Below are 144,179 nucleotides of genomic sequence, written 5' to 3'. Positions count from 1 at the left end.
TGTATAATTTTTTTTTTCGCAAAGCAAAGCCTTGCTTCATCATACAAGGCCGTTGCACAAAAGTAGTGAAAACAGCAGATCTACAATCCACACAACATCATACAAGGCCGTGGCACAAAGTAGTGAAAACAGCAGATCTACAATCCACACAACGCCTCGCACCGCGAGGCGTTGTGTGCTTGTAGATCGGCTGTTTTCACTAGTTTAAATCATTTTCAAAATGATAAATACAAAACAAACGGTTTTGGACATAGAAGGTTTCCACCTGACAACGACGAAATATAACTCATGTACAGTAATTGGCCCACTGGCTTGTCACTTTGTCATGATCTGAAATGGCAAATCTTTGAGTAGAGAGAGTAAGAGAGACATCTCTCTCTATAGCGCGCAATGAGCGCCTCTCCAACTCTTTTTCCCGGGTTGAATCAGGGGCCCAGCATGTCCCTGAAGTCAACATCTCATATTGTTGCTGTCAGGCAGACATTTTCTATCTGCATATTTCAATATAATTTTATATATTTTTTTCTTTCTGTTTAGGTTAATGCCCTACTTCGTAATACTACAACTAGTCTCACAAAAGTAGCAAAAATAACCGATCTACAAGAATCAGATAATAATATTAATAATAATATTCTTTTGTTTTTGTCGCATTCCTAAGCCAATCATTTCATTATAATACATTTACCACCATTGATTTCGGATGGAGACCCAAATGCATTTGGGTCTCCATCCGGAATCAATGGGCCTACAAAGAGTCTCCTCAAATTATTGGCTTATAGAATGCGATAAAAACTAAAAAATATTATTGAACTCCATGGGGTGTCTCCATAGGGTGAAAAAGTCATTTTGGGGTGAACTACTCCTTCAACTATGTAAGTAATCACTGAGAAATCGAAATAGATTGGATAGAGTGAAAAGCAAATGCTTTTACCCAGCTCTGTGATGGTCTCATGCTATTATTTAGGCATGCAGTAGGCTATTCTCCTGTTTACTTCTCTGAGAGGCTTACAGTAACTTGAACCAGTTCAAATTAAGGGTATAGGCTTGAGGCTGCAGCCTACCACCTGGTGTCTTCAGAATTGCCAGCAGCCTACTGAAAGCCCTGAAGACAGGTAAAGATGCCGTGGGCCCTGATCAATAATCAGTGTAGATTGGCTTCATGAGCTCCAGCAATTAGCAAATTGACGTTTCCCCCAAAGAAATACTGTAGGTATTGATTAATAATAAGATTATTATTATTATGTTTTTGTTTTACGAAATCAAAACATAACCAAATAAGCCCCTTAACAATGAGGCAACCTGGCTTTACACACCATGTGCATGATGCGTTGGTACTGAATGGCTCTCAGATAGCATGCATTAATATAATTAATTGAAACACGCGGTTGTTCTAATCCTTTAAGCAGGCCTACTTAAAGATGACTAGCCTACAATAGAATAGGCTGCTATAGCCTACCTCTTCTCTGGTTTCCTCCTCCAGCACGGCGGCTGTGCTGCTGCTTTCAGTCGCTGTCGCAGCAGCGGATGCTGGTGGAGACATTGTTGTATGGAGTGGACTTGACTTGAAGCCTCTGGATGAGGACAGGGCGGGGATGGAGGATGCTGTCAGTGCTTCTCAGCGCCACCGTACCTCAAGCAAAGAATACAAATCTGTCTGACTAGACTGACTTCCATAATTGGCGAGATTTATTGATAAATTCACGCCGCTGCTGTTAAAATCGCGAGGTTTTCATCTGCAAGGGAGCATGAAACCGAAACGTGATAGGGCTTACAAACCACCAGAGAATCTTATTGATGTGGGAGCCTGTCGTCCTGTTTGTCAACGTCTTTCCGCCACGTTCAGTTGTAACTGCCGCAATAACATGATCGGTCATTGATTATTACTAAATCAGACTAGGGTCGCGGATCTGGGAAATTCATGCCCATCCATCCATGCTGCTGCTGCTGCTGCTGCTGCTGCTGCTCGATGCATGTGTCCTCCTCTCACCACAGGCAAGTGTTGACGTCGTCATACGCAGTGCCTGCCTGGTAGAAATATACAGCAGTGCTTCAAGGAGGACCACCACTAAGTCTTATAGTGCAGTGGTTCTCAAACTTTTTCATGATAAGGATGGCCCAAATTTACACTTATTAGCCCACGGACCCCCATTTGAAAAGACACGCCAGGGACCCCATAAGAGAAGATTTTTACTGCAGTGATTCTCAACATCAAGGACCCCCAGTTTGACACTGGACATACATTAGGCTACGGACCGCCATTTAATGGCATTTCTATCTCTGGGACCCCAAATTATAATCGATGTTGCTATTTGGTCTGGAGAAACTTTCCAGTCCAAATTTGGACCTCCTCAATCAACACCCCACGCTGAGAACCACACACTGATTATAGCCTACAGTGAAAATAACCTTGTGGATCTGTCCATGGTGCTGAACCTTAGCCATTTTGAGATTGCAGTATTATAGACGAAATTGGAAGTAGTCTGTAGTTGTGCACTGTCTACTAGACAGTGCACAACTGATGGTTATCAAACTTTTTGTATGATGTCAACTTCAAGGACACCCAAAATGATGCATTTGGCTGCGGATCTAAACAAATACTTCATTCCAGGGGCCTCCTGGAATCTAAGATTTGAATTAAAAATGTTTTGCATTCATGTTAAATTACAAATCCCACAATCTCTTATATGAATGATGATCCACCTGAGAGACGGTTTATCGATATATAACTTCAACAAGATATCCAAACCACATAAGTTTAGCTTAAAAAGATACATGAGGCAACCTGTGATTTGGCTAGTATTATGGAACTAATGAAGACGGCATCAGAAATAGAAACTCCAGGACTTTAATCATGGCTTAGCATGTTCATGCACCATATAACATGTACTGTATATGAACACAAATGAATACTAACTGAATAGCCTACTCGTATAGGCTACATACAACCACATAAAAAGGGGTAAGATAAAATAGGATATTTCATAACAATTTTTTAAAAACATTGTAAGTATAAGTCACAGACCCCCCAAATGGACACACATTTGGCCAAGGACCCCATCGGATATGATTTTGTCCCAAGAACCATATTTGAATTATTAAGTATTTATTATTATTATTATTAGTATTAGTGTTATCTGGTAATACATATATATATTGTAATATCTATACACGTTGCAGGGTGATAATAGTGGTTAGAGTTAAACGTATACTAATTCATTTTGCTGAAACACACCTCAAACCAGTTCAAGGACCTTTGGGGTTGGGGGTCCTTGAACCCCAGTTTGGATACCACTCCCCTAACATGCTATGGAAAACTATAAGTATATTTGGACCACATTCACACATTTATAGTTGTACAACATATAGTGAACTAAATGTACAAAACCCACAGCTTCAGACTGAAATGTGCCAAGCAAGAGACCTCCCAGAAAGTATCATAATTACAAGATATCAAGTAACAATTGTAGCCTAATCTACTTACAAAATCCTAGAAAACATATTGGTATACAAAACACCAAATCTAACAATTGCCCCACAAGATATAACTCCTACACAGTGGTGTAAGAGGACATGTTTAGGTAATGCTTAAAAAGAAAGTTACAAAGTACATTTTCTTTTTTAATTTCAATGCATTTACTGGATTGAAATTTAAACCCTATATTTGAAATAGGGTGCATTATGTATTTTTCCCCTTCCCAAACTATAATACTGTATTTGTCTTTGAAATGTAGTTCACTGAAAGTCATAGGTAGGCTATAAACAGTACAGATACAAAAAAAGTCTGTCTTATCAGTTTCATAAGGGAAATGTGCATGATGAATTGTCAAAATGGAATACGGACCAATTATGTCTGAGAAGCACATCTGTGACCGAAAAAGGTTCCTGGTTCGATCTCCTGGACCAGCAGGAAAACTCTGAGTGAGGAAGTGAATAACCACAACTTAAAGGACAACTCCTCCCTAAATCACTTCTAGGCTCATTTTCCTACTTATATTGATCCCAAAAGACTGTCCATAGTCTCTCCGAAACCAAACTTTTCTCTAATTCGGTATAATGCTTTTCAAAGTTGCAAGTGACGTCATTTTGTAGTCGAACCAAACCTTTCAGAGAAAAGTTCGGTTTCTGAGAAAATATGGACAGGCCTTTACCCCTCCCCCAACACCGCTGCCATTGAGCAAGTCACTGAACCTCCAACTGCTCCACAGTATGAGGCTGCGGTTGTATTGGGAAGTTCACAGGTTTTAATGTGTGTGCGTGTCTGTGTGAATATGAGGTAGGGCAGGGCGTTGAAAAAGATCATTTGTGCTCAGCCAAACTCCCCAGGGTACAAAACCATAATAATAAGACAGTGAGAGACAGTGGCTGTCGAAATAAACATGCAGGATCCTAGCAGGTGGTACTCCCAACCACATCAGGTGAGCAATTAAAGGTAGTCCAAGACATGTTTTTTGTATATTCTGATTGCTATAGAGTCTATGTTCAGTAACAGGGTTCTCCATGTCTTTCCAGCTGAACAGAAAATATATTTTCAGGTGGGTCACCGATTAAATCCAACCAGGAGAGACTACCCATAATCAGCTTCAAATTTAGTGTCCCAGTTCCAATTTTGTCTTCTCGTTTCTTGTGTCATCACTTCTAGTTTCACAAGAACTCTCCTGATTGGATACAAAGGGTTTCTCGATCTGAAAAATGCATTTTCTGTTTGCTGGAGAGATGGAGAGACAATTATTACTGAATATAGAGCTATATAACACACACATATATATACTGTATATATATAGTTTGTGGTTAAATACGCTATAAGACTTCAAAAGTGTTTTGGATATAAAATAAAAACATCAATATGCACATTTGTAGTCCAAATGCTAGCGCTTCTACACACTGACAAGTCTTAGGAGACACTATTACAAACACTGAACCAGATCCCAGTTGTCTTTTATGTTGACACCACCTTGTGGACACTTCCACCACCAGTCTGTTACTTCAGTCCTTTTCCCAGGGTCTCTTCTTCTGATGATTCTTGTTGCTACGAAGATTAACCTTTCAGAGAGAAGAATAAAAAAGTGTTGACAAGGGAAAAAAACAGATCATCTGCCAGTAGACTTGGGTGAGGTGCTGGAGCTAAAAGGAAACCAAATGAACCTTAAAGGGAGCCTCCGCACACTTGAAACTGTGAAAAATCTGATATTTATGTTTTTCAAATATATACATATTAAGCTTTTTGGTCATATAGACCTTCTTCTAGCATTCAACTTCTAAAAGCCACATGCCTCAGGACTTTGACATGAATTTGTTCATGGTGCAAAGCATAGGCCACAACACCGTATGTATGCATACAATTGACATTGTTTAGAGTGTGGCCAGTGGCCAGTAAGACAGTGTAAGTGGGAATTGAAAAGATAGAAAAATCAACATTGGCAATGCAATGCTAGTTTGCACTGAAGCTTTGTCGTGCCTCCCGGGCCGGGCCTGTGGCTCCCAGAGGTGTTTACATGTTGGGTAGGTAGTAGGTACAGCTCCACAGAGGTACTTACAGTATACATGTTGGGTAGGATCGAGAGGTTGTTGAAAAGCACTTGGCCCGCGCTCACTTTGTTCCTCACGCCCCGTATAGTCCCGTTCTTGCTGCAGATATTGATCCGCTTGTTGCTGAAGCGCTCCCTCTTGACACTGGCGTACAGCAGCAGGTCGTCGGGTTCGCAGCCACTCTCGTCCAGAGTGGCTCCGGCCAGTCCGTGGAGGTGGCTGTTGGTCTCGCTGTCCCGCTCCACCTCCGGGATGCTGCAGCAGTCCGAGTCCACCGAGTCGCACACCGAGGAGCCGCACCACGAGGCCGTTTCATCCTTGAACACCTCCGTCAAAACACGGCCGCTGTTCGCAGACGCCACCCGAAACCTCACGGTTCTGCCGCCGGCCTTAAGCTCTCTCTCCTGTTTCACTTTTGGCTCCTCCATCGAAGCGCAATTAGGAAAACCGCCGTACATGTTTTTGCGTCCCATTCATCGATGCAGTCTTTCAGCCTAAGCAGCCATAGTAGTGTCCCGCAATTATCAGACAATAAAGTCCCCATTGACTTGTGTCAAAATGGAGCGTAACGTGCTCTACCAGGCCGGTACTAAAACCAGACACCAAAACAGTTAATAATAAATGAAGGTTAACCATGGCAACAGCTAAAACAGTCAAACAGTAAATTGATATCAACATGGTCAATAATTGATAAAGGTCACTGTATGGGCAGAAGATGGATAATAGCTTAAATAGCCTCTACACTTTCAACATGGCATCCCTATTTTTAGGCATGTCATTATAGACTTAGACATAACATTTTTTCAAACATTTTCTTGAATGTTCACAATTTTGAACAACATTATTATTATTATTATTAAAAAAAAGGAAAAAATAAGTTTCATCTTGAGTGGTTAAGTAATCAAATGCTTAGCAACCATAGCATCATTGTGGCCCACTGTAATGTTGGAATTGTCTCCACCCTATTTCCACATAAGCTCTTATCCAGAGCGAATATGCAAGGTAATCGCATACATTAAATGCAGAGAGACAGTGTAGGCTAGTGCTGGCATTTGGGGACTGGCACTTCGCTGCCATTTCGGCTGCCATTTCGCCTACCTTGACTCTCATTCCTGCATACGCCACTACATCAGTCTAAAGCAAAAAAATATCAAAATAGCAATCTGTACATTGAAACTGTACGATAACCAGTGAACCAACACTGGTGAAAATAGTATTCACATGTTTTACTTAGGCCTACTGCAATGTAAGATACTCTGTTACAATTTAAAGTCTGCAATTCAAAATTGACTAGAGTAAAACGTACTTAAAGTACTCATTATGTAGAATATCACATATGGCCATGTGCACATTGCAACACCATTGTTGAACTTGTTGTCAAAGCCCACTGGATTTTGGCTGTCAACACAGATTAGCAACTGAAAAAGTCGACCATATAGGCCTAATTAATGTCCCAAACACCACCAAAACACACAGACACAACAAGCACACTGGTCCTCAACGTCCCGGGGTCCCAGGGACCCCCAGGGGTCTGAGTTAAATTAATAACACTGAGGATTTTTACAGTGTAATTTGGGGTGCCAGAGATAAGATTGGCTCTGTGGAATGACACATATCAACATGGGGGGTCCATGAAATAAATAAAAAAGGTTTTTCATTCTCCCCAAGGTTAGCTTACTGATTCTGTTGACTTTGCAGCTGCCAGATTTCCACAGAAGATCTTGATCCTCCAGCTGTGCTCCCATGTAGTCCCATGCAGCCTCTGCAGACTGGTGGCATTTAAATATGGCACAAGAGAGATCTTTTCCTTTAATATATAGCATACATGGGCAACTGGCGGCCCGGGGGCCACATGCGCCCCCCACCTTTGCTTAATGCAGCCCGCAGGTTAATACCGGAATACTGATATTGTTAATTCCAAACATGACTTGCTTTATTTCCATCAGTATTAGAAGCTTAATGACTAGTTTAGTAGTATCAAAATGTATTTTTTTATGTATTTGTATTTAAGTCCATAAATTTAATATGAGTAGCCTATATAACTAAATGCGTTTGAAATTAAATCAAAATTTCAGGATTCCAATAAAAAAATAAAAAAAAATATTTCAGGATTCCAATTCAAAAGAAGCAAAAATAGCCAATCTACTGATGCGTTTTGAGCTTGTAGATCTGCTATTTTTGCTTCTTTTGTATGAGATACTAGATCGGACAAAGTAGGACGTACGTGGCCCTCTGGAGTGAAGGTGGAAATATAGTGGCCCTCGCCATCATCAAAGTTGCCCACCCCTGATATATAGGATAGGTTTATTTAATGTAATTTCACTTACTAACACTGTTGCCACTACACACCCACGTTTGTTCAATTAAGGGCCCTGCAATTACACTCTTTGGGTTTGTCTGTTCTGTGTGCAGTGGTTAGGTCTAAACCCCCTCAGGAGGGCGCCAAAGATCACAGGGGCTAGCCTTGTCTGTTTGGACCAACATTTTAAACATCATACCTAAATCATAACTTGGGACATTATATTGTCAGCCACAAATAGTCTACATTTTTCAAAAAGTAAAATGAAAAAAATAAAAATGAGCAAGCTCACACCATGTCTGTCATATACAAAGTATATGGAACATTTCCTCCAGACACTGGGATTTTTGTTTAATGAATGACATTACAGTATTACATTACAAGCAAGCAACTTATACTCATGATAAATAATACAAGGTATTTTGCCCAGCTCTCCAATGCTGATGCACTTGGAAAGGCAGCCATGTGTCCATGGGCTGCTATCTGCACAGAGTATGCAAGGCCTCAACGACAGCCGCGAGGCAGCCCTACTGAGCTATGAGTTCAATATCTTGATTGGGAATCTGAATTAAGTATTAACCACTTTCAACCTGCGGCATCCCTAGTTTGGGCATGTCATTATAGGCATGCCTGTCACAAGGCTACATGTGAGCTTGTTATATATATATATATATATATATATATATATATATATATATATATATATATATATATATAAAATCACACCCAATGTGAAGTGAGCGGTGGTCATGCTTGCATAACGTCTTCAGACTAGGATTTGAGTCTAGGATGTACAGGCTATGCTACACACACACGTTTTGCTATGGCAAAACGCTGAGGAAAAAGGCTACAGACATACGACATATGACATCACTAGACAAACATGATGCTACGTACACACATTTTGCTATGGCAAAACGCTGAGGAAAAAGGCTACAGACACACGCACAGCCACTCTATGGAGCGGTTTACCACCGCTCAAAAATAGCAGATCTACAAGTAAATCTTGTAGGGCTGAAGTGGTTGCTGTAGGTTTTGTAATAATAATCAAAATGTACAAAGTAGCTAGTAACTAAGTTTTCAAATCGTTGTGGTGGAGTAAAGTACAGTAAAAGTAAAGTACAGAAAATTGGAAAGTAAAAAAACTAAAAACAAAACAAAAAATATATACCTAGGGTGAAATGAGCGGTGCTTTTTTATTAGTTCATTTCATTAAGCGTTCGGCAAAGCTTGGCCAATGTTACCCTGATTGTCCAAAAAACTTTGAGTGCTTTGCTGCCAAGATGCAGGGCCACAGACAACAACCTTTGAGCATTCCAGGAGCAGCGCTCAACAATACCACAAACTTGTAATTAAGTTCAGTACGTAAATGTACTTACCGTATTTTTCGGACTATAAGGCGCACTTAAAAGCCTTTAATTTTCTCAAAAAACTACAGTGCGCCTTATAGTCCAGTGCGCCTTATATATGAAAACAGTTAGAAAATAGACCATTCATTGATAGTGCGCCTTATAGTCCGGTGCGCCTTATAGTCCGGAAAATACTGTAGTTACTTTCCACCACTGTATTTGGGCAACAGTGACGTCATATTGATGACGTCATGATGCCGTTGATAAACTGCACACCTCGTAACTTGCTATCCATTATAGCCACAGATCACATGGAGATGCCAAGCCATTATTAGACCCTGTCTTGCTTGCTAATGTCAGTGTGCACCACACATTTTAACATAAAAAAAATATTATTTATTCCCCAATGGTTTCATCTCCACTCAAGGAAATATTGTTATGGAAATTGAACAGTTTGTGTCCAAGACACTGGAGCTTCTACATGAGGAGAGAGAGGCTGAAATAGAGAAGACCAGGTCATGGCAGGAGAGCACCTCTCTCAAGGATCTTCAGAGAAAAGGTGTGTGCCTTCTCAAACTACAGCCGGCAGGTCAGTACACAGGTCTGTATGGTCGCACGGTTGTCACTCTAGAACCAGGGAAACATGTCGGCCCATCTCTACTTCCAAGTAACACTTTTGGACCCGGGGACATAGTTGGCGTTTATGACACAATCGGTGGATGCAATGCTGGTTCGCAGCTCGGCACAGGCATAGTGACACGGGTCACGCAAGAATCTATAACAGTTGCATTTGAAGACTCTCAGGATGAGCTCATCAGCGTTGAATCAGACTCCCTCTACAACCTCTTGAAATTGGCAAATGATGTCACCTACAAACGAATGAAACAAGCCTTGAATGCTTTGAATGGCTACAACAGTGGGCCAGCCTCGGGCCTTATAAGTGTTCTCTTTGGCTACTCGAAACCTAGCTCTCAGTCACAGTCAAATGTTGTATCCTTTTTTAATTTGGACCTGGATAAGTCCCAGAGGGAAGCTGTGTCCTTTGCCATGTCTCAGAGGGAAGTGGCTGTGATCCATGGCCCGCCTGGCACAGGGAAAACCACCACGACAGTCGAGATCATCCTCCAAGCGATCAAGCAAGGCGAAAAGGTTCTGTGCTGTGCCTCGTCCAATGTGGCTGTGGATAATCTGGTAGAAAGGCTAGCTCTTTGCAAAGCCAAGCTCCTGAGAGTGGGTCATCCCGCCAGACTACTGGCGTCTATTCAGAAACACTCCTTGGACGCCGTCCTCGCCCACAGCGACAGCGCAAACATCATCTCTGACATCCGCAAAGACATCGATACAGCTTTCGTGGGAATGAAGACAGCGTGTGACAGAGGCGAGCGGTCCAGCTTCAAACGGGAGATAGGTAAGCTGCGAAAGGAGCTGAGAAGCAGGGAGGCAAAGGCCATCGGCCAGATCCTGAAAAGTGCAAACGTCGTGTTATGCACCAACGCCAGTGCTTCTGATGACGGCCCTCTGCGGTTCCTGCCGGCTGACCATTTTGATTGGGTGGTGATAGACGAGTGCGCCCAGGCCCTGGAGAGCAGCTGTTGGATCCCTCTGCTTAGAGCACGGAAGTGCGTCCTGGCGGGTGACCACAAGCAACTACCGCCCACAATCGTATCACAAACAGCCGCATCAAGAGGCTTATCTGTCAGCCTAATGGAGAGGCTCGTTCTGAAGTATGGGAACACGGTGGTGCGCATGCTGACGGTACAGTATCGCATGAACTGTGCCATCATGGAGTGGGCCTCCAAACAGATGTACCAGGGAGGACTGACTGCCCACAGCACTGTGGAGCGCCACTTGCTAAAAGATATGCCAGGAATCGCCTGTGTGGAGGAGACCAGTACCCCACTTTTTCTCATCGACACCGCTGGTTGTGGGCTGGGTGAGATGGAGAACGAGGATGGGCAATCTAAAGGCAATCAAGGTGAAGCACAGATTGTCGAGCTTCACATTAAGGCATTGATTGAAGCTGGGCTGAAAGCTAAAGACATAGCCGTTATTGCGCCATACAATTTACAGGTTCATCTTCTGCGTCAGAGGCTTTCTGCGAGACACCCGGAGCTGGAGATCAAGTCCGTGGATGGCTTTCAGGGCAGAGAGAAAGAGGCTGTGATCCTATCATTGGTTCGCTCCAACAGAAAAGGTCGAATTGGTTTTCTTGCTGAGGACCGAAGGATAAACGTGGCCGTTACCCGTGCCAGGCGCCATCTTGCTGTGGTGTGTGACACACAGACCGTTCAAACCCACACCTTCCTGAGGTCTCTGATCAGCCACATGACGGAGTGTGGACAGGTCCGAACCGCCTTTGAGTATCTCCATGACATCGCACCGCAAAACTATACCCGAAAACACCAAGGCACCAAGGCTAACACTGGTGTTAAGAGCTACTCGTCTACAAAACACAAGGTCAAAGAGGAGCCAGGACTGATTAAAACAGCTGGCATCAAGAGTAAGGTCTATAATACAGGCTCCACTAAGCACACAAAGTCCACCAATTTGTCACTCAATGAAGAGCAGAAGAAGATCAAATCCAGAGAGATCAGGGAGAAGCTTGAGGCCTTTCTGAAGGACCGAAACCACACTGAGCTGCAATTCCCACAAAGCCTCAATTCTCACGATCGCCTGCTGGTCCACCAGATCTCAGAAGAGCTGGGACTCGGGCATGAGAGTGTAGGGGAGGGGAAGGACCGATGCGTCACCGTCTCTAGATCAGCGCGGTCTGAACTAACTGAGGACGTTGTCACAGAGGAGCCGACGGGAGTTGTCCAGGAAGAACAAATTGTCATGGAGCCTGAAGGCGAGCCCTCATGTCAATCTTTATGCGAAGACTTGAAAGTCTTACATTTGGAACAAATGAGAAGGGAGCAACAGAAAGAAAATGCCCACCAAAAGAAACAACTGGGTAACATTAGTGTTCACGTGGCCCAATCCTCTAAGAAGACCAAGTCAGCTAAAGAAAAGAAGCACACCAAAGCAGGTCCCTGTGGCATTGCTGCTGCCGCCACTGCAGACTGTGGCTTTGACGCGCTCATAAATGCAGCGGTGAAGGCTAACAGTGTGTGTGGTTTTGCCAAATGCAAAGCTTCTGTGCTAACACTTGGCCATCTTTGCATGTTTTGCAAAAAGCAATATTGCTTAAGTCACGGTCACCACTTACCAGAGGTGCATGGCTGTGGGGACGAAGCCAAGACTCATGCTCGGATGACCATAAGCAAGAAAGGTGTTATTTATGCTGGAAAGAAAGACAACAACAAGGCTTATCTGCAAAGAAAACTCGACTCTAAACTGAAAGATATGGCCTCTCATAGGAAGATCAAAGAACAAGAAACTTAAAGATTATGTTATACTCTGTACAAGGGAATACGAATAACTTGAATTTATAAAACCCAAGGACACTTAATGTATGTTGAATGTTATGTTAATCAGAATTAAAGCTAATTTAATGGTAATAGACTTAGTTGCAACTATCAATTATGTCTTAGTGACTATCAATTGCTGGTTCAATCATTAATTAAATTATCAAGAAGTGCAAGGAATTGAAAGAACATTCAAATATTCTTTTTTTAATAATCGATTAAACAAATTAGTCCATTTAACAGCTGCAGCCATATTGGACTTCATGGTCAATTTGTGTACAAAAAAACAATTGTCTTGTGTATCATGTCTGTATTGTGTGCCTCTGCTACTCCGGACAACCCAGTCTAAGAGCAAGACCCATAACTGCTCTTATGGAAGCCACTGCTTGCTCCTAAAAGTTCAAATGGGTAAATGTGGAAGACAGATTCTACATTAGGTGCAAAGTACAGTACTGGGGAAAATATCCTAACAACAATAAGGTACCCTAGGTATTTATAGTAGGCAATGGTCTTTATCTGTTTGCAAAGTAATGGCTGGGGCTGGGTTTTTGAGCGAATGTCGCACACTTGGCTCATTGGCCAACTTTGCGGGAAAGTTTTAACGAAATGAACCCATAATAAGCACCACTCACTTCACATTGGGTGTGATTTTTTTTATCTCCAAAGTGTTAAACCCCAGGATGATTTTGTAGTTTGTTTTCCACTTCAGGCTGCATAACACTGACCGTATAGTGCACAGTGATGTAAGCAACACATGCAGCTAATCAAATGAATAATGAGCGTGGTAGATTTTAGGTGTGTACACACCTGGCTCTGCATACCTATTAACCATAACTGGAAAACAAACAACACAATCAACCTTGGGGTTCATTCCTCTTTCCTTCAACTGCCTACATTAAGAATTGGTTTTGCTTCACAACGTCACGATACACAAAGTATCATGAAATGGCCTGCTGCTGGCTTCCCACAGGCCAGGAGCGGCATCTGCAAATGCCACTGGCATCATACAGCCAAGTGTCTGCTGAAGCCACTCCTGGCCTGGCATATAATCACCAGTGTCACCTATTTGCAGCTGGCACTTTATCCACTTAAAAAAAAAACATCTTTTGACAGATGTGAGGGGGGGGGGGGGGGGGGGGTTCCTTGATCAGACCACATGATGCCTATTGCCTACCAGAGCTATGCTGTAGCAGTCATGCCAGTCAGGGGAGGCCTGCATTCCCTTGGAGTTTAGTTTTTGACGGTCAGATGCTGAGAGTCTGTAGTTCAGACCTGCAGAACAGAAAGGGCTGACAGTGACACTTTGACAGAGAGAAACGCAGTGAAGAACGTGCAACGTACACAAAGTGAAATATAGAAGCTGTTTGCACCGCTCAAAAAAAGGGACCCCCGTCACCCCCAGTTTGATATCCATTAGGCCACAAATCCCCATTTGATCCTTTTCCCCCCTGGTGGGAATTAGTGTGGTTGCCCCGCAGGACAACCAGACTGTAAGTTCTTGGGGTTTTTTCTCATCACCTGATGCAACCCTTCAGCCAATCAGACATCACGAGACAGCACTCTGTCGAGGTGCCAACTTGCGCCTTGTTATTGATATCAGTTCGCACTTGTTGGTGGTGATGTCACCAAGAGCGCTGCTCCCTCATTGGCTAAAGGCCCTGCCTCCCACCTCCAGCCATTTATATCAGGTTGCAATTGTTGATGGTGATGTCACCAAAAATGCTGGTCCCTCATTGGCTAAAGGCAGCCGAAAACAGATGGCATTGAACACAGTACTTGCGCACTCTGCTGGTGCAAGAAACTCTCAGTTGTTTAGCTGGGGAGGTGGACCCTCTGGAATCCCCAAGGATCCGTTGACCACATAGAGAACCAGTAGGCTAATGTATAGATTTTTCTTTTTGTCGATTTGTTGATACAAGGGGGGAAAAGAACAAACACCTGTTTCAGGATTATCCAATTACATGAGTTAAAGTCTATTCTTGTGGTATTTGCGGTTCATGTCCCAGCAGCATCACTTATCGCAGCTTCCTTGCTTCTCTCTCAGACTCCAGGAGGCTCAGAACATCCCCCTCTCTTACAGGGCCCTTCACGTTCCTGCTGATAGAGCGGCTGCTCTCATCCATGAACTCCACGCGGACCTGTGTACACTGTCCCTGGGAACCAGTTCTTCCTATTATTATGGGGACTCTTGCGAGCTTGATCGGCTGCACGCGGCTGGCGTCCATCTTGTTTTCAGCTTGGACGACGGAGGGCTCATGTCATCATGACGTATCTACAGTATATGTCATTATGACTCCAAATTTGGACACAAGGCTTCTTCTGGCCCTTGTCCAGCCTCTAGCCCTAGAGGTAGCTAGTTCTGACCAGTATTGCCACGTTTGCTTATTATAAGTGACTTTGGGATTGTTTTTCCGCAAGTTGCTTGTAAAGATTGGTAGTTAGTAGGGGGAAAACATTGTTAAAATGTTTCAATAATATTCCACCCATCGCGACATGTTGTGAGCTTATATATATAGATTGTCAATTTTCTAAATATCAAGAATGTATTTTTTTAATTTCAAAATATTATCTGGCGGTCCTTTCAGATGGGGTTCTGCGGCCAAATAAATATCAATTTGGGGTTCATTATGAGAATGTCTGAGAGTAGTCAAATCTGACATTAGCTTGTTGAGGCCTAGTCAGGCAACCTGTTGTATTTAGAAATCTACAGACAAAACAAGCAAACAAACAACATTTAAATGTTAGATGTCGTTTGTGATCACGACCCGATACAGATACATAATCACAAAACAAAATTGCTAATGTAAAAGTGTTTCTGCTGTATGTTGATTTAGGGGAGACTGGGGTAAACTGAGACACTTTTTACATTTGCTCCCCTCTAGCCGAACTATCAGTAAAAATGTACTAATTGTCCAGTAATTTGGGATGTTTCCTAACAATGGAAATTATCAGAAGTTATTCAAGACAAAAGGCAGAGAAAATATGATTGTTTTAAAAAAAAAAGTGGTCTGGTCACTTTACCCCAGCACCGGGGTAAACTGAGAAAGACCAGAGAAATCAAGCTTACCACAGCACCATGAGGTCCTCTTCTTCATGGCAATGAGGAAATGGGAGGGGCTTGAAAATATAATGGTCACATGACCACAAATGTGTTCTGTTGCTTAGATACAGGGGGTGTCTCAGTTTACCTCACTCTCCCCTAATACATTGACATTAGCCTACATGATTTGTCCAGACTAGAACAGTCATTAAAACATCGATCTATCTATGTAATGATTGATTGTAACCTACCTGATACCTGCTTCAACTCGTTGGCAATTATGTACTGTAGGTGGGAGTGTCACAATGACAACATGTCTTTCGTGACGTAACGTAGGTAGGCGGTGACGTTACCATGGTTATTCTGTTGAGAGATTATTTGACAATTTTGGCCGGCTGGCCCCATACAAAAGGCAATGTCACAGTAAACAGAGAACACAACTGAAACAGAGAGAGATACACGCACACACACTGAGGCACAGAGACAACTAATTGATAGACAGGATGGAAAGATTGACTACCTCTCCAACCTTACAAAACAACACACCCACAGCAGCTGTAGGCCACATCCATAATCCACCTCATGTTATGAACAGCAACTTCACTATAATGGAGCCAGCCACCACAGGACACAGTCTGAAGGTGGCCAGCCATTATAACAGTATACAGGAGAATGGACGGGCAGTTCGTAGTACTAGTAGGATCTTTCACATGAGAAACTTCAACAACTGGATCAAGAGCGTCCTAATCAGTGACATACTGGTGGAAGTGAGAAAGGCCACCAGCCCAGACCAGAGCATCTCGGTGTTGGACCTGGGCTGTGGGAAAGGCGGCGATCTGCTCAAATGGCTGAAAGGACACATCGAAGATCTGGTGTGTGCGGACATCGCAGAGGTTTCGGTGCGACACTGTGAGAGTCGTTATGAGGAGATGAAGAGGAGGAACGGCAAGATCTTCGAAGCAGAGTTCATCACTGCCGACTGCACCAAGGACATTTTGTCGAATGACGAAAGGTTGCGTGGCAGGCTGTACGACGTGTGCAGCTGTCAGTTTGCGTACCATTATTCGTTCGAATCGTATCGCCAGGCTGACACGATGCTGCGGAACGCCTGCGAGTCCCTCAAGCCCGGAGGATTCTTCATGGGAACCACTCCGGACGCCTTCGAGCTGGTGAAGCGCCTGGAGTCATCTGAAGGCCTGGAGTTTGGCAACGAGGTGTACAGCGTTCGCTTCGACCGCAAGGGCGTGTATCCCCTGTTTGGGTGTCAGTATCACTTCAAACTGGAGGCTGTGGTCGATGTCCCCGAGTTCCTGGTCTACTTTCCTCAACTGGTGGAGATGGCCAAGAAGTACGGGATGAGTCTGCGCTACAAAAATACCTTCTCCGAGTTCTTCCAGGAGAAGGTGGCGGTGCGACAGCACAGAGACCTGCTGGTGAAGATGATGGGTCTGGAGTCCTTCCCGTGTGAACGGAGCCGCTATCCAGCGACAGATGGACCAGGGGAATACGACCACGCCAAGCAACACTCACACACTGATGGAGTCAGACTGCCTCTGGGAACGCTGAGCAAATCAGAGTGGGAAGCATCAAGTTTGTACCTGGTTTTTGCCTTTCAGAAAGATGTTCAGACTTGACAGAGAGAGAGAGAGAGAGAGAGAGAGAGAGAATAAAATAAAGAGATTGACTGATAGTAGGCTTATTCATACTCTAAGGTGAGGTGAGTAACAATTCACCATGGTGTCGTTTTCGAAGGTCAATAAAACTACAACATTAGGTCACTCACCGGAGTCACCGCGGTGAGTTGCTACTGGCCATATGGGGTGGCAAGCAGCCAAACAGAAGCTTCCGCGGGCGGGTCCTGCCTTACCCAATATGCAGTTTTGAGCTTCTGATTGGCTGCTTGCCACCCTATGTGGTCATGTGATCCAAGATGGCCACACGTGTGAAAATAGTCAATCAAAGCCAATCCAAAGAAGTAGGACAGAGAACTCATTCTGAGCCTTCATCTCAGCCATGAGCAGCATGAAGAAACCTGATGGCGTGCTTGGTTGCCTGTGAAACAGGCGGGACAGTTTTTTTTCCAGGCACATATTCCTGCCAATCCTCAATTTACAATGCATTCAAATGCAACGATACGTAGCTTTGACCACTGAACCACTTAAACCCCAAGCACCGTATCACGGTGAAAGCTTGTCGTTCTATATTCAGCTAAAGCTTTCCCCACAATAACAAAAAATTGAAAAGACACTAGTATAGACCCCGAGGGACTCCTCTCAACCATACGGTGTGCATGCTATGACGCTAGGCGGCGGTGACGCACTATCTGGCAGTGTGTGACATCATGTCTGCTCTCCTTCCTATCACAGCATTTGTTTACATAATCACCATGGCAGTACAATAGGCGGCCCGCGGGGGGCTACTGTCTGGCCCACACTAACCCCAGTAATAATGGTGGTATAAGAGCAGCAACAACACAAGTATATTGTCGTTGTCAGGTGGAAATCTCGTATCTCCAAATTTGTACGTTCTTTCGCAAATCATTCAAGGCCGTCGCACAAAAGTAGTGTGTAGATCGGCTGTTTTCACTAGTTGAAATCGTTTTTAAAATGATAAATTCAAAACGAACGGTTTTGGACATCCAAGATTTTCATCCGACAACGACGAAAACTGTCGCTGGAGTAATGGGGTCGCCCCCTGCAATGTTGTGGCCCTCGGCTTGGTACTGCAGTAGATTAGAGTTTATCATGATTGATTATGTATGACGTTATAGAGTAGATCATGTATTCATTGATTATATTAATATCTAGGTCTGTACAGTATGATGATACTAATACTTGATAGTTAGGAGTCGAGAGGCCTTCAGTAGGCCTCAGTAACTATTGTTTTGCTAAAGCCTATCTTGTTATGGTACAGCCTGTTCCAGAGGCCTTGAAGCCACAGTATAACTCTAGTGTTTGACCATTCTTCTGGGCAGAACTCTTTTACCACTGCCCAGAGTGTTAATTGTACTTCTGTCCATGATATCATGTTATATATAAACTTGACCACACCACCACCTAATATACATTGTCTTGTCTCCTCATTTCTCATGATTATTGATTGATCTGAATTCCACCACAGTTGGCGTCACGAACAGGATTCCAAACCCGTTGACAGATCCATGGACACAGAGAAGGAGTCGCAGCTGCAGTTAAGGTAAGGCATTGGCCTTCCCTCCTGTCTCTGTGTGGTTGGACTCTGTACAACGGTACGGAATATTTATTTAAGTTAGAACTGTCTTGAAAGGGGAATTCTAAACCTTGCCAAATTGTATTGATGAGAGGAGTCAGACAAATAGAAGATTGTTGAAATAATAGTTTGAACAGGTTTTGTTTTATATACGTTGTTTTACAATAGTCCACTATTGTTGGTTTTGAAGAGAGATCTTTTGAAGATCGGTATAGGTTTAGTTGATCGTTGTTGATCGTTGTTGATCGTTGTTGATCTTTGAGATCGTTATAGGGTCTGTGTGATTCCTATATGTTTGTGTTGATCTGTGTAGATCCACATAGGGTCTGTGTGATTCCTATATGTTTGTGTTGATCTGTGTAGATCCACATGGGGTCTGTGTGATTCCTATATGTTTGTGTTGATCTGTGTAGATCCACATGGGGTCTGTGTGATTCCTATATGTTTGTGTTGATCTGTGTAGATCCACATAGGGTCTGTGTGATTCCTATATGTTAAAGTTGATCTGTGTAGATTCTTTTGGAGACCCCTTTAGGGTTGTAGTTTGTACTTTGCTCATGTAACCAAGAACACAATGTTTAAGAGCAAGAGAGGAGTAACTTGCATTTTGTAGTTTGGACTTATTGTAAAACAACGATGTGGTGAAAATGAGTGTGATTGTTGAGATCGTTGTAGTTTCATGCAGGGAAAATGAGTGAGCGTTGAGATCCATACAAGTTTACATTTTTGACAGATACATTTGCGGTGTGGAACATTTTGTAGTTTGGATTTATTGTAAAAACTAAAGAAACATATTGTGATTTGAAGTTACAGCAATTAAGTGTAAGAGGACAGATAATACCATTTTATCATTGTTATTGTTACAGGCATAATAGAGTGTGGATCAGGGATCCTGAGTTAAGGACAGAGTAAAGACTAGATTAAAAAGTACAGTGAAGCTTGTGAGAATAATACAATTAAAGTGTGCAAGGGACAGATCAGAGTCTTTGCATATGTACAAGTGCTAGTTAGAACCCATTTACCTACAATTGAAGTGAGAAATGTGTTTGTTTTACAATAGTCCACTAAATGTTATGATTTCAACTACTTGGAATTGAATAAGAAGTCAGTATGTATGACACAAACTTTATGTAGGTTATGATATGAAGAAGTGAAGTAGAGTTGGACTTTTGTAAAACAAAATAAATAAATAAACGGTTAAATAAATGGTTAAGGGTAAATAGTGATACGATATAGTAAATAGTTATCATTGAATAAGTATTTGAAACGCAGAGACATTAAAGATTAAGGAAGGAGAGTGAGTGACTCACACACATACAGTACTCGCACACTCACTCATCCACACTCAGTGAGTGACACGCACATATACAGTACATGCACGCTCACACACATAGACACACTCAGAGATTGTCTAGAGCAGAGCAAGATAGATTCTCTTGTAGTATACAGTATATTTTCAAAACTTAAGTGATTTTAAATAATAATAATGTTCAGCTCAACGGCCAGTTCAGGGCCTTATGCCCGACAGGGAGAATCCACCCGACCTAGAGGAAGTCATTACGGCAACACGTGTTTTAATTGCGGAGAAATGAATCACATACGCATAAACTGCAAGTTATTGTGGGAAATTGAACGAAGACCCACTAAACCAATTCTGATCATCGGTGACTCTAATTTGAAGAGAATTCCAAAACTGCCTTACACGGCCAATGCTCATATACAATCATTTTCTGGAGCAAGATTTGAACATTTCTCTCGATTGTTAGCAAGGACTGAGAAAGACCCATACACTGAGATAGTAATCTTATCTGTAGGCATCAACAACCGCAACCCAGTAAATTCAAACCCTGAGGTTCCTTTTGCCCACCTCGACGAAATGCATCGCGAAGCCCGCAAGGTTTTCTGCAACGCAATCATTTATGTACCCATTGTAAATTTTTCGCCAGCCCTGCCACTTAGACAAAGGGATATGCTGTCCAGCTTGAACCAATACATTCAGAAGACATATCGCCACTTGACCCCGTTAGCTGAGCAACATTTTAGAACGTTGGGGGATAATATTCATTGGTCACCATGCACTGCAGTGGAAATGCTTAAATGGTGGGAACACCAGATGTACTGTAACCACCACCACTACATCGGACTGGGGACGTGTAACCACGGTCAATATGCCAGTTGTGATGAATGCCCCATTTTGAGAATTAATGGACATATGTAAACCACTTTTGGTTGTAGAAAATTGAAGCAGAAAAGCTTAAACTACTGGAAATGATCCATCCTTCTAAAACTACTGGAAATTATAAATAAACAAAATGAAGTAAAAGAGGATCCCATAAACAAAGTGATGAAAGAAAGTGTCACTGACTCTTCAAATTTAGATGAGCTACTTATATTCTAAATAATTGTATAATGTGACTAATAGTACACCATGATCTGTAACTAACTTGTAGGTTGTTGACTGGCTCATTGAAATGATTATGATTGTCAGAAATTACAAAATGAAAAGTGAAACATAGATTTTTAGCTAAATAGTGCATCCTATAAATTGTTTAACGCCTAACCATGGTCAACATGCCAGTTGTGTGAATGCCTCACCTTAAGAATGAATGGACATACAGTAAGTCAGCCACTGTTTGGTTGTAACAAATTGTAAATCTCTACAGTATTATGTGTGTTTATCCGACCATAATTATAGATAAACTGACATGTTCAGCCATAATAAAGACAATGAAATTGATTCTGATTGTTCCACCGAAGTAACATTTATTACAATAAATATCAAAGGAAACTGTATAATACGAGACATACAGGGTTTCTTTAGGGGACACGGGCCTGCCTGGAGAAGTAAGTGCAGAGAAAATGATAAGAAATAGATTGAGGCTACTCAAGGCCATCTGTTCTGGTGTGAGTTGGATTATTTTGAAAATATGCTCGACAAAGTGGGGAAGTGTTCTTTTAAATTGATGTGCTGTCTTTATTATAGTGAATCAATAATGCATAATAGTATAGTTCACTGGAGAGTAACTGAGTACATTTACTTGGGTTCTGTAATCAAGTATGGTTTTGAGGTATATTCTTTGTTTTTTTGAGTAGTTCCAAGTTTCAGTATTTTATTTCTATTTTACAAGATTTTAAGACAGATATTGGACTGGTATTTCCGCTAGAATCATGGGGAACAGAATGAGACTACATTATTTGAGCTTGTAGATCTGCTATTTTCTTTCACATGTTGAAGAGAGGGAGAAAGAAAAAACAGGACGTTTTAAGCGTCATGACAATATTGATTTATTTTAGGTTAATTAAGAGACAGATGAGAAGAATTCAACAAATACACATCTTGTTGTCTGTAAGTGCCAGTTGTTGTTATGTTAATAATACTAAGTGTATAATCAGTGTTTTTCAGTAAGTGATGGCAAAAGTGATTCTAAGTCAGTAAGGGCCGATTAAGACCATAAAATAGTTCAATGGAGAAGTAACATAGCAGGGAATACTGTAGTGGGAAAATGATTATGATTTTCATTATTGATAAAATTTGTGGGAATACTAAAATACAAGCGAGATGTAGTGACTATGTTGTGTTAAGCAATAACATATGTAGTTTCAACAGTGCCATCCAAGACATTCAAGGTCAACAAATGAGACAGTTTTGTGCAAAAGAAGATAAACTAGAAGCCGAGTGAATTCTGTAGTAGGGAAAAGGTCGAGATAGACTGTCCCGGATACTGTAAACAAAAGTGATTACAATTTTGACATTAGTGAAGAATAGGCAAATAGAAATGGCAATAAACATAGAACATAAAATGTTGTTGAAATATGAAACGTCAATAACAAATAAACGTAAATTCTACTTTAGAAGTGTCAATTATATTGTGATTTCTTTTCCATTGAATAATATGCATTGCATTGAATAATCTTTTAATTGTTAGTATAGGAAACTAACTAAAATGTTTGCGAGGTTATGCTTAACAGGAGTACCAACCGAGGCCGCACAAAACAAAAACAGAACATCACACGGGATCGTAAAAATAAGATAAGTATAATTCTAGTTGTCAACAAATTATGTTTTAGATAAAATGTAGCCCAATGGCTCCAAACGATTAAATCATTTGAATACCAAGGCCGACTCAACGTTTTGGAAGACATATTTTAGAGTGTGTCCTTTAGTTTCAGGAAAACATGGAGCCAATGGCTCAAAACAAACCAAGGCCAGGGAGGGGATTGGGCACCCTGAACCTTGGCCTTAACAGGCGGCGGCGGAATCGCAAGGTTCCGAGGGCACGTTAAAGACGTTGTATAGTGCTGGGGAGTGACTGAAGGCCCCCGTGTCTAATGAAGGGTGAGTTAACATCCTGCCGTGGTACCGTCTAGTCGGCGTGATTGTCGCACATGGTAAGACCTATGTGGCAGTGTGGCAGGCAACACGTGGTACGTGGATGACAGTCCACACCTAGCAGAGGGTGCGGTTTTTGGGACGACCTCTGTGAACAGGCAAGACTGGTGAAAACGGTTAAAGTTCCGATTCCCATAGCCAAGTGGGGTCGGGATCAGACCGTCGGCTTCCTCCCTGGGTGACCAATCATCACTACGGGGTCAGGGGTCGCTAACGACTCGGTCACCGGTCGGTCCCATCACAGATGACAGTAAGACCCTAGCGGCCGTCGTGTGGGGCTTAATGTAGAGTCTAGCCACAGTAAGCCAAAAGCGAATGCGTCAGTAGGCGAGCTGTGTCTCTTGTGATCGGTGGGCTTTGAAAAGAAGACACCGGGAAGCAGGAGAACTTGAACTCTCTGTCCAGGGTTGCCTGGGCGCAGACCTCAGGTGGAAAGGGGTCGGCCCGGGACTGCGCCTTATGGGAGGTCCGAAAGACTCAAGTGAATATTCAATAGTTTGGAGAGACTTATTTCGGTGGGTAATCTTATTGGTAGCAAACCATCAACACAAGTGGATGCACACTATTTAGAATGTGGAGGTATTATGTATAGGGCACAATAATATACATTTTGCATCCAAATTATCACATACACTACAATTGTAAGTCAATTACACAGTCACGCCCAGACTTTAGAGTTGTATCTTTCTTTCACATCTGAAAGATTTATAGATTGTGTGGGTGGAAGTCGATCCTGCAGCAGGAACAGACGCTCATGACAAAGAGTCAATTATACCACTGGAAGTGCTGAAATTTTATGAAATTACGAACTGTGACTATGGAATGGAGCACATTTTGCATTGTTTTGATGGACACTACAGAAGCCACAACATTTCAACACTGTCTGTATGACAGTCAAGGACCTATCAAGTGGTTTTGAGAGACATTTCATTTTCTGAGTGCAAGTTTTTGGGGGAGCTTGTTTTGACAACATTCTAATCTGTTACAGACACACTGGAACTGTTCTTTTCGTGCCACGGTCAAGGACACATGACCACCAGCTCATTGTTCAGCACAGGACTATCAAGATAAGATTGATTTCTTGCCTAATCATTTTGTAGAGTTTTCGCGTGTGAAAACAAAATACATTTTTATCGCGCTGGGCGAACATAACACAATTTTAGACTCACACACATAAAGAGCGAACATATATACAGTATATCATTTTAAACATTTTTTCCTCTCCGTACATTTTAAGTTGTTTGAGAAGTCAGAATATTAGAGTGACATCTCATCATAGCTTAATCAAATAAGACAACCAAATACATGGGAGAAATTGTAATGTGTGGTGTGAAATAGAATGTCATTATCAGAATAATCTATCCGATATAATATATATTTCTTAAAAGAGACAAATTAAAAGGAGCAAAGAAAGTGTTTTCAGAGCACAAATAATTTGAAATTTAGTGGTGTGTGCTGGTGTTGGTACTCAGATAAAAACAGAAATAAAATAAAACTGAATTTACATTTGTGACACAAGTGAAACATAAACTTTAATTGAACTTTAATTTAAGTGTTGACATTATGCCGAAATAGTATTTTTTATAAAATAAGATGTCAGTAGAGAAAAAAAAATTACTTTAGATTTCTACAGGAAATGTTGATATCTATGGAAGTCTGAAATGTGAAGTGACCGGCAAAGGTCATACTACCTATAAAGTTAAATGATTATAAAGTGAATAAGTGAAAACGTAATTTGTAATAAATGAAGGGCAATAATAAACATCGTTCAGGGCATATTTATATAACACCATTTAGCAGCGGTAAAGTTATGTTGTTTAGTTTGAGTTAATCTTTTCATGAAATAGTGCCCATTTCTTTTTCCATTGTTACATAGGGACCAACAGCACAAGTTTATTATTGTTATGTGTTCTTGGAATGGAATTCCAAACAAGATAGAGGCCTGCAGTGGTTGAAATGTAACTGCTGATATTTTTACTCAAATAAGTACATTTGGTGAAGTTTTCTGTCCCACAGCTAATAAGATATGACTTATTATTTTATTTTTATTTGAGAAAGTGGGCATGTTTAATTAAGTTCATAAGTACATACATTTGTACATTTAGATGGGAGCTTTTCAGTGTGCCGAAAAGCGGACATTTTGCGACTTTGAAATAATCTACAGTGAATTATATGCATTTGTTCTTTTTCCAATCAGCCCATTGGTTAGTGACTTTCATTTGACTTTGACTCAGACTAATTTTTACCCTATTCGCTACTCGAACGACTGAGCAGGCAGGTAGGGAAACGGACATATTTAAAGGTTATAATAATATATTTTTTTCTTGTAATAATGCCTTTTCCTGTTTGATATATCATGGATTCAATCATTAACCTGAACTTTACTTTTATTCCCAGTGACCACTACGGGGCAATGATCAAATTAATAACCATATACTGCAAGTTCTTTCGAATTTTGATTTACAGGGGATTTGACAGAGGACGCTGAGCAGTCCAGCATTTTGTATGCCTTTTAACCTCAATTCTTTTACAGAGAAAGCTGAATTAGGTAAATTGTCCTGTGAAAGGCACAGGAAGTTATTTTGTGTTTCCAATTACATCTTGTGTGTGCTAATTGAATAATGCAAATTAATTAACCAGCTTACTAACCTAACTAAACAAACCCAATCATATTAATTCTGAAAAATGATTATATACAGTATGCATGCAAAAGTGGCTTTATGAGCTATGTTCATCAGTTTGTTTGACAGCGAGGGCCCAGCAGAGCAAAACAACACTCTGCATGTTAGTGTGCAGTAAATGGCTGAAAAATAAGGATCAGTCCTGATTAGAGCTTCAAATATGAATGAGGCTGGCATTGTGAATCTTCTACCAATCCAATGGAAATACATGTTTTCCACATGACGTGGGAAGTTTGAAAAGGCACACCAGTCACCAGAGATATGAATCGTCTGGGCTGGATGCAGTTGAATATGCCTTGCAGTTTCGAGCGTTGTTTTCGTGTGGAATATATCGTTGGGTACCTGTTATTCCTCTTGCTGGCTTGTTTGAAGACAAAGGAGAAACAACCGTTGTTTAACCAGTCAGTGAGATTTTGAGGAAAAGGGGGGCTGCAGGTTATTAAACCTCGCCCCGGTTTTCCGGTCTCTTTCCTGAGAAGTGCAAAGAAGGGTGATGTCACCCTTGCCTCTGTTTCCAAACGTGCATGGAGATATCGTTGGAATATATCGGTCAAAATGGAGATACCTTCTTGTTCTTTTCCGTCCGAAACGGAATATGTTGTGACGGACAGTCATAACATGCATGGACTCTGATCTTTTTCAAAAACTCTTCTATACACACACACACACACACACACACACACACACACACACACACACACACACACACATACACACACAAAAAAAACAGAAAGGTGGTGTCCCTTTTCCCCCCCTTCCCTTCCCACTTACACACACACACACACACACACACACACACACACCCCGGCCCCACCCCCTTTCCCAAGTCCCATTATGTTTTTTTATTTTTGAAACATTCACACTACACATACATGTTGTTGTTTGAAGGCTGATGTTTGTCAATTGATAGCGATCAATGATAATAGACACTCTTGTGTACCTGACTAGCAGGTCACGGCTCGATTAAAATGGTGGTATAACGAGGGTGATGGGTGACTTTGCCCTGCAAGATAAAGCAGGTTTAGACCTCATCCACAAATGCGTCGATCATTATTGAACCACGATCAACTGACATTCAGTTTTATTAATTTGTTTTGTTGTGATTAGTGTTTTGTGCTTTGTTTGAATAGTTCATGTACCAATTTTTCCCAATGATGACTTTGATGAGGTATTTTTTTTTCCATTAGATGACATTCATTTATTATTTTTCATTAGATGTTTTAGAAAGATTGTATTTAATTATCAAAAAAAAAAAAAAAAAAAAAAATACAAGTAAAAAAAAGGGAGGAATTGCAGTAGATTAGAGTTTATCATGATTGATTATGTATGACGTTATAGAGTAGATCATGTATTCATTGATTATATTAATATCTAGGTCTGTACAGTATGATGATACTAATACTTGATAGTTAGGAGTCGAGAGGCCTTCAGTAGGCCTCAGTAACTATTGTTTTGCTAAAGCCTATCTTGTTATGGTACAGCCTGTTCCAGAGGCCTTGAAGCCACAGTATAACTCTAGTGTTTGACCATTCTTCTGGGCAGAACTCTTTTACCACTGCCCAGAGTGTTAATTGTACTTCTGTCCATGATATCATGTTATATATAAACTTGACCACACCACCACCTAATATACATTGTCTTGTCTCCTCATTTCTCATGATTATTGATTGATCTGAATTCCACCACAGTACCCTAGACATGATTCGGCCCTTGGGGAAAACTAATTGGGGAACCCTGCAGTACAGGCTCCACTGCTGTCCTTTGCAGCGTCGACAGCCATGACATCACACATTTTGCGGATTCCCTGTAAACTCGCCCCTTTAGATGGAAACGCAAGGAGGACAGTTTCAAGGATTTTCATTCTGAGAGGAGGTTTTTCTTTTTGAAGCGGTGAAAGCCGCTTCCAAGGAGTGGCTTTATGTGTTCATGTCCATATATGGTCATTCCAGTCCAGAATGAACAGGTTTTATCTGTCCTGTACATGTGTGTCCCGTTCATGTCCATATATGGTCATTCCAGTCCAGAATGAACAGGTTTTATCTGTCCTGTACGTCCAGAATATGTGTGTAACGTCCGTCCCGGTCTGATGATTGGATGATTAAAAATGTCCAATGAGACCATACTTTGAGGATTGGTCAAGCTTCACATGACAATTCGGCCCTCCAGATAAAATCATTCATTCATTCAGAATTGGAAGAATGTATAGATCACAGAGTTCATAGCTCTAGAACACATAGAATAAAAGTTCACCGCTTCACTTCGAACCAAGGTTTGATTTTTCAACGCCCGAAAATGCTGTTGTCGTTTGAACGGAAGGCATAACTGACATTTAATTTTGGCGTTTTTTCGTGGAAACAGCGTTTGGCCAGGTTCCACAAATACATATTTGACAATTTGGCCAATCTTTGACCGATTTTTATAGTTTGTTGATTACTTTTGATGCAGTAATGGACTGGTCTTATTTAAACTTTTTAAGCTCATAGATGGTCACTTTACTGTCATCTAGGGACCACCCACCACAAGCTGCTTTATATACCGGTATATACAGTATAAATATATATATAAACCACTCCTCCGGAAATCTACATTCCATTTCAAATGGAAATTGATTTCCGGGAGATGGTTCACAAGGCTTGCCCTCAATCATTACATTAATTATGACATTGCTTTGCGGGGCAACTAATTGTGATCAATGATGTATGGAAACATGAATTAAATCTTACTATAATTATAGTTCTGCAATGTTCAATCAGTTTTGAATATTTTGTCCACATCACAAATGAACGAATCTTTCCAGGTACTTTATTGACAGTGAAATAAATATGCATGGCCGTGAAAGACACAATTGGACGGCAAACCATGCAACAAATAATGCAGCATTAGAAATTTACATTAGTAAAACCTGTCATTAAAAACAGAACCCAAGACGCCACTGACAGAGAGATATAGTCAGTTGGACGATGGAATGAAAAGGGATTTTGTATTAAAATGCCATTTATCCTGTAAAGTTCACTTTGTTAAAACGGTTGGTACTGCAATAACACCTGGAGTGTAGAGTCAAGACATTCATAAATGGTAAAATACTAGTCTACTACCCATTTAAACTGTTAGATGTTCAAAAACACATTCTTAATAAGCAGCATCACAGGGTCTCAATTTCAAGTAGGAAACATAGTGGCGGGAAGTGTGATATGTGTAGTTGTGTACTGTATGTGCAGTGGGGGCCTGTAGAAGTGCATTTAAATCTGATGAGTATCTGTACTTTACTGTACATAATGTGTCAGCGTGTCGTGAGCTTGTAGTCACTAACTTTATGATATATTAATTTGATTTTGAAAAACCTAAATTATTTTGGAAAATGTCTAAATATTAATTCATGGGTTTCATTTGTAGTCCTACAACAGCCATGTTGAGGACCAACACAGGTGTTCTGATTGGCGAAGAACATTAGTTCTATGCCAATCAGACAAATTGAAACGCCTGTGTTGGTCCTCAACATGGCCGTTTAGGACTACAAATAAAACCCATGAATACAGCAAGCAATGCATTGATATAAAAATGAAAAAGTGTACATTTTGTACTTTTGAACACTTTAGCAATTACTCCAGTGCTTTAACTCGAACACCAATTTGACAGAGCAATTTTCATTATGCTTTGAATCAAGTACTGGTCTGGGGCTGAATACTTTGTGATATCAAGATCGTCTGAGAAATAATCACAAGTAGCTTTTAAAGAACCATACCGCTGTCGGGGAAATCACGTTCTTTCGAACGACCATCATTTCGACCGGAGGGTTAGCGACTCGGGTTAGGGTGAGGGTTAGAGTCGGGTGTCGAAAAGATGACATGTAGTAACAGCTCCCACCGCTGTCTATACGTCATTGTCTATTCAGAGCTTTGGCAAAACATTGCACGTTACAGGCTTTATTATCAGAGTTCAGGTTTGTAAACTTATATTTTCCTTTCTCTCTCTCTCACCAAAACAAAATCTCTTTGTTTTTTCAGTAAAAAATGGAACCTTTTGTCCAGGGACTATTTCCAGCGAAAGCTTTGACCACTTAAACCCCCAGCATCGTATCACCGGCTTGTCGATCTATATTCAGCGAAAGCTTTCCCCGAAATAACAGAGAATTTTAAACACACTAGTATAGACCCCTGAGGGACTCCGCTCAACCAGACAGTATATGGGGTTAATATGGACGGTAGGATTCATGTGGTTTAAATGCATTAGATGCAACAAAAACATAAAAGTATTTTCATACCATACAGACATGAATGGAATACAACGGCTTTCCTCGAAAATCTAACAAACTACGGTATGCTTTGTAAAATGGTCGGCAGTAATGTCAAGTATACCGTGAGTCGTATGGCTCTTTTCGACTATGAAGGGTAAAACCCAGAACCTTCCATAACCTGAAACTTTCCAGAACCTGCGTTCTGTGATGTTTTTGTTTTGTTTCCATTATAACCAGTCAACCAGGGTGGAGGTGCGTCATAAAAAATAAAACAACAAACTCAATTAAAAGCGGAAAATAGACAATTTACAAGTTCACAAGCTCTGCAAGTTCTCAGTTCTGGGTTCCCAAAGCTCAACCCATTCAGGCCAGGAACACATTTTAGTGTATTACAGTGTACAGCACATTATGTCAAACTCAATTATCTTCGGCCCGCGGGATGATATTTAATTACTATTAGAACTGGCCCACTGGCCACTGGTATATTGCACATGCAATGCCTGGGACCCACATGAAAGTCCAACATCTTACCCATCAGACCAAAGGGATATCTCTATGGACTGGGGGAGATATTAGACTTTTGATGCCATCAGGCTGATGCATGTGTCACTCTGTTACACATGCACCACCATAATACTACAAGTCCCACAATTCACTGCTAGTGCGTATCGAGGGCCCCACAAGCCCGCGTTTGAATAAACATTGAACCAGTCCGGCCCTCGATTTGTGCCATGTTTTAAATTTTGGCCCCATGTGCATTTGAGTTTGACATCCCTGATGTACAGTATGTAGCAACACATTTGTTTTTGTAGGCAGATTTTTGAATAATATTGTTTTTTCAGAAAACTTCGGTCAGGCCTAAATGGGTTAAAGGAGACATCTACCTGCTTTAGTCGATTTTTTTCATAGCTGCCCCTGTTGCTAGATTTCGGCTGCCCCTGTTGCTAGATTTCACGGGCTCTCTCATAACTAACACAGTGGATTGTCCTTAGGCTAGTGCGGTCATTTCTTGAGCTTCAAAGTTAGTATTTTTTTATTGAATTGTGTTTACACAACGTCCTGAGACGAACCACACCGCTGTTTTGACCTCACAGGCACCCTTACTTGTCAAACAGACCCCTCCCTCCCTCCCTTTCTAGCCTCTCCTCTCCCTGCTCTGGTGCAGAGCAGAAGCCGTTTGACAAGTAAGGGTGCCTGTGAGGTCAAAACAGCGGTTTGGTTGATCTCAGGACATTGTGTAAACACAATCCAATAAAAAAATACTAACTTTGAAGCTAAAGAAATGACCGCACTAGCCTAAGGACAATCCACTGTGTTAGTTATGAGAGAGCCTGCGAAATCTAGCAACAGGGGCAGCCGAAATCTAGCAACAGGGGCAGCTATGAAAAAAATCGACTAAAGCAGGTATGAAGGGGTATGATAAAAGGCAGATTTAACCCTATATGTGTTTTGGTCTGGATGACTCCTTTAAGTGCGTCCTGAGCAGCGCCCCAATTAGGGTCTGAGAACCGTATCTGAAACAGAGAAGGAAATAAATCCAGAACCTGGCATGGCACGGTTCAAAGTTCTTGTAGTCAAAAAGAGCCAATAGTCAAGAGGATAAACATGCCAGATGGTCGTTATGTGGTCCTTTAAACACTTCCTCAGACATTAAATACATGTTCAATAGTAAAAACATTAGTGCATTAAACAAAGACAAAACACTTGTTGTAAATGTACTTTGTCCCTTCTTGTTGCGTAGCAGTGATGGGCAGAAAACACAGTGGCTTTTTTTTTCTTGTTCTTCTTTCCCAGCTCAAAATGAATGCACTTAAACCCATGGGAAGGGGGGGGAGAGCGTACCTATGTTCCCTCAGCCCTGTCTTGCCTCACCCTTAACCCCAACCCAACATAACTCTCCAGTGGTTTTCAATCCTTTCATTTCAAGAACCCTGAAGCCCGTATCAGAGTCTACGGTGGAGACCTATCCACCGTAAATTTGAGGTGGAAAGCTTTCCACCTCAAGTCAGAAAATAAGTGCAGGCCATCATAGTCACTGCCCACGGTGAAGTCCTTTACCCTGTCTAGACCGGTTCAGGTCGACCAATCAGTGAACGGGGTGTAGAGCCTGTCTGTCTGATAGTAAAAACAGAGAGATGTGTTGGGACTCACGGTGGAAAGCAGCTCTCCACCGTGAGGAATGATGTAACGTTGTAGTTTCATGACTCAAAAAGACTCGAAAAGACTACACCACAGTGTAAAGCCTTCCACCGCGGACCCGACTATGATACAGGCTTCAGTGTGATATGCATCGATACCATTTTCAATCTCTGGGTAAGCTATACAATCCTAACTCTGAGAGTGTACAAAATGGACCCAGGGTCCATTTGGTTCACTCCAAGAGTTACATACCCATAACTCCCCACTTTGAGAACCAAAAACCGTGACCACTAAACCTAACCCCAACCCTAAAATGAGGGAACAGGGCTGACCCCCCAGGACAGGAAGGGGTCATCGAACGAGCGAGAGAGAATTAGAACACAGTGCAGGATTTTGTCTCTTATGTAAAACCTTTAGTCAGGCAACTCTGCCATAATCATTCAATAAGAAGAACCACTTAAAGGGGGACATGAAACCTCAGGAACGTGGGTCTTCATGTGGGTTTGGTGGCGTGGCGTGTGGAACCATAACTTCCACTGGGTTTTGGTGAGTCATGGAGCTTCACATAGGTTTGGTCGTGTCGTAGGAGCGGATCACATCCGACTGGGAAACGGCTCCGTTTTCATCCTGAGAGAAGGCGTATCCGTCTGCACGACAAACAAGACTGCGCGTTAAAATTCATTCCACAACCACGCGTAGAGAGGTGACTTCCATTACAATCAAACCTGCCAATGACAACTATCGAAACATACTATGTGACACAACGTAGACACTAGATGGTCTCTGAATTCTCTTTACATTTCCCCCCATTTCATCAAGAAACCTGCATAGATTGACCCAGCCGTAGATTGACCCTACCTTTTTTATTTACATATCTACTGCATAGTACTGTGTTCTATTCGTCTGTCATTCAATGTTATATGAGATACTTTAATGGTTTCCTGTGGAAATAAGTTTAGTCTTTTCATGGATCTCCTTTTAGTAGACCTTGTACCAGTGAACTGTACCGTCATGCAACTGTACCTTTTCCTATGCAAACTTCTAATAAAGTCTTCAATCAATCAATCAAACCTACCAACCAGGAGTTCGAATAAATCTTGTAGACTGGAATCCACACAACCAGAGTTAAGGTCTGGTAAACAAGGTGGGAGGACAGAAAACAAGTGGATCCACACGACCATTATTAAGAACGGATTTGGGACAGAAGACTAGTAGTCTGGATCTATCATCTACCTACTGTAGGTCACAATCTAACTGATCTTTACACACAGGGGTTAAGGCTGCAGCATACCCCAACCGAACAGGAACGTTTTCCGGTTTTGAAAAGGGCTCTCAAAAAACGAAGGTGGTTCGACAAGGACAAAAGTGTTTTATACTGCTTCACGACTCCAGTCATTCTGCCTGGATCTCCGCTCCGCTGTTTATTTTCATCAATCAAACCCATTTAGGAGTTAGGACGGGAACCCCTTTTGGGCTAATGCCATCTATGGTTGTTTGTAGAAACTTTCAGACTGGTGTCCAGTGCAGAAGACATGTACAGGGAGCAATGGTGTACAGGTTGTGATGTTGTAAGGTAAGGAGGCTCAATACAAAAAGCCAAGATATTCATTATTTTTAGTTATGCAAAGAGAGATTATCCACAGCAAAACATATATATAATAATAATCATAACAGTACATGGTACTGTACGTTGCAGGGAAATAAAACAACATAAATCACGAGTGCATCGAGTATTCTGTCATAACTTTGTTACAATATCAACAAAGTCCTGACAGTCACTGCCGGCGTGACATAATTTTGTTCTTGCCGTCTACCCTGTCAGAACCAAAGTTGGGACGTCGGTTGGAGTATGCTGCAGCCTTAAGTCTACCTACGTCACCATCTCCTGTAAAAACTGACCTTCAGACTGGGAATGACAGAGTCATCCCTTGCATGCCTGTCAGCGGACGGGGGAAAGAATGGCATTGTGGGTAAACGCAGTCACACTGTATTCACGTATTGGGCAAAGCAGTGGGAATGTAGTGCATGTGATGGTTTGATGGTTCTGCCCGATGAAAGCACCATGAATGACCATCACAGCTGTGTGTGTGTGTGTGTGTGTGTGTGTGTGTGTGTGTGTGTGTGTGTGTGTGTGTGTGTGTGTGTGTGTGTGTGTGTGTGTGTGTGTGTGTGTGTGTGTGTGTGTGTGTGTGCGTTGCTATACTTTCAGTATGCTCGTAGAATTTGAGAAATAGACATTGTGAGGACAATCAGGAGAAGATTCAGGTTGGATTAGGATGAGTCCTTTAGAGGTTAGGTTTAGGAGTTGGGCCGCCAGGCATCCATGCCTATGTGGCAATGCCTAAGTGGTATGCCCCTGGACCAGTAGGCCAGCGGGCGCCCTTCTTTTCCTTTTTAAAGATATTTGAAAGCCATTATTGATGTATACAGTATATAAACATGAAATGGGGAGAGAGAGACAGGGAGAGACACGCAGCAAAGGTCTTTGGGATCGGGACTCAAACCCACAACATATTGGAGCACAAGTGCCCAGACCAGACTAGGCCAGCGGTCCGGGCCAATTATTTTGCCTAAAATGTTGATGTCCTAATACGTGTGTGTGTGTGTGTGTGTGTGTGTGTGTGTGTGTGTGTGTGTGTGTGTGTGTGTGTGACACTCACGCAGCATGTTTTGTTGGATATTCTCTGTGTGACAGGACGTGTCAGAGGTTCGTCTAAAAGCATTCTTCAGACGCAGTGCTCGTTCCGTCAGGCTGTCAACACGACACAGACAAGACAAGACAAGGCCAGACGGGGTTAGACTGTCCTAAACGTGACGGCACGAGAAATACATCTACTGTACTGGTGGAAAGAGTAACACAAAATCCTGTTACTTGTCTTTAACATTACCAGAGCCTAGAGTTCTAGACCACTGATTATTAGGCTACCCATTGTTTTGACCTGCCGATATTTTGCCCAAACCTTTCTAATCTTCTAATCAATTTGCAAAGCCTAGCAACGATGTAAATTAGTCTCACATAGCCAGACAACTATTCCACAATCTCCGAATGCTATGTAGAGTATGGAACTACAACTCCTGAACGGTGAGTAATGGAAGCAGCAAGAAGAAACAGCAAGCTAAATATGCTTAAACAGCAATCTAAATATGCTTTAAATATTTATATTAGGATAAATGTGCGCGATGTTAAAACGAAACAGAAGTGGGGAGGAGGCTTCACGTCTTCCCAGACTGTATGACGTGAGCATTTCCAAAACGCAGGAGTCAACAGTTTGGCCACGCGAGACTAATGTAAATTAAACCACATAGTCCAAACACGTCGACTTGTATTAAATCCACCCAACACACTGACTTGCATCAATCATGCTGCGTATTATACCGTATGTGCTGGTTTGTGAGGTCTGTCACCTTTTGCTGAGCACCACAGTTCCTGGGTCCTGAGAGCTGGCCTCCAGTTCCTGTACCTCATCTAGTAGGGTCTTCCACACAGCCCTCCTCACCCTGGTAGGAGAGAGAAAAACATTTGTGTGAACATGTGTAGGCTATTTGTGTTTCTTTTTTTTGTGTGAAACATGCATCACTTGCCTTAGTCGTATGTTTTGCATATGTTTCATGGTTTTCAGGGAATATCACTATGCTAAGAATGCTTGACTGGACAATAAAGGAGACGTTACACCCAAAGAGGAAACAGTCCACACACACGCAAACTGCAGAAGACAGCCCTTTACACCTCTACAGAAGGTCTCTGCTCCTTCGAACCGATCCAGATTCAATCAAAGTGAGGGAGTATTTAGACAGTATTACGAGTATTCAGTGAGAGAGTATTTAGAGAGTATTTAGCTCACACAGAGAAGAGCACGTCCAGTAGCAGTGATGTGATGGGGATGAGGATCAGAGTCATCCAGAACACGCCACAGGTGTACATCACCCCTGCCTGGAACACAAAACATAGAATAACCATTACATTTTTTTAGTCATCGAAAAACCGGCAAGTACAAGGAATAGCGTTGTGAACTTGAGAAAGTGAGCAAAGAAAATATGTTCATACGTTGCCACACAGATATTTTACAAAAGGATATTAAAAAGATGCACATAAATGGCAGTGTATGTATTTAGCAGTGTCTCATATGGATGGTTGGTATGGATGTTGTGTATTTCAGTGGTTCTTAAAGTGGGGTCCAGCTAAATGTGTTAATACAGCATCACAACCTTTTTAACCCCTTCATCCATATTTTATATACGTATGTTGGCTATTCAAAAATAGATGTACAAGCTCACATCATGTCACTCACATCATGTAACTTTGTGCCGTGCTGCATTTTGTACATCTGCTATATTTTGGACATTCTTGAAAAAATCTTTAAAGTGTTTCAAAATGTTCAATTTTTTTCTTTTTCTTTTTACATAAATCTTCTCTTCTGGAGGTTCCTGGCACAAAACATTCTCAGATAAGGGGCAGCGCAGCCAAATATATATCCATTTGGCGGTCCTAGGCATGAAAACGTTTGAGAAATACTGGTGCATTTGGTAGTATTTGAAATGGATGGTTGGGATCGGCCCCCCTACCTCTCTGATCTTCTCCAACATTATGTCCCCTCCCGTTCCCTCAGGTCCAGTGAAGCCAACCTCCTCGAGGTCCCCAAGGCTAAGTACTGTACTGTACCTGGGGGGACAGGGCTTTCTCTGTTGCTGCCCTCTCCCTCTGGAATGCACTCTCCAACCACATTAAATACAACCCTTCCCTCGCTTTCTTCAAAACCACACTCAAAACCCACCTCTTTGGGATAGCCTTTCCTGAGTTAAGATGTCCCCTGGCCCCAACCCATGCTTAACCTTTTATCATTTTAATCTACTGTAGTAATTCTTTTTGTTTTTTTTTATGAATAAAATTGTTTCCTTTTCATCTATGTAAAGTGACTTAGAAACATGCTGTGTAAATCTGAGCTATTATTAGTTTGTGTACACAGTGTGTAACCGTGTGTAGTGTACCTCTCCAGGCATGTCGGGTGCGATAGGGACAGTCGGCCACAGGTTGGAGTAGAGCCAGAAGAAGAGCAGCCAGAGGCCCACGCTGCCCCACAGAGAGATGTGGCTGAACTGTGGAGGGACACCCACACCCACACCCACACACACACACACACACACACACACACACACACACACACACACACACACACACTCTTTGAATTTGAGTTTATTTCAATTGTTTGTTTTAACAGCCCACAAATTCTCAGTGTGCTTTTACCCAGGTTAAAAATAAGAAATACACAGTTATTAGCATTTTAAGTAACACAGACAATGACTCCTTGACTAGGTGGTCATCCTAACTCACCACGGTCCATGACGACATCTCCAGGCCAGCTTTCAGACACACAGTGACCACCACACACTGCAGGGAGGCAAAGAGTCACACCACATGAAAACCGGAGCCACCATTTTGGACATGCCATTATACTGTAGGTGGAAATGGTCACATCTAGGTCTACTGTAACTGTGTGCATAATTACGCCTGTGTCATGCAGTGAAAATAGGCTCACTGCAGTAGGCTCACTGCATGACATAGCCCATCTACAAGCTCGACTGTAATCTCTCGAGACAGCCTCAGAGTCGCTAAGAGAGACAGGCCGAGTGGGCGTCGCCCTTGCTTTGATGATGTGGTTCCCAGATTGGCTCGACTGTGACACTTTGTGAGCTTGTAAGTGGGATATCTTCACAGAGCGACACAGCGTTATACAGTATAAATCAGGCGCAAGTGATTAATTACTGAAAAGTCTCTTGTTGACCAAAACGCTGAATGTTTATTAGGCTGAACACGTGCATTTAACTGTACCACAATTCCACCATGCCTGCAACATATTTACCACAAAATGTTTTTTTTTTCTCTCGTATAACAGTGTACTTACTGTATAAACCATGTTCCCTAGCAGGAGGTAACAGTGTACTTACTGTATAAACCATGTTCCCTAGCAGGAGGTAACAGTGTACTTACTGTATAAACCATGTTCCCTAGCAGGAGGTAATCTGACGTCCTTCCATTCCATGACACTGTGTCTGCAAACATAGAAATAATTCTCTCAGTTCAGTTGGAGCCAAACGTGCGTTTGTGGCATTCTGTATCGGGTGCCCTGCTTTTACATTGCAGGCACTATAATTAGGGCTGTCACAATTATGACATTATCGTCCAATCGCAATTATTTGAGGTAATCACAATTATTTTGCATAATCGTCATAATCGTTTCCATGTTGAGAAATGTTAATATACTTTCAAAAAGTAGTGGAAATAGGCTTGTAGATCGGCTATTTCCACTAGCTTGTAGATCAGCTATTTCCACTATCAATGTTCTATTTTAAGTATAAAGTTGTCAAATATGTCGGTAAATTCTTTGTACATTTAAGTTAAGTGTCATAATTTCCAGGTGCAACTTCAAAGCCTAAAAGACAAACAGAAATGTAATTGTCAACGACAAATACACAATTAAATTGTTAATCGCAATTATTTGAGTGACAATTAATCGCCATGTAAAATGTCATAATCGTGACAGCCCTAACTATAATAGACATTTTAGAATGCCCAAATAATTTCTGTTCTATTATTTGTATTTGAACCAAAGCTCCAGTCCACACCAATGAAACTCCTTGCAACTGCCCTTGGGATTAATGGTTGCAAGTAGTTGCATGTTGCAAGAGTTCCATGTTGCAAGGAGTTGCATGTTGCATGTTGCATGTTGCAACTTCACCCTGACTGGATAGTGGAGCCAACCAGTGTCCAGGCACCTACCCGATTGCATTCATAGGAGAAAGTGGCCTTTTTATGCCTAGATATGTTATCTCTTGCCGCCCTGCTCTCATTCAGTAGCTGGCTAATTCTGTTTCCCTCTCCTGGTGAGCCTGGTTCTAGCAACAAACAAGGGAAATTGCATCTTCAATTCCAAAAGTCTTCAGAGTATAATCATGGGTATCGAGTGTCGACCAAAGTAACAACAATACAAAAACTCTTAACAACGCTCAGCAGCTGAAGGAAACGGTCTACTCTAGACCCCTATCAGCATGGTTTCAGAACATGGCTAATATTCTTTCCCTTCATTTCTTTGAGCAGTATATAGCCTTGTCTGTAATCTGTATACATCTATCTCATGCACGTCACACCCAACAATGTTAACATATTTGGTTCTGCTTTTACTGCATTAGTCTTCCTCTTTTGTGACTTCTGTTCTCCAACAATGAATACAACACATGCAGTTTGAAGATTTTGAACAATGAGTGAGGAGGACGTACACGTATACGCCACACCAGACCTGACAAAGGTGAGCTATGGCCGAGGAGAGAGGGAGCGGGACATGGAGGAGGGAGGAGAGAAGGAAGACAGGGGAGAGTGGGAGGAGAGGACAGTAGATATCTATGTCACTGCAGACGACCTTCTCCCTGACCCTGGGACACAGCAGGATGCTGTCCAGAAGGACCCAGCGCGAGAGCAGAGCGGAGGTAAAATAAATGTTACAAATGATTAACTAACACTCATGTCACGTAAGAGCAGTGATGTAGTGATGTGTCAGGAGAAGTGTCTATACTACAATTCTGGAGTTTATTTTACTGAAGGAATGTATCGTTGTAATGTAACACAAAACTCAACATTCAAAACTGAGTGTTTGTTATCTAAAGTCAAGTGTGGAAAACTGAAATTAACACTGTGAGTGAGGCGGGCTGCTATTCTAAATGTGGGTAAACCTGTGTGTGGGTAAATGTGTGTGTGTGTGTGTGTGGGGGGGGGGGGGGGGGGGGGCACATTAAGCAATGTGTGGATGTGTGTCCCCGAGCAAGACTCTTAATCCAATTGTTCCCTGATGGCGCTCACAGCTCCTAGTACGGGTAAATGCAGAGGACAAATGTCACGTATTTGAAAGTATACAGTGGCAAAAAAGACCACCTCAAGGAGTGGGGACTATTCTATTCTATTAATGTTATACTCACTATTAAAATGTTATATCTTCACTCTTCATTCCCCTTCTCATATCTCCATCACAGTTGCCCCTATCCATGCCAAACGTTGCACACACACTCCTTGGCTGCAAAACCACAACCTCCACCCCTCATTTCTCACATGGCCCTCTTCTAGTGCCACCATGAGGCCGATTCTTGCAAAACACATGCTCCTAAAAATGTGGCCCTAAAATCACGCAAATCGGTACACAGTATGTCTAGCTAGACTCATGTCATCAACATGGATCTGTCCCATTCAGCGCCACCATCAGGCCGATTTTTCAAACACATTTTTGGGCACTGCTCCTACAGATTTTGCACTAAAATCACGCAAAGCGCCACACAGTATGTCAACAGTCATGTCATCAACATGGATCTGTCCCATTTAGCGCCACCATCAGGCCGATTTTTACATGCGACCTGACGGTCGCTTATCTCCCGATTAGGGAGTGTTACTGGTAAATAATATTATTACAGACAAAAAGCTTTGTTCCCAGGCTTTTCTCATCTCACGCAGAAAAAGCCTGGTAATGAGCTAGGACAGAACGAGTCTGTCATTTCCATATTTGGCCAAGGTTTTAACCTTTAAGTCAATGGTGCTGAAAAACATACACTATTTGTTATCTGCCAGAAAGCATCATAACTTGTAAAAAGGTGTACTTTAAAAGTAACCTCATAGGTTTGTTGTATATTTTTCAGGCTCTGGTGAGTCAAAGAACAACCTTTACAGAACAGCTGCAGTGTGTCTGGGGCTGCTGTGTGTTCTCCTGTCGGCTGTCATCATTGTCCTCCTGGTCATACACTGTGAGTATTACTCTATAAACAGTATCTTTACATGTTATAGTCCTGTCTCCCCCCAAACAGTAGTCTAATTGTCAAATGAAAATGTACTATCTATCAGAGCAAAGTTGTATGTACTGTGAAGTCAACTTGTCAGTTTGTTGATTCTCCCTTTTGCAGTTACTCCTGAACGGCCTGCCCTTTGTAATACTAAAGTGATTAAAAACAAAACAAAACTTGACAAAGATCCAGATGCGTTGAGGAGGAAACTTTGTGGTCAGTGAGACATCACAGTTTTTCTTCATTGTTAGAATAATAGAATAATGTTCATAATTTATTGTTAATCTGAGCAAATGAAAGAAAAAACAGTTGCTAACTTGTGCTTTTGTTCTTAGCATTATATGGATGGCAGACATTTGGTAGAGTTTGTTATTATATCTCTACTGAACTTGGAGACTGGGCTGCTAGTGATAAATACTGTAGAGGCAATCAAACACTCCTGATGGTCATAAACAGCAAAGAAAAACAGGTATGGTTTGTGTGTGTGTGTGAGTGTGTGTGTGTGTGTGTGTGTGTGTGTGTGTGTGTGTGTGTGTGTGTGTGTGTGTGTGTGTGTGTGTGTGTGTGTGTGTGTGTGTCCTCTTATATGTTTGTGTGGTCACTGGTCAGTGTATGTTTATTTGTTGTAACCTAACTATTGTAGTTTGTAGCTTTGTAACCAGCAGCTTTTATTATGTCCAGGACTTTGTTATGAGTTTTAACAAGACAGTGTGGCTGGGATTGAAGAAGGAAGGAGTAAGAAACTATAAATGGGTAGATGGAACACCACTTCAACAGTAAGTGTGTTTTTCTTCTCCATTTCAACTAACGTTTTAATTCAATTTTACATATTTTTCTTTACTACTTTCTTTCTAAATGGAAATAAATATTACAATGACTGCTCCTACTTCTACAGGTACTGTGACCCAGTCCTTGGTGAGCCTAAAAACGGCAATTGTGTCGCGCTAGTGGCTGATGGTTCTAAAAACAAAACAGGATGTTACAAAAGAAAATGCTCAGACAAGAATCATTGGATCTGTGAAAGAGTTCTGTAGTGAAATCATCATTTTCCGATGTATTTGTACACCTGTTTACACATGATGGATTTGTTTACATGTTTGTGTTTGCTTTGTCTGCATTGTATTTTTCTACAAAGTATGCACTGTAGATGTTGCATTACAGTTGATATTCATGTTTTCATTATTTAGTTTAAGGGGAGCCTATAGTGTGACTCATCCATTTTCAAACCACGTTCATATAGTTCAGGGTGACATATGTAATGATGTCCATAGTGATGTGATGTGATGTGGTTTTGGGTTGCGGGTTGTGGGTAAGATCTCAAAATAAATGTTTTTTTTTACATACTGTATGTCTTCTCAAAGTGGGGTCAGGGGACCCCCCGGGTCCTTGGGAGGGTTCCAGGGGGTCCTCAGCAAAAGTAGTTAAAGTATCATCACAACCATCTTAACCACTTTATCCATCTATATGTTGGCTATTCAAAAATAGCAGATCTGCAAGCTCACAGCGCGATACTTTGTGCCTCGATGCGAGCTTGTACATCTGCTATTCGTTTTTGAAACTTTTGAATAATTTAGATTTTTTTTTTAACACTCATAATCTCTCCTGGGAGTCTCTGGCAAAATCATTTGCAGATGGGGGTCTGTGGCCAAATACAATTTTAATTTAGGGGTCATTGACTTGAAAAGGTTTGAGGACCACTGTTGTAGTGAACTTTCTAACTGAATGGTTAGTGAGCCCGCCTAGGACTTCGGAGGTCCCCGGTACAATTCCAGCACTCAGCAAAGTGTCTAAGTGTCCCTGAGCAAGACACCTAACCCCAAACTAATCCCTTGGTGATGCCTAATGCTTTTATGGCAGAGTTACAATGAAAACCTGGGTGTACCGTGCTTGAAGGCCAGCAGGGGGAGCCAGAAGAGAATGATGGAGTGGAGCAGGCCATTCAGACAGTGAGCTCCAAACACCTGCACAGAAGGAACACAGGCATGGGTGTTAACCACATGAAGCCTTGCTTCCCTAATCTGAGGGTGAACATTCTGTGAAAATAGCAGATTTACAAGATCACAATGCGTCCCAACCAGGGCAGGAATTTCAGGGAGGCCATGAAGGCCATGGCCGCCGTTGCCCCTCAGTTTGGCCTTGTGCCCCTCAAAAAATGGCATGCCCTGAGGCCACAGTGGCCTTAATACTCCAGCTGACTGTACCACTTATCCCTATAAATTTCTTTGCCTTTTTTTAATATTTTGGAAAACATTGTGTTACCTGTTTATTAAGCTACTACTATCTTTCAACCACAACTAATGACACAAGAGAATAGAAAATAGAGTTTGGCAAAAGACAAAAGAATAAAAAAACATTTGTTGATGGGACAATGAATTGCAAAAAACTATGCCGTGATAGTGAAGAAAGGGAACTTGGAAAAGACTCTTTCTGACAAACCACAAATCATTTGACTACTAGACGGAGGTGAAGCATTATGTATTTGTGTACCATGCAAGGAACTGGATGGATCTCTGTCAAGTATTAGCAAGATGGTGAAGAAAGAGAACTTGCGGACAAACCACACATCATTTGACGAGACATTTCCAGCAGACAGAGAACTGAGAAAAAGAAATAAACTAAGGAACTGGAATTTTAGAAATTCATTCTGAAATTTTGCCAAATATGATACAGTATATGTTCTTTTGTAAAATTATTGGACAGTTATTTTGTATGTCCATGACAAACATTATTTATCAAAATGTCCATCACAAGCTGACATGGTGACGACGACCCCTGTACATCGGCATGTTGTGAGATCAGCTATTTGAAATACCGCTATTAAAAAAGTAGTAGTAATAGTAAAAAAAAAAAAAAAGTTTAGTGATGTTGAACTAAACTAAACTGATATATGCATTTTTTAAGACCCCATCTTTAAACCAATGCAGTAAGTTTAACCCTTAAATTTAATTAAATTAAATTCATTATTTCAATTACGACTAAACCTTGTTTTATTTGATGGCCTTCCTGCCCTAGCATTTGGCCTTTGTGCCATCAAAAAAATGGACAAAGCCGAAGGCCAACTGGCCTTGCCCCTAAAAAGACGAAATTCTAGGCCTGGTCCCAACGCTTGTAGATCTGCCATTTTCGGTGAAGAGATCTAGGTATATATTTAGGCTTTAAGTAGTTAATCAAACTAATCGATTTAAAGGTCCAGCTAACTCATACTTTTTGGTTAAAATATAAGAACCTTTGTGTTCTAATGACGGTTTCTCAACCCCTGAGCCACTGCCGCTCTAAAACATTTAAGCAGATAAATGGGTACTCTCTCCTGTTAAGAAAATGTATTTTCAAAGAGCTGGAGAGATGTCTTCAACAGGGGGTCTGTGACCCCATTTAAGTGGTTAAATGTCTAAAAATACACATGAACATGAATCCAACATACACAGAGGATATTAAACATACGGTATTAAACGATATTAAACGATTGTTAAACAAGTCTATGAAAAAGTGTAATCTGCAACACAATTGTATACAACATGTAGTGGGGACTGGGGGTCCCTGCTTGGGGGTCCCTGCTTCATCTCTTTCTCAGCTAAGGGGTGCGTGGCCTGAAAAATGTTGAAGACCCCTGTAGCAATGAAGATTACTATCTGAACTAGAAAAGATGCAATTGGAAATTACAAGTGTGGTTGCTGACGGTTGCTGACGTAACTATATTCTGCAGTAAGCTAACTGTCATGTGAAGCTCGACAAATTGATTCCCTACTGATTCCCACTCCCATTGATTCCCTATTGATTCCCTATCCCGGACAGAAGTCTGTCGGTCAATTTCCAATGGCAGCGGAAAAGTTACCCTAGTAGTAAGGGTGTTGGGCAACCACACTAATAAAGAGCTTTAACTATCAAAAATCCTTTTGTAATATTTATATAGCAAATTTCTAGTCTTTTTGAACATCCAAAGCGCTTTACAATATATTTCACATTCACACTTTCACGCAATGACGGCGGAGGAAACCATGCAAGGCACCATGTGGTGAATTATTGAGATCCAGTATTATTGTTACAGGTAGATGAACATGGAGGTACCTTAGCGTTGAATCCCTGGGCGGTCTGAGAGGTCTTGTAGAGCTCAGGGTACTTCAACATGGTCTCTTTTTTGCAGCAGCGCTCAAATATGCCAAGAGCAAGAGGAGGCATGGCTGTGAAAATCTGTCACACAAAACACACACAATGTACAATGAGTAGAGTCAGTAGGTTAAGCACTAACCGTTAAAGAGTTTAAAAAAAATAATAATAAAAGATGACTTACCACATTGTAGAGTCCGATACACCAGCGTTCAAACAAGATCTGTCCAGAGAAACCGTTTACGATGGCAAACCAGATCTGCAAACAAACCCCCAAAAAGTTACCTTTGTTACTTTAAAACCAGACCCAGAAGGGTCCATTTCTGTGCATGCAGTCTGTGCTGAGAGAGAGCACACACAAACAACTGGCTTCATGTCATAACAGAACTTATATTTTGGTTAACCTCTTGGATATATCACCAAGAATATTAATATTGATGTATTGTGTTCATAATTATATATACAGTATGCCCCAGGCCTGATGTCACGTTGATTTACTTCAATTTACATATGTACTGTATGTACCTTGGCACAATATTAACGGAAAATCTGACGTAAGGCGTAAACTAAGGATCATGTCGTCTCTGTCGGGTGGAAACCTCATATGTAGAAGCAGCACGTTTCCAGCTTGTAGATATTTTACCTTTGATGCTTTTGTGTGACACTGTAGGATGATCAAGTAGGGCTTTAACTTACGAAAAAACACAAAAAGTTAAAATATGGAGATAAAAGGTTTCTGCCTGACAGCAACGATATTAATTAATTTCTCTATATTGTGCTCTGAGCAGCTGTAACGATTTAACAACTTGAGCAGCTCTGATGACCACTGCAGTACTACAGTATGTTCTACTGTATATTGAAGCGGTACCTGTACTACAGTATGTACAGCAGTGGTTCTAAAAAAGTGGATTCCAGGGACTTTGTGGGTTCCTTTATGTATATATATACAGTCAGAGTCAAGGGGAGACCTTGAAATGTGAAAGTTTAAGAAACACTCATGTACAGTACTATGTTCTAATAGTACTGTACCTCTATGATGTAGAGCACTATGTTCTTGTAGAAGCAGTACAGGATGCACTTGGAGACGCGGTTGTAGTTCCATGCTCCGTGCACCAGCAGCAGGTTCCGCAAATACTTGAACTGAAAGATCATATACAGAAGTAGATAAAACAAATTGACCGCAGTAAATGTTTATCAGTAGCACAACAGATGAGTTTGCAGGTTTGGCACAAAGCAGAAGAGCTGGTACTGACTGCACAAACTGCCGTAAATAGACTAGGAAGCTGGCACTAATGAAACACTCCACAAAAAAAAAGATGATCTCAGGCCTTGGCCACAGACAATCTAGTGCAGTGGTTCCCCAAATTTATTTTTGGGGGTCATGATTAGCTTAATGCGTTTTCTGACTCTCAGTGTATTCAGGGTATCATTCTGCACATTTCTAAAGTTACAATGTAATTACTTTTAAGACCTTTTTAATACCAAATTGGTCAAATTGTCAAATATTACGCAAGAAAGAGGAAGATATTGTGAAAATAGCCGATCTGCAAGCACACATCGTCTATTTTCACAATATCTTTTGGAACCGAGTCAAACTAAATGTAATGCCTACAATGCCTTTTAACTGCTTTAGTGCCTATCCCGAACTAGTTCGGGATGATTTGGACTGTCCTGGGTGCCTATCCCGAACTAGTTCGGCTTTAAGAAAAAGATTTTTTTTTTTGTACATTTTTTTTTCCGAGCCGGGCCGCCGGCCGTCATCTGTTTACACGGCCCGCGAGAGCGTCGCGCCGCCGATATTTACCATCCACTCCAATGCAATCCAGGATCTTTAGAGCTCATTTTCTCTGTTCCATGCATATCCATGAGGTGTGCAAGGTTTAATCATGGCTAAATCGCCGAAAATAGGGCTTCTAAAATGCTTGGTAGCCAATTGCTAACTTCAAGCTAACTTCATCCTGTCCCTGTTGATGACACAAAGGAAAGTGTTCAGGCTTGTCATGGCTGCGCACGGCTTGTGCTGTTACAGCGCCTGTGGATGGGTGTTTTCTATGGCCACTGGGCGCCCTCTAGTGGTGAAAAGGTGGCATTGAAAGCGTTAAGTGCTTGTCAGGGTGTGTGGGGGAGTCCCCAGTTCAAATATATGTTCTAGCGCTGTTTACCTGAGCGATAGAGTAGTCTGAGGAGTTGGCGGCCTGCAGGCCCTCCTGGCCGGAGATGCCCACGCCCACGTGAGCCGTCTGGATCATGCTCACGTCGTTGGCGCCGTCGCCGATGGCCAGTGTGATCACCTTCACCTGCTGCTTCACCAGCGCCACCACCTCAGACTTCTGCAGGGGAGACACCCTGCACGGGACGGGAGGAGAATGTCAGAGGAGACACCCTGCACGGGACGGGAGGAGAATGTCAGAGGAGACACCCTGCACGGGACGGGAGGAGAATGTCAGAGGAGACACCCTGCACGGGACGGGAGGAGAATGTCAGGGGAGACACCCTGCACGGGACGGGAGGAGAATGTCAGAGGAGACACCCTGCACGGGACGGGAGGAGAATGTCAGAGGAGACACCCTGCACGGGACGGGAGGAGAATGTCAGGGGAGACACCCTGCACGGGACGGGAGGAGAATGTCAGGGGAGACACCCTGCACGGGACGGGAGGAGAATGTCAGGGGAGACACCCTGCACGGGACGGGAGGAGAATGTCAGGGGAGACACCCTGCACGGGACGGGAGGAGAATGTCAGAGGAGACACCCTGCACGGGACGGGAGGAGAATGTCAGGGGAGACACCCTGCACGGGACGGGAGGAGAATGTCAGGGGAGACACCCTGCACGGGACGGGAGGAGAATGTCAGAGGAGACACCCTGCACGGGACGGGAGGAGAATGTCAGGGGAGACACCCTGCACGGGACGGGAGGAGAATGTCAGGGGAGACACCCTGCACGGGACGGGAGGAGAATGTCAGGGGAGACACCCTGCACGGGACGGGAGGAGAATGTCAGGGGAGACACCCTGCACGGGACGGAGGAGAATGTCACAGGGCCCAGGGGCTAAGGGTTGTGGCCTGAGGTGACACTGGGGATCCCATCCCCCTGGAATCTGACTGACCGCCATCATGATTATTTCAAACCTTTTGAAAGAAAATGAAAGTAGCCGATCTACAAGCTCACAACGTGTCGCGCAATGTGACGTGTTGTGAGTTTGTATGTCGTCTATTTTCAAAATGTTTACATGCCACTGTTTTACAATTAAGTTAAGTGGTTAATCAGATTAATTGATTTAGTCGATTAGAAAACAAAATCTATTGTATTTTTTATGATTTTTTAAGAAAAATAATTATATATAAAAAAAGAAAAAATGCTTCTCAATTATTCAGTTATAAGTCTTCTAAATATTCGATATATTTTCGGTAAATTGCGCAGCACTAGCTCACCCACCCACACTGCCTGACATAACGGGCTATGCATGGACCATGCCATGGTCCCTTGTAGTGTTGTCAAAAATATCGATTTATCGAAAAGTATCGATTTTGAATATAGTATTGATTTTCAATATGACTTTTCCATAGTATCGATACTCAATTTTTACCTCTCTCGTTGGTTTACACAACGTTACTTTTATGTGTATCTTTCCTACTTTGGCTTATTCCTAGATCTTTTAAAGGCCTATTTGTATGTGAAAACATCAAAGGCAGGCCTTTAAAAACATTTTTTTGCACTAAAATCGCAGTGGTGGCGTGGTATGGAAAATGGTATTGAGTATCGACATTTTTCAAAATATCGTATCGAAGTTAGAAATCCAGTATCGTGACAAGCCTAGTCCCTTGCGACCTGTTTGTCCCACGGCGAGGCTTGTGGTGTGTGTGTACCTGCAGCAGATGACAGCCTTGCAGGACAGGGCCAGGTCCACAAAGTGCTGTCTGGCCTCGGGGCTGAGGGCGTACTTCAACGTCTGCCCGTCAATCACCAGGGCCAACTCATTGTCTCTGTGGAGCCCCGCCCCCAGCACGCTGCAGTTATGGGTCAGGGCCTCCCGCGTCGCCTGTGACACACACACAAACACGCACGCACGCACGCACGCACGCACGCACGCACGCACGCACACACACACACACACGATAATTAAATTTAAAAAAATCATCAAAATAACATTTTTTGCATAATCCTTCATAATAATTTCAATCTTATAAATGTTTGTATATTCAAACCTTTTCAAAAATAGCATATCTACAAGCTCAAAGGGAGTCTCATTTTAGCTTGTAGATCAGCCATTTCCACTATTAATATTTTTTAAGGATAAAATAATCAAACATGTATGTTATTTGTCATACAAATGCAACTTTTGTTTACGAAGCCTACATTTTTGTAGTTCTATTTCATAATGTTCCAATGTTTAATGACAGTAACACAATTAAATCGTTAATCATAATCATTAGAGTGACAATTAATTGTCAAGTAAAATGTCATAATGGTGACAGCCCTAGGCCTAATTGCTACGTACATCGACAGTATCTTCATTGATGACCAGCAGTCCCATGCTCTTCTTCAGCAGACTGCAGGAATAACCTGAGAATGAAATCCAGGAACACAGAATAGCATCAGTGGACAGGATATGCACAGGACACTCAAATGGCCTGGAGTAAGGGATACAGTATGTTATTATCTTCTAATCTAAGGCAAACCGTCTTCTGTTAAAACGTTAACGCCGTCCATTTCTGATAGTAATGATTGCGATGAGGGTGTTTGTTCAGTAACAGCAGGGCTCGAAACTGCAACAGTTTTGGTCGCAAATGCAATCCGAAATCTAATTTGTGTAGTGGTACAGTACCACCGGTGCTACCAGGTAAAAAAAATAATTTTGAGCCCTGAACAGGGGTCTTCCTATGTCTACAGCTCTTTAGTAAACATTTTATGTTTGGGATACCAATTTAATTTAATCAGTAGAGTGCGTAAAGTATGTGTGTCCTGACCTATGTTGATGGCAGTCTCCTGCTTGTCCCCAGTGAGGATCCATATCTTGATGTGTGCTTTAAGCAAGGTGTCGATGGTCTCTGGGACCTGGTCCTGAAGTTTGTCCTCGATGGCTGTCGCCCCCAGCAGCTGTAAGTTCTTTATGGGAAAGAAAAACACTGAGCATCACCTAAAGCCTGAGTTATACTAAGCTGCATGCGGACGTCACACATACTGTACATACATATTCATTTGGGAGTCCCTTGACATGAAAATGTTTGAGATACACTGTTTAAAATTACACTGTCGACAAATGAAGACAATTCTTGTGGCTTTTTAGGAATGCAAAAGGGTGTTGTAAACTAAGAACTCTTCATAATGAGTTATTTTACTTTTGTTACTTTAAGTATACTTCTGTCATTTTGAATAAGGGGCTTTTACTTGTAACGCAGTATTTTTACAATGTTGTATTAAAACTTTTACTCACTGTCCAAAGTGTATTTCTTCCATCATGTGGATGGGACTAACAGGAGCATGCTGAACTAACTGACAGTGTTGCCAAATTTAGCTAGAGAAACAAGCGGCCAGGTCTACATAAATCCCAAAAGAAGCAAATAGGCAGCATGATCACACATGTAATATCTTTGAAACATATTAAACAAAAATCTTGGGGTCTCTGAGACAAAATATGTTCAAATGGGTGGTCCCTTGGCAGTATACTTGTTAATTTGGGGCTCCTCAACATGAAAATGTTTCAGAACCACTGGTTTGAACTACATCAGGAAGGAAGCCCATATACAGTACAGTTTCTAAAATAACGACACTTTAGAAACGACACCCAAAAACTAATATTGACAAGCAACTTTACAGAAAAACAAGGCCAAAGCCGGCCTATGATAAGCAAACTTGACTTGGCCACACTGCTGACCAACCTTCTCTATGAGCTCGTAGCTCTCCTCCATCTTCAGGGCTCGGTCACTGAGCGAGGTGGCTGCTTTCTGGTGCTCCTCACACCACTGTGAGTAGCTCTCCTCAGAGACGTCGGCCACAGCGTAGCACAGTGTCCTCAGGCCTGGAAGACAGGGAGGGACACAGAGGAGGACAATGTTAGGACGACAAGTGTAAAATGTTGCTGTCGGGCCGACGTTCATTTGTAATTGAGTGCCCTGCTACTTGATCACACTACAGAGTCACACAAAAGCATCAAAAGTAGCAGATCCACAAGCTCGAAACACGGCGCGCAAAGGGTGCATTTTGAGCTTGTAGATCTGCCACTTTTGCCATTGTTTTAATTTAATTCGCAAAAGTAACATACGTCTTGGACATACTATATGAAGCTTCCATCCTGACAGAGACGGAAATGAACTTCTAGGATTTTTAAGGAACAAGTCCTGATGAGTGCTACTGTATATAAGATCCATTTCAGGACCTCCGAAGTACCTGTAGAAGCTGGCCAGCTGTTAGCATTACTGGATTATTCTAATAATTGAGGAATTTGTGTGGATGGCAGTGTGGTCAACAACACATACAGTACAGTACCTGGGGCGATAGGGCTTTTCTTTCGCTGCTGCTCCATTAGTGGACTGCACTCCCCCATTACTATCAGAGAAGTCCCCCCCACCCTCGTATCACTGATCATAGTTATTATTGATTTTATTCCTTAGTCTTAGTCTTAGTAGATAGCATTTTTAGGTTTTAGAAAAGTATTTTTTACTGCTTAGGTGCGTGGTCTACTTATGTTATTGTTTTTCTAGATGGATATTCCTATGCATTTGTTGTATTGCTGTTGATGTACTGACAAAGACATATTATCTTACTTATTATATTGACGTATTACCTGCTTATTGTAAGTCGCTTTGGATTAAAAGTGTCTGCTAAATGCCTAAATTCTAAATTGAAAATTTAGGTGGAAAGTAAATGTATATATCAATATCACGGTATATGTGTGTGACAGTGTTAAAACCCCAGCATCCTTAATGGAAGAGGGGATGGTTTTGAAACCAAAATGTAAACGGATTTTAGTAAAAATGTCTTTGTTTCCCCCCACCCTTGTATTTTCAGGATGGGACAGTGAGATGTCCTCCATCTTGCCTTATCCACCACATGCCACCCTCACCTCAAGGCCGCAACGAGACCAGGAAAGCTCTCAGCCCGACAAGCCATTGACCACCTTTTGAAGTTTATCTAGGTAAGGTTACAGTTCAATTAAAGTTTTTAAGATGGCTCACTGTACTGTCCCTAATATTCACCCTTAAAACTATACTTTTCTGAAATTATGCGATGACCATGCTCATCTGTAATCAGTGACTGATATGTGTCTGCTTCTAAATCTAAATACTGAATGAAGAAATTCAAAAACTGTCCTGGGTGTTCCCAAAAGCCTGATTAGATGCTAAAATGACAAAGTAATTTTGAAATTGGAATATCTCTTTAACTTACTCTAGACCCCTGGGGTAAGGCTTTTGCAGAAAATAGCGGATCCACAAGCTCACAACAACGGGAAAGCTTTCCCTACAATAACAGAAAACACACTAGCATTGAGCCTTGAGAGACTCTGCCCAACCTTATGGGGTTCAAGTGTTTATACAGGTCACCAACTGAAAGCTGTGTGTGTGAGATGTTTACCTTCCGTAGCAAACTGCTCCAGATGGACAAGAGTCAAGTCACTGTAGTTGGAGCTGGCTGCCAGTCTCTCGTAGATCACAGAGTCCTTACACACACACACACACACACACACACACACACACACACACACACACACACACACACACACACACACACACACACACACACACACACACACACACACACACACACACACACACACACACACACACATTACTGGATGAGTAAGTGATGTATATCGGACCAGTTACCCATATATGGAGACCCCTGGCACCCATATACGGAGATCCATGTATAGCCCAAACATGCTTACTCAGTTATTCGTTATGTGAAAGTCCTATGACGTCTATGACATCTGACATCATACATACAATCCCTTTATGCCCATACATGGAGATCCCAGTCTGTAGAACCAGCCACACAGACATGGGCTGTCTTGACCATAATATGGATTATGGAGTCTTTAAAAGATAGTTCACACAAAAAATGACTTATTTTCTATCCATTACACACCCCATGACGCCTTGAATCCATGGAGCCTTTTTGTTTTTGACGAATTCCTAAGCCAATAATTTGATGAACGGCTGCGTTTCCGGTATGAGACTCAAAAGAGACTCTTTGTGGCTATGTTGCCTTTTTTTTTAAGGTGTTGGGCATTGGGGGTGCATCAGGTAGGTGTGTGATATTAATTCTGCAACAAAAGCCATAGACAGAATGTCCATGTGTGAACAGTATCATTTTTATCCGTTATAAGAATGAAAGGAACCGTTTGCAGTACTTACTGCTCCCTTGCAGTAGAGTCGAATTCTCCCGGATGGAGTTCGCATTATCACTGACATCCTTTTCCTGGCACTATGACAACAGGACAAATTATATTTACAGATATTCATTATACGGTCAAAACAAGTCCAATCTATTATAATTATAATTATTATTAATTTGTTACCTTGTAAACTCAAGAACATTCAGCAACTCAAACCTCTGTTCCACTCCAAACTGTAAAAGAAAAAGGAGATTTCTTTTAATAATAATTAACCATATTTACACAACAATGTCATCACATTGATCCATTTTGAAGCTGTGAAGTTCTGAGAGACAAATAATACTGCAAAATCGTGTTCAGCTGAGTCAATGTAACTCAACCCAACCCGGTAATTTCTGTTTATTTTAGTATTGAAGATCCAGATAGTGAAATCAACATGAAGTTATATAATATTAAATGCTAAAGTTACGTTAGCATATATTATTTGCTTGTAACTACCCAACCCAGACCTCTAGCACAGGGGTCTTCAACGTTTTCAGGCCAAGGACCCCTTTGGTGAGAGAGAGATGAAGCAGGGACCCCCACAACCTCTTCATAGATTCCATATAGTTTCATTGTTTGACAGCACAATCATCAGTGTATTTTGGAATCATGTCAATTTGTGTTTTCAGATATTTAACCACTTGAACCGTCAATACTTTAAAAACGTAACCTTTCACTCTGTACTTAGTCTGCTCTTTTTCCCCTTTACACTAAAGCTCTTTGACGAAAATAGCTGATCTACAAGCTTGTAGATCTGCTATTTTTGTCTAAAGTTCTCAGAATATGGACGCTATAGGGGTTCAAGTGGTTCATATAAAAAAAGTAGAAACCCTGCTCTAGCAAAGTGAGGTCATGAAGGTTTAGTTTGCGTTGCAACTTACAGCCTGGATGAAGACAGAGTCTGGGGTTCGACCAGCGAATACAAAACCCAGGCTGCTCGCAGCTCTCACCAGCGCTCCTTCATCTGGGACAAACACAACACAGTCAGTCTTTTGACAGCAAATGTTGACGCTGCGACAAGTTGTGAGATTGTAGATCGGCCATTTTCAGTATGTGACACCCGCACACACCCATGATGACCTTAGTGATGTCTTAGCTTTAATGGATCTCTTCCCCACAAAAAAGCTAGTCGACAAAATCAACACTGCTCTGTTAAATAACATCACTGTTGGGCAGGAACCTTGCACTGCCGTATTTAATCATTTTTCTTTTCCATAAATGAATCCTATGGAACTTACCGGAAAGTTTTTTCTTTTTTTCAATTTCCTCAAAAGTATCAGTTTCGGACATGCAAGATTCCAATCGACAGAGAGGATAAATGACTCAAAAGCAATGATGAAAACATGAGCATCGCAGAGTTGTGTGAACTGTCAGTAAGCGCCGTCGCGTTAACCTTCAACGCGACGGCCACGCAACGTTCACGCCTTAGTATGGCATTCTTTACCGTGCACACACAATATGAGTGGGATTGTGGGCTGCTGGGGTAAACAAATGCATCGTCGGGGTGAGCAGGAACATTGTTCCTCAAACATTACAGGTCCAATTGGTTCCATTTGTACACTCTCAGAGTTAAGTTAACACTGAGGATTTTACAGCATAGATAGGTTTTCCCAAAACCTTTTCAGCTCGTGACCCAAAATACAAATTTGGTAGGAAATTGTAGGAAATAAAATAAAATAAAATGGATATATACTTGCAAAGTAAACTGGTGTAAATTGGGGTCCCAGAGATAAAAAAATAAAAATAAAAAAAGCTATCAAATGGGGGTCAAAACGTATTTCTTCACACCGCTTTCGAGCTTGCAGATCTGCTACTTTTAAAGATTTGTTTTTTTGGGGGGACTTTTTGCCTTTATTGATAGGGCAGTAGACTGACAGGAAATGGGGGGAGAGATGGGGAGTGACACGCGGCAAAGGTCGTCTGGATCGGGAATCGAACTGGCGACACCGACAGACATCCATGCCTATCAGATCTGCTACTTTTGATGCTTGAGTGACGCTGTAGAATGATCAAGTGGGGTATTCATTTATGAAAAAACACAAAAAGTTTAAATTTGGGGATAAGAGGATTCTGCCTGACAGCGACGATACGAAACTGGGGGTTCTTGAAATGAAAAGGGACGATGGAACTACAGTACCTGGTGAGGAGGCCTGGTAGATGATGGAATCTTCTGTCTTTTCAGGAACGGCAGTGTGACACACTGCCATCATGGTCAAAAACTCCTGGATGACAGGTGCTGTGGCCTGGACAAACACGCACACACATTACTTGTCTGCAGTAGGGGTTAATCACAAATACTGAAACAAAGCAATTTAGCTGCTTTCTTAGCGATTATTCTATGAATTAATTTTTCAATAAATCGAATAATCGAGCACCCTTTATACAATATAATATTATTATTCTGACATGTTTTTAATAGTTTGTGACATGCCCAAAATAGGGATAAATTATTAATCCATTATCTATCTATAAATGCGACAAATCTCTGTGAGTATGTATGTATGTGCCCCGCGTATCTCGAGAACCGTTCGTCCCACCGGCTTCAGATTTGGCACGCGCGCTCCACGCCACGGCGCGGAGTGCAGTGCCGGGCCTCGACCCGATGCGCGGTTTTCCGAAACCGGCGCAAAACGTTCGGAATCTCCTTATGCGGAGCTGATTGTTGACATCAGGCTGTTCCGGAGGAAATCGGCGCAAGCGCTGACTCTTTGTGACATCACTTCATAAAAGGCTCTGACATCACGTACACCACATGACATGAGTCAACAAAAAATCTCTGTGAATGTGTATGTATGTATGTAATCCGCGTATCTCGAAACCGTTCTTCCCACCGTTCTCCATAAATGGGCATAATGAATGCCCGTATGCGGAACTGATGTCTGACATCAGAGTTTTCCGCAACCGGTACTGTGTGTGCAGAGATCTCCATATATGGGCATAAGGGGACAAAGGCAAACAGATGGTCAAAACGGGTCCTATGACAACAGGTATATTGGGGTTTGCATTAAAGGGTGTGGGCATTCATTCCTATTTCAAATTCGGCACGCGCGTTCCCCACCGCAGCAGGTAGTGCAGTGCTCGGCCTCGACCCGACCCGATACACGATTTTCTGGAACCAGCATGAAAGGTTTGGATTCTGATCTGAACTGGCACTGTGTCTGCATAGATCTCCATATATGGGCATAAAATTAATGCAGACAGACAGATACAGATATCTACATATATGGGCATAAATGGACACAGGCAAACGGATGGTCAAAGATCTCCATATATGGGCATAAAGTGGACGCAGACAGACAGATACAGATATCTCCATATATGGGCATAAATGGACACAGGCAAACAGATGGTCAAAACGGGTCCTATCTGAAGGGGCACTATCTGCGGCATAAAATGGACGCAGATAGACAGATATCTCCATATATGGGCATAAAATGGACCCAGAACTATATCTGCAGTGATCTCCATATATGGACATAAAATGGACGCCGACAGACAGACAGCTACAGATATCTCCATATATGGGCATAAATGGACACAGGCAAACAGATGGTCAAAACGGGTCCTATGACAACAGGTATAATGGGGTTTGCATTAAAGGGCGGGGCATTCATTCCCTATTTACATCGTTCCCGAGTTGGCCAGGTCGCCGACTAGACGCTGGGCCGCCCAAAGGGCGGCCCAGCTTCTAGTTTTATTAAATGATCAATTATGGATTTAATAGATTATCTGTTGTATCTATTGACAATGCAAAATTCATTCTAATACAGTATGTTAGTTCAATGAGGAGATTGTGTATCTGTATTTAGGCCAGGAGTTTAAATATTTGCACACTGAGTTAAAGCTCCCAGACAATTTTATGAGTGCATTAAAACTGGGATGGGTAAAAGTACTACTCGAGTACTTTTACTTGAGTAAAGAAAAATACTAGAAAAGAAAATGTCTAAGAAAATGTAAGTGTGCCTGCAGCTCGGTAAGTGTGTGCAACCTTGTGTAGCGGTTGGTGTTAGCATTAGCATTTTTAGCATTTACATTAACATCATCATTTTTTACATTAGCATTTTTATTAGCATTAGCATTGTATTAGCATTAGCATTTTAACATTAGCATTTTTAGCATTAGCATTAGCATTTTTTTAAATTAGCTAGCATTAGCATTTTAGCATTAGCATTTTTAACGTTAGCATTGGCATTTTTTGCATAAGCATTTTAGCTTTTTTTTTACATTAGCATTTTTAGCATTAGCATTAGCGGAAGTAGCGGTCAGTCACCGAGTTTGAGACCAGTAATGTGTTGGAAAGTGGAGTTATAGCTGTTTAAAGCCCAGCCAATAGGAATACAGAGGGGGCGGGGCTTAAGCAATTACAGATCATTCCTATTGGCCGTCTAAGTACACACACCATGTTTCGAGACGGTACCATGCTGCAAACTGGAGTTATAGCTGTTTAAAGCTCAGCCAATAGGAAGACAGGGGGCGGGGCTTAAGCAATTAAAGCTCGTCACTATTGGCCGGAAAAAGTCCAAAGTCTTGTGAGCGTTTTAAAGTTTAAATCACGTTGCTATGCAAAAGAATGGCAGAGTTATGTGGCGCCAAAGTTTCAGTTTGTTTCTGCTTTCCCCCATTCAAAGTCAATAGGGTTTTTGGGCGTCGTTTTTTGCGAATTACATCACCATGGTAACGCGTATCGGAAAGAAAAGTTATAGCACCCCATTCCTGGCCGAGCCGCAGACGGTTGCTAGGGTAAAACAGGTGGTTGCTATGGTCTAGGAGATGGTTGCTATGGTAAAACTGGTGGTTGCTATGGTAAAACGGGTGGTTGCTATGGTAAAACCATGGTTGCTAAGGTCTAAATAACAATTGATATTTCCATGGCATTTTACATGGTAACTCATGTGTGTACTTAGATGGTTGTCATGGTAACTCTTTTGTGTACATAAATGGTTGTCATGGTTACTCATTTGTGTACATACATGTTTGTAATGTCAACAAACAGTACATGGTTATTATGGTTGTCATGGTAACTTGTTTGTGTACAAACCAGGTCAGGCCTTGTGTGACATCACAGCCTCTGTGCCTATATAAGCGGCAGCACATGCAGTAGCACAGCATTCTTACAGAGTGTGTTGAGCTGACAGCATCATCCACTCTGTGAAACATAATCTCTGTTACTGCACAGTGCTAACTTTCTGCTAGGACTCCTAACGTCAGTTATCTGAAGAACACCCAACACAACAAACAATGTCTTCTTGGGCACTGAGAATGGAGGAGGAGGAAGCTGCTGCTGCTGCTCTATTGCTGAGTAGCATGAAGATCAAGGAGGACGCGCCAGGAGTAGAAAAGGTTGTTTCCATGATCAGAGCACCGGCACCGACGGAGGTACGGGAGGTCAGTGCCGTGTCACAAGACAAAGAAGACAAGGCGGCCCAGTCCTATTTGAATAAGATGGTCCGCACTAACCTAGTCAACTGCACCAACCAACTGGAGGTCCTTAAACGTGACCCCACCTCTCCGCTGTACTCGGTCAAGTCTTTTGAGGAGCTCCAGCTCAAACCCCAGCTGCTGCAGGGCGTGTATGCCATGGGCTTTAACCGACCCTCCAAAATCCAGGAGACCGCTCTGCCCATGATGTTGACGGAGCCTCCGCAAAATCTGATTGCCCAGTCACAGTCAGGGACGGGGAAAACAGCCGCCTTTGTCCTGGCGATGCTCAGCCGCGTGGACCCAGACCAGAAATTCCCTCAGTGCTTGTGTGTGTCGCCCACCTACGAGCTGGCGCTTCAGACGGGCAAGGTGATCGAGCAGATGGGCAAACACTACCCAGAGGTGAAGCTGGCCTACGCGGTCAGAGGCAACAGGCTGCCCAGGGGCACTGCGCTGCGGGAGCAGGTGGTCATCGGTACCCCTGGCACCATGCTGGACTGGTGCCACAAGTTGAAGTTCTTCGACCCCAAGAAGATCAGGGTGTTTGTCCTGGACGAGGCCGACGTCATGATCGCCTTGCAGGGCCACCAGGACCAGAGCATCCGCCTCCAGAGGATGCTGACCCGGGGCTGCCAGATGCTGCTGTTCTCCGCCACGTTCGACGAGGGCGTGTTGAACTTCGCCCAGCGCATCGTGCCCGATGCCACCATCATCAAGCTGAAGCGCGAGGAGGAGATGCTGAGCAGCGTCAAGCAGTACTACGTGCTCTGCAACAGCAAGGAGGACAAGCTGGCCTCCATCTGCAACATCTACGGAGCCATCACCATCGCCCAGGCCATGATCTTCTGCAGAACCAAGAAGACGGGATCATGGCTGAAGGAGGCGCTGAAGAAGGAGGGCCACCAGGTGGAGCTGCTCAGTGGAGAGATGGAGATAGCGGAGAGGGCCCGTGTCATCGAGCGCTTCAGGGATGGCAAGGAGAAAGTCCTAGTCACCACCAACGTCCTGGCACGAGGCATCGACGTCGAGCAGGTCTCCGTGGTGATCAACTTTGACCTGCCGGTGGAAATGGACGGCACGCCGGACTACGAGACGTACCTGCACAGGATCGGACGCACGGGCCGATTCGGCAAGCGAGGGCTGGCCATCAACATGGTGGACAGCAAGGACGTGGGTGTTGTGAAGAAGATCCAGGAGCATTTCAATCGTGAAATTGAAAGAATGGGCACAGATGATTTGGATGAAATTGAGAAAATCACCAGCTAAAGAGGGAGGGAACGGAATGGAGTGGTTGTACAATGATTCAAACTCAAACTTCAAACTCAAACCTCTTCTATACTGGCAACCATAACTATCAAACAAGCAACAGGAGAATAAAATACATACAACACCATACAAACAAAAAAGAACAAACAACACACAAGCATTGGCACCCTTTTTGTGTGCTAATGACAGAGAATAAGTTCCAGCAAGGTTGAACAGAAGAAAGGACAAAGAGAGGTTTGCTGTCTTTAAAATGGAAAGAACGCAGAGCGCAGGAGTGTGCTCAGTGATACAAGACAATGCAGAACTCTGCTAATAACTACTGCACCAGGACAAACAAACATGTCTCCAAATGAGATAATCTCTGAGAATATCTTCTCAGCCATACCACCGAGACATTTTAATCCTGTAGCAATTTGATGTGAATGTGATATATGTAAATGCTTTTACAAATAAAATGTATTATATTATTATTATATAAATATGTCTGTCCGCATTTCTTTCTCCACATTCATTTTACATTTTTTCTGAAATATGCTGTAGCGCCACCTAGTAGATTATCTCTAGTTTTGGTATAACGTTCAATTCGGCATTCACAGTTACAACAACTTTCAACGTAGTGTCCCTATTTTAGGCATGTCATAATAGGTGATTTCTAACAATTAAAACTGTAATCCATAACTAATAAAACAGTTATTTTAACCAATGGAGTTCATGGTAGAATACGTTAATACATTATAACCAGTGCTTATGTTATGTAGATAGTTAGCTACGGTATGTTTAAACATGGTTGTATACTTACATGGTTGTCATGGAGATTAGAGAGTAAGGTAGGATCATTGAAATGTCCTTCATCTGCTGACTCCATGTTGTGCCTTCAGAAAACACATGGATATTTATTAATATATATTAGGGTTGCACCGAATGGAAAATGATTTGCCGATTCCGAATACCGAATATAGGAAACACTTGGCCAAATACTGAATGGCCGAATATGATTAGTGTTGATCCGTGCAAACCGTTTCTACATTTAACTTTGTGTGTATGAGCATGGATCTCCTTGTAGGGATAGCCAAAATGTACTAGCCAAAAAAATTTGCACATGTACCCATAAAATGACTGATATTGAATAGCCAAATTCGGTATTCAGTAATATTTATTCAGCAGCCGAAATAGACACATTTTGTGAACCCTAGTCTCCATGTTCTGGGCATGTCATAATAGGTGTACAACATTCGGTAGAGATATCAGATCTACAAGCTCACAGTGATGAGCTTGTAGTGGGGGAAACAGCACAGCTCATCTAATAGTATGGAGCACGTAACATCTTCTTTTTGTATCTTCGAAGCATGTGCTTGTATGACCCAGAGCCTTCTACCTTCGGAGAGTTGCGTCACTCCCGTTCACTTCATGGGGCCAGGTCTTCTACGCACACTATTGGCGTATAGTGACAAACGGCAAACCGGAAGTTTACAAAATGCATTGAAGTCTATGAGGTGTAAAGTGACAATGGACCACGTGACCAGCGCTGTTTCTGACCCCGCAGTGGCAGAACTCTCTGATTAGACGACTCTGGTATGACCATTTCCCATTTCTTTACGCAGACCTTTCCATTATTATTGATGAACTGAAGATGTATGTCTCACCCGTATGTGAGCCCAGCGATGGTGCACTTCTTAAACTGCATCACGTTACACGTCAGGGTCCCTGTCTTGTCAGAGAAGATGTGTTTGACCTGAAAGACGAACAGCAAATGTTTCTGATGGGCTAGATTTAAACAATCAGGTCACTTCAACAGGGGGTCCTGGACTCCTAGGGGAGTTTTTACTACTACTTTGTGTGATGAGGGAAGATCTGCTGAAAATAACAGATCTACAAGCTCACAACACAATGCACCTTTGCTTTCGTCAAAGGTTTGGTGTTGAGGGAAATAAAAACAGACCAAAAGGTCAAGTTTACAAAATATTGTGAGTTTAAAGGGATATTTCACTTTCAAAAAAACTTTTGGTGATTTTAACGTCTAATCAGGCTTTTATGAACACCCTGAACAGTTTTTAATTTGCTTCATTCAATATTTAGATATTTGATGTAAATGTTACCAGGCCCTCCAGGCCCAGTTCCTCTCCACATACACACCCATTGTAAATTCAAACTCCATTTTAACCAAGCTAGATTCATCAAAAACATCCATTATCGATAACTTTTTTTATTTATTTTTAATAATACATTTTTGTATTAAATATTTTTCATTTTCCCAAATAATTATTAAAAATAAAGGAAAAAGGTTATCGAAAAAACACAGCCTGCTCACGTATTAGGAGGGTAATATGAGTCACCAGAAAAAATAATGTGTGTTTTTAATGAATCTATCATGGTTAAAATGGAGTTTGAAGTTACAATGGGTGTGTATGTGGAGAGGCCCTGGATCAAGCCTCCTGATAACATTTGCATCAAAAATCTAAATATTGAATGAAGCAAATTAAAATCTGTTCGGGGTGTTCATAAAAGCCTGATTAGACCATAAAATTACAAAAAGTTTTTTTGAAAGTGAAATATCCCTTTAAGTGGTTAAATGTCTGGAAACATGCGTTAACATGAATCCAACACATTAATAGAAGAGAAGAAAAAAAGCTACTTTAATTCACACAACACTGATGACAGTAATCTGCTGCAGATTCTCAGCAATCTGCAGCATAATTTTATACAACTTTAGTGGGGGTCCCTGCTTCATCTCTCACTCCCTCAGCTAAGGAGTCCTTGGTCTGAAAAATGTTGAAGACTCCTGGTCTGAAAAATGGGCTGGTGGTGTGGTGAGTCGTCATTATGTTTTACGTCGCTTGCGACAAGGCAACGTTTTGTGGTTAAGCCATAATAACCTGTGTCATTTCAGATTTTGAACTACCTGTCCAAGTTCCTCATTGAGGCTGGATGTTCTTGCCACGGCGGACGTGTCCGTGGGCTCATAGTGCATGTCTACATCCTGAAGACACAAAACACACAAACATTCATCACAAATTAACGTCTTGCACTCTGAAATGAGGCTGATTGACAGTTTACTGTCAGAACCTGCACAGCTTGTCTGTATACGGGTAACGCCTGACACTGTGGTTCCCCTGACACATCACTGTGACATCACAGGTGACATCACAGGTGATGTCAGATACTCGAGCAGAGATCTCCATATATGGGCATAAACAGGTGACATCACAGTGTTAAGGATCTCCATATATGGGCATAAAAGGGATTGTATCCCAGATGATGCCCTGTTAGAGAGATCCCTGTGGTCCCTGTGATGCCATATATGGGTATTCCCCAGAATCCCTTTTATGCCCATATATGGAGATCCCTGATGTCATCGATATACATCACTGGCCAGATGGCCAAGGGCGAGGTCGCTTGTCCCCCTGATTCGTCTTACTGGTATAGTTCAAATGAAATAGATATGCAGACTGGTACAAATAATGTGCGAGTGTGAGTGCGAGTGTGCGTGTGTGTACCCAGTTGATGAAGTAGGCCTGGATGAACTTGATGACCTCGAGGGTGACCAGGAGACTGATGGGAATCAGGTTGTTGAACAGAATGATGAAGGTCAGAAAGTTCAGACCAAAGTTGGCGGCACTCCCATCTGTCAGGACAAACACAAAGCAAGCAGTCACAATAACTAGAAACACCCAGTGGCCTCTGAGATGTAGCGGAGCACAAGTATAATGTGAAAAGAAACGGAAACACTCAAGTAGAGTAATAGTACCTTGGAATTGTACTCAAGTACTGTACAGTACTTGAGTAAATGCCCGGGTTCAGAAAAAACTAAACCAATGCATAGGGCTGGGCAATTAACCAACATTTTAGAAACTATAACAGACTTGTAAATGAAAAATCGTTTTTTTATTTTCTCATCAACAAATTGACAAAAACTTTTATAATTGTTTAGTTAATACTTAACCCTTAAGTGGTTGATAGGCTACCAAAAAATGCCTATCTACAAACTCACTGTTCGTGACACGCTGTGAGTGTGTAGATCTGTTATTTTTTATTCATTTGTCGTAATCGAGGACATTTTTTTAAATAACCGTGATAATGATTCGAAGTCATATCCCCCAGCCCTACCAACACAATACAGTAGTAGTTCATAGGTAGCTAAAGTTACAACAATGACGAATAGAAGACTTCCGGAAGAACAAGCCTACCAGTAAGACTCCCTAATCGGGAGATAAGCGACCGTTGGTCGCTTATCTCCACAAATAGGCCAAAAGTTTGTTTTACCAATTATCAAGACATACGGGCAGTTGACAGTTTGCCATGGTTACTCATTGAAGTTGAATCTCCATATATGGAGATAACCTACGCATCACACTAAGTCTGACCTCACCAGCCCATATTTGGGCATGAGCAACTTATGTCTCCATATATGGAGATATGATAATATCTACCCCAGCCAAGGGGGCGATTCCCTCTTAGGCTAGTGTAGTGGTTAAGATGTTTGGCTTTAGAGTCTCTTCCCGCGAGGGAGACAGGGGTTAAAATCCGGGTGTTGTCATTTTTTATTAGATTAATGTCATGGAAAAACTGAAAAACGCAGCAACTTGACAAGCGATTCCCCCAAAATGGATTGGTTAGGACTTGGGAATGTTACTGTGCTACCATTACCAAGAGTAAAGAAAACTCACTGAAATGGACGTGTACCAAGGTATATGACAATTACATGAAATATCTATTAAACGTGTAACTAACACACACGCACACACACAGATTGACTCTGAGCAATAGTTTCTCTATTTGCTAGAAAGGGTTTCACAAACTGGGCTTACGTCTAGTCTTAAGCTAACTCGGGCATAACTTAAATCCAAACTAATAGTTAAACCAGTTGCACCATCTAGGCTTAAAGTCTTCTTCTGACTAAGACCGGGTGTCTGAGTTCTGTCTTCCCCTAACTCAGCATTCAGCAAGGCTCCAACCGAGGATCTGTGAACCTTAACTGAAACCGAGCTGTAGTGTCTATACAGTATAGAAGCAAATCCAGAACCTGTGAAATAACATTGTGCGACACAGCATAGTTTAGTCAGGAAGACTCACGTCATGCATAAATGGAATACAGTTAATCTTGGCGTTAAAGGGCTCCACGTTAGGAGATGTTCCCTGAATTTTATTCGAGCAGCTTGCTAAGCAAAATCAGGGAACGCTAAGCAAAACCCCCATAGGGATACAATAGCAGAACAATTGCAATACATTGACACATAACTTGAATCAACAGACGTAATCACAAGTATTGGAGCTTATGGCAGACTGATCAAGGGGTAGAAGAGGCAGCCAGCAGTGCGTATCCGAGGCTTCGGATAACCAAGCATAGGTAGAGAAAGCGAGCCGTATTTAAAGGAGCCTTCCCTACTGAGCGTGAGCTTTGATTGGAGTATGACGGTGTGACGTAATGAGCAGCAGATCTGTGAATGAGGAATAGGAAAAGAGCTGACTGACAGCTGACGACAGCTGGGCGGGGTTAGACTCTTGTGTCCGGCATAAACCCTGAAGCTTCATTTCTTGTAGTAGAAAAGAGCCATTAGCAGTTAGGGACTTGGTGCAGTAGTAAAGGCTAGTTGGTGCAAACTGGCCCAGAATGTCCAGGGAAGGAAAACAGATCTAAAGCAAGAAGAGACTTTTTTTGTTTCATTTCTTTTTTACCTGGAGCTGGTGACACAGCAATGACAGAGAGAACACAAAAACACACATAACACAGATAAATATAAACATATCCTGTACTTGTAATACTTGTACTGTATTGTGTACCTTATATCTGCATTATATTCATCTTTCACTGATCCTCACTGAAATCATGAATGGCATTTGGTTCTACGAAATGACACAGATCGTGAACTGTACATCGTCTCTGTCGGGCGGAAACCTCATACTGTATGTCCAAAGTCAAACCTGTTACTTTTTAAGGATTCAGGATTTGCATTTTTTTAATTTTTTTATTCAAAAATAGCAGATCTACAAGCTCATCATAGATTGCAGATTTGATATTTTTGAAAAATCATGAAAATGTGTGCAAATCTTTCAATATATATATTTTTTTTTAAAGCGAACATTTGTAACTCAAATCTTTCTTTCTCTGGGTTCCTGGAACAAAATATTTCGAGATGGGGGAGGGGGTCCGCGGTCAAATACACATAATTCTAGGGGTCCTTGACCCCTAGAATTATACCATTAGGATTTAGAAGATATTTTGTATCTTAATGCAGGGTTCCCACACATCTTTACCAATTAATTTCCAAAACTTTTCCAAAATCTTTCCAGAATTTTTAACCCGATTTCCAGGACTATATAACAATAATTCAGCTCAATAACAAGTCGCTTACTCCTATGCGCAATGCCCAAAGACTGCCAGTGGTTCTCAACCTTTTCAGGCCGTGACCCCCGAAATAATCATATTTGAACTGGGGACCCCCCGGCACCATGACGAGCACTAAGAGTTGAGGAATTTTGTATAACACAGTTTTATTGCGAGGCGTTGTGAGCATGTAGATCGGCTATTTTCACAATTTCTGCCTCTAATATTTGACAATTTGGCCAATGTTTAATTCGTCATTTCAGAGGTATTAACAAAATCAATAACCAAAGACAATGCAAAAATATTTTTCTAATTTCAAAATATTTCCAGGAATTTCATGACCGTGGGAACCCTGTTAATGGGTTTTAAAAAAGTGTCTGTGTTTTGCACTCACAGTTGAGGTCCATGTACCAGGCGTAGTCCCCCACGGTCCTCTTCCAGAGGGTCTGCCCGGCGGCGCAGGCCAGCGAGATGGCCAGCAGGCAGCCCACCAGGAACAGGATGAGCCAGTTGGTCAGGCGCTCCACACTGGACAGCTTGAGCGGCGGCCGCCGGGAGTTCTGCATCAGCTTGGTGTCGTGGCCCGTGTACACCACCAGGCCGTGCACCCACTGGGTGTTCCTGAGCTGGGCGCCGCGCAGCAGGATCTGCTCCGAGCCCACTGGCACGGGACTGGCACCCACAGAGAAGCCGCCGTTCATTAGGTTTTTTTAGGTTTTAGTCATACAGGGTTCCCACACATTTTCACCACTTAATTTCCAAAGCTTTTCCAGAATATTTAACCCAAATTCCAGGACTATATAACAGCAATGCCCAAAGACAGGTAGTGTATGCCAGTGGTTCTCAACCTTTTCAGGCTGTGACCCCTGAAATAATCATATTTTAACTGGGGACCCGTCACCCTGACGAGCAATAAGAGTTGAGTTATTTTGTAAAACACATTTCTATTGTGAAAATAGTGAGGCGTTGTGAGCATGTATGTATATCGGCTATTTTCACAATGTCTTCCTCTTTTCCAGTACTGGAAAAATATCTACTACCTGCAGCAGTAGAGCGATAACAAATATGAAGGCTCAGTGAAGAGTCACCTGTGTCCGTCCAGCTGGACGCGTCCCACAAAGTCATAGAGGTGACGGTTGGGGCTCTCACACTCCAGCTGACCACTGAGCTGCATCAGACTGTCAGCGTCCTTCAGCCTGGCGGTCACCTGGAGACCCTGTGGATGGACGTCACTGCTGTTAACACCTGAACTCCTTAGTTTTAGTCATCAATTCCTTAGTTTTTTATTTAGCTTTCATTTAGTTTACATCAGTGAAAAAAGGTAGTCGACGAACAGTTTTAGTCAACAAAATCAACACTGCATCAAAGCTGCCCCCAACCTCTCCATGTTTTAAACCACCCTCAAAAGCAACTTTTTCAGACTCAGGTTCCCTACCTAATCTCCCCTTTTACCTTTATTTCTATAGTTTTTAACGATTTAATGTATTTTTTTTCCAGATAATTTGTTTTCTGTTTTGTAAGACTTTAAGCACTAAGAAAAGTGCAATATAAATTGTATGTATTATTATTGCGACCGTCGGTCGCAGTTTACTATGAAAACTGGCAGATCCTGTCCGCCAGTCAGTGAGTCAGTAACGCTGCAATGTCTTATAGCTGACCTGTTGTAACATCACATTGTTGTAATCATGTAATAAATAAATATATAAAAATAATCAATAAATAAATAAAAACTCAAGTTTGTTGTCAAGTTTGTCTCAAGTTCAAATCCCAAAGGAATAATGTGGAACGCGCGTCTTGCCTGTCGTATCTTCAGGTTGGTCTCTCCATCCAGGTTGGAGGTCTCGATGTAGCACATGGCATGTGGCTCGCTGTGGGTGACAAGAGGACAGCGCTTGTTACTGACCATTATCAACAGGCTCTGTGCGTGCCTGTAGTACCAGGTTCTCAGAGGATGGCTTAACCGTTTCCTGTTCCAGTTAACTTTCCAATGTCAGGCTGAAACCTCGTATGTCCAAAGCTGTTACTTTTCAGGAAATGGAAAAAAGATTACTTTTTTCCAACCTGGGTTCCAATGAAACATGTGTTCCAATGACACACAGCTATATACTTTTCATTGGTTAAATATTCAGGATTCCCACACATCTTTACCAATTAATTTCCAAAACTTTTCCAAAACTTTTCCAGAATATTTAACCCGATTTCCAGGACTATATAACAATAATTCAGCTCAATAACGAGTCGCTTACTCCTATGCGCAATGCCCAAAGACAGGTAGTGTATGCCAGTGGTTCTCAACCTTTTCAGGCCGTGACCCCCGAAATAATATTTGAAGAGAGTTGAGGAATTTTGTATAACACGGTTTTATTGTGAAAATAGCCGATCTACATGCTCACGTTGTGATGTAGATCTGCTATTTTCACAATTTCTGCCTCTAATATTTGACAATTTGGCCAATGTTTAATTTGTCATTTCAGTAACAAAATCAATAACGAAAGACAATGCATAGTTATTTTTTCCAGGACCTTCCAGGACCCTTGATCAATTCCAAAACTTTTCCAGTACTGGAAAAATATTTTTCTAATTTCAAAATATTTCCAGGAATTTCATGACCGTGGGAACCCTGAATATTTATAAAACCTACTTCCATGGGTGTTTCCATCTGCAACTGGGCCAATCCAAACGAAGCAACGGGATAAGCCATCTTCTGAAGTTAAAACCCAGGTCTACAGGTATGCACAGAGCCAACTGTGTCTTTAACAAACTCACAGCAGGGACTCATAAGGACGTGTGTTTGGCTGGGTGGGGGTGGGGTGGGGGGGGGGGGGGGGGGGTCCCTGACCTGGACGACAGCAGGACGAGGTCTGCAGGAAGTGGGTCCCCATCAGCAGCTCTCACTATGTCCCCCACAGTCACCTGCAGAGCACACAGTAAGCCAGGAGGGGGAGACAACACACACACAAAGCTTTTTCATTTCATGGACTCGAATAATTCTGTGGTGTGCAAACAGAACCAAATGGTTTTTGTGTCTGATATTCTTATTTTCTTAAGTCAGATAATGGGCAATGCATCGGCCAAACCAATATGGGTTAGGGCCGCTGCATACTCCACTTTTAGAGCGGCCTTCTTTACCTCTGAATGACGTCATATTGTAGTTTAGACAGAGCCGAACCGAAATAAATTCGGCTATAAAAGTGGAGTATGCATTAGAAAAAAAAAATATATATATATATATATATATATATAATCACCCAATCATACTTCATTTTACAACCGTGTCGCTCAAAAATAGCCTGTCTACAAGCTTCCAATGCATCGTGATGCGACGTGTTATGTTGTAGATTGGCTATTTCTGAGCAACATCATTGTAGAATGAAGTATGATTGGGGCTTGCTGCAACCCAAATATGAACAGTATTAGATTTCCAAGACCTACCTTGGCCCAGTCAACACTCTCCCATGTCCCACTGCGCAGAACTGGAGGAGGGAAGGACATTTGAACATTTAATCATTTTAATATCACTCACGCCGTGTTAACCGGGAAAGCATAATTTTAGCGTAATTTAAAATTGTTTATATATATTTATTTATAGAAACATACATTTTTCATATACCTCTTAGGACAGGGCATTCATTTATGGGGGGGGGGGGGGGGACGACATACAAAGTGAAATGTGGAAACTCTGCCCGACAGCAATGATGTAGACATTGTAGAGCATAGGGTCTTCAAAGTTGTTCAGGCCAAGCACCCCTTAGCACCCACTTAGAAGCAGGGACACTCACTATATATTGTACAAGCAACACTCCCTAAGGTCGAGTACTGTAGACTTGTTTGACAGCACTATTATCAGTGTTGTGTAATGTTCTTTGTTTAAACATGATCTTTTCGTTTGATTCATGTAAAATGTGTTTTCCGACATTTAACCACTTAAAAGCCCTCAAAGCCTAGCAAACTCTGTCATCTCTGTACTTGGTCTGCTCTTTTTTTCCCCTCTGCACCAAATCTTTTTTTTTTTTTGCAGAAATCGAACGCACGCTGTGGGCTTGTAGATCTGCTATTTTCGTCTAATGTTCCCCTCAGAATAGCGACGCTAGGGTTCAAGTGTTTAATGTAAAAGAAAGTTTCTAGCACAAGAAGATTTGGCGGCCGCCCTGCAGTAACTCTGAGGATTCCCTAGGGGTCCCAGACCCCCTGTTGAAAGAGATACCAGGTTCCTTCCCGACAGCAATGATATGGAGATAACAGCTTTTTTCCCCGAGATTATAAATGTAAAATAAAGCGTGTCTGACCTTTGGCTTCCTTCTGGTTCACCACACTGTCAGCTTTGTGCCGCTTCTGTACACAAACAAACACATCCAATTACAGCCGCAACTAGCCATTATAGTACATCCAAAAGTATCAAAAAGTAGCAGATCTACAACAAGCAGTGCGAAGCGACACGCTTTGAGCTCATCGATCTGCTACTTTTGCTTTCTTTATGCTGAAAAGTAAGTTTTATTAACACGCAATCCATCAGAAGAATGTTATCATCTAAACTTTAACAACGTCAACATATTTAATTTATCAATTTAATTATTATTTTGGAATAATGACCATTGAACTCCAGAATACTTCTGAATAACAGACCACTGTCTAATCAAAGACTCAGAGCACTTGGCTCATATCAATCTGCGTTGCTTGATTTTGTGCAGTATCCTACATGGCAAGTAAACAAACACACAATGTCATTTATAGCTAAATATTGCTCTCAAGAATGTTTAAAAAATATAATAATAATAAAAAGGAATAAGTGTGAAATATACACTGCACTAACCAAACGCACCTAGCATAAATTAATGGACTACTTCCATTTGATTGTTACTTTCTTCGCTTTGTAACTTTTGGGTCAATGAATGTATTAATTTCTTCAATAAGTAGCTGTGTAATAAGCGAGATAATCAACGGAGAACAGGTGATTATTGAGAAATAAACCTCTTCAGGTGATTAGACTCCTCCGCTGCCCTGTCTGGGTTTATTTCTCAATAATGACCTGCTCCCCATAGATTATTTGGGCTCACACAATGACGTTAATAATTGTGACACAGTCACTGACCAGGTCTTCAATGATCTCCTTGAGAGCTGCCACCAGGAGGATGAGCACCAGAGGAACCAGGGTGGTCCATCGCCCTGTCGGAGACACGTCTGGGATTTGCTACCGAGCGGGAACCATGAAAACCACAACACACAACATGGGGATATGAAATATGAGTTCCAGGAAGCTGGGGGAGGGCTGGGCCCAAACATGTGAAGGTGGCCAGGCAAGGCACAGCTATTTTATTTGTAAAACGCATTTCAACAACAAGGCAATTCAATGTGCTTTACACAGAATATCAAGAAAAGAAAAACACAATTATATACAATGACACCAGTCAAAAGTCAAAAGAAGATAAAAAAGAAAAGTAACTCAATCAAAGGCAGTGGCAAGGACTTTAGTTGTGTTTTAAAAGATATAAGAGTGGCGGCAGACCAGGAGTTTGTTCCAGATATAATGGTGCATAAAAACTCAAGGAGCAGCTTCCTCATGTTTATTTTAGGTGCCAACATTCATTCCGAATGATCATGAGCATGCCCTCTCCCCAAAGCTAATACATGTTACCGTTATTTGCAGAGAGAGTGCAATGTGAATTGTGTGCTTATATTTGTATTGTTATGTATTGTTATTATACCGCCAGTCCTACGTACCTGCAACAGGGCGATGAACAGGAAGAAGGAGTTGGCGGCTCTCCGGAACTGAGCGAACAGGAATCGAGGCAGGAAGGTGAGGACGTTGTACTTTGCAGTGCTACGTGGGCGTGGAGGAGGACACCACAGAACCGCACACAAATCATGTCACTAGGCGTACAATAGTTCATCAAAGTCATTGATTTGATAAGATTTTTTTCTCCTCTCATTTTAATACAGTAATAAATACAACATAAATGGATGGTGAAGTCCAATAGCTTGCAACAGTTTCCACTTTCAAACTAGAAGTCCCTAATTTAGTAGCCTGGCATTGGCCATCCTGATCATTTGGGTTCACAAATATTCCCCACAGGATCTTTAAATCCGGAAAAGCATCTGTGACATTTTAGATTTGAGCTACTGTATACAGTGTATATTAACATAAGTTCTTAATAAAACTCTTAGGATTTAAAACAGTGGTTATCAAATAGCAGAAATACAAGCTTAAAGCGTGCCACTTTGTGCCGTGCTGCAAGCTTGTAAATGTGCTATTTTTGAACATTTTCAGACGGGGGTCCGCGGCCAAATACATGTACATTTTTGGGGTGGTTTGAGAACTACCGATTCAGAAGGCATTAGTACTGCTGTTCATTACTATACTTACCTAACTTTATTAGTGCAGAACCTGGTGCATTGAGGCTGACTGATGAGGATGAGCCGGACGTCGTCTTCGCTCTGCGACGGCGAGTCGTCCGCCGACGCCGCCACGTCCTGTGTCCTCTCATATCCTACAGACAGGCAGGGGGCGACGAAGCAAGGCTATTAGAGAGTTATTAACTAAAACCATCAAACCAAACTGGAACTCAAACTGGAATTGGAAAGAAAAAGCATGTTTTTTTTCAAAAGAAACAACAAGAAGGGGTCCTTAGTTTTAGTCTTTGTATTCCATACATAAACCTAGAATAGGTTGTATATGAAAACTATATCTAACATTTGTTTAACTGTGAATACATAACATTTTGTGAATCTCACCACTGACAAATATCCCATATTGTGACACAGAATTAAATTAACACTCAAATTTAACATTTTCACAAAATAAAAAAAAACTAAGTGTCAAAGCCGGTTTAAAAACTAATACAAACTATCTAAAGTTGATAAACACAAAAGTAAAAATAAAATAATATCTAAACAGTAACCTTGTGGCGAAGGACTGTCCATTCATACAACATGTGGACACTCTCCTTCAAACATGATTCCCTATGATCCTGATGGCATTTATACTGTACTCTCTGTCTCTATGTCTACCACTCCATTTCTCTCCTCTTCCTTCTGGGCAACAGTCAACACCCTCTTCACTGTCGTCAAAAAACAATACATACATGGATTAATTGAGTAGCCCTGTATAGACAAGGTGGGGTTAACTGAACTAACAGATCAAAAAAAGAAAAAAGATAATTGTAAAATAATAAATAAATTAAAATAGTGGAAATAGCTGTTCTACAAGCTTTACAACGTGGCTCAACGCAGGGGGAAAAGCATGCATATTGGTTAATCGAGTAGTCAAAAAATAAATTAAAAAACAATCGTCGATAGAATATTGGCTAGTTGCCGCCCTAACGCAAGGTGGATCTCAAATGCTCTTCGTGCGTAGATGCTATCAGCCGGTCAAGCTAAGGAATCAGTGTTTGAAAGTGTAACAGCACCGTGGACAGCTCCTAATCCCTTGGCTTGACTGCTTAACTGATTAGCTCAGGGTGTGGTCTGGTGCTCTGGATTATACATGAATGGACGAACGGGACACTTCTATAGTCCAGGGTTTCTCAGATCTAGATTATTTATTAGCACTACATAGTTATAAATCAACTAATGCATTAGGATGTTAGGCTATCGAGCCATATATGAAGTCATCAGACGAGAGAACCCCACAAAGATCATTTATCAGCTTAAACTTTAAGCAGACGAAATTGACACTGCATGGAACATTTGACACTGGAACACTTTAAGCTTTAATGCTACTGAACAGAGACGCTATATAGCAATGATTAACCAGGGGTGTCACAAGGGGGGGGGGGGGGGGGAGTGGGACTGAGTTCCTAGGGCCCAAGGTGGAGGGGCCTTAATTATTTCATACTTTAGCTATTGAAAAATAGCAGATCTACAAGGTCACAGCGTGGCACCAAGTGCCGCGCTGTGAGCTTGTAGATCTGCTATTTTTGAAAAGTTTGAAAATGTGTGCAAATCTTTGAATAATATGTATTCTTTTTAAGCAAACATTTGTAAAATATAAAATTTGTAAATATTTTGAGATGGGGGTCCGTGGCCAAATACATATCATTTTGGGGGTCCTTCACATGAAAAGGTTTGACGTAGAAACATAGGTTTTACAAAAAAACCTTAGAAGGATTTGAAATATTCAAAGACTTGCAAAAATGTTCACGATTTAAAAAAAATAGCAGATCCACAAGCTCACAGTGCGGCACCGAGTGCCACGCTGTGAGCTTGTAGTGCTGCTATTTTTCAATAGTTAAAGCCCAAAATAATGCGTTTCCAGTTTAAATGGCTTAAACCCCCTCCCCCTATGGAGAACATTAATGGGGGGCCCGCAGTGAATCCAAGTTGTACCCAGGGCCCACAATTTGACAGCCCTGATGATTACTATCAGAATATAGAGGTATTAAACACAGATTTTATCAATAAATAAATAATAATCACTTGCATGCAATGAACACTACACAGGCCCTAGAAAGACACACATACAAGGCCTAGTGTTTACCTTTCTGTCTAAAGGCTGCACATTTGGTGTTGAAGCTCATTAGGAAAGGTTACTTTGAATACTTTCACTTTCCGACCACTTGTGTTTGTTTTATTTTCATTCATTATAACATCTGTGTTTCAGACATGGTCAGATTCAGCGGACAGCGGTCCTCTGTAAATATATTTCAGATATCAGATATAGTTTGGAAAGCCCCTTGCATTTTCTGTTCTTAACTTCCTCCTCGTGTCTGGAATGTATCAGTATCATCATATCCATAAATACTTCCCATCAGTGCAGTTTGGTTTTGTTTTGTTTCACTTTCACTCCACTTGAAGCAGGGGCTCAGCTCAGGATGTAATGTTTGTAGCCTATTAATAATGGGGTCCTTAAACTGGGGGTCCCAGCCCAGGGTGTTTGTACCCCCAACTCTATGGTCCATACTCACCAGCAAAATGTGGTAATAGATCAGTGTGAACGTTTAACCTATTTATACTTCAAAACAAAAAAAAAATGAATTCATTGTAAGTGAACTTTTACATTATTAAAAACACAAAATGTACAGTAAGAGTATAAATATAATATTCTATATCAATTTATGGGTCCTTGGAAATGATTGAGAGCTGCTGCTCTAAGTTTTAATAATAATGTAATGTATTATGTAGGCTATTCATTATTGTAATCCAGTGGCAAGTCAGGGGCACTTATTGTAGCCTATATTAATTATTTACCATAGTTAAATTGGTTGCATTATGTTTAACAGGCTCCATACCTTTGAGTCGTGCGCGGAGGTCAGACAGGCTTCTGTCCAGCGGCATCACGGCTCCGTGTAGCCCGGCGGAGGGCTGCTTGTTGCGGGCTTCGCAGCCTCCAGATGCCGCATGTCAGCACGGATCTCCGGGTGAAACGCTCCAGCTGTCTGTCAGTCAGTCAGTCAGTCAGTCAGTCAGTCAGTGTCACCCCTATAACATCACACCAACAGTGTTCTAACAGCGACAGGCCGGGTCGCCTGTCCCGTTATTGAATACCATTTTAAGCGCCAGGAGGAGAAGTGTTTTGTTAAGACACACACTGCAGTTTATTTGTGTATCATTACATTCTCTTCTTCTGCCTCCACGACTGCTTCCGCCTTCCTCTTCTTCTTTGCGTTTAATACTGAGAGCGATTACTCATTAAAAACCCACGACTGCCTCCATCTGACATAGAGCGAACTGAGACAGACAACTACAAGGCAACGACTATCTGTCATTCAATGTTATATTATTGAGTCGTGAGTCGTGCGTGTGTGTGTGTGTGTGTGTGTGTGTGTGTGTGTGTGTGTGTGTGTGTGTGTGTGTGTGTGTGTGTGTGTGTGTGTGTGTGTGCGGCCTACTGAGTGGCAAAATCTCATTGCCTATATCCTATCTGATACCCTCTATACATCTATAGATTAGATGTAGGCCTATAGAACCAACACACAAATTCTCTAGTGACACTTTGACCTGACATATACATTTTCCTTTGTTCAATGACTTGATGAATATGTTTTGTTTCAGATTCTCCAGGCTTTGTAATACAGTATCTGGCTTAAAGTCCTGTTCGCAATTTGGTGTTAGGGGAGTTTCTCACCTGAACTGAGTCAGTGGGTCCCTAGACATTAAAAATCACAGAGGTGCTCGTCCGCCATAGTGCCAGGAATGGCGCAAATGGCCAAATCAAATATGGCTGCCATCGGCTATGATGAAAATCCAACTTTTCTGTTTCTGGGTGTATATGCACATGTAATACCTCTATTTGGACCAATTGTGGTGTGGGGAATTCATTTCTGATATTGTTTTGACCATTTTGGGCGATTTGGACCTCAAAAAGCCATGGTCAAGGTCATTTTGCTATTCCGAAGACCGTGGGCCATAACTTGGCCATTGTTAGGAGTAAAAACAGATGCAGTAGGTCTAAATCAACTAATGCTGACATGTATAATTCATTTCTGACATTGTTTTGACCATTAAGGATCATCTTGTCTTTGAAATATCAATGTCAATGCCATTTTTCAAAAACGATTTTGTTCATTACTTGCACTTTTATAGTATTTTGTGTAAGTTTGTTACTATTTTATAGTAAGTTTGTTTTGTTTATAACAAAAGACATACTAGTGAGAAATACAACAAGTAAGCATCCACATTTAACTTTAAATTGGGGTTTAAAATGGGTGTTTAAATGAGCAAATAAGACTATTTACGAATAAAAGTGACAAATAAAATTACACAACAAAATCACACACAAAATTAAATAACAATTTCCCTCAAAGTGCACCATATTGGGATTGTGTGCATGCAAGTTAGTATGAGGTGTTTTTACAGGATGGATTTGGCATTGTTCCATGGCAAAATATGATGCACAGAACTCCATCAGTGTCAAGTATATTTCCCATTCACTTGTCCGGAGACAAAAGTCACTTGTCCGGATAAAAATGTCATACATTGAAATAATAACAAAAGGACGGCTAATGACCCCCCTTGCTCCCTCCACTCCATAGTATGGGCACTTGTCCCGGACAACAGGACAAGCCTTTATGTCATGCCCTGTTCCATGTTCCATTGGTTCTAGTCTTTCCTCAGGTTCCTTGGCTGTTCAAGCAGGTGGCAAGAAATGCGCTAGAAAGGTGCCTTGTTGGTCTCAGCAGTAGTACTTCTCTGCTACCAATACTGTGTCTTGTTCTGTCAAGGTCTTTGCCTCTCCAAAGTTTGTTAGACATTGTACTCGGTCAGAAGCCATAACTACATGTTTAATCCTCACCTGGCCCATGCAGTCATCTCCTGTCTCCAAGGCATATGTGCCTTGATCACTGTCTTGGCTAGTGGTGCTCCAAGATGAGACTGCTTGATGCAGTGCAAGTGAGTCTCACCAGTGCCATACTGCTGCCAGATCTCCTTCATCCCCAGTGCTTGGAAATATGGGGTGTAGTATAGCAGTAATGTGAAGGAGACAACAACTCTCTGGGGTCCGCTCATAGTTCCGACATCCCATTATTCTGACCATTAGGTTAGTGAAGGTTAGGGATAGGCTTAGTTATAATGGAGGCTGTACATGCACCAGGTGTCAGCCTCCTCAATCCTATTCAAGATGTCTGGGATCTCTTCTCCACTAGCGACATCATCAACAGAGACAACAGAGCTGATAATGGTAAATGGACTGCATTTACAGTATATAGCGCTCTTCTCCAAAGCGCTGTAATGTATTTCACATTCACCCATTAACACACACATTCACACATACATTCACACCAAGAAACCATGCAAGGTGCTCATCGGGAGCAGTTAGGGGTTCAGTGTCTTGCTTAAGGACACTTCGACAAATAAGCAGGAGGAGACATAAATCGACCCTGGAACCTTCAGATTCCAAGGCAGCCGTTCTACATACATCGCCACAAGCTTGAATGGACACCATATTCCGAACACACAGCTGGAGAGCTGTTTGTTCTCCTCAGACACCCAGAATTTGTAAAGTTGATGAGGGATGGGTGCGTCTATCGACTCTGTTATCTCTGATGATGATGAGTGGCTCCCTGCAAAAGGGGCTGGAGGTGAAGAGATCCCAAAGATTGAACTAGATTGAGGAGGCTGTCACCAAGCTGCTGGTACATGTGGAGTCAACTGGCCCTATTATAACTAAACCTACCCATAACCCTAACCTAATGGAGGGAATAATGGGTCGCCAGGATTATGAGTGGACCCCAGAGAGTTGTCGTAGTGATACTTCCAAGCACTGGGGATTAAGTAGATCTGGTAGCAGTATGGCACTAGGTGTGCAGCGGCACATGCTTCTACAGCATCAAGCAGTCTCTCATCTTGGAGCACCACTAGCCAAGACAGTGATCAGGGGACATATGCCTTGGAAACTGGAGATGACTGCATGGGCCAGGTGGGGACTAAGCATGCAGCTATGGCTTCTGACCGAATACAATATCTAACAAACTTTGGAGAGGCAAAGACCTTGACAGAACAAGACAGCATTGGTAGCAGAGAAGTACAACTGCTGCCTGAGACCAACAAGGCACCTTTCTAGTGCATGTCTTGCCACCTGCTTGCAACAGCCAAGGAACCTGAGGAAAGACTAGAACCAATGGAACATGGACGGATGCAAGGAACACTTCGACTCTCGAGGATATGGCTGCCTAGCTGAATACATCCTGTAAAAACACATCATACTAACTTGGATGCACACAATCCTAATATGGTGCACTTTGAGGGAAATTGTTATTTAATTTTGTGTGTGCTTTTGTTGTGTGATTTTATTTGTCACTTTTATTCGTAAATAGTCTTATTTGCTCATTTAAACACCCATTTAAAACCCCCCTTTAAAGTTAAATGTGGATGTTTACTTGTTGTATTTCCCACTAGTATGTCTTTTGTTATAAACAAAACAAACTTACTATAAAATAGTAACAAACTTACAAAAAATACTATAAAAGTGCAAGTAATGAACAAAATCGTTTTTAGAAAATGGCATTGACATTGATATTTCAAAGACAAGATGATCCTTAATGGTCAAAACAATGTCAGAAATGAATTATACATGTCAGCATTCGTTGATTTAGACCTACTGCACCTGTTTTTACTCCTAACAATGGCCAAGTTATGGCCCACGGTCTTCGGAATAGCAAAATTACCTTGACCATGACCTTTTGAGGTCCAAATCGCCCAAAATGGTCAAAACAATATCAGAAATGAATTCCCCACACCACAATTAGTCCAAATAGAGGTATTACATGTGCATATACACCCAGAAACAGAAAAGTTGGATTTTCATCATAACCGATGGCAGCCATATTTGATTAGGCCATTGCGCCATTCCTGGCACTATGGCGGACGAGCACCTCTGTGATTTTTCATGTCTAGGGACCCACTGACTCAGTTCAGGTGAGAAACTCCCCTAACACCAAATTGCGAACAGGACTTTAAGCCAGATACTGGATTATTGCTAATGGGGAATCAGTGACCTCAGATGGTCCCAAGCATAATTATTGCATCTTGAGAGTGAACTGTATTTCAATGAAAGATTCTCATGGGTAGGGGGAAGACTTCCCAGGATGCCCTGGGGTGCATTAACTTCTGGCAGGGAGGCAGGGATATCAATACATAATAAGGGAATAATAAGAAGGGAATACATGAAAACAGTTTTTATTAATATATGGTCTTTATTGATCCCTGTAAGGAATGCAGGTGTCAACTAAGATTCAAATAAAAATAAAAGCAACCAGCTTAGCAATCAGCACTTGGACTGACTGGGATAACAGTGTATAAACAATTTCAAAATAGAACATAGGCGTAGCATATTAAGGCACAATGGATCATCAGATTATGAACATATACTTTCTGAAACAGGTTTACAACTAAGATTCAAATAAAAATAAAAACAATCAGTTTAGCAATCAGCACTTTGACTAACTGGGATAACAGTGTATAAACAATTTCAAAATAGAAAATAAGCACAGCATAAGGCACAATGAATCATCAAATTATGAACATATGCATTATCTATAGGCAAAAGAACAAAGAAATACCAGAGGCTCTTGATTAGAGGCTATGAGATACATGAAACTTGTTACAGTCCGGTCCTAAATTAATCCTTCTAGCCTCTCCCTAATCTGAGTTCCCAGATGTCTTTTTTAGGGGGAAAATTTGAAGAAAAAAAAAAAAAAAAAAAAAAAAGCCTCTCCCTGGTCAAAACTGGCTGACATCCATATGTTTGGTATTATTTCTTACATTATGCCCACTTAACATTAAACACTTTAACTACTGTCTATCCTCGACTCATTGTGAGTCTGCTTTAACTTACTTCTCTGTCGTCAAAGAACTATGTACAGACGGTCATGTAAAGCTGAGATTAGTAACGTGGTGTACAAGTCGGCCTACACAGTAGGTGTACAGATCACATATTACAATATCTACTAGTCATCATATTCATACCATCATATTATTCAACTATGGCTGCACAATCGTTCCTCAGCCTGAAAGACATGCAGCTGAAATCATCACCAATATCGGGCATCTGACCCACAGTTTCCCAGGTGTCCGTCTCTTCACAGTAGCGCTCGATGCTCCTGATGATGGCTCTAAATGAAGAGACCAATAGCAAAGTGTTAAATGTCTGCTGTGGACAAGAAGCCACCTTTTGTTTTCCCAGGCTTTCATGGTTCAGCAGTGTCTTACCCGACGATCCCAGTCCCCCCTCCTAGTACGTAGATCTTTCCATCCACCTCGACCGCTCTAGGCTCTGAGCGTCTCATTTGCATGGGGGCACACATGGTCCATTGGTTCGTCTTTGGGTTGTAACATTCCATTGTATTATCCCTGATAATATGGAATACATTGCTCCTGTCCGCAGCACTATACTGCTCACCACCTATGGATAAACAAGAATTAAAGGATTAAAGAATTCCGGAATAGAAGGCAATCTTACCTTTAGAAGTTGTCATTTTCTCCACAAAAAGTGGTCCAGGTGTTCCAAGAATATTCAAGAAGAAAGAAAAAATATCTGGACAACCTTTTGGGGAAATAAATCTAAAGGTAAGATTACTTTCTTGGACGAAATTCTCCTTTAGAGAATAGTGACTTTTAGAGGGCTCTATTATGTGCCCAAAGTCCCAACTACAGTGAAGTTGAACTTCATGGAACGTTATACAACTAAGATCAGTGGTTTAACTACAGTGGAACTGCTGTAAATAAATTTACTTAAAGGACGACTTTTCAACCTATCTTCATATATTTGGTCCACTCCTCACTAATGTTATGATAAAATAACTTTTTGCCCTACTCTGTCTGAGGGCTGTGGGCAGTTCAGAAATCCGTAACCGTCTACCAATGACATAAATCGATGGGGAATCCAAGCTAATAGAAAAGGTAGGCTTTCTATTCCTGAAAAGTTACAATGTTATAATGGAACCATTGTTCTTGCAATAATACACATCTAAATGTTAAAAAAAAATCTTCAATTATTTTCTGAACTTCCCAGAAGCCTCTATGAGACAGACCGAGTAAAAAAAAAATCACTATTTTATCACTATTTGGTAAAAGGAAAAACACTATTAGTGAGGACCAATTACGTACAACCTTGATATAAGCAAGTAGGTTGAAGGAGCTTATTGTTGGTGTCAGCCAGAGCATGGGAGTATAGAATTTTGATGTTCATCGACTTTAACCGAGTATTCCAATTAACTTTTTTCCACTACATCTGAGGCAAAAAAGCTGAGTACTTTTTCCACCACTGACTAAGAGCCTTTAAGAAAAAAATGATACCTATAACGAAGATCTTTCCGTTGAGAGTACAGATAGCTGGAGAGGTACGTGGAATCTGCATAGGAGGAAGTTCTGTCCATACATCAGTCTCAGGGTTGTACTTGGCCATCTTAGGGATAGAAATCAAATGATGTACACCTAGGGCCCAGGAAGACACACACAGAAAAATATCATTCAGTGTCATTCAAGACATGTTCACTTCAATACACTGAAATACTTTTTAGCTGGAATATAGCCTGGAGGAGCTGCGCCAGGGTGGAAAATGATAAGGTCATTTTGTAAGTGGTGCATAATAAGGCTGGGCGATATTAAGAAAACCTTCGATATTCAATAACGTTGTTGAATACCTCGATATCGATATTACTCACGATATTAGTAAAAATGATTGCATTATATCGTTTTTAATGTTTTTTCTGCTTTAGGTTCACTGTCCGCCTAACCCAGATAACGAATAGCATATCCATGCATGCACAATGCACTGTACACAGATTAACAAAATGAAATGCCTGATTTCCATTTCCCGAAAGCACATAAGGAGGAGCGCACACCTAAGTGAGTGAGGTGCTGACCACACAGATAACACTGAATGAGAAGGAAGAGGCCGCACACTCTTCAGCCACGATGCAAATAATTTATTCAACCAACGTTTCAACTGTTGCCAGTCTTCATCAGGGTGGTTTTATTGAAATAACCACACCTGGCCACACCGACTGCTTTTTTGCAAGTGCTACATGCATGTAATAGTGTGTCTGTTAATTAATTTGACACATACACCAATAATTCATTTCAAGCTGTCTTCGTCGATAAGTACATGTTGATACCTCGATATCGATACATTTTCGATATATTGCCCAGCCTTAGTGCATAACAATGTGTATCGTTCAAGGAAATCACCTATTAAGAGATCATAAAAAATACTTCTTAAACATGATCCGTTTGTCTGAAATACATTAACTCATACTCTGCGATCCCCGTCGAAACCGGAGATTTCCCGCTGTACCGCGGTGCCATGCCCGTCGATCCCGGAAGTGTAATTAGCTTTAATCATTATGAAAGGATTAAAAGTATTATCGCTGATTTTCGCTGATTCTGGCTCAGTAGGCCCGCCCCCCTAACTGTATCCGGTCATTTCCGGTCTGGACAGGATCTAGCTTTCTGTATCCGGTCTGCGCCTGGGCCATAGTCCCGCCTCCGTTGGTTTACATTGTAACAGAAGAGGAAGCTACTCGGCGATGGAAAGCTCGTTTTTCGATCCGATTTTTGCGTTTGGAAACTTTGATCCAGTCTCTACACGCCTGGATTATGATCCCCGCACATATCGTGCGTTTTGTGCGCGAACGTGTCCACGTGTTACCATAGCGCACAGCTGGCTTTTTTCTTTTTTTTTCATGTAAACACTGGCGGATAAGCAGGGATACAGCGTGGCAACGGATATGTCTATTTCAATGGGTTTTTTTTTATTCGAAAGCTGTCACCGAGTCTACACGTCTACTAGATGAGTCGCGCACAGATTGTGCACGTTGCGTGCGCGTGCCCACGTTAAAAGGTAAGGACAATTTGGCAGCTGCTTACTAGAGCTATGTTTAAAATGGCAGCAAAATTGTTAATTAGGACATCCATGAGCATTGATAGTATAGAAATAAACTGTGTGGCAATTATTTTTTACATTCCTGATTTGCGTCTTTACCAAGTAAAAAGAAGTATTTATATAGAAAGCCACACTTTATGAAACCCACTAGGCTGAACCTGCAGTTGCATAAACCTGTTCCTTACCAATAAAATAGAGATGTCCTTCTAGTGCGACCACAGAATCACCTTTGGGGTCGCAATGTGCTGCCAGATCAACAGAATCCATGAGCTGCCAGGTATTGGTGCTGGGGTTGTACCGCTCCATTGCGTCAGGTTGACCACCCACAGCATACACATATCCATCCAGCATCACCATGTCTATAGACCATGTGGAGTTGTGCAGAAATAAATATATATAGTGAACATTAGAAGTGATGGCCACATGTCTCTCCTTGGCTAACCAAGGCAACATCACTCTTGTTGTTTGCTATTTTAAGCACCAAATCCACCCTGCCCCAAACATTTCCCATAATCAAGGCTGTGATATCAGGGGTGGAACTATTAGGGAGTTTAAGCAAAGGCGGTTTTCAAATATAGCTGTATTGAATGCTACTAATGTTTCAATATTGTACCAACTAGAACCACGATGGAAACAAAGTCCCACAGACTTTTTTGTGTTACCCTTTTAGTTAAAATGTCTGACTGTACCATTTCCTGTTTACATTTCTGTCTCATAAATTATTCAATAAATCAATCGATCAATCAAGTACAGTCAATACTAGACTATAATATAATTACTCTACAATTACTTTACCTTTCTAATATAATTACATATTTAAGTAACTTGCATATAATTATATAAGCAACTAATATTCTAGTCTAGATAATTAGCGGTATAATGTAAATATCTGAAGTTGTTCCTTATATAGTGCACCCTATCTTATACTTAAATCTTACTGAAGTAGGAGCGTGGTTTATTCATGGGAGCCAGCCTCGGCATCACCGATTTACGGGAAACGTCATAGCACCGCATTTGTCCACTGATTAATGAATAATCAGAGGACTCTCCTCCAGCCAAATACACCTTACAGCCTAAGGTGGGAAAGGAGAAGAATTAAAACATTCATGTATGACTAAAGTTATTTATTTTGTAATTGTTTTTGCTTGACCACAAATGTTACAGTAGCATTGTGTTTAGAAAGATGCTAGATTTGATGTTTACCTGGTATCTCAAAGTCTTTGAAGCACTAAATCTTTCTTTTTGCACTCTACTTCAATGACATTTACTCAGATTTTGTAGTGGAAAAATTAGCTCTTGATAAGAGCATGACTGCAACATGCTTAAATTGCTTAAAGAGGTGGTGCCATAGTTTTGTACTTTTTCTGTTTTTCATGTGTCTAGGAGGTTGAAAGTACATCACTGGACCCCCTGGTGTGGTTTTTATGAGCAAATATGTATTCTCTTGGTATTTGTTTGTTTTCTCTTGGAGGCTGCCACCTTGTGGTCAAAAGTGTCAGTTAAAAAACACAGATACTTTTACATCACAGAATCAACTCCTCCCCTAATTACCATTCACCCAACACTGTGGGGTGTGGCTAACTTCAGCTGGGTCACCACCCACCATGACATCCATGCATACTTAATGAACTGGGGGTGTGGCCACATAAAAACTCAATTTTAACTCTTTCTGTATACTTTTTTGGAAAAATCTTCCTCCTAGTATAATCATAATACCTGATAATCATGTTTTAGAGGGGGGACAAATCATGGCACCACCTCTTTAAGTTCCCAGCACAAATATTCAAAGATGCACAGGCAAAACAGAGTGGGATCCATTACAGTCCCAAGTTGATTAACTCTCATGGGAATTCTGAATTCGTACCTGACTTGACCACAGCAGGCATAGAATGCATGAATGGCAAACACCCTAGAGTCTTCCACTGATTGGTCAGGGGATCAAAGCTCTCAATTGTGTGCACATCATCATCATCTTCTTCTCCACCCAACAATCCTCCCAACACCACTATCACTTCAAAAAACAGGAGAGAAGGAGCATGTGAGTCATAGTAGTTTTATGCAGGTTGAACTCTTCTACTCTTGGCATGTTTGTACATTAGAGGAATTTGTCCCGGCACAAACCAGAAAAACACTGATGTATTGTTTTCCACCAGCTGCAACATGCATTCATGTGTGAGGAAGGGTACCTGTGGTCCTACGTGGGCGTGCTGTGTTGCAGAAGGGCCGGTCTTTGGCCTCAGAGATGAACCTCTGGCAGCCCTGGTATTCTTTCACCACATCCAGAGACTCAATCACAGTGTGGAGGTAGGAGGGGCTAATGAGAGGCAGACGGATTTGCTCTAATACCTTAAAGAATACACAGAACAGTAAAGGAACATTAGATAGTTAATAATCATGCATAGTTCTACCATATGCCGAGCATGTATTGGACAGCACGTACTGTTCCAGCAACTAAAAAGGTTTCAATTTATTGACGTTTCAGCCAGCTGGCCCTCATCAGACTTGCTGTTCTAGCAACTACCTGCACTACTATCCAGACGAACCCAATGATCGTCTGGCTACGTGATGATAAAATAAAAGACTGACCTTTTCAAAGTTCTGCCTGCGGGTTGGACACTTGTCTAACCACAACATGGCAGCTTCAAACACCATGTCCTCCTTGGGCACACTGAGATGGTCACTGGCAAGAATCTCTGTCAGTTTTTCAATAGAGAGAGACAGAAACTCTTCCTGTTGGTAGAACAACAAATACAGATTAGCTGACAGATTGAGGCTCTGTTCCTTTACTTCATACTGAAGTAACCTTTTCTCCTGAAGTCTCAATGTTGTACAGTAGATTGTTTCTTTAGTGAAATGTGACTAACAGTAATAAAACAATATTATGGTTGGGAAACAAATGAAATCACTGACCTGCAGGTAGATGTCACTGAAGTGTTCCAGAATATAATCCATGCTGTGTTGCTCCAACATGTTACAGCATTGGGCCTCAGCAAGGCAGAGAATCCCTACACAGTTACTTATATTCATGTGACGCTTCATGTAGTCACAGCAGGCCTTTTGAACACCCATGACATCAAACAAGTTTGATGCTACCAGCAGGGCCTAGACCAAATTAAAAACATTTTAGTTAAGCATCAAAGTTATGTAGGACAATGAATAAGAGTTATATTGATAATTACCTGTACATTTCCAGGGGAGATGGACACCTCTGAAGTATAAGCATAGTTCACCAACATTCCAAATATCTGAGGTTCCACTGCATTGATGGTCACCCTTTCCTGTGTGGACTCCATCATGCCACCCGTAAACATTGCCTGTGCAGGTTGAAAGGTTGAATGGTTGGCATGGAGGCTGGATATATCAGTTCATGTGAAAGCCAAGGCAGAATTGAAAAGGCATTCCCTTAACAACAATACATGTGTGTAATTACCTCAAAGTAAGGACTGAAGGAGGCCAGTACATAGCGATGGCAGGGGAACTCCTGTCCCCCGCAGCACAGAATCACATCACAGAAGGCCCTGTTGAGCCGCAGCCTGTTCAGGCCCTCTAACACCTTGTTGGGATGGGTGGGCTCCACTAACACCTCAGTGTCCGCTGAGGATAGCGATACACTGGTGCTGTCCTCCTGAACAACAGCATCCAGAGGGAGATAATCAGACAAATAAATAGCTCTGGTCCATAGAGTTGGGTGTTCTCCTTAAAGCTACAGTATGTCGCTGATGAGCCCTTGCTCTCACAGCCACGGTAGTCCAGGTTGCTCAGCCTTTCATCATTAGTAACTAAATTCTAAAAAACTTTCGCTGCTCACCAAAACAAGTTTTCAGATATTTTAACGGGAAAACAAAAGTTTTAATTACTGCACTGTGCCTTCTTGTGTTTATAAAACTACCATTAACACATTTTGCCTTCCAGTGAAATATTTTCTTTTCAGGCCAGCAAGTGTATTTATTTCTATATGTACTAAAGACAAGAGACAGGGCTACCGTGGCCGTGAGCACAAGGTCTCATCAAAACAACTATCAATCTGTGAATAATGTTGCTGATCTGGTAGGCCTGAAAACTGTCCTTGTGTACCTTGTGAAAGGTAACATGTTCCCTTTTTCATTAGTGCCCCAGGCCAGTGACAGTTTAATGAGTCAACATAGGTTTCTATTAGGGATGTGCGCGTGTACACGGTTATCCGTGTACACGGTTTGAAAACCACTATTCGTTTTGAAAATACAATTCGATTATTCTATTAAATATATTTTTAATTATTGAGATATTAACTTTATTAAACATTTAAACTCTGCGCCCATATTACTGTCTTGTCTTAATAAAATGTTACTTTTTAACAAGCAAATTAAGCAGGGGCGTACCCAGGAATGAGGGTCAGGATAGGCGAAATGCCAGCCGAAATGCCAACGAGGTGCCCCCCCCCCCTATCCCCCCCCCCCCCCCCCCATCGAGAAGCCCACCCCCCAGGGGAGGGGAGGGGGGGGCGCCCATAAAAAACACATTTTCCATTTTAAATACGTTAAAGTGAATAAATAAATAAAAACAATATTCAAGTATATTCAATGCATGGATTTTTATTCTCAAAAAGCACAGCATTACAAACAAGGCAAACAATATGCCCAAATAGTGACACGTTTCAATTTGCAGGGCACACATCCAAATTAAAACCTTTTTTTTTTTTGAATAATATGTTTATTAATTTTTCAAACATACATTTTTTGGACAACAACACACTATACAACACACAACACTATACAAGAAAAGGAAAAATAGACAAACAAACTGAAACAACAAAAACAAAAGAATAAACATAACAAGCTCAGGCAATAAGATTAATACAGATGAGCGAAGCACACAATCCCCAGCCCCCCCACGACCCCCTCAGAGTGGAGAAGGCAGGCACCCGAACCAGATCGGAACTAGATTCACTGAGCACAGTTCAGCACCAGTCAAGAAACTTCAAGACAAGCGAAACAGCGACAGATAGAAGTCAAGGCCGACATGGGAACCCTTTAAGCACAGCAGCAGACAGTGTGGGCCCGATAAATCTTAAGTAGGGGTCCCAGATTTTATAGAAGGCGTCTATCTTGGAGTGTAACATACATGTTATGTATTCACAAGGAATACATTCCATTATAATATTGTGCCATGACTTTTTGGAAGGAGCAACATCCTTGATCCAAAATAGGAGAATATTCTTCCTGGCAGCGAACGTTAACACATTGAATAGCCTCTTATGATTGGCATTGACAATATGACCATCTGGGAGACCAAGTATAAGACACAAGGGGTCTGGTTCTATGGGGACACCGAAAATGGTTGACAGTTCTGTTACGACATCAGACCAGTAGTTCTGGAGCTTCACACATGACCAGAGACAATGAACGTAATTACCAATTTCTGTTTTGCATTTGAGGCAAAGTGGGGACACACTAGGATCCATTTTGTTTTTAAGGACAGAAGTTATATGTATACGATGTAATATGCGGTACTGTATGGATTTAGTCCGATTGCAGACAGAAATCTCCTTTGCGTACGTCCACATTTCATTCCAATCAGCATTATCGATAGATATGTTGAAGTCTTTCTCCCATAGCTGTTTGACAGCATGGGAGTTTGTGGTGGAATTTGAATTCAGAACTTGGTAGAAAATAGAGATAAGGTTTTTAGCCAATCGGAGAGAAAGAGTACTTTCCACCTGTGAAGCCGAACAATTGGTTAACAGTGAGGTGTCTTTAGTAATAAAAGCTCTGATTTGGAAATACCTAAAAAGTTCAGGTCTCAATAAACCAAAACGCTGCTGCAGCTGTGCGAAGGACATCAAAATTGGACCTTTAAATAGATCTCCGAGCTTCCTGATGCCCTGTGCCCGCCAGATCTCGAACCCCCCATCCTCATAACCTGGCTTAAAGTCGGGATTACCCACTACTGGCGTAAGAGGAGATGTTAGTTTAGAACGGTTCTCGATAGAACGTGTAGCCCTCCAGGCCCTAATTGAACACAGTGTGATGGGGTTAGAACATAGTTCCTTCACAGATTTAAAGTCTTTGATAAACAATAAGTTCCAAAGAGAGCATCTAGATTGAGAGGATTCAATATCGAGCCAAATTGAAGATGGGTCAGGAATACGCCAGCCAGTAAGCACCCTGAGATGTGCAGCCAGTTGGTAAAGCCTAATATTAGGCAGATCTAAACCACCATCCGCACCGGCCATCTGAAGCTTGGCCATTCTCAGGCGAGGCTTCCTCCCATTCCAAATAAAGGAACTCAACCAACCCTCTAACTGCTTTATGACCTTGTTTGACAGTAAAACAGGAACCATTTGTAAGGGATACAGTATTCTCGGGAGAACGTTCATTTTGATAAGGGCTATTCTACCCAGCCAAGAAAGCGGTAAAGGGGCCCATCTGACTAAATCCGTCTTAATGGTTTCTAGGAGAGGAGGGAAATTAGCTTGGTACATCTTATCGAATGTAGGTGTTATAGAAATCCCTAAGTAAGTAAAACCAGCGGGTGACCACCGAAAAGGAAAGGGTTCAGATAAGTTCGGGATAGAAGTTAATGTTCCAAGTGGCATAGCTTCAGACTTAGTTAAGTTAATCTTATACCCCGAGAAGGCGCCAAATCTAGATATCAGTTGCGTCAGACATAAAACAGACGTGCGGGGTCTGGAGAGAAAGATTAATACATCGTCAGCGTAAAGAGTAATTTTGTGCTCCCTTTCACCGATCACAACACCAGGAATCCGGGCAGACTGTCTTATTGCTTCCGCCAGCGGTTCAATAGCAATTGCAAAAAGCAGCGGACTGAGCGGGTCTCCTTGAGGATTCCCCCGTTGGATGGGAAAGTTGCCAGATCTAAGGCCATTTGTCAGAACTGCTGCCTTACGAGAATTATAGAGAACTTTGACCCAGTTGATAAAATTTTCACCTATGCCGAACTTCTCAAGCGTTAAGAACAGATAGGGCCATTCAACGCGATCGAACGCCTTCTCCGCGTCAAGAGAGAGCACCATAGCGTCGTGATCAAAGCTCTGAGACAGCTGAATGACATTGAGAAGTCTCCTCATATTGTCATGGGAGTTACGTCCTTTAATGAAACCTGTCTGGTCTTCTTTAATAATGAAAGGGAGCACTTTTTCTAGGCGCATAGCCAAAATTTTGGAGAGCAGTTTCTGGTCAGAATTAAGCAAGGCAATAGGCCTGTAGGAGGCGCACTTCTCGGGGCATTTTCCTTTCTTGAGGAGAAGGGAGATGTTAGCTTCACGTAGGGACTGAGGCAATATCCCGGTCTCAGCCGAATGATTAAACATAGCCAATAAGGGGTCTAAAAGAATGTTGTTGAATTCCTTATAAAATTCACATCCGAACCCGTCCGGCCCAGGGGCCTTCCCCGAGGGCATACACTTCAGGGCAGCCAGAGCCTCCTCTTTAGTAATCGGGGCATTTAACATAGTATTCTGGGCATCTGTAGTATTAATGAGGCGCAAGTCTTCTAAAAAATTCAACATATCTTCCGGAGGGGCACCATCAGACTGTTCGGTCTTATAAAGGTTAGAGTAGAACAGAACAAACTCCTTGTTAATAGTTTTGGTATCAAAAGACCTAACATTATTGGAGTCCGAAATGGCGGCTATTGTTTGAGAGTCAGCTCTCTTTTTAGCCAAGTTAGCTAAATACCTGCCGGGCTTATCCCCAAACTCGTACATCCTCTGTCTGGCATATTTCAAAGAATGCTCAGAGTCTTGAATTAAAAGAGTATTTAAGGCGGTACGAGTGGCAGTAAGTTCTTTAAGTAGGTCTGGGCTTGGTGCACAAGATCAGCCAATTTGGAGTCGAGGAGTTTGCGCTGTTCGTCCTTTTTACGTCTCTTGGAGGCAACATAAGACATAATCAATCCACGAGTGTATACTTTACACGTCTCCCAAAGGAGAGAAGGGTCATCTGTGGTTGATGAGTTAATTGAATAGAACACTTTGAATTCCGAGGAAAAGTAAGAAATGAATCTGTCATCTTTAAGAAGAGACGAGTTAAACCTCCAGCGTTTTGATAGTGCCCTTTCCTCAGAAAGAGAGTAAGTCATATATATAGGAGCATGGTCTGATAAAACAATACTTCCGATCGTACAGGAGGAGACCAAAAACAGTTTAGAGGAGGGGATAAAGAAATAGTCTATTCTACTGTAGCTAGTATGAGGAGCACTAAAAAAGGAAAATTTCAAATCGGACGGGCAAAGGGCTCTCCAGACATCAGAAAATCCAACGTCTGAACATAAAGATTTAAGAGTCCTGGCCTGCCTCGTGGGGGGAGTCGTACTAGGTGGGAGTTTATCCATAGAGGGATCAAGGTGACAATTGAAATCCCCCCCCACAAACGAATCCCCAGTGGCCAGGATTGCAAATTCTGCAAAAACCTTGGATAGAAAATCAGGTGAGTACCCAGGGGGTGCATAAACATTCATGAATGTCATATCTTTACCTTTAAGAACACCCTTGACAATAACATAGCGGCCTTGGCTGTCCACTGTAGTAACAAGGGATTTAAAAGCAAGATTCTTATTGAACAGAATAGCCACGCCCCTACTGAATGAGGAATAAGCGGTAGCAAAAACCTGTCCCACCCAATTCCTTTGAAGCTTAACAATATCCTTGGCCTCCATATGAGTCTCCTGTAGAAAAGCAATAGAAACGTTCTCTTTCTTTAAAAAGGATAGAACCGCCTTCCTCTTAGCTAGTTTCTGTAGGCCCCTGACATTCCAGGAGCAAAGCTTTATATTATCCATATTGGCCATAGAGAATGAGCAATAGATTAGTCAGATTAGGCCTAGAGAGGCCAGGGGACATGTCATCCCCGCCCATCAAAGAGAACAAACCTGCGTGACCTGAGCTAAACAAAAAAGAAACATATAACACATACAGTACGTAGAACACATAGAAACATAGAAACGCCCTACAAGAGAGGGGCATGTCCCCAAATGTACAGGGACCAAACATCTTATCTGAAAACCTTCAAACACACCCAATGCAAGACTACACCTCTCAAAAGCCGCACTCCCGCACTGGTAAATACCACAAAAGAGAAGGATGAAGAAAAGAAGTATAGGTTGTTATAAAAAATTATATATATATAAAAAAAGAAAGGATGTACACCCATGTACCCATATGTACTCTTAATATGCACAAGGATGCGCATACATGCACACACAGCGTGAGCACAAGCATGCGCACCCATGCACCATGAACAGAGCAAACAAAGATATTTGTAGAAAGAGGATAAATAAAATAAAAAAAAACCCAACAGGATGTACAACCATATATAAATGTGTAAACAAAACATATACATGAATACATGAGTGCGCACGCATGCGCCCACAAGCGTGGACACATGCATGCGCATCCACGCACCAAGAATAAAGCAGCTCGAAATGCTTACTTCTTCCAGTAAGAAAACCAAAACAATCCCCCACCCCCCACCCCCCCCAACAAACCCCTAAATACTGTGAAACTGTTGAAAGTATATACGGGTAATTATAAATAATAAAAACAGCATTGGTTATAAAAAAATGAAAAACAAATAAATATCAGAAGTTCCAAAAAGTAAAATAAATAAGGCATTGAACAAGCTATTCCACTTAGAAATATATCCAGTCTGTCAAAAAAGGCACTTAAACATCCCTAAGGCTATCAATCCCAAAGCCAAAAAAGAACTAGTCTCAAAGAGCCAGGGTTACCACCGTAACCTGCAGTATAATGTGGTGCAATTAGTCCGTCGAAACGAGAGGGGGCGCTATGTTGCCGGCACATAGAGTTCACGGGTGATGACGTGGCCGGACGGCCGCGACCCGGAAGCGGAAGTCAAGCAAGCGGCTAGCAGCCACGATGTGGCTAACAACAATGCTAATAAAAAAAACGTATAGGCTAAGTAAAAAGGGGCCGCATTTATAAAAAGAAAACGTCAATAAAAACATTCCAACGGCATCGGACAGAAACGTAAAGCACCACATGCTCTTGTACTATTGTCCACGAAACAGGAACATTTAAATAGCGACAGAGGATTATGAATAAATAAAAACAAAACACGGGAAGTATGGCGGTTAGCTCCCCCAGCAATGCGAGAGACAGAGCAAATGTCGTAATAATAAAGATATCAAAAAGTGGAAAAGAAACAAAACAAATGTCGACGTGTACAAGCTATATTAGTCCTAGTACCATCCATAATGACAAACATGAACTAAAACGTCAATTAGGTAAATAAAAGGGGAAAGTATGGTACTAGGCGCGATAGTGGTAGCAAAGTGAAAACAAAGAAAAAAGTGGACCAGAAAAAAATAAATGTCGACATGACCTGGCTATTTAAGCCATATTACCGTCCATATTAACTAATACGTTCTAATAGGTAAAAAGTGGGAGAATAAAGAGAGAAAACGTTACGCTCAGTAGGTTAGCTGGAGGCTAGCAGGTCTGGAGGGCGAACTCATCGTCGGTGAGAGAGCGAGGCTTCGCCCCGGAGACGACGCTGGCGGCCCCGTAGGCTTCGATGTCGATGCGGCCACATCATCCCTCCTTCCCGGCTCCGCTGGTGTCGAGGTAGCGCCGTCATCTCCTCCTCCCGGTTCTGTTGGCGGCGAGGTGGTTCTCCCATCCTCTCCTCCCGGCGGCGGTGACGCTGAAGCAGCTCTGGTCTGGGATTTCAAGAAAGCAGCAGCCTCCTTGGGGGACGATAGTTGTTTCCTCTTGCCGTCTTTGGTGGTAATGGAGAGCCGTGCAGGGTAAAGCAGAGACGGCTTGAAGCCCTGGCGCCATAGGCCGCTCATTACTTCACGGTATTTAGATCTTTGCTCCAGCACCTCCGGGCATAGGTCTTCAAAGATTAGAACTGGTTTACCCTTGTAGGATAGGGAACCTCTCTTCTTCCGAGCCTCTCGTACAATGGCCTCCTTAACTTTGTAGCGGTGTAGACGAGCAATGACCGCTCGGGGCTTGGAGCCGGGGGGTCGCTTGGCAGTCAGCGCCCTGTGACAACGGTCCAGTTCTGGCAGCGAGGGAAGCACGTCCTTGCCCAGAATGTCCACCAAGACCTCTGCAAAGAAATCAGTGGGCTGTACACCACTACCAGGCATAACTGACTCATCCAAACCAACTAAAATTATGTTGGAGCGCCTGCTTCGTCCCTCGAGCGAGATCATCCTGGACATCAGCTTGTTGTAGCTTTCTTCCATGGAGGAACACCTAGCCTCCACCTCCTCCATGCGGTCGCTGTAGCGGTTTAGCCCATCCTCGACTGTAACCAGGCGCTGGTCCTGGTCAGAGATGGCCATCTGATGGTTATCTAGTCTGGATTCGAGGGCGGCAAAGGTATTTCTGAATTCGTTGGTGAGAGCGACTCGGAGTTGTTCCATTGATTGCTCAATCATCTTAGCAACGGCGGCTAGCTCGGAGGAGCCAGTGCTAGCAGCACCCTCAGGCCTCCTGCTATCCTGCCGCGTCGGCGGTTTGTTGCGGTCAGACATCTTCTGGAAAGTTCTGGTCAAATAAAAACCCAACACAAGTAGACGGGGTCGTGTGGGGAAGGGGTTAGCGAGGAAAAATCAACCAAATGTGGTAAAAGGAGTCAGTTTTATCGTAAAATTAAAGTTGCGGGAGCTCAGCGATGCAACGTGCGTCTTACTCCATTTGCGACCCCTAGTGGTCTCCCCCAAATTAAAACCTTAAGCAGTGTGTTACATTTGGCTCCCTTGCTTTCTTTGATATCAAGGTGAGTCATAAATAAAGCAAGCTCATGTTCTTTAACTGCAGCAACACCCAAAACACTGCCAGAGACATTGAGAGTTTCTACCATTTCAGTTACATCAGCATCAGTTACATTAGCAGCACGGGGAGTTGCTAAGAATACACTAGCAGACGTCATGACACCATAAGAGCCTACGATCTGGTTTAAAATGATGCGTAAATCCTTTTCACATTGGACTCTTGATTGTTTTCCCAGGGTAGTGGTAATGATACTATCTTTGAATTTAGAGGGAACAAAGCATTTTCGAGCTGTACTAACTGCATATCTATCCCACTTTACAATAGCATGTTCGGCACATAAAGCATTTGTTTCGGTCAGGATGCTTTTATATCCTTTCAAGCTATTTTCATCACACCTAATCGCTGACAGCTGTCTTTTGAGACCATCAATTAAATCTATAGCGTCTGGTACAGTAGTCTTTTTAGACTGCAGGCCATTGGTTGCTGCATCAGAACTAGAAAACAGGTTTTTAAAGAGAACGAGAAGGAAAACAAACTTCCTTGTTTGTATCCTAGTTAACAATGCATTTGCTTCTTCACATGATGGACCTAGATTCGTGACATAATTACTCAAAAGGTCTAGTATAACGTCATAAAGTTCGTGCACTTTAGTAACAGCATTAGCTCTTGAACTCCACCTTGTGTCACAACCACGTTCAAGTTCAAGGGGTCTCTTCTCTCTTGTGTGGATATTTCTCTTTCTGAAGGTCAATAAAAGTAGCATGTCGGCTGCAGCCTGTCATAAAAGCATGCAGTGTATTCCCCGCTGCTGTCGGTGAGTTGCTGCCGCTTGAGCCTGGTTCTGTGTCCGGGAAGCAGGCTGCCTCGGCCCCTGCTGTCGGTGCTGCGTGCGGCGGCAGGCAGGTCTTCGGAAGGCGGCGAAGGCGGCTCCAAAGCGGCGGCAGGGAGGTCTTCAGAAGGCGGCTTGCTTTTGCTGGCGGCGGTGAACTGGAGCGTCTTTTCTGGGTGAACTTCTTCTTAGCTGGTGGTCTCATGTTGGAGTTCAGTCAGTAATGAATCAAGGCTAGTCTGAGAGCAACATACAGTATCCCACCTTTCAGCCAGGTAGAGGTGATAATGGCCCAAAATCCCCTCCCCTGCCCCGTAACACCATTATAACAAAAGACGCGCAGGAACAAAAGGCGAGGAAAAGGCGACCAGAATTCAATTTACATCCCAATGAACTGGCTGGCTGCCTTCCCCAGCGAGTGGGCAAGGGGGGTTGAGCAACATTCTTTAAGTTTTGTGGGTGCTTGGGGGTGCTTTGGGGGCTATATTTTACATTTTCAACAGAATAAATGTAAGGCGACGGCCTTTTCGCCTTAATGGATTGCCCGCGCCTGAAATTAAGCAATCCCTTGGTTGATTTGCGGAGCATGACTGTCTGTGTCAGTCTGACTGACTGTTGCGCGCTGCAGTGGTCGCGCTGACACGCAGCCACACACCAGGCAGGCTGTCCGCTGCGCAAGTAAATTAATGGCAATTAAGCGACGTGTATCTTAAACATACTGGATGTGAATCACTCGCCTGCACGCTGCATCTGTGATCCGGTCCATGAATTAATCCATATTTTGAGGTGAGAACAAGCCAAGGAGAATGCTTAATCATACATTGGCTGAGTATGGAGAGCTGTTGCTCAGTTACTATAGCGACTCCAGTCAGACAGACATCAGCTGTTGGAGCGACCCAGCTGAGACTGATGCGCTAATTATTACTGACCCAGATTCACGCAATGACGTAATTGATAAATTTGAGCAAGATTTCAATATTATATAACATTTTAAAAGGCTTTTATATACTCTTGATACTTTTTTCAAACGAGGTTTGCCCTAATAGATCGAAGTGCTCAGTTTTGGCTATTTTCTGTGTGAAATTACAATAAAAAAAAAAAGAAAACAATTAATTTTAGATTAATCGTGTATTCGATTACAAAACGGTCGTGTACACGTCAGTGAAATTAGTCGCTAGGAACATCCCTAGTTTCTATAATTGCTATCTTGGTTTTTACAGCGTGTGTTAGATATGAATTATGATACATAATTATGTTATTGGTGTATGAGTCTCATATGACCATATAAAGGCATAATGAACTGAACTCACAGTATAGAGACCACATTTTGTGGATACTGTAAAGCTCAGGCTAATAGATTACAGGTCATAGTAACTTTGGTTGCCCCGACTGTAATCATGTTTTGATATACTGTGATACTATGATATAAGTCACGAGTGGTGGAAAATAACCAGCACTACGTGGCACTTTCTTCCTGTTATTTCCTTGTTATGATATAGGAACGAATCAATGAGTTCCTACTACTTCCTTGTTATGATATGGGAACAAATGAATAAGTTCCACGACTTCTTACTGTCATAACTGTACTCTTTATATACATGTTAAACTTCCATTTTGGGAGAGAGAGAATCCTCTGTCCTGCCGTTAGGGTGGGGAGAGATTTAGAACTGTCTGTCTACCTTGTCTGACTCCTCTCAAATACAGCAATCAAAGATACGTCCTTTGGTCTCTTTGTCTTATTTTAACTATGGATTTAGAGATCCATAATTTATTATTAATTGGTCCTTCGAGCCGGATACTGTTTGTAACATTGGCCGACTGAGGGACGGATAAGTGTTCAGGCTGTTAGCCATTTAAAGTTCACTTTCTCTCCCCCGGTGGAACAATGTTGCAACACGTATCTGAAACCAGCCAGGAAAATCTCTATAATTGCTGTATTTTCAGACAAAGGTTTTTATTTGGACAACAGTGTTATCTTATTTTGGATTAATGTGGAACCGCGTGGACCCCCAGGAGCAGCGGACCGTGTTGGACCGTCTTCCTTGAGGTTGGATACTCCCCCGGTCCTGGGCTGCATCTGGGATTTCCACGCTCGGCAAATTCCTAAGTGATTAAGATAAGTACATATTTACTAAATCCCTGTAACGCGTCGTGTCTTTGAATTTTGAATTAACGATGTTAATGTTATGATAATTGAGATGATTAGTGAATTATGTTCTCCCTCCGTCTGGAGGAGTCCGATAGCTCCTAATAACGTTTTGGTTTGACACGCGTCGTAAATTAACCCTTATCTATAGATACTGAATGGTTGTAACTCGTAAATCTCTTTGTTTCTTCTTACAAAGTTTAAGGGTGTGTGTACAAACTCCCTATTCTATTTTTATCTATTTCTCATGGTTTGGTCTCCCTCTCTCGTCGTGATGAGGAGACAATACTGATTTTCAAACTTTAACTTTTTTCGGTACAGTTGTTTTTGTCATTATTTGTTTGTTGGGCTTATAACCTAGGGCGTGTGCTTTCTAGTCAGCCTGATTAAAACCGTGCTCATAGTCAGTTTGTGGTTATAGCTTGTTATGACTGGACCATATGAAATGGTCAGTATTTGTCAGTTATCTGTTTATGTACCGATAATACTGTGTTTATTTAGGTCTCTCACTTTCATGGCTTGGCCCAGCCATTGGAAATTGAGAAACAAATATTTTATCTTTGACTATGTTACTGACCAGTTCTGTTTTCTGTAATATTAAGTACTTTTAAGACGTTTTAAAATGTCTCTGAGAAATTAAAGTTAAGATTTAAGACTAAGAATAACTAACTAAAATTATTGATGCCTAAATTCATTTAAACTGTTGTAACGTTAAGATTTAAAACCTCCAGAGGCTTCTGGGTGTGTATTATAGTATAATTTCATTTATATGATGAATGAGTTCTCTGTGAGAATGAGTTTGCCGTAGGCTACTGTATGTGTGAGGGCGTGCACGAATTTTGGGGAAGTGCGTGTGAGTGGTGTTCTGAGAGAGTGTGCGGGCGTGCATGCCGCCCCCCCTCCCTCATCTTGTCAACCCCCCCCCCCCCCTAACTCTGTGTCTCTGACCCAGTATGTGAGTGTGTGTGCACTTCTGAGTGCAGCGTATGTGTGCCTGTCTGAGAAACCACCTGGAGCCTTCAAGGTCAGATGGTCTGTGTGTGAGAGAATTGTTTTGGGAACATGTCTTGTTTAGACTTTCCTTTCTCCTATTTTTCGTAAACGTTCTGATTGTTTACTGTCTATGGTATTTTGTTTAATTGTCCTGTTCTCTTACTGTTAAGAACTTCATTACCCAGAAATCTCTGTTTTGGAACGTCACGTCCCTGGTTACCATAACAACCTTTAGACACAAGGTCGCTTCTCGCCCCTGAGGCGTATTACTTATCACTGACTCCCCTGTGCCCAAGCTGCTACTGTACTGTACTGTAGTGTATGATTTAAAGCTCATTTCATTGATTTCAATAATTTAAATTATTTTATTATAACTGTTATGTCACAACTATAAGTTGTAACAAAAGGGGAGTGTTTAAGGATTCATTTTGATTTTAATTTCATTTTGATTTGATTTTAATTTATTTAATTTGGTTTTTCATCGATTTAAGATTTATTTGAAACTTAATTTGAAATATTTCTGTTTCATGGGCTGACGCTGACGGAGAGAGGAGGAAGGCAGTGTGGGGAAGGAGGAGAATCGGGTCAACTGAGAACCACCTGACTGAGATGGGGTGCAGACGAACCACGACCTGAGGCCCGGCCAGACCAGTGCACGAGCCAATCAACCGCAGCGGCACGATGTAAAAATCGTGCCTTGTCGGTGAGAATTCTGTTGCACTGTTGTTGATGCCATGTGTAGTACAAACACTATCATGATGAACTAAATTGTTGTTGAAACAGTAAACTGGCCAAGTCTTCGTCCCCCCTAGGAATCACCTGAGAGACCCAGAAGAACGACCCCACATCAACTGCATCCTGCGTCCTCCTCCCTCACGTCTCTACAATGCCCCAACGTCAACGTCAACATCACCACGTCATCATCATCACCCTCATCATCATCATCGTCATCATCGTCATCCGATCAATGGTCATCCGATCAACTCATATTTTCTTTTTTCATTTTTCATTCTTTATTCTTTATTTTTATCTGTTTATTCAATTTTAATTCTGTCTTCATTCATCTGTAAGAAACGATGAATGAAGGTGTCAAGTTTCTTTAACTTTAAGGATTTATTACAGTTCTTTAAAAAATATATATATTACAGTTTTTTTTGAAAATTTGAATTTCTAAATATTATTAAAGTCTTCATATTATTATTATTATTACCCTGATAAAATGTTTAATGGGTAGGTCATATGAACCTCATACAAAAATTAAAAGGATAGATTGTTAGATATGAATTATGATACATAATTATGTTATTGGTGTATGAGTCTCATATGACCATATAAAGGCATAATGAACTGAACTCACAGTATAGAGACCACATTTTGTGGATACTGTAAAGCTCAGGCTAATAGATTACAGGTCATAGTAACTTTGGTTGCCCCGACTGTAATCATGTTTTGATATACTGTGATACTATGATATAAGTCACGAGTGGTGGAAAATAACCAGCACTACGTGGCACTTTCTTCCTGTTATTTCCTTGTTATGATATAGGAACGAATCAATGAGTTCCTACTACTTCCTTGTTATGATATGGGAACAAATGAATAAGTTCCACGACTTCTTACTGTCATAACTGTACTCTTTATATACATGTTAAACTTCCATTTTGGGAGAGAGAGAATCCTCTGTCCTGCCGTTAGGGTGGGGAGAGATTTAGAACTGTCTGTCTACCTTGTCTGACTCCTCTCAAATACAGCAATCAAAGATACGTCCTTTGGTCTCTTTGTCTTATTTTAACTATGGATTTAGAGATCCATAATTTATTATTAGCGTGTTGTAATCTATTTTTTCTCAATCTTCCTCTTACCTACAGATAAGTTGGCACTCCTTCCAATCTGTGCCAAGTTACTGCCAACCTTTACCAAAACAGCCCTGAGCTCTATTCGGTTTCATGCTAAAATGCAGGGGCGTACCCAGGAATGAGGGTCAGGATAGGCGAAATGCCAGCCGAAATGCCAACGAGGTGCCCCCCCCCCCTAACCCCCCCCCCATCGAGAAGCCCACCCCCCAGGGGAGGGGAGGGGGGGGCGCCCATAAAAAACACATTTTCCATTTTAAATACGTTAAAGTGAATAAATAAATAAAAACAATATTCAAGTATATTCAATGCATGGATTTTTATTCTCAAAAAGCACAGCATTACAAACAAGGCAAACAATATGCCCAAATAGTGACACGTTTCAATTTGCAGGGCACACATCCAAATTAAAACCTTAAGCAGTGTGTTACATTTGGCTCCCTTGCTTTCTTTGATATCAAGGTGAGTCATAAATAAAGCAAGCTCATGTTCTTTAACTGCAGCAACACCCAAAACACTGCCAGAGACATTGAGAGTTTCTACCATTTCAGTTACATCAGCATCAGTTACATTAGCAGCACGGGGAGTTGCTAAGAATACACTAGCAGACGTCATGACACCATAAGAGCCTACGATCTGGTTTAAAATGATGCGTAAATCCTTTTCACATTGGACTCTTGATTGTTTTCCCAGGGTAGTGGTAATGATACTATCTTTGAATTTAGAGGGAACAAAGCATTTTCGAGCTGTACTAACTGCATATCTATCCCACTTTACAATAGCATGTTCGGCACATAAAGCATTTGTTTCGGTCAGGATGCTTTTATATCCTTTCAAGCTATTTTCATCACACCTAATCGCTGACAGCTGTCTTTTGAGACCATCAATTAAATCTATAGCGTCTGGTACAGTAGTCTTTTTAGACTGCAGGCCATTGGTTGCTGCATCAGAACTAGAAAACAGGTTTTTAAAGAGAACGAGAAGGAAAACAAACTTCCTTGTTTGTATCCTAGTTAACAATGCATTTGCTTCTTCACATGATGGACCTAGATTCGTGACATAATTACTCAAAAGGTCTAGTATAACGTCATAAAGTTCGTGCACTTTAGTAACAGCATTAGCTCTTGAACTCCACCTTGTGTCACAACCACGTTCAAGTTCAAGGGGTCTCTTCTCTCTTGTGTGGATATTTCTCTTTCTGAAGGTCAATAAAAGTAGCATGTCGGCTGCAGCCTGTCATAAAAGCATGCAGTGTATTCCCCGCTGCTGTCGGTGAGTTGCTGCCGCTTGAGCCTGGTTCTGTGTCCGGGAAGCAGGCTGCCTCGGCCCCTGCTGTCGGTGCTGCGTGCGGCGGCAGGCAGGTCTTCGGAAGGCGGCGAAGGCGGCTCCAAAGCGGCGGCAGGGAGGTCTTCAGAAGGCGGCTTGCTTTTGCTGGCGGCGGTGAACTGGAGCGTCTTTTCTGGGTGAACTTCTTCTTAGCTGGTGGTCTCATGTTGGAGTTCAGTCAGTAATGAATCAAGGCTAGTCTGAGAGCAACATACAGTATCCCACCTTTCAGCCAGGTAGAGGTGATAATGGCCCAAAATCCCCTCCCCTGCCCCGTAACACCATTATAACAAAAGACGCGCAGGAACAAAAGGCGAGGAAAAGGCGACCAGAATTCAATTTACATCCCAATGAACTGGCTGGCTGCCTTCCCCAGCGAGTGGGCAAGGGGGGTTGAGCAACATTCTTTAAGTTTTGTGGGTGCTTGGGGGTGCTTTGGGGGCTATATTTTACATTTTCAACAGAATAAATGTAAGGCGACGGCCTTTTCGCCTTAATGGATTGCCCGCGCCTGCCACCTTTCCCTACATTTTAGCAGGCGCGGGCAATCCATTAAGGCGAAAAGGCCGTCGCCTTACATTTATCAGGTGTCAACTAAGATTCAAATAAAAATAAAAGCAACAAGCTTAGCAATCAGCACTTGGACTGACTGGGATAACAGTGTATAAACAATTTCAAAATAGAACATATTAGGCATAAGGCACAATGGATCATCAGATTATGAACATATACTTTCTGAAACAGGTTTACAACTAAGATTCAAATAAAAATAAAAGCAATCAGTTTAGCAATCAGCATTTGGACTGACTGGGATAACAGTGTATAAACAATTTCAAAATAGAATATAGGCATAGCATAAGGCATAATGTATCATCAAATTATGAACATATGCTTTATCTATAGGCAGAATAACAAAGAAATACCAGAGGCTCTTGATTAGAGGCTATGAGATACATGAAACTTGTTTCAGCCCGGTCCTAATCCTTCTAAATCTAGCCTCTCCCTAATCTAGTTCCCAGATGTCTTTTTTCCCCCCGCCACCAGGGGGCTAAAATATAAAAATAAAAGCCTCTCCCTGGTCAAAACTGGCTGACATCCTTATTTGTGTTATTATTTCTTACATTATGCCCACTTAACATTAAACACCTTAACTACTGTCTATCCTCGACTCATTGTGAGTCTGCTTTAACTTACTTCTCTGTCGTCAAAGAACTATGTACAGGTCATGTGAAGCTGAGATTAGTAACGTGGTGTACAAGTCGGCCTACACAGTAGGTGTACAGATCACATATTACAACATCTACTAGTCATCATATTCATACCATCATATTATTCAACTATGGCTGCACAATCTTTCCTCAGTCTGAAAGACATGCAGCTGAAACCATCACGAACATTGGGCATCTGACCCACAGTTTCCCAGGTGTCCGTCTCTTCACAGTAGCGATCGATACTCTCGATGGATCTAAATGAAGAGACCAATAGCAAAGTGTTAAATATCTGCTGTGGACACCTTTTGTTTTCCCAGGCTTTCATGGTTCAGCAGTGTCTTACCCGTCGATCTCATTCCGCCCTCCTAGTACATAGATCTTTCCATCCACCTCAACCGCTCTAGGCTCTGAGCGTCTCACTGGCATGGGGGCACACATGGTCCATTGGTTCGTCTTGGGGTTGTAACATTCCATTGTGTTTGCCGGGGTAATATCGAAAACATTGCTCTCGTTCACAGCAATATCCTGACCACCTATGGATAAACAAGAATTAAAAGGAGAATTCCGGGCTAGAAGGTAATGTTCCCTTTAGAAGTTGTCATTTTCGTGGCGCCCGCTCGCCTAGAGGTCAAGGCGCATACCACATACTAGGCTATGATGCCTGCTGGCGTCGCCGGTTCGATTCCCGATCCGGACGACCTTTGCCTCATGTCATTCCCCATCTCTCTCCCCATTTCCTGTCAGTCTACTATCCTATCAAATAAAGGCATAAAAAGCCCAAAAACAAATCTTAAAAAAAAAAGAAAAAGCTGTCATTTTCTCCCCAAAAGGTGGTACAGGTGTTCCAAGAATACCTCAAAAAGAAAGAAAAAATATCTGGACCACTTTTTGTGGAAATAAATCTAAAGGTAAGATTACCTTCTTGGTCGAAATTCTCCTTTTATTTAGATGGTGACTTTTAGTGGCCTCTATTATGTGCCCAAAGTCCCAAACTAGTGAAGTTGAACTTCATGGAACGTTATGGAACCATGATCAGGGGTTTAACACTCATGGAGCCAAACACGTCCAGGAATGAGATAAGGGGGAGGTGGGGTGCTGTGCCACGGCTGCGTTATCTCGTCCACAGTGGCTGGTGAGCGAAAACACTACATATCCCATGATGCAACACGGCCGCCAGCATCATGGAGCGCCTATTCTCCATAGGTTCCGGTTCATAGCTGATGCAAAGAAACGGCTTTATCTCGGAATCTACTGGTACTTCCAAAGCGCCAAGAAGCCAGAGAGCCGCTCTTTTTCACGGCGACACTGGGCCGTGACAGTAGGCCGTAGTTAGGATTTTAGTTTCGCGACCGAATGTAAACAAACATCCATTTTAAAATTGTCAGATTACACAACATGCACACAGCTTCCAGGGCTTTTCAAAATAAAGCGTAAGTGCACATACTGTAGAATTACCAAAACACTTGCAGCTCGTGTGTTAACTACAGTGGAACTGCTGTAAATAAATGTACTTAAAGGACGACTTCAACACTTTTCAACCTATCTTCATATAATTGTTTCACGCTAACTTTTTTCCCTATTCTGTCTGAAGGCTGTGGGCAGTTCAGAAATCCGTCTACCAGTGACATAATCAATGCGGAATCCACGCTAATATAAACTGTAGGCTTTCTATTCCTGAAAAGTTACAATGTTATAATGGAAACCGTTGTTCTTGCAATAATAAAAATCTAAATGTTAAAAAATCTTCTACGGTTTTCTGAACTCCCCAGAGCCCTCCTATGAGACACAGACCGAGTAAAAAAATGTGCTATTTAATCATGAATAATAGTGAGGACCAATTATAATATGAAGATAGGTTGAAAAGTGTTGAAGTCGTCCTTTACGTACAACCTTGATATAAGCAAGTAGGGTGCAGGAGCCTATTGTTGGTGTCAGCCAGAGCATTGTAGTATATCTCCGTAGACAACTTTGATGTTCATTGACTTTAACCGAGTATTCCAATTCACTTTTTTCCACTACATCTGAGGCAAAAAAGCAGAGTATTTCTTCCACCACTGACTAAGAGCCTTTAAGAACAGAATGATACCTATAACGAAGATCTTTCCGTTGAGAGTACAGACAGCTGGAGAGACACATGTACTCTGCATAGGAGCAAGTTCTGTCCATACATCAGTCTCAGGGTTGTACTTGGCCATCTTGTGGATCATATCGCAATCATTTACACCTAGGGCCCAGGAAGACACACACGGAAAAATATCATTCAGTGTCAACAGACATTTTCAGTTCACCATTATGCTATGATCCTGGCTTCAATACACTCATTTTTACATTTTATTATAAGCATTTTATTTTTCATACTCCAATATGTTTTTGTTTCCCCGATCAGATTTGCCCCCTTGGGAATGTGCTCAATTCTGAGTTCCTTTCATTTCAGACTAGTCACTTAAATGGTTACAACTTTAACAGTCGATGAAATTAGTCTCTGTGCACATCCTTAGCATGCTTTAAAGTTTAGATACAACTATCTATAAATATAATCTGGGCACCACTCAACCAATCAACTTCAAACCAGGCATATATGCTGCCGATGACCCGAGGTTGTGCTGTGCCAATTGAGAATTTGGTCTGATCGGCGGTTGTTCAGAAAAGGCATCGTTCCAAATGGGCACCGGTTGAGGCTGGGAGAGACCCATTACCAAAGTAGTGGGTCCTGCAGTGGGTACTCAATGGGTTACGGGTACAGCGATTACTTTTGACAGCAAGTATAATTGCACGCATTCCTGATTTGCATCTTTACCAAGTAAAAATAAGTAGTTACTAGTGGGGGAGCCAATCGAGCAGATTCTGTTGGTCGTAATTTTGGAATGTTAATTTTTGGAGACATGTATATCTTGATTCTTGGGGTTCTCAGAATGTCAAAAAACCATGTCTCCAATTTTTCTTTTTGGGTTTAGCTTGTGTAATTAGCATAATTAGCCAATTAATTGCCAAAAACAGTAAATGGCAATAACTTTGCTTCTAGGTAACTTATAAAGGTGATTTAAGAGTCTAAGTCCATATTTGTGAGGTCCAGAAATTCATCTGTTACAATTGTGAAGTCATACAACCTTTCCTAGTTAGCATAATTAGCATAAATGATGCAAAAACGAGGCGAAAATAAGCAAATTGCTGCATTTCTTTAGTTTTAGTCGACTTTGAAAGCTTCTCACAAACTCTAAGATGTATGTTTACAAGTCATCAATTATCATCATCCTAAAAATAAATCATGCAACCCTTTGCCTGTGTAATAATTATGTAATAATCAAACCGAAACTAGAAATAGCTATATTTCTTTGCTTTAAGTTAATTAATAAAGATAATCTTGCAGACAGTGTAAGTCTGTTTGCATGTCTAGAAAATATTCTCTTTCCATAACTAGGATATCTAAACTTTCCTTATTAGCTTAATTTGCATATATTGTAACGACCCTGCAAGAGATCGGGCCGTAACTCGCCATGCCAAGCGAGCTGCTTGCCTTGTCTGCTGAGAGGGGGGCTGGGGTTCGCTTCCCGGTTTGGGAGCGAACTGCCTCACTCAGCAAAACTTTACATTAGTGTCAGACGGGCGGGCCCGTGGAGCATGCCTTTGCGTAAGGGACGTGACGTGAGGGACTCGGCCGTGGGCAGTGAAGTGACATAAAATAAATAACAGTACGAGAAATGGTCACAGAATTATCTGATTGTTTATTCTCAGAAAGTTCTGTAAACACATTTAAATAGAAGGGTCTCCATCTTCGTCGTTGTCATCATCAATCCCCAACAGATGTGCCTTGCTTACATTACAACACACCTATTCATCTGCCCCACACATGCACATCTCAGAGCAGTTAAAATGTTGAGATCGACAAGAACAATGTGACATGCACTGGGATTTTTTGCAGCCACATTTGATCAGTTGGGTAATGGTGGCTGGAGCTGGGGGATCATGTGTTGTGACCACCAGTTGATCTCCATCCATATTCAGTTGCTGGTGGTATCTGTTGGTTATGTACGTGGTCCTGACTCCTCATACCATACCATTGCCTGGTAATGGGCACGGGCAATGGCTTGATGTAATGCTCCTTGTGTAGGTTGCAGCTTCTCGGCTTCTAATAAACCCTTTTGCAAATCCCGCCCCATTCTGCCCTGTTACTATGATGGGACATTAACCCTGGGCAGATTGTTTTTATAGTGGAAGTGGATGGGATTTTTTTCCCCTTCATAGCCTCATTACAGCTATATAAAGTACCAAAGGAAAAACACCTAGGTGATATTAATAAAAAGGGAAGAAAAAGGTACAGTAATTACATAGCAAAACAGTAGTTTTCCCCCGAAAAATAAATGTTTTAATTAGTTTAATCCTCTGGATCAGAGATAGAAAGAGAAGCGCATTGCATCTTGGGTACTAGGAAGAGGACAGAGAGAATGTTTCTCCTCACATAATAGGCTGGCTTTTCGTAACTCTGCCCATTTAAATTATATGTACCCAATCGTGACTCTTAGACCATTGATAAGGTACATGTGAACTAGTTTGTTGAAGCTTATTCGTTATGATGAGCGAGATCGCTTGACGCTTGCCGTCGCTATCACCGTACCGGCCGATCTCCGTGTCGCGCACTGCGGACAGTTCTTGAAAGACGCATTCAACATTCTCCACTGCACAAACTCCACCCCCGATAGCAAAAAGTGAATGTTTTTTTCTGGTTGGCCAGTCAGGGAGTCTCAGGGACCAATCAGAAGGCTGACAAACGGTCTATTGTTTCTTTGTGAATAACCTCCACCTTAGCTCACCAACATCCACAAGATTTGTTCCGGGCTTGTACAGCTGGCAAACAAATGCTTTAATCTTGTTTTCTGCGTCAGAACTGAGCTTTTTTGTAGTACCTAGTAGCAAATGCAAATGGGAACGCCATCATGGATCAAGAGATGTTCCCAGTGGGCTGACCACTTCATAGCCACACTGGACAGGAAGACCAAAGAACATAGTGAGACCCATGTAGTATTTGACCGCCATGACATTGTATCTTCACTGAGGGAGGCCACATGTAAGCGATGCCAGGGTGGCAAGCCCCCTACCACTTATCATGTGGAAGACAACACACCAATAGGGAAGGTGTCAGAAAAACTGTCAGGTATCCACACCAAAGATGAGCTGACTGTCTATCTGGCTAAGAAAGCCCTCCAACTCTTCCAGGGGAAACCCAACATTTTCATAATCACGTTAAGGCAACATGTCCACTCAAACTCTATCAATGTAAAACACTAGAAATTTGCGGCCCTTCGGGCCGCAAAATCCTAGAGTTCGGGCCGCTGCGCGGCCCTCACCGCCATGTTGCGGCAGCATGGTGTGTACCCCAGAATAGAGATGAATCTACAGCACGTTGCCCTGTTTGCAGTGTCTGTGGATTGGATAGTCTATTGGTGAAGTGAATGAATAGGCTCTCCCCTATCCTGCTGTCCGGAGGCGGAAAAACGGAAGCACTAACACACAGCAAGAGTGGACAGTCTGACAGTCTGGACACGGACTACTGACAACCTACTATTAGTCCCATTTAAGTTAACTGTTCTGTTGTGCTGATGTCACTCTGCTCATTGATACTTTGACTTAAGCATAAAATGTGTGTACTTTTTCCACCACTGATTTGATTTCACACGTGTTACCTTTCAACATCACAGCAAATGAAACGGCAGCTTTTAATCTATGCATAAGATAAAATAATAATAATATTGAAAAGGCTAATTGAAAAAGGAGGGCAGTATGAGTTTGCGATGAATTTATCATGGTTAAAGTGGTTTGAAGTTACAATGGGTTTGTACAGAAAGGGGTGTGTCTAATAAAATATCAAATATCTAAATCTGAATCAAGCAACTTAAAAACTGTCTTTCAAAAGGTAGAAGCTGAGTAGATGATGAATTGATCCAAAAATGTTTTGAAAGTGAAATATCAAGGGACAAAAGGTTTTAAAAATATATGTAGGCCTATTTCCCTGTATTTATCAAGGAAATGTACAAATGAAATGAGATTTAAAAGCAAAAAGAAATACATCTAAACACATCTGTTTTTTTCAGTGTTTGTAACACTATACTCTAATATACTACCTATATTGAGAAATAAGATAGCAGGGGCACTACTGGTATCCCTCAAACCACTGGTGATATGAAAGGACTTTTACTTGTAACAGAGTATTTCTACAATGCAGTATCGTGAGCTTGTAGATCTGCTATTTGCAAAATATTTTTTGATATTTTAAAATGGACATTATGCCTTCTGAGTACTTTTTAAGTTAATTTTGAATTCCAGACTTTACTTGTACAAAGTATGGTTATTACTCCACTACATTTATGCTGTGATAACTTTAGATGCATTGTGAGTTTATATATCTGCTATTTTCAAAATACTTTTATATTTGAAAAGGGACATTCTGCCAAAGTACCTCTGAGAGTGGATTCCCCACTGCCAATGTGTTTCAATGACAATGGAGCATTCTTCTTCTTTTTTTTTTTTTTCTGCAGAAATGCTCATTGAAATGCATTGGCAGAATTGGGAAATCCAATTCAAAGGCATGAGAAAACATACGTTTACATTGCCAAAGCAATCCACTCTCATAGTGACTTTGTTGTGGGAGCAGTAGCAATACTTTTGTACTTTTGAGTAAATGTTGAATTGCAGACTTTTACTTGTAACTGAGTATTTCTACATTGCCGTACTGATACTTTTACTTAAGCAAAACATTTGTGAACTTTCTGTCTGTGTGTCTGTCAGCACAACGACCATGATCTGGCGATTGACATTATTTATTTCATAGTTAAATGATGGGGCGCAAAAGTATTGCTGGCGAGTGGCGACCATTAGTGTCCATTGATCATTGTGAAGGAGTAGTGATACTTTTACTTAAGTAAAACATTTGAGTATACCTTTTACACCACACATGCATTTTTTTTCCTCTTTTCTATTCAGACACATTACGGTATTTCTGTCTTTCATTTTTTTCTTTTTACACCACACACGCACCACTTTTTTTTCTATTCTGACACATTACGGTATTTCTGTCTTTCATTATTATATAAGAGAGAAAAATACTTTATATCGCTGACTTTACTTTTTTGACGCCTTCAATTATCATGGTCAAGGGGAAAAACGCGTGCGTGCACACACAGCGCGTATGGTACGGCCCGGGTCCATTTGGTACCGGGAGCCGGGAGGCAGTGAAGTTTGTCGCGGAATAGGACTGCACCATGCTAAAAAGTAAAAAATATCCCCGCCGTCTGTCTCTCTCTCCCTGTCTCTCTCTGTTGATGTCAAGCTGTGTGTGTGTGTGTGTGTGTGTGTGTGTGTGTGTGTGTGTGTGTGTGTGCGCGTGCGTACTGGGCTGTTACACCGCAAATGTTGACCTATAGAATCTGGTGACAATGGTTGCGTTCACTGCATATAATGTAAACAGACGTTAATAAAGTATTGGTGAGGCGATGATGTGGTGTAGGCCTATACTGTTTGATTTGCGTTGTAGATGACAACTATTTGAGGGGACTATTAACGCGAGTGGGCGGCCAATAGTGAAATACGGACGTTACCGCGATTGAGATGAAAGAGAAGTAGTAGAAAGTTGTGAGCTAACTATTAGCTATTTGGCTAACTGTTTCCTTTCCGGGTCGAGTCGGTCGACTTGAGGCTATTTTATACAGAGGCAAAAGATGACGGTAATAACGAATACAACTGTATACAGAGGTTTGTAAACTACATCTTGCAAAATTGGCATGAGTGTTTGAATTTGTAAGCTATATTTAGTCGATATTTAGTACGTCTTGGCCAAGTAGTTTGGTTTTAAAATAGCGGGTGATTGCAGGGGCGTCAATTGGGTATGGCAGGGGTATGCAGGGGTATGCAGCTGCCATACCTTGGCTACAGGGGGAAATAATAAAAATGTACTTTTCATCATGCCTGTTGCTAAGGTATGGCAACATGACTGGTGTCTAGTCATGTTGCCATACCTTACCTTTTTCTGAACTGACGCCACTGGGTGATTGTTGACCCGGGAGTAGATGAGTTACTCCGATGTAATTTAAAGATCTCCACAGCTCACAGGAAGAGGCTGACACAAGGATAATCCTGCACAGCCTGCTGTGTGTGGGTTACCATCAGCTGTACAAGGACACCTATTTCATCACCGGTGTGGGGAACAAAAAACGTATCATCTCACTGGAGCCAGTAGTGCACTGGGTAAAACAAGGACTTCAGCCTTACCAGGGTTACATGCCATTTCTGGAGCTGACCAGCCAGGCCATTTTGCTGGCAAGGGAAAGTCAACCTGTTGGTAAGCCCTACACCCGTGTCCTGTGGAGGTGGTATCTGCATTTGCTACTCTGGGTACTGCAAACAAGCTCAGTTCTGACACAGAAAAAAACATTAAAGCATTTGTTTGCCAGCTACAAATACAATCCCGGTACAAATCTTGTGGATGTTGGTGAGCTCAGGTGGAGGTTATTTCACAAAGAAACAATTAGAAGCAGAGAAGCTGCAACCTACACAAGGAGCATTACATCAAGCCATTGCCCGTGCCCATTACCAGGCATTTGTATGGTATGAGGAGTCAGGACCACGTACACCCACAGATACCACCAGCAACTGAATATGGATGGGAGGATGAGGGAAATCAACTGGTGCTAGTCACAACACATGATCCCCCAGCTCCAGCCACCATTACCCAACTGAAATCCCAGTGCATGTCACATTGTTCTTGTCGATCTCAAACGTGTAACTGCTCTCAGATATGCATGTGTGGGGCAGATGAATAGGTGTGTTGTAATGTAAGTAAGGCACATCTGTTGGGGATTGATGATGATGACAACAAAGATGGAGACCCTTCTATTTAAATGTGTTTACAAAACTTTCTGTAAATATTAGAACAAACAATCAATCTGTGACCATTTCTCATATTGTTCTTTATTTTATATGAGGGATATATAATATAGGCCTATATATATTGTAATGTTTTGCAGACTGAGTGAGGCAAACGCTCCCAAACCAGGAAGCGAACCCCAGCCCCCCACTCAGCAGACAAGGCAAGCAACCCGCAACGCCAAGATGGCGAATTACGGCCCGATCAATTGCAGGGTCGTTACACTACCCCCTCCTCACGCTTCACTGCCCACGGCCGAGTCCCTCACGTCCCTCATGCAAAGGCACGCTCCACGTGCCCGCCCGTATGACTAATGTAGCGTTTTGCAGACTGAGTGAGGCGGTTCGCTCCCAAACCGGGAAGCGAACCCCAGCCCCCCACTCAGCAGACAAGGTAACCCGCAACGCCAAGAGAGCTAGCTCGCTTGGCATGGCGAGTTACGGCCCAATCTCTTGCAGGGCCGTTACAATATGCAAATTACGCTAATAAGGAAAGGTTAGATATCCTAGTTATGGAAAGAGAATATTTTCTAGACATGCAAACAGACTTACACTGTCTGTAAGATCATCTTTATTAATTAACTTAAAGCAAAGAAATATAGCTATTTCTAGTTTCGGTTTGATTATTACATAATTATTACACAGACAAAGGGTTGCATGATTTATTTTTAGGATGATGATAATTGATGACTTGTAAACATACATCTTAGAGTTTGTGAGAAGCTTTCAAAGTCGACTAAAACTTAAAAAATGCAGCAATTTACTTATTTTCACCCGTTTTTGAATAATGTATGCTAATTATGATAATTAGGAAAGGTTGTATGACTTCACAATGGTAACAGATGCATTTCTGGACCTCACAAACATGGACTTAGACTCTTAGATTACCTTTATAAGTTACCTAGAAGCAAAGTTATTGCCATTTCCTGTTTTGGGCAATGAATTGGCTAATTATGCTAATTACACAAGCCAAACCCCAAAATAAAAATTGGAGACATGTTTTTTTGGCATTCTGAGAACCCCAAGAATCAAGATATACATGTCTCCAAAAATTAACATTCCAAAATTACGGAAATTGATAGGCTCCTCTACTATACATAGAAAGCCACACTTTATGAAACCTGCAGTTGCATAAACCTGTTCCTTACCAATGAAATAGAGATGTCCTTCTAGTGCGACCACAGCATCACATTGAGGTGAGCAATGTGCATTCAGATCAGCAGAATCCATGAGCTGCCAGGTATTGGTGCTGGGGTTGTACCGCTCCATTGTGTCAGATCGACCACCCACAGCATACACATATCCATCTAGCATCACCATGTCTATAGACCATGTGGAGTTGTGCAGAAAAAATAAATAAAAATAAATAAATAAATAAAATAATATATATATATATATATATATATATATATATATATATATATATATATATATATATATAGTGAACATAAGAACTAAGAAGTGATGGCCACATGAACTACAGTCTCCACTTGGCAAACCAAGGCAACATGACTCTTGTTGTTTGCCATTTTAAGCACCAAACACACCCCGCCCCAAACATTTACCATAATCAAGGCTGTGATATCAGGGGTGGAAGTATTAGGGAGTTAAAGCAAAGACCGTTTTCACGACAGCTCCGCTAGGCGGAACTACAGCTGCTATGACGCAATCGCCGCCAGTTCCCACCCCTACTGAACTCTTTGGTTTCTATGGTGACACGTCTATGCAGCAGGCATTGTAGACACAGTGCCATGGCATTGGTCCGAAGGTTCATTAGTCCGAATTTGTTAAGAATACTATGCCTAACTCTAACCCTAATCCTAACCTTAACCTCAGTAACCCTAACTAAATTCGGACTAATGAACCTTCGGACTAATGAACCTTCGGACTTATGGGCAGTCCCCATAGACACTACGTGGAAAGCAGTGTTCATTTTGTCGACTAAGACTAAAAGACGACAAGATTATGATATTTGGACAATAAGACTAGACTAAGACGAATGGCTGTAAAAATTAACACTGGTATGTAACTGTGCAGTGAAATTAAAGCCAAATACATTTTTCATGTATGGTTTGTTTTGACCAAGTAACAGACAGTAGAAGACAATGACTTGTTCAGAGTTATGTGGTTATATTTAGCCTAAAAGACTAATTCTAAAAGACGAAGACTAAAAGTCCAAGACTAATCCCAAAAGACTAAGACTAAAATATTTTGATATTTAGTCTAGAGACTAGACTAAAACTATTTCAGAAGACTAAGACAGGACTAAGACTAAATGGTGTGTTATTCAAAAGACTAAAACTAAATCAAAATTTGCTGAAAAGATTTACACTCTGCCGTAGTAGGGAGGGCTGCGACTGCAAGCAGGTTTATCTATCGAGCACTGATCCATGTCTGGTTACCGTAGCGGACTGCCGTAGCCGTCCTTGCTTAAAGTCCCCTTGCTGCTGCTTGACCGCACCACAAATACAGGGACTCTTACATTATCAATATACTGTACATTTAGATTTATTTTAGTTCAAATATCTGACTGTAGCATGTCCTGTTTACATTTCTGTCTAATAAAGTATTCAATAAATCAATTGGTCAATCAAGTACAGTAAATACTAGGCTATAATCTATCTATAAATGCGACAAATCTCTGTCTGTTTGTTTGTAATCCGCGTATCTCGAGAACCGTTCGTCCCACCGGCTTCAGATTCGGCACGCACGTTCCCCGCCGCGGCACGGAGTGCAGTGCCGGGCCTCGACCCGACCCGACGCGCGGTTTTCCCTAACCGGCGCGAAACGTTCGGAATCTCCTTATGCGGAAATCGGCGCAAAATCGGCGCAAGCGCTGACTCATTGTGACATCACTGCAGTGCCGGGCGCAAGCGCTGAGTCATTGTGACATCACTGCAGGCAGATACAGGGGCCTAGCCTCGACCCGACAGACTGAGATCTCCATATATGGGCATATGGGCAGATACAGAGATCTCCATATATGGGCAATACAGGGGCCTTGCCTCGACCCGACAGATATCTCTGTATATGGGCATAAAAGGGACACAGACAGATATATCTCCGTAATATGGGCATAAAAGGGACACAGACAGATATATGGGCATAAAAGGGACACAGACTGAGATCTCCATGACAGATATCTCCGTATATGGGCATAAAAGGGACACAGACTGATACAGAGAATGGGCATATGGGCAGATACAGAGATCTCCATATATGGGCATAAAATGGACGCAGATATATGGGCATAAAAGGGACACAGACTGAGATCTCCATATATGGGCATATGGGCAGATACAGAGATCTCCATATATGGGCATATGGGCATAAAAGATGGACACAGATAGAGTATATGGGCATAAAAGGGACACAGACAGATACAGAGATCTCCATATAATGGGGTTTGCATCCGTATATGGGCATAAAAGGGACACAGACAGATATATGGGCATAAAAGGGACACAGACTGAGATCTCCATGACAGATATCTCCGTATATGGGCATAAAAGGGACACAGACTGATACAGAGAATGGGCATATGGGCAGATACAGAGATCTCCATATATGGGCATATGGGCATAAAATGGACGCAGATATATGGGCATAAAAGGGACACAGACTGAGATCTCCATATATGGGCATATGGGCAGATACAGAGATCTCCATATATGGGCATATGGGCATAAAAGATGGACACAGATAGAGTATATGGGCATAAAAGGGACACAGACAGATACAGAGATCTCCATATAATGGGGTTTGCATTAAAGGGTGGGGCATTCATTCCCTAATTTACATCGTTCCCGAGTTGGCCAGGTCGCAAACTCCATATATGGGCATAAATGGGCACAGGCAAACAGATGGTCAAACCAGGTCCTACAGAGATCTCCATATATGGGCAGAAAATGGACGTAGACAGACATATCTCTCCATATATGGGCATAAATGGACACACGCAAACAGATGGTCAAAACGGATCCTATGACAACAGGTATAATGGGGTTTGCATTAAAGGGCGGGGCATTCATTCCCTATTTACATTGTTCCCGAGTTGGCCAGGTCACCGACTAGACGCTCGGCCGCCCGAAGGGCGGCCGAGCTTCTAGTACTCTAAAATGACTCTACCTTTCTAATATAATTACATATTTAAGTAACTTCCATACAATTATATAAGCAACTAATATTCTAGTCTAGATATTTAGCGGTAATGTAAATATCTGAAGTTGTCCCTTATTTATTGAAATATCTTATTCCAACTTCCTTATCTATTGGCATATCTTATCCTTAAACCTTACTGCAGTAGGCGCGTGGTATATTCATTGGAGCCATCCTCGGCATCATCGATTTACAGGAAATGTCGTAGCGCCACATGTGCCTACTGACTAATGAATAATCAGAGAACTCTCCTCCAGCCAAATACACAGTACATCCTATGGTGGGAAAAGAGCAGAATTAAAACATTCATGTATGACTAAAGTTATTTTATTTTTGCATGACCACAAATGTTACAGTAGCACTGTGTTTACAGGCATTGACACTAAGGCTTGCCCACCTGCCCCTGGCAGGTAAATAAAACGTCAGGGCAGGTGAAGTTGGCTTTCAGGTTGCCCGACAGGGCAAGTGCTCATTTGAGAGGGGACACAAATGTCTACAAACACAACACAAGATATCTGTCTGAACACCTGAACGTGGCCAGTGCGCTGTGTCTTCTGGTCTGTGGAATGTAAAATAAGAGCTCTATTTACCTATAATGTGCTGTTTTTACTGTTGCTACATTTAAAAATATAAAATAAGTGTGAAACCATAGACATTCAATCATAGCTAAAGTATTTGGTATTTGGATTTGGAGGTATTGAGGTATGAAATTTTATCGCACAGCCCCAGAAAGTAAAGAATTAAGTGTTAAATTGAGCGGTAATTAAAATCGTACCTATCATTTTATAATGGGAAGATTTACTTTTCGGGCAAGTGGGCATTACCTTCGGGAGAGTAGAACATGACCTGTACTTGCCCGATGGGCAAGTGCCTCTGAGACCTTAGTGTCAACCCCTGGTTTAGACAGATGCTAGATTTGATGTTTACCTGGTATATCAATGTCTTTAAAGCACCAAATCTTTATTTTTGCACTCTACTTGTTTACTGTACTTGGGTTCATGATATTTACTCTGATTTTGAAGTAGAAAAGTAGCTCTGGATAAGAGCATGACTGCAAAATGCTTAAATTGCTTACTGGTAAGTTCCCAGCACAAATATTCAAAGATTCACAGGCAAAACAGAGTGAGCTCCATTACAGTCCCAAGTTGATAAACTCTCATGGGAATTCTGAATTTGTACCTGACTTGACCACAGCAGGCGAAGGATGCATGAATGGCAAACACCCTAGAGTCTTCCACTGATTGGTCAGGGGATCAAAGCTCTCAATTGTGTCCACATCACCTCCCAACACCACTATCACTTCAAAAAAACAGGTGAGAAGGAGCATGTGAGTCATAGTAGTTTTATGCAGGTTGAACTCTTAAATCTTTGGAGGAATTTGTCTCAGCACAAACCAGAAAAACACTGATGTATTGTTTTCCACCAGTTGCAACATGAATGCATGTGTGAGGCAGAGTACCTGTGGTCCTACGTGGGCGTGCTGTGTTGCAGAAGGTCTGGTCTCTGGCCTCAGAGATGAACCTCTGGCAGCCCTGGTATTCTTTCACCACATCCAAAGACTCAATCACAGTGTGGAGGTAGGAGGGGCTAATGAGAGGCAAACGGATTTGCTCCAGCACCTTGAACACAGAACGGATACAACATTAGTGAGGATGGCCTCCTTAAGGTCCCCAAGGCAAGGAAAAAAACCTGGGGTGACAGGGCCTTCTCTGTAGCTGGCCCCACCCTCTGGAACGAACTCCCCAAGCCCATCAGAGATGCCCCCTCCCTCCCTGCCTTCAAAACTGCCTTGAAAACTCACCTGTTCCAAATCGCCTTCCCCAGTTGACATCTTTTTCTTAACGCTTGTTTTATTCTTGTTGTTATTATTGAATGTTTTATCTTTTTTGTACTCTAATAAAGTTGTTGCTCTTAGCTTCCCTCCCCCTAGCCCCCGTAGGCCCAATGTAAAGCGTCTTTGAGTACTTAGAAAAGCGCTATATAAGTCCCAGATATTATTATTATTATTATGTAATAATCAAGCCTAGTTCTACCATATGCCAAGCATGTATTGGAAAGCAGGTGATGTTCCAGCAACAAAAATAGAGAAGAAATACCAGCTCCATATGAAGCTTGTTTCAATTTATTGACATTTCAGCCACCTGACTGTACAAGTGTCCGGGTAGCTCAGTCGGTAGAGCTCTCGCCTTTGAACCGCAAGGTCATGGGTTCTATTCCGGGCACCGCCAACTCAGCGTATGAGTAGCACGGCTTGGCAAGTCGTGCGGCAAGTACTGGGAGCTGATGGTAGGTGTGGCGCTCCACCTCAGCAGTCCATCTCCCAAGGGTCTAGCGCATTGTAACGGGGACAGACTCCCGCGTGTTACCGGCTGTTACCGACAATAAGCCACTCCCGACCTACTTGTTCAATTTATTGACATTTCAGCCACCTGACTGTACAAATGTTGCTGTTCTAGCAACTACCTGCACTACTATCCAGACATACCAACTAATAATAATAATTACTGACCCTTTCAAAGTTCTGCCTGTGGGTTGGACACTTGTCTAACCACAACATGGCAGCTTCAAACACCATGTCCTCCTTGGGCACATTGAGATGGTCACTGGCAAGAATCTCTGTCAGCTTTTCCATAGACAGAGACAGAAACTCTTCCTGTTGGTAGAAAAACAAATACAGTAGATTGGCTGACAAATTGAGGTTCTCTGTTCCCTTACTTCATACTGAAGTAACCTTTTCTCCTGAAGTCTCAATGTTTTTTTAATGAAATGTCACTAACGGTAATACAACAAAATTATGGGAGCAAAAGGCTATAATAAACAACTTGGGAAACAAATGAAATCACTGACCTGCAGGTAGATGTCACTGAAGTGTTCCAGAATATAATCCATGCTGTGTTGCTCCAACATGTTACAGCATTGGGCCTCAGCAAAGCAGTGAATCCCAACACAGTTACTTATATTCATGTGACGCTTCATGTAGTCACAGCAGGCCTTTTGAACACCCATGACATCAAACAAGTTTGATGCTACTAGCAGGGCCTAGACCAAATTAAAAACATTTTAGTTAAGCATCAATGTTATGTAGGACAATGAATAAGAGTTATAATGATAATTACCTGTACATTTCCAGGGGAGATGGACACCTCTGAAGTATAGGCATAGTTCACCAACATTCCAAATATCTGAGGTTCCACTGCATTGATGGTCACCCTTTCCTGTGTGGACTCTATCATGCCACCCGTAAACATTGCCTGTGCAGGTTGAAAGGTTGAATGGTTGGCATGGAGGCTGGATATATCAGTTCATGTGAAAGCCAAGGCAGAATTGAAAAGGCATTCCCTTAACAACAATACATGTGTAATTACCTCAAAGTAAGGACTGAAGGAGGCCAGTACATAGCGATGGCAGGGGAACTCCTGTCCCCCGCAGCACAGAATCACATCACAGAAGGCCCTGTTGAGCCGCAGCCTGTTCAGGCCCTCTAACACCCTGTTGGGATGGGTGGGCTCCACTAACACCTCAGTGTCCGCTGAGGATAGCGATACACTGGTGCTGTCCTCCTGAACAACAGCATCCAGAGGGAGATAATCAGACAAATAAATAGCTCTGGTCCATAGAGTTGGGTGTTCTCCTTAAAGCTACAGTATGTCGCTGATGAGCCCTTGCACTCACAGCCGCGGTAGTCCAGGCTGCTCAGCCTTTCATCATTAGTAACTAAATTCTAAAAAACTTTCGCTGCTCACCAAAACAAAGAAAGTTTTCAGAGATTTTAACGGGAAAGCAAAAGTTTTAATTACTGCACTGTGCCTTCTTGTGTTTATAAAACTACCATTAACAAGATTTTGCCTTCCAGTGAAATATTTTCTTTTCAGGCCAGCAAGTGTATTTATTTCTTTATGTACTAAAGACAAGAGACAGGGTTACCGTGGCCGTGAGCACAAGGTCTCATCAGTGACATAGCATTAAGGAGAACTCCTGACGCTATGGACCAGAGCTAACAAAACAACTATCAATCTGTGAATAATGTTGCTGATCTGGTAGGCCTGAAAACTGTCCTTGTGTACCTTGTGAAAGGTAACATGTTCCCTTTTCCTAAGTGCCCCAGGCCAGTGACAGTTTAATGAGTCAACATAATTGCTATCTTGGTTTTCCAGCGTGTTGTCCTGGCAAGGTAATCTATTTTCTCTCAATCTTCCTCTTACCTACAGATAAGTTGGCACCAATCTGCCCCAAACCCCCTCAGTATGCCCCTTGTCCTTCCAATCTGTGCCAACCTTTACCAAAACAGCCCTGAGCCCTCCTATTCGGTTTCATCCTAAAATGTAGGGAAAGGTGGTGATCAGTGATCACACACCGCAAGGCTTTAGGTGCAGATGCCTCAAAAATACAGTAATTGCCGGACTATAAGCCGCTGCTTTTTTCCCCATGTTTTGAACCCTACGGCTTATACAACAGTGCAGCTTATATGGAGATTTTTACAGCTAACAGCCAGTTAGTACAGTACAAATACAGTGTACAGACGGGCATCAGTATTCTGCCGTTGTGTGTTGGTGTATCAACAGTCACAGCAGCTTGAATACAAGAATGCAATCCACCAATAGCTGTTTGAACATCACACACGTGCACACATGTAGTACGAAACACATCCACACTCACATGGTAAGTGTCCAGTCTCCTTCTCACATTTCGTGATTCACTCCCGCCGGCAGCAGCCATGATGTTCTCAGCTATGGCTGAAGTGAGGTTTGGTGGAGTGGGTCACGTCTGCGAAGAGAACACAACATTTAGAGATTTTAGACCAACCGACGGCCTTAAAGGTCCTACACCATGCATTTAAAAATAATTTATATAACACTGTTTGTGTCCCAAAAACGTTTTTGAAAAGGTTTGAGGCTAAATTACCACTCCTGAATACAGAGCCCCTGTCATTTCTGCCTGGCTTTCAGAGCATTTTCAGCTGCAGTACCACCTTGTCCTGAGTGGGAGGACTGCGCTATTGAGCCAGATTTGGCCCCACACTCCTCCCCACCTCCTGCTCAGCAGGCCTGCCCACCCCTCCCCAACCCTCTCCCAGCTCCTCCTGCCTCCTTCTCAGGCCTGCCCACCCCTCCCCAACCCTCTCCCAGCTCCTCCTGCCTCCTTCTCAGGCCTTGTGACATCACAAATCTGACATTTCACAATCAGGACCGTTCTGAGACATGCTAACATAGATCTGCCCATAAACTGAGAAAGACACAATGGTCAGAAATAGGACTTTGTGAGGATAGAAGTTGCTGGTGGGACACCAAGAAAATACATAAAAATTGGAAAAATGAAAATTCATGGTGTAGGCCCTTTAAAGGAGAGTAAATCCCTACTTTAAAACCGCTCTGAAACACCACTTAACAGGCGGCTGCTACTTGAAATTGGCAATAGAAAATCTTAGCCTAACCTTACCTCCCCCAGACCTTTTCATTACCATTTTACTTTTGCATTGTGTTTTATGACTGTTTTTCTTATATTATCTGCATAGTACTGTGTTTTATTTGTCTGACATTCAATGTTATACAAGTTAAAAAAGGACCCCAATTTAAACAAGCCCAAAGCTTTTTTGAGGTGTTGATCCTTTTAGTGTCATGAAACCGTACCTTTTCCTTTGCAAACTTCTACTAGTATTCAATCAATCAATTACTGATCTGGTCACACAGAACATTACATCAGCTTTTTATCACCTGTTGATAATAGTGATTTTATTCAGTTCAGGCTGAGCATAGTGAAATGAGGTTGTATTGTGGTCTGACTCTGTTTCTGAAATATTTACCTAGTAGCCTATAGCAGTTCTAGGCCTTTGGCTAAACAGAAATGGATTCAAGCAGGCTTCAGTGCACTCCCTCCATGCAAAACTCATTTATTCTTACTTTATTTATTTACTGGGGGATTTATTTGGCTTCTTAATCCAAGAATTAACAAACACCCGCTCACAATATACGCTAATACGCATATAAATGATAGAAACATAACGTAAACTGTGTGTGGCACAAACACAAGCACCTGAAACATACCTGGCTGGATGCAAACAAATCAATGCAATGAGTCAAACAGCACCACGTGGCCACAACAGACCGCCGCACACAAACCGCAGTGAAGTCCGTCAACAAATGCACATACAATAATAAACAATGCAATTATTAATATTCGCTTTAAGACCGACGTCTCATATTTACTTTAGAACAAGTCAACGTTTCTCGCGCTGCACGTCAAGGTGTGTAACCTCTAATTATGTCCTCCTGACACCACACAGGTGTAAGCAGTTCCGGATAGAAACGTAAACACAGCCCTATGAACAACGTCCGGTGTTGCTGTTTTTCCTTCAAAATAAAAAGTGGAGAGTAATCAATCAGATTGATTGATTGATTGATTGATTGATTGATTGTTTGTTTGATTGATTGATTGATTGATTGATTGATTGGTTGATTGATTGATTGATTGATTGATTGAATGAATGAATACTTTATTAGAATTATTTACTCGCATAGGAAAATACAGGACAGTGCACTTCAGATTGATTGATTGATTGATTGATTGATTGAAGAATTTATTAGAAGTTTGCAATAGAAAAAAGTACAGTTTCATGACAGTACAAATCACTGGTACAAGGTCAACTAAAAGGAGATCCTAGAAAGACGAAGCTTATTTCCACAGGAACCACACTTTAAGTATCTCATATAACATTGAAAGACAGACGGATAGAACATAGTACTTTATCTAGGATAATATCAGTTTCAAAAGCATAACATCAAATACAAAAAGCAGAATACAAAGAAAAGGGGGGGGGGGGAGCATGGGGGCTTAGTCTATTTACAAGTCACGGGTAGCTGCTGTCTGAAGGTGATTTTTCATACCAATTTTGAAGGAGGCTAGGGTTTTGCTCTCCTTTAGGGCTTGTGGAAGGGCATTCCACATGTTGATGGTATAGCAGGAGAACGAGTTAGCGCCTTGTTTAGTGTTAAATCTACGCTGATGATACAATACAAGACCTACTAGGATTCAATACAAGACCTACTAGGATTTTTAAACCACAATAAAGCGCAATATTTGTGTACATTGGGGTCCCTTCCTCAATTCTTAAAAAAAAGACAGACAAATAAACACAGTACTATGCAAAAATAACATCGTTAATCAGAAAAAAATATATAATATAAAAATAAGAGAAGAGAAGAGAAGAGAAGAGAAGAGAACCTTTATTGATCTTTATTTTATATTTTTACAATTTCACGTTCTCTCCACTTCAATATATGAGAGCTTTTATTTGACAGTACCAACCCGGATATACTGTTGCTAGTTGTTGTCTTTACACACAGTGACAAAGAAAGAGATGGCAGCAGATTTACCTTTGTATCTCACTAATGTCAACGTTTCACTGGGACAACAAGCCATGGAAACTGAAAAGGTTCGATCTTATATTATGTTTTTGTTTTTAAGTTCCTTACGTTTTTTATTCTGGTTGTCATAGCAATCAGTAGAGTAAATAATAGGGTTATACTTCCTTAGCTCAGTGAGCTAACATAAACTGTCGCCCACAACAATCTCACAACAAGCTTGTTTGTGTTGTAGGAGAGAAAGATTTGCAGAATACGTTATCTAAATGCAGTAGTGGAAAAAGTTCTCACTTATTTTTAAGTAAAAGTATCAATACTGCAATATAGAAACACTCTTTTACAAGTAAAAGTCCGGAATATAATGTATTCATTGTTGAGTAAAAGTATGAAAGAGTGAAAGTGTTGGCATCAAAATGTACAAAATGTTACATGTAAATATCCATGGTATGACATAGGGCTAAAGTGGAGTGGTTCATGTATGTTTTATAATATTATAATTTATATCTGCAAAGTAACTAGTAACTATAACGTTTATAAATGTAGTGGAGTAAAAGTAGAATATATGGAGTAAAAGTATTGGAAATTGGAAATATTACTAAGTACAAAGTACAAATACCTCAAAACTGTACTTGAGTAAATGTACTTCTATGAAATGTAAAAATCCATCTATAAAAGTCTTGATCCAATGCTACAATAATACAGTGTTAGTTAGTAGGCCTTGTTACAAGTCTTGTATTCAAACTTTTACTTATAGTAAACATACAAAATATTGTCTTGGCATCAAAAGTACTAAACATAGTACTCATGCAGAATGTATAGTATAGTCAATATTTTATCATGATGTCTTGAGATTCTCAAGACTAGACATGGACTACTAACCATTGAGTGTCCCGCACTATCTGTACCGAGGTACAGGACCTCTAGACCTACTTCTACAGTGCTGCTACCTTTAAACACATTTTAAACCTGAGTCTTTTTTCTTTGTATAATATTTAAATCCTTTTGAGAAGTCCCAAAGTGACTGCAAAAGATTTCTGCTATTTGTTTAAAAACGCCTAATTGTTTCAAAAAATTACGCAATTTGACTCTTGCTTTGTCAATGCAAACATGCAAACATATGTGTTATCATGCCAATAAAGCTCCATTGAATTGCATTGCATTGAACTGACACGCTGTGGTATTCTGTTCCTGCCACAGAACCCCAGCAGCAGGGCGAAGGACTTTGAGAGTGTGGAGCTGGGCGAGCAGCCAGGGGGGGAGAGAGAGAGGGTGAGGGTGCCCCGGAGGACCATCTACTTCGCCAGCGGAGAGACCATGGAGGAGTACAGCACCGACGAGGAGGAGGAGGAGGAGCCCGTCAAGAAGGACATCCTGCCCGTAGACACGGTAGGCGGACTGTTTGGGATTCTCTCTGTCGTGAGGTCAAAAACGTTGACTGTAATCTGGCAGCGGCGACAAAAGCTACAAAGTGGCCGAGTGTGCGTAAATGAAAAGGGCTAGGTTTAACCCGGTGGTTCTCAAACCTTTTTTGCCAAGGACGACCCTCAAATGTGTATGTTTGGCGGCGGACCCCCATCCGGAAAAAGTTTTTGTGCCAGGGACCCCCAGGAGAGAAGATTTGTGTTAAAAAGAAATCGAAATTATTCTACATTTTTCAAAATGTGTTACTAGACACCTTTACAAACACATTGGTGAAGACATTTTTTGGTAAGGAATTTATTCCAGGACTTTTTAAGATATCCCCCGACTATGGTGAATGGACGATAGGATATCCTGACTAGATTATTTTGCAAGGCATCATGGGAAACAGAGTCTTTTCCATCACTCCCGCCCACAGTAGAGCGCTGGCTATTGTCTACCATGGTAACCAGCTGAGACGTTCCTGAACGTCTTAAGGGTCCCTTGTTAGAGTAGTAGTCTTCATCAGTAGAGTATTTATTATATTCTCACAGTAGCTCTGTGCTCTGATGTGTTTTTCCTCTGATCGTTCCAGTCCAAGCTGACCTGGGGCCCATATTTCTGGTTCCACATGTGGAGAGCGGCCACCTCCACCATCTCAGGTAGACTACCAGTACTGTGATAACTGTCATTCATGTTCACATCTGTTAGTTGCCTCTGTTATCCCCCCAAAACACGAAACACAGCAACTGTGCTACTTGGAACCTACTGACGGTCACGTGTGTTTCTGTGTCTGTGCATTCACTGTGCAGTGTGTGACTACCTGGGAGAGAGGATGGCTTCTCTGTTCGGCATCACCACTCCTAAATACCAGTATGCTATCGATGAGTACTACCGCATAAAGAAAGAGGTAGGAGACCGAAACAATAACATCCTTAGGCCCATATGTTGAAGAGATTCACTGGAAATCTGTTTAGATGTAGCCTACTATATGAACACCAGGACATTTGTTTGTGTTTGAGTCAAGGTAAGCCTGATTTGTACTTTATAATACACTATAGTTTTTCTTTTTTAATCATTTATGTAACTATATGGATGTCATTATTTCAGCACAACCACCAGCTTATGAGATTGTATTGAATATATTACACTCCATTTATTACAGAAGAATTTAGCTGGTGGATCTTCACCCTGGCTCACTCTCATTTATGTGATCATCATAATTCTTAGTTTCAACTTTGCATGTGTAAACAAAGTTTGCACTTAAAGGCCTAAAACAGCCCTGACCGCCCTTCTCCTCTCTGCAGGAGGAAGAGGAGGAAGAGGATAACCGTCTGGCCGAGGAGGCGGAGCTCAGGTTCCAGGTCCAACAGAGACCGGAGGAGAACCTCGACCCCGCCACGGAGCAGCCGGAGCGCACCGGAGCCTCATTCGTCAACGTGAGCTTTGAGCTGGACCCCGAACCCCCGCTCAACACCCCCGACACAAACAGGGTCCCCGCTCCCCTCTCCTCCTGAACACTGACCGCTGCGTCCCTTACAGAGACTTCTAACATGTTTCACTTTGTCAACGCATCTGTCCAATTTCTGTAATCTTTGTTTTGTTTTTTTAAGTGTACATGACTGATACATTGCTATTTTTATATTGTTTCATTTCCTAATAGAACTACAATGTGTGCAGCAGGTGTGGGGCAAATGTTTGAAAAAGGGCTTTTCTTAGTTGCTGGATTGCATCTCTCTCTCTATGAATGTGGTTTTATTTGAATAGTGTTAACGGTATACTAATGCATTATAGTAAGTAAAGAAGCTGGTTAAAAGGCTGAGGACTCTTCTAGGATTTTGGGTAAATGTATTTTAAATTCAGAGTTTATATACTGGAACTCTGTAGTTCCAATAGTTACAGAAATTGAATTTTGAACTATGTGTTTCTCCACATTGAATGGATTGAAAATTAGTTGACACCCAACTCCTAACAGGACAGTAATGCATACCTTTCCACATAATGGTGGTGGAATGCATTGAGAAATCCCATGAATCTTTAGACAATGGTCTTTTATTAACAACAGTCTGGGATAAAGTGTCGCAGCATAGCAATTCAACCCCAATACCTGAGCCTGTACTTCCTGTCTGACGTAACGCCAAGCCCTCGCTTTGTTGTCGTAAGTTCCATGCAGGAAATGAGGAGAACCTGAACTGAGAGGGTGAACTTATTGCACTAAGTAAGAATGCATCATAACTTCAGGTTGAGCCTTTAGAGACAACTAGGTCCTCTCCTCAGTTCCCGATTGTCAGTAATTCTTGTATATGACCAGTTTCCCTCCCCTATGTGAGAAGGGAGGTGTGTGCTATGACACTCACTGGTGACAGATCCTAAGACAGCCTCACTACCACTGGAGAGCTAAGCCATGGGCTAAACTTTAGCTTCTATGACTTTAGTGTATTCACAACAAATTATCACAACCACGTGACCTTTCAAAGTTGGTTTGTCAGCTCGGTTGTGACGACACCCATTTGCAGCCGTTTTGCACTCCTTTCTATTAACTTTCAGCTTAAAGCTTCACTATGTAACTTTCCTCTTCTACCCCGGATTTGAACCCTGTTTCCTGCGCAAGTGCTGACATTTTTACCATTGAGCTAATAGAGCCTGCCTGCTTGCTCATGGGATACATATCGTCGTTGTCGGGTGGAAACCTCGTAACTCCAAGTTTCAAATTTGTACGTTCTATCGCAAAGTAAAGCCCTGCTTCATCATACAAGGCCGTCGCACAAAAGTAGTAAAAACAGCAGATCTACGAGGCGTTGTGTGCTTGCAGATCGGCTGTTTTCACTAGTTAAATCATTTTAAAATGATAAATGCAAAACAAACGGTTATGGACAATTTGGACATACAAGGTTTTCACCCGACAACGACGATATGTAATCTTGACCATCAGGTAAAATTTGGGTCGGATCAGATGCCGTGTCAAGGTGAGACATGACCTTTGACACAATCTAAATGTCTCAATCGATGAGCAGGGAGACTTGAACCACCCCAATTGTATTACATATTATTCATTTTAAAAAGTTACATAGTGTTTCTTTAAATCAGTGATTAAAATGAAGTGATGTGACTTGACTGTAACCCTACTTGACTCTCCAGTGGAGAGGTTTCTATACTGTACCAGTGAATGAGCACACCGCTGGTTGTATTAGCTGTAATGTTACTAGTGCCTGTAGACCATTACATTTGTTTTGAATATTTTCCTGTATAATTTTTTATTTTTGTACACTACAGTGCCCAGGGCTGTCCTTTATGTCACAGCAGCACACTTCTGGTGTCATTTGAGGTCTGATCTGGTTCTTGAATTCAATTCAATTGAAAGGATATCACAAATCAGTTCTCATACGTCGGGAGAGTGTTTTTTTGCAGGTTTTTCAGTCCGAGTGTATCAAAAAAGCAACTGGGTTAAGCACTGTTGGTCCGACCAGTTTAACATTCACCAGGTTGGCAGGTTAGCATTCACCAGCGTTAGTTTTACTGAGGTTAGGTTGGTTTAGGTGTATCTCGACTTTCGGCACCTCTGCGCAGCCAATCACAACCTACCGCTGCCTTAACCCAGTTGCCTTTTTGATGCACTCGGACTGAAAGACCTGCAAAAAACACTCTCCCCTCATAAGTCACTCTGTTGGCTTTGACAGATGTGGGCCCTAACTAGAGGATCAGCTTGGCATTGCAATTAGTTTTGAGCGGTGCAAACCGCTCCTACGTTTCACTTTGTGCATTAGCCAAACATAAAGTAACTGACGTCTTATATCTGATTGAAAATATTCTTTATCAACACAGTCAATGAAACAGTGATACAAAACATGTATTTAAAAAATATAACTGTGTTGATCTACAACCAAAAAGAAATACAAAACAAAGGCCAGTACAATGTCAAAAGATCAGCAGAAAATTGTATACATTATTTATGTTGGGCGTACAGGAGACAGCTGTCGCCCGGGGGTCTTGGTAATCTTGTGTCCTTGACGTTTTAAGTACAACTTGAGAACTCAGTGCCCACTATTAAAGTGTCCTTGTAGAAACAATCCATGCGAGATAGCCTACAAATGTTTATTTTTATTTTCATTATCATCTATGGTACTTCTTTCCTGACTTCTCTGGAGGGGGCTATGTGCATAACGATAGTGGCCTGGTGTTGTTTAACCACTTAACCTCTATATAGGCGTACCTATCGTAAGATGAATAGGGGAAATAGCCGATCTACAAGCAAACATTGTGCCACAATGTGACACAGGAGCTTGTAGAGCAGCCATTGTCACTTTTTTTTCTTTTCTTTTTTTGTTTTTGAGAACGTTCACTTAGAAATGCCCAATATATGTACTAGGCATGCCAAGTTTGAAGTGGTTAAGTCCTAAGACCTCAAGGTTTCTGTATCTGGTCCATTCCAACTCAAATGATGCCATACTTAGTTTTTAAATTTTATTTCAGGTGGTGTCGACACCTCAGTGGATTCATCAGTTCCATGTTTTGTTTTATAGTCAACAGATTGAAACAAACTATTGAAAATAGATGACAACGCATTGTTTCGCGGCACGTTGAGCTTGTAGATCGGCTATTTTCACTACTTTCTTTGAGAGTGTCTTAATGTTTGTTTGTTTAAAGATTATTCAATTTATTTTTAGATTTTTGGTGGAGAGAAATGTATTTTTTAAATGTAGGAAAAGAAAATGGGATTTTCTTTTGTGGGTCGTAAAAATTGGTCCTTGAACCCACAAATGGGTCCTGACATCAGTTGTTTGGGCCTGATCAATGGTCTTGTGACTGAATGGAAGTAAATCTCAGGCATTGATAACCCAAATTGAAATTCTCCACCGTTTCTGGGGCTGACATTCTACAGTGTTCTTCACTTGGATGGCTTTTCACTAGCAACTAGGAACTTGGAACATTGCTGCTGTAATTTACTTTCATTAATTCGCAAGAGCATTGCAATTTACAAGTTAGACATTTTGAAGACACTTGTATCCAGGGCGATGTACAAATGCATGATCGGAGTAAGCCAAGAAGTCATTGACCTCTAGCCTAGCCAATAACATGGGTACATTGTCATTCTGAAACAGGAAACAGCCTTGCTTCTGCAAAATGTTGCCAAGAAATTGTGGAAGCAAACAATTGTTTAGAATGTCACTGTAGCTGTAGCATTAAAAACTCCCTTCACTGGAATAAAGGTCACTAATTAGAAACACTAATTAGAGGGTGTCCATTGAATTTGGTCACAAAATGCAGTTATAAAAGTTTTTTGTATGTGAAGGAGTATGTATAATTAGTTTTTCTTTTTTGTATGGACATTACATTTATTTTATACTTAAATGTATATTAATTTAATCTCAGCTAAATAAACTTTTATTCAAGTTTTGTTCTATTTTATGTCTGTTGATTGAGTCTCAAAGTGTTATGTCCTAAAGTAAACATAGGATCAGTATTATAAAAGCCAAGAAAAATACAATAAAATGATTTCATAGGATTTTTTTATATTTACCTTAGTGTACAGCAATAATAATGCAGAAACATTCCTCTTTTAAATGGCAAACACTGGACAGAAATGTGGAAAAGTATGTACAAGCTCTATCAACAAGAAAATAGCAAAATAAATAGGTTAGAACACAGCTATTTTCAGCCCCCCACCCATGTTCAGGTGTCGTCCATGTCTCCGGTGACGTTGCTGTCACTGTCGCTGGTGACCAGCACCTCTCTGTTCTCATAGGTCCAGAAGCCGTTGAGGTCGATGAGGATGCTGGAGACCGTGTCGCCCTGGCAGCTGTTCACTAGGTCCTGGAGGGTGATCTTGAAGGGGTCCTTGGGCTTCACCATGTCAAAGATCTCATCCTGAGACAGACAAAGAGAGAAAAAGAGAATCAGAATGTTTTCTTTTTGTCATTTTGCCAATTGATTCCTCCCCACACATATTTCTGTGTTGTCACTGCTGTTGTATCCTAATGGCTCCCACCGGGAGGACATAGAGCCTTCGTCCCACTCCTCCCGTCCAACACTAACTCAATTACCACCCTCCCCGCCCGGCTTCCCTCCCCCGAACACGGGCCAATTGTGTTCGTTTAGATGCTGGGCAAAACTGGGTGCACCACGGTGGATTTGAACCCACAACCTCCGTGGTGGTGGGCAGACACTTAACCACTGTGCCACCCGAGCGCACGAGAATCATAATCTGATTTATTTTGTCACATCACGGGTTTACAGGTGTAAATCAGTGGGTGAGACGTTTTCGTGCAAGCTCCATCATTTTCCAAAAAAGAAGAAATAAATAAGTGTGTGTGTGTATATATATACAGTATTTTCTGGACTATAAGGCGCACCTGACTATAAGGCGCACTGTCAATGAATGGTCTATTTTCAAACTGTTTTCATATATAAGGCGCACCTGACTATAAGGCGCACATAATAGACGCTACCGTTGCGTTATGCATCCAACAGATGGAGCTGTGCTAAAGGGAATGTCAATGTCAATGAATGATCCATATATAAGGCGCACTGGACTATAAGGCACACTGTAGTTTTTTGAGAAAATTAAAGGCTTTTAAGTGCGCCTTATAGTCCAGAAAATACGGTATATATGCTATGTGTACCTTGACATCCTGGAAGGAGACAGGCTCCTGACCATGGATCTTCATCTGTTCTTGGATGGCCTGAAACATTGAAAGCATGAAACAGTGATGAATTACTTAGTATACTTGGAAATTATGTCATAAAGAGATTCAGACTGAAGATATTTGTGTCTGTCCTTTGGCTAGCTGCCTGTGTGCACCCATTCATGTTCTGTCCTTGTGTTTCAGTGTGTTTTTGTGACATTTAACTAGCATAGTGGCCGTGTATTTGTATACCTCAGAGTATATATATGTGTGTGTTTGTGTACAGTATATATAGATATACTGCAGACATTACCCTGAAGAAGTAGTTAAGAGAGAAGACGTTGAGGTGTCCTTGGTTTTCCATGTCCAGCAGTTTGAAGATGTACTGTAACGCTGCAGGCTCCTTCCTGTTCTCCAACGCCAGGACAAAGTCTAGATACGTCTTGTAGTCCTGGAGGAGAAAGAGAAGGGCAGTTAGAATATTAAGAATCAGAATCAATCACATTACTAGTAAGGTGGGTGGAGGCTCGTCAGTGTTGCAGTTAAAAGAGAGGTAAAAGGATTAGAGCGTCAAAGAAAGAGATACATTATACAGCGTATTTAAAAACATGTGGGCTGTGATAAATATAGCATACAGTAGGGCCTGTGCAGACTTTAGATTAAAATAAGTTGTGGGTGATATGATGACAAGTGGACAGGTATGCAAAATTGCACATACATATATATGCCAAGTCTACTGAATGGCGGAATCTCAGCACTAATGGGGTATTTTGCTAGCAGCACCTACATAGAACTCCGGGTGTGCTGCTAGTTTAATACAGTCTTTCTAGAGGCCTAGGACATGGCCATAAAGGCGTTATTCATACCATTTCCCCGTCATAGGTGAGGCATTCCTGGAACACTCTGTCCAGGAAGACTGAGGTGAGAGTTCCAGTCCCGTAGCGAGACAGCTCCTCTTTACTCAGCATGCCGTTGTGGTCTTTATCCAGGTTCAGATACTGACCTGGAGACACGGAGTCAGACACACACTTTTGTTAAGATAAAGTATTTTCGGGTGCTACCAACACCTATATCTATAGGTTGCAATGGCATACACATTATGCATGTATGAACATGCGTAGAAGTTGGAAAGCATAAAAACACACTTTTAGATGTTTCTCTTTACCATAGACTCTGAGAGCTGAAGGTGCCGAGAACCAGTTGGATTCTTGACTCTCTTTGGAAAGCTCCTCGTCTCTCAGCTAGGGAGGGAAAGAGAGAGCGACAAGTTGGGAGAAATTTAGTCAAGGAGAGAAGAAAGAAATATTGCCTAGTTCTGTATTCACTTGGTGACCTCGACCTGGGACCGGTGTGTTTGGCAAGGCAATTATACCAATAGCCTACCTCCAAAAGATCATCCAGAAAACTGCACGCCAAGATGTCCTGAATCTTGATCTTCCCTAAAAAGAATAGATGGATTTGTCACAGATATGTTAGTTTTCTTTTTCTTTTTGGATGCGTTCTTTGTCGATGCAGTCTCAGATACCAGATACTGCAGTCAGTCAGTGTGTTGGAGCACACTGTACAATAGCTTGTGCCTCACCTGTGCGGAGGGGGTCCAGGAAGAAGAAGAACTTGCGGACGGCGGTGCAGACATAGAAGGAGTAGAAGGACTTCTCCAGACCATCCAACTGCGGTAGAGTGGGTATCAGCTCTAGAATATAGTTCTCCAAGTCCTAGAAACATAGAGAGAGAGAGAGAGACAGAGACACACACAGACAGACAGAGAGAGAGACAAAATATGAAAATCAACAGCCTATCCATCTAACCATTTATTAATCTATCACTATAAGAAGGAATGCTTACCGATTCTCTGAGGTAACCCTGTCCTGCCACATCATACAGACTCAGACCTATCCTGGTCTGATGTAACCATACTAGAGAGAAAGAGAGACACACACGGTTATGTACAACAAAGTTATTAACAACACCTTCACAATGACACATGTATCATCAGGACACACACCAATAAGGACTCATATTTACTGTTACTGCTGCGTAAGCATTTTGAACAGGCTCTTTTTTTTTATTAATTTGTTTCATGACATATGAATGGGAGGCAAACCCACTTCCAACAATGACGTTTCTACAAAACAAAGAACGATGGGTACCTTTCCTCATGACATAGTTGAAGAACTGCATGATGGAGATTCGGCCGTAGGGATCACTGTGGAACAGCTTGGAGTAGACTTTAGCTGTGAAGAATTGTCTGGAAGAGATAGGAGAGAGCAGAGAGAACATATGGGGGATGTAAAAAGCTGAGGATAGGCCATGGGCCTCAAAGTCTGCTTCCATTGACCACTTTGTTCTCAAGCAACATTATCTCAATGGACAGCTGGACAGACTGACAAAGGTGTGTATCAAAACACCGCTCTAGTTCCAGTTTAGACCCGCCCGCGGAAGCTTGTGATTGGCTGAACTGGAAGTAGGGAGCGCTCCGTTGGGGGGGGCGAAGATGTACTATTCTGTCCATAACGCTACATAAATCCGTAACGGCGCTGAATTGGCTCATGCGACCGCCGCAACGCTCGACACGGTGACTCGCTCGCTGCCGCTCGCTCCGCGGTGTCTCACGTGGCTCATGGTCGCCTGAGACGGCACGCCTCCGTCATCTCCACCGAAAACCCGCCCTTGGTCTATTGTTGGAACCGGTACGGTGTTTTGATTCACGCCTGACAAAGCCATCAACAGAGAGATGAGGAGGAGAAAATAGGTCATAGCCTCCGTAAAGAGAATTGCTAAAATAAATAATTACCTCCCACTCTCACTGTGATCGTCATAGTGACATTATTTATCATGATTTACGTCTGATGATTTTTGCAAGGATCATTGGTGGTTGATCAAGTAATATTACCAATATTTGCGACCGTCAGGTCGCAGTTACTATCAAAACCTCCACAAACTGTCAGTCCGTCCGTCAGTCAGTCCGTCCGTCAGTCAGTCTGTCTGTCACACGTCACATGTCACACTTTTGCCCTGCTCATATCTCCGCAACCGTTGCCCCGATCCATGCCAGATTTTGCACACACACTCCGGAGCTCCAGGGACCCCCAGATCCCTGGGGGACCCCCAGATGTAAAAAATGACCAAATGTGCAAAAATGACCAAATGACCACCCCAACGGGGCTGCTCACGGGGAATTCCCGGGGACCACCGACTCCTGGTGCTCCAGAATGGATGCAAAAGTGGTGGCCCCCCCAGTGGAGGACCCCCTGCCACTGCAGCGCACATAAAATGCCGTAACTCGGGCTAGGAGCGACCGGGAGAGCCGGGGCCGGTACCTATTCGTCCGCCTCGGTGGTGCGGAGACCCCACCCCTCATTTCTCACATGGCCCTCTTCTAGCGCCACCATGTGGCGGATTCTTGCAAAACACATTTTTGGACACTGCTCCTACAATTTTTGCCCTAAAATCACTGAAATCGGTACACAGTATGTCTACACTCATGTCATCAACATGGATCTGGCCCATATAGCGCCACCTTCAGGCCGATTTTTTAAAACACATTTTTGGACACTGCTCCTACAATTTTTGCCCTAAAATCACACAAATCGCTACACAGTATGTCTACACTCATCTCATCAACATGGATCTGTCCCATATAGCGCCACCTTCAGGCCGATTTTTTCAAACACATTTTTGGACACTGCTCCTACAGATTTTGCCCTAAAATCACACAAATCGGTACACACTATGTCTACACTCAGCGCCACCATCAGGCCGATTTTTTTCAACCACATTTTTGGACACTGCTCCTACACATTTTGCCCTAAAATCACGCTGCGACCTGACGGTCGCTTATCTCCCGATTAGGGAGTCTTACTGGTAATATAATCTTGAGTTTGACTAGGTTTCTTTTGTACTCACTTGCATTTGGGCCCGGCCTTCTCCCTGACTTTCAGGAAGGCCTCATAGCTGATCATGGCCTCCTCTCCAGTCAGTGGAGGCACCTGATGCTTATCCAACAGGAACCACAGGTTCTAGACACAGACGGACGAACAGAAAGAGAAAGACAAAACTAGTTAGACACACAGCCGGCCAACTGGCAGACAGACAGGAGGTGACAGAGGTAGAAAAACCAGGCATTATGTACAGTATATAGAAAGAGCACCTTATCGTGTGATATCTCACTGTGTGTGTGTGTGTGTGTGTGTGTGTGTGTGTGTGTGTGTGTGTGTGTGTGTGTGTGTGTGTCTGTCATACCTGTAGCTCCTCATTGTCCAGCAGCTCTCTACTCTTCCTCTGCAAAAACACAGCTCTCGACTCCTCTCTCAGCTTCTGCAGAACAATCTCATCCTCTGCCGGCAACTACAAAAGCAAATCACCATCATTATCAACAAAATGACAACATTTTACCTTTATTCAACAACTTCCTCTTCCGTCCTGATAGCTACTGTCAATTCAATTTGGCAACAACTCCATATAATAACAATGTGGACATCATTCAGTAAGTTATCGTCTTCAACATTAAAGCACATGAGATCAATATGGAGGTGTTTTGAGCACAGAGCTGCGAGGAACTGAAGTTAACATAGCCTACACTGGACTATATAAACATGTTAATAACATGATACCCTGTAGTAGAAGCGTGGGATGTTCTTATAAGAGCTGTCTCTGTTGCTTCCTCCTCTCCATTCAGAGTAGAACTTGGTGAACAAATCAGTCTCTTCTGCTTTCTTCTCCTCTTCGCTTCTCTCGTCTAGACGCGCGCACGCACACACACACACACACACACACACACACACACACACACACACACACACACACACACACACACACACACACACACACACACACACACACACACACAAGTTGATTGATTCATTGATTAAATACAGTTAAACAGTTCACATAAAAGCACAGAGGACAGAGGTTCCGTTTTATCCAAAGGATGCTAAAAGGATAAACCCATGAAAGCACTGTGGCTTGTTTCCATTGGGGTCCTGTGTATTCAATTCATCAAGACATAAATTCAGTTAAAATTACTAGAATCTATAAGGTCTCAAATCGATTGATAAACATTGTTCCACACTGAAACCTACAACCAGTGGTAAGTAACTTAATTACATTTACTCAAGTACTGTACTTCAGTACAGTTGTGAGGTTTTTGTACTTTACTGGAGTATTTCCAATTCCAGTATTCACTTCTACTACTCCACTACATCTCGGATCCAAATGTTGTACTTTTACTCCACTATATTTATTTGAACACTTTAGTTACTAGTTACTTTGCAAATATAAATTGTAATAAAACAGACATAAACCACTTTAGGCCTATTTTATACATAGGCAAATAGCAGACAAGCTCACAACGCATTTTGAGTACTTTTACTTTTGGTGCTTTAAGTACATTTTGATGCCAATACTTTGTACTTTAACTCAATTCCAAGTACCATTTTGAACACAGACCTTTTACTTTAGACAATGTATTTCTAGATTAGAGTATATTGATACTTTTACGTAAAACATTTGAGTATTTTTCCACCACTGATACCAAACTCAAACTGTCAATCTAGTTGTTCTCACCCTTTTTGGAGTTGGCCAATCTCCTTTTTAAGACATCTGACCAGTTGGACGGCTTGTCTTGTTCCATCCTCGCTCTGAACTAGCGTCAGTTTGTCATAAATGAGACATTTTTATCGAAAACAAATACGTATAAAATAACCTCAATGGTAAAAACAAACATTTACACGTCGCTCCAAGCGTTCACTAACATAGTCTACATCCCATAGCCCGGAGGGGCGTTGATCAAGACGCGATTGGATAGTTGATCGTCGTGGAGATAACATCGTCCAATGACAAGGGGGGAACGCCTTGTTGGATAAAAAAAAAATGGCCAATCACAGCGTGACCATGCCGCCGGGCAATGGGATCGTAGATTCTACAACCGGAACACAAACTGGTGGCGAGTGTAGATGACGTCATAGTATGCGACTGAAGTCATGCTTCTCTGAAGTTTGTTTGGATTTGGGAATAAAGATACATTAAGTGATCAACAAGTTGTATCTATAAAGTGATGATGATACGTGAGTCGTATTTAAGGACCGATAACTACAACTCTTTCTGTCTTCTGTCAGGAGAACAGTCTTGCATTTCTGGGCCTCTGGCTAAGATTTTTTGAATAGCAAGTTAGCAGCAGTAGATTATTTAGCTAGTTTGTTTTGAAGGGATTATTATGGACTTTACTCTTCTATATTGTTATGTTTGTAATTTTACTTTCTTGTCGTTGTTTAAAAATATATATAAATCAGTATGTCATGAAGAAATGCTCCTCTTCTTGTAGTGTTATTTACTAAGTAGCTGTGTTGTTATTATCACACACCTTACCAAGGATCCATGGTCTTTCCAAAGCATCCTTTTGTTTTAGCTGTATCAGACAATTGACATGGTTATATACAAACAATGAAGTTATCATGTAATGCTCTCAGTTATCAGATAGATACTATTACAACACATGATGGTCTCCACCTTGATGTATAAATCAAAGATATGCCTGCAGCTAACAAACCCTCTCCTCCATCAAGGAAGCTCTGGTTTCTACACCTTGAATGCTGTGGCAGCGTCCCTGTCGTGTCTAACACGAGCTCTGTGCAGCAATGGAGGGGCGAGAGGTGGGATCCGTAAGATGACCGACAGAAAGACTGATGGACTGGCAGACAGCCCCAGGCTGCAGCAGAGAGCTTCCTTCCCGAGTTCTGTGTTTGCTGCTGGGACGGCGAAGAGGACGGCAGAGATGCTGAGGAGAAAGGAAGCCCTGGCGTCCCTGGGTGATGAGGAGGAGGAGGAGGTGCAGAAGGAGGACCAGGAGGCTGTTGGGAGACGGGGACACGCAAGTAGGGGAACCATCTCCTCTGTTTTTCCTTATAAACAACTGCTGACTAGACATGGTTGCTGTCTTTCAGCAGCACACATCCCTTAGGCTAGCCCCATATAGAACCTCACCCTCCGCTGGCGATCTGTTGTTGATGAGGTCCTATGGACTATCTGCCCGCTGTTGGGGACTTCCTCCACGGCGGCGGGGATAACCCTTTTCGCGACCACAAATCCCCAAAAATAAGGGTAGTTCCGTGCTCCCAGAGTATGATTTTCCTTCCACCGGCACATGAAAAGTATACGACGCCGTTGGGAAAACGGTTTAAATCGCTTATTTAATCAGCCTGCCATGTTTTCCCATTCAACCCAGAACTCCCCCAGCGGCAGTTGCCGGTACTGCTCCCTATTTTGCTACAATGCGAAGGGAGCAGTACTGGCACCTGCCGCTGGGGGATTTCCGGGTTGAATGAGACTAAATAAGTGATTTAAACCGTTTTCCCAACGCCGTCGTATACTTTTCATGTGCCTGTGGAAGGAAAATCATACTACCCTTATTTTTTGGATTTGTGGTCGTGAAAAGGGTTATCCCCGCCGCCTGGAGCTAACAGATCGCCAGTTGAGGGTGAGGTTCTATATGGGGCTACCCTTAGGCCTACTTACACCGGCACACTGTTCAACACAAGCACAGTTTTGACATTTGGCACGGATCGGCCCACCCACACACACACACAGACCCTCTTCTAGACAGGTTGCCATGCCGTGAAAAGCCCCAACCTCTGTTAGGCAGGTGTCAATTCAGCCCTTTCCATTTCCGTATGGGTGCTGCCATCTTACACTCTAAACTATGTACAGTAGTAAAGCAGGTCGACCGCAAGGAAATGTAGAGGAGTTGCATTGAAAGTTAAATTCTCCAACTTGTCTTTGTTTTGCCAGGGAAGGAAGAGCCTCCGGAGCGCCCTCTGTCTGTGGCTGAGTGGAGGCAGATGAAAGAGGCGTCGTTTAACCCGAAGAGCTTTGATGACCGCATGATGGCATCACTAGTGCGCGCGTCCAGAGAAGAGCTGGATGTCGCCAAGTGAGCAGAGAGAAGAGTGTGTGTTTGTGCGTGCGCGCGTCGTGCGTGTATTAGAGCCCGACCGATTCCACATATTTGGGTCTGATGGCGATCCCAAATTTTGGAGAATCTTAGACCACTGATTACCAACGTTTTAACAGATAATTTGTCAAAAAGTGCTCATATGTTCTAAACAATTTGAAAAACGAATCAAAAGTAGCAGATCCCCAAGCCGCTTCATTGGGGGCATGCATGCAAGTGGCTAAATATGTATTTTTTAGACACAATAAGCCCTTTCCCAAGATGCACCACAGTCTTTCATGGGCAGATGTGACTTTTATAGGGGCTGGTGTAAATAGTAACAAAGAAATTGCCGGCTTATTGTGTCTAAAAAATACATATTTAGCCACTTGTATAGATGCCCCCACCCACTGAAATCAAAATACTGAAATCGTTAAAGCAATAGAAAGCAGTAAATGAAAACATTTTAACTCTCATCTTTTCTTTTCTCTAATTACAATCTAAAATATGAACCCTTGTTGTAAAAAAACAAACATGCTTCCACCTGACAGAGACGATATATAGTTAATATTAATTTATGAGTATTTATTTATTCTCAATTTGCATTCAAACAAACATCCCCCAAACTACAGAAAAACATGTAGTCAGATATAATTCTCCAGATGTCATTTTATTCTATTCCACGTTTAATCTTCTTTCCATCTTGCTGTTTTAGGTCCCTGCTGTCGTTCGTCGCCATGGAGACCGGGACCCTCCCTTACAAGCTGCTGCTGCATTATCTGACCGTGTGCGTGAAGGGCGGCCATGACGGCGAGGTGGCGGACGTGTACAAGATAATGCGCGCACGTTACCCGTTGCTGGAGACGGGCGCCTGCAGCCTGTTCATCCAGTCCTTCAGCCGGACAGAGAGGTGGAGGGAGGCCATCGACATCCTGCATGAGATTAACAAGGTTATTATTACCAGTGGTGGACAGTTAAGCCCCTACAAAGCCAAAGTGCAGTAACTACGTTTTCTTTGACACACCAACTTATTTGTGTATCCCATAGAAGGTCAAATTATCCTTTGTGATGTTGGGGGATAAACAATTACCTCACAAACAGATTATATGCCAATATCTAATTTGGCTGACCAGTTGAAACACTTTTAAACCCATTTATCATTTATCAGTTAACAATTTTTTCATAGTTACTGCACTTTGGCTTCGTAAGTACATTTAACATTTTTGAGTATCTGAACATTACTTGAGTATTTGTGTTTTTGGATGCTTATGACTTTCACGCCACTACAATTCAAAGACAAATATTGTATTTCTAGGAAGAGAAAAAGTAACACCATTTCAAATAGTGAAAATAGCTCACAACCCATTGTGATGCAACGTGTTTGTAGCAGAGTGCTTCCTGACTGTCTGATTGGATTCAACATGGATAAAGCATAATAAGCATTCTTCAGGTGTTGGATAGATACTGTTGTAAGTATAATATACAGTAGCCTATTATGTCAGTCCTATATCAAAAAATGTAAAACAATTATCGGACAGATATTATTGTTGCAAGGCCGACCACTGCCATAGTTGGACTGCCAGGGTTTATGTGTAATATCAACATTCCCACAGGTAACCCTCCCCTCATCTCGCTACTATGGTAAAGTCATCTCCGGAGCCATTATGCACGGCGATTCAGCCACGGCCTGGGCACTCTATGACGAGCTTACCAACAAGGGCCTCAGCCCGAACCAGGAGACCTGGGAAGTGCTGTTCAGGGGAGCACAGAGCGAGGCGGAAAAGGAAGGGAGTGAGGGACCAGGGAGCGTCTCCCAGTCTGAGCAGCAGGAGAGGCTTCTGGGCATTCTGCACAACATGAGAAACGACCAGGTGTATCCGCAGCAGAGACTAGTCAACGCCATCAAAACCTGGTTTGAAAGGTACGACTGCAGAGTAAAAATAAGGGACCTTCAAGGATGCTCTGGTGGCCCTTCACCGTAGAGGCTAGAGCCAAATTCCAATACTCAAATTCCCACCCTCCTCCGACCTCCATCCTCCAGCATGGTGTTGTTACAGTGAAATTGGTGGCCTTCCGAAATACGTGACCATCTTGTGGACTTACAGTAACACAATGTCAATGTCCGAACGTAAATCGCAGCTCTTTGTTCCCATTAAGACCTGTGTGGACCTGATTCTACAAATGCCTTCTAAATCAGTAGACGTCATTGCCTGGCTCCAGCCCCTGAATCGCTAGCCACTCCCATTAAAACATTTGTTTAGGCGATTCAGGGGTCTGGTGACTCTCTCAATGGAGAGGCTTGCTTGTTTGAAAATCTGTGCAGCAAATCAGCGTTTTTTTTTTCGACTCGATGACGTCGGGGCTTCTAAGCAACGTGGGTGAGGTTTTCCAAGAACTCATGTCCAAATAACGCAGCGCCGGACCGTACCGCACATTTCCAAACATAAAAAAAAGCGGCGGTGCCCGCCGCGGTAACATGCGATGGTATCGATCTCACTATGAAACATCAGTGGGGTGTGTAAAGGCTCATTCATACTCCAGAGAAGGTGAAGAGCAGTTCACCGGGGTCTCACTTCACCCTAGTATGACTTTAGAAAACTACACCGCGCTGAACTGCTCTTCACCTTCCCTGGAGTATGAATGAATGAACCTTCAGGAGGAAGAATAGCGTGTTCCACATGTATTGCAGTACATCCTCCCTTTCATGATGTCTCATAAACAACCTTTTTTTTATAAAAAAAAAAAAGAAAGAAGAATTAACTGCTTTTTTGCTCTCCTCTGCTGTCTCTCATTTCCTCTCCAGTCTTCCAGGACAGAAATGGAAAGCAGGTTGGACCACCGTCACCCCCAAGTAAGAACATGTTCACTAATTCACTGCACTTTGTTTGTGTGTATTATTAAAGAAAAATATATTAAAGAAAAATAAGAAATATATTTCAGCTTACAAAAATCTGTCCAAAAAGATATGCTGAAGATGTGTTTTTGGGGACTATAGACACATTTCCATATAATTTACACAGTATATATATTTTTTATTTTTAAAAACATTTGACGTATGGATATGCTTGTGTCTGAGTACAGCTTGATTTCACTTTTTGTGTGTGTGTGTGTGTGTGTGTGTGTGTGTGTGTGTGTGTGTGTGTGTGTGTGTGTGTGTGTGTGTGTGTGTGTGTGTGTGTGTGTGTGTGTGTGTGTGTGTGTGTGTGTGTGTGTGTGCGCGTGTGTGTGTTTGTTTGTGCGCATTATGTGTGTATTTAGGGGTGTGTGCAGATGTTGTGGGTCCTTGTTAGAGTCCATTCAACTCACTTCTGAGGAGTACCAACAACTGAAAGACGTAGTAATGACTAGCGTCATCCAAGGAAGAGATGTCTTCAAGAAGACTACGCCTGAGGTACACACACACACACACACACACACACACACACACACACACACACACACACGCATAAGAAAGTGAAATCCAGCTACTATACTGTGTGTAATTCGATTAATTCATAAATGATAACCGTGACTACAGTAAGTAGTGATTCCTTTCCCTTTAGGCATAGCCTGCAGCCCATATCCTACCCCACATCTCCACTAGATGGTGTCATGTGTACTCGTAAAGCAGCCTGTCTATTGAGATTGATAGCAGAATGTTAGCCCTAGTGCTGCTCATAGCAGCCGCTTTCACTTCACTTCATGATAACACATTGGGACAATCATTGTCAGTGAAAAGTGTCTCTTGTCCTATCAGCAGTCACTGCAGATCAGCAGACTGGACAATTTAGTACAGTACTCGT

At 42.0% G+C, this 144,179-nt stretch overlaps 10 protein-coding genes across 10 annotated transcripts in view; 5 read left to right on the top strand and 5 right to left on the bottom strand.

Annotated features, from left to right (window-relative positions):
- LOC308305625 (transmembrane protein 151B-like) overlaps positions 1-1,540 on the bottom strand; it is a gene marked incomplete at both ends in the record, with an annotated part of 4,120 nt that extends 2,580 nt beyond the window's left edge. Inside the window, one exon of the mRNA XM_080750449.1 lies at positions 1,457-1,540. Within this exon, the coding sequence (XP_080606575.1) occupies positions 1,457-1,540 (84 nt within the window). The remainder of the gene's footprint in view (positions 1-1,456) is intronic.
- An 8,072-nt stretch (positions 1,541-9,612) lies between these two features.
- LOC308306133 (DNA-binding protein SMUBP-2-like) lies at positions 9,613-12,558 on the top strand (the record flags this gene model as incomplete). The annotated part of the gene is made up of 1 exon (XM_080751032.1): positions 9,613-12,558. The coding sequence occupies one exon, from the start codon at positions 9,613-9,615 to the stop codon at positions 12,556-12,558; it is 2,946 nt and encodes a 981-aa protein (XP_080607158.1).
- Positions 12,559-14,596: 2,038 nt separating this feature from the next.
- LOC308305694 (small ribosomal subunit protein eS28-like) lies at positions 14,597-14,806 on the bottom strand (the record flags this gene model as incomplete). Its single annotated transcript, XM_080750535.1, has 1 exon — positions 14,597-14,806. The coding sequence occupies one exon, from the start codon at positions 14,804-14,806 to the stop codon at positions 14,597-14,599; it is 210 nt and encodes a 69-aa protein (XP_080606661.1).
- Positions 14,807-16,229: 1,423 nt separating this feature from the next.
- LOC308306132 (mRNA cap guanine-N(7) methyltransferase-like) lies at positions 16,230-17,255 on the top strand (the record flags this gene model as incomplete). The annotated part of the gene is made up of 1 exon (XM_080751031.1): positions 16,230-17,255. The coding sequence occupies one exon, from the start codon at positions 16,230-16,232 to the stop codon at positions 17,253-17,255; it is 1,026 nt and encodes a 341-aa protein (XP_080607157.1).
- Positions 17,256-32,202: 14,947 nt separating this feature from the next.
- On the bottom strand, positions 32,203-91,803 carry LOC308306131 (putative phospholipid-transporting ATPase IA; the record flags this gene model as incomplete). The annotated part of the gene is made up of 43 exons (XM_080751030.1): positions 32,203-32,940; positions 34,954-35,045; positions 35,699-35,791; positions 36,136-36,224; positions 37,280-37,387; positions 37,623-37,679; positions 38,280-38,341; positions 42,990-43,068; positions 45,173-45,295; positions 45,396-45,470; positions 46,241-46,351; positions 47,374-47,557; positions 49,080-49,252; positions 49,712-49,776; positions 50,181-50,319; positions 51,093-51,232; positions 52,786-52,870; positions 53,568-53,637; positions 53,732-53,781; positions 54,472-54,554; positions 55,728-55,833; positions 61,077-61,149; positions 61,921-62,009; positions 63,177-63,254; positions 63,772-63,899; positions 66,994-67,271; positions 67,688-67,815; positions 68,398-68,467; positions 69,439-69,512; positions 70,032-70,072; positions 70,886-70,931; positions 71,689-71,787; positions 72,318-72,417; positions 72,961-73,084; positions 75,824-75,919; positions 84,144-84,275; positions 84,855-84,989; positions 85,781-85,927; positions 86,103-86,262; positions 86,503-86,646; positions 86,827-87,018; positions 87,347-87,541; positions 91,687-91,803. The coding sequence occupies 43 exons, from the start codon at positions 91,801-91,803 to the stop codon at positions 32,855-32,857; spliced, it is 4,716 nt and encodes a 1,571-aa protein (XP_080607156.1). The 3' UTR covers positions 32,203-32,854.
- LOC308306350 (ATP-dependent RNA helicase DDX19A-like) lies at positions 59,000-60,277 on the top strand (the record flags this gene model as incomplete). Its single annotated transcript, XM_080751300.1, has 1 exon — positions 59,000-60,277. Exon 1 carries the CDS (start codon positions 59,033-59,035, stop codon positions 60,275-60,277), a length of 1,245 nt encoding a protein of 414 aa, XP_080607426.1. The 5' UTR covers positions 59,000-59,032.
- A 23,528-nt stretch (positions 91,804-115,331) lies between the features above and the next one.
- LOC308306130 (kelch-like protein 20) lies at positions 115,332-121,807 on the bottom strand (the record flags this gene model as incomplete). Its single annotated transcript, XM_080751029.1, has 8 exons — positions 115,332-115,383; positions 118,276-118,390; positions 118,551-118,710; positions 119,601-119,744; positions 119,939-120,130; positions 120,208-120,342; positions 120,457-120,651; positions 121,748-121,807. 8 exons carry the CDS (start codon positions 121,805-121,807, stop codon positions 115,332-115,334), a joined length of 1,053 nt encoding a protein of 350 aa, XP_080607155.1.
- A 2,598-nt stretch (positions 121,808-124,405) lies between these two features.
- fam177a1 (family with sequence similarity 177 member A1) lies at positions 124,406-130,738 on the top strand. Its single transcript, XM_080751301.1, has 5 exons — positions 124,406-124,520; positions 125,647-125,835; positions 126,443-126,509; positions 126,660-126,757; positions 127,155-130,738. The coding sequence occupies exons 1-5, from the start codon at positions 124,446-124,448 to the stop codon at positions 127,362-127,364; spliced, it is 639 nt and encodes a 212-aa protein (XP_080607427.1). The 5' UTR covers positions 124,406-124,445; the 3' UTR covers positions 127,365-130,738.
- Positions 130,739-131,377: 639 nt separating this feature from the next.
- Positions 131,378-138,202, bottom strand: ppp2r3c (protein phosphatase 2, regulatory subunit B'', gamma). The gene is made up of 13 exons (XM_080751297.1): positions 138,036-138,202; positions 137,084-137,208; positions 136,713-136,817; positions 136,377-136,489; positions 134,621-134,718; positions 134,316-134,386; positions 134,053-134,185; positions 133,854-133,909; positions 133,636-133,711; positions 133,337-133,473; positions 132,784-132,921; positions 132,468-132,527; positions 131,378-131,712 (listed from the first exon to the last, which is right to left on the bottom strand). Exons 1-13 carry the CDS (start codon positions 138,100-138,102, stop codon positions 131,518-131,520), a joined length of 1,374 nt encoding a protein of 457 aa, XP_080607423.1. The 5' UTR covers positions 138,103-138,202; the 3' UTR covers positions 131,378-131,517.
- A 236-nt stretch (positions 138,203-138,438) lies between these two features.
- Positions 138,439-144,179, top strand: part of LOC308306344 (mitochondrial ribonuclease P catalytic subunit-like) — an 18,541-nt gene continuing 12,800 nt past the window's right edge. The window contains exons 1-7 of the mRNA XM_080751294.1: positions 138,439-138,535; positions 139,034-139,342; positions 140,256-140,397; positions 141,113-141,347; positions 142,011-142,318; positions 143,201-143,248; positions 143,656-143,788. Of these exons, the coding sequence (XP_080607420.1) occupies positions 138,526-138,535; positions 139,034-139,342; positions 140,256-140,397; positions 141,113-141,347; positions 142,011-142,318; positions 143,201-143,248; positions 143,656-143,788 (1,185 nt within the window). The 5' untranslated portion in view covers positions 138,439-138,525. The remainder of the gene's footprint in view (positions 138,536-139,033; positions 139,343-140,255; positions 140,398-141,112; positions 141,348-142,010; positions 142,319-143,200; positions 143,249-143,655; positions 143,789-144,179) is intronic.

The sequence above is a fragment of the Nannobrachium achirus genome (genome assembly GCF_963921795.1).
Source record: "Nannobrachium achirus genome assembly, chromosome: 20".
Taxonomy (NCBI): Eukaryota; Metazoa; Chordata; class Actinopteri; order Myctophiformes; family Myctophidae; genus Nannobrachium; species Nannobrachium achirus.
Note: the sequence above shows the minus strand (reverse complement) of the source record. Positions and strands in the feature narration are given on the sequence as shown.

Bases quoted from the DNA above. Each gene is read 5' to 3' on its own strand.
- fam177a1 (XM_080751301.1), top strand. From the start codon at position 124,446: ATGGCAGCAGATTTACCTTTGTATCTCACTAATGTCAACGTTTCACTG. The intron at 125,836-126,442 runs GTAGGCGGACTG...TGATCGTTCCAG, and splicing joins ACATCCTGCCCGTAGACACG to TCCAAGCTGACCTGGGGCCC. The intron at 126,510-126,659 runs GTAGACTACCAG...TTCACTGTGCAG, and splicing joins GGCCACCTCCACCATCTCAG to TGTGTGACTACCTGGGAGAG.
- ppp2r3c (XM_080751297.1), bottom strand. From the start codon at position 138,102: ATGGAACAAGACAAGCCGTCCAACTGGTCAGATGTCTTAAAAAGGAGA. The intron at 136,490-136,712 runs GTATGACAGACA...GTCTGTGTCTAG, and splicing joins TGGACAATGAGGAGCTACAG to AACCTGTGGTTCCTGTTGGA. The intron at 134,387-134,620 runs GTACCCATCGTT...CTTTCTCTCTAG, and splicing joins CAACTATGTCATGAGGAAAG to TATGGTTACATCAGACCAGG.